Raw genomic sequence first — 144,179 nt, 5'->3', positions numbered from 1 at the left:
TGTCACATAAAACTAAAAATGAGGTTTCTTGTAAATGCTCTCAGTATGAAACAAACACAAATCAATGTACCTGTTAAACTTTCTTGCATCACTACACAGAAACTGTAAAGATCAGACTTTACAGTACCAGTTTTTCCCGCAACTATTTCAGGAGATGCCCAGCAATACAACCGTTTAGGTATTGGGAAATGAATGATTCCATCACACGGCGCCATAACTTTGCTGGAAGACAAACAAAAATGTTAAAAAACACCTTAAAGCGTACCGGTCATTTCAGTTGACTTTTCAGAATAAACGGTCATGTGTACAGTTTGCAGGCATCCTGCTCCTTAAATTAAGCTTCAACACTGCGTGCTGTATGGCATGGTGTCGGTCATGTTGGTAGAGACACGGAGCTGAACCAAGGTATTGACACAGGGTAGGTAATACCACACTGTCACAATACCCTTCGACATTGAGGATGGGCTTCACTATAATCAATGGCCCTGGTCCTTCCCAGCAGAAAGTCCTCCACTCTATAACAAAATCCCTGCCAGACTTCACTGTTGTGACGATCCAGTCACGTCGAAACCGCTCTCCAGGCAACCGCCACACTGACAATCTGATCCAGGCAAATGCGATCACCTGGTCAGAAGATAGTGTACTACGATTCAACAGTTCACAACAAGCTCCATTACAGACGCCTCTGTGCATTCATGCTGTGATGTTGGGCTTGTGTGCAGTCGCTCATCCATGGTTACCCTTCACATGCAGTTCCCTACGGATGGTTCTGGTGCTAATGTGTGTGGGACTTCCAATAGTCTATGAGACCACCTGAGCGAGTGTTTTGGCAAATGATTTGCATGATGCCTTCCAGCTGGTACAAGGCTTCGTTGTCCACTTTCTATCAGTTTAGAGGGCTCCCCGAATGTTACTGCACCGCACACACCAGATATATTCTATATCCGAATAACATTGCCAACAGCGGGCTTTGGACGGTACAAAAGCGCTGCGATGTCCCGTACTGATTGGTTGCTCAGGTGACAACATACTTTTTTAACTTTGTTTTCTTTATTAAGAGGAAATTTGCACAGTACAGAATAAAAGAAAAATTATATATGATATGACGCGAGTATTTCACAGATAACATGCTGTACTTTAACTTTCATATTAATGATAACATTTTCTTGTTTTTCCTTTCTGGCTAATTTGTCAGTGAGTGTAACAATAAACTTTTAACAATTGAACATAAGCTGTCTATGCCGATTATTTGAGGTATATTGATGTGAGACACCGTGTATGTGGTTTGCAAAGAGAATGGGGGGAAAGAGAATGTAGAGATGAAGGGGGAGGGGGGAATGGAGAAGAGGGAGGGAAAAAGGAAGGGGGACTCGGGCTCCAAGTTTAGTCTGCGGATAAAGTGGAGTGGGTGTTTAGCCAAACGTCCCATATCTCTTGAAATTTGTTTGGGCATCCTCTATTTTGATAGATAATTTTTTCGTAGGAGATTACTACGTTAACCATCCGAATCCAATATAGAATTGTGGGGACTTCCGCAGCCATCCAATGAGTGGCTATCGCTTTGCGTGCCAAAAATAGTATTTTTTGGAGAAAGACACGGGTGTGGTATGGCCACACCTCCTCCTCCAGCAAGCCAAATAAAATTGTCTTTGGGTCCATCGCAATATTGAATAAGGGCGGTAGCAGTGAGTTTATGAAGGAGACAGCCTCATACCAGAACTCTTTTACCAGGGGGCAGTCCCAGATCGAGTGCCAGAAGTTAGCTTCCGACCGGCGGCATCTATGGCAGGAGTTGGAGGAAGTGTTTCCCATCTTATATAAACGGCTGGGGGTGAGGTATGCTTGATGTATTATATATAGCTGGATCAATTTGTTGTTGACTGCGGGGGAGACTAGGAGGTGGGATTCCGAAATGTCCTCCCAATCCTCGGGTGTTAGAGACGGAATAGATGCTTTCCATCTGTCGTATACTGGGAGCGGGTTATGGTCTGTTTTGGCTGAGAGGAGATGTGTGTAGAGTGCCAAAATTAGGCCTCTGGGCCTTTGGGATTTGAGGATACCAATTGTGGGGAATTTGGATATTCGGGTAGAGGCAGGAGGGAACTGGGAGTTTAGAGCATGTCTCAGCTGGAAGAATCTGAATAATTGGAGTTGTGGGGATTGTAATTTTTCACGTAATTGGTTGAATGTGGGGATTCCTCCGTCTATATATGCGTCTCCCACTGAAACTATTCCCAGGGACATCCAATATTGGGGGTCTGGAACCGACTGTAAGGCAGCGAGGCCGGAGTTATTCCATAGAGGAAGTTCCGATATCACGTCCTCGTATTGTTGAAGAGATTTAACCTCTTTCCATACCTGCAGGGCGAGTTTATGAAGTGGTAATATGTCAGAGGAGTTTGTGTACTCTGGGAATTCTAGATAATTTAGTAGATTATTCCCTTGCACTTGTTTTGCGAGGAATTGGTCTGCTATGGGCATCTCCCGCTCCAAAGCCCAATTGCGGATATTTCGTATCTGTCCTGCTAGGTAATATAGCCGTAGGTCCGGAAGGGCCATTCCGGCTTGCTCTTTGGGTCTTTGTAGGGACGAGAGGCTAAGTTTCGAGCGGGTGGAGTTCCAGATGAATGATATGATGAGAGAATTGAGGGATTGGAAGATGTGCTTAGGGACATATATTGGCATATGTTGTAGTACACATAGGCACTTGGGTTGGATAGCCATCTTAACAAGCTTAATACGGCCGGCCACCGAGAGCGGTAGCTAAGACCATCTCTTGAATTTGTTTTTTACATTTTTTTTTAGTGGGACGATATTATCTTCTGTTGCGTTGTTATAATCTCGGGACATAAATTATCCCTAGGTATTTAAATGTGGGGACCACGGCCAGGCCATATCTAGTCACACAGGGATTGTTTACCGGGTTAGGATTTGTCTATAAAATTGTGGACTTGGACCAGTTAACGTGCAGTCCAGACAGATGGGAAAATTTGTTTATATGGGACATAGCTTGAGAGAAGGAGGTTATAGGGTCTGATAAAAAGAGAATTGTATCGTCCGCATATAGCCCCACCTTGCTTTTGAGGCCCGCCCATTTAATGCCGGTTACATCAGGGGAATTTCTCAAACGAATCGCTAGGGCTTCGATGGCTATGGCGAATAGGGCCAGAGATAACGGGCATCCCTGACGGGTGCCCCTAGGTGACAACATACTTACATATGCTGTTCAAAGTCTTCTTTCCTCCCTGTCTCCCTTCCACATACAGGACCTGTGGCACATCCAAAAACATTGGAAATGTGTCACCCCCAGGCATCCTGTCGTGTTTAATCCAGCTGAACTGACGAAGGGGCTCGTCCCCGAAATGCGTTTTCACTTGCTGTTTTTTTATTTTGTTAAATAATAAAAAAGAAGTGCTTTCACTATCGCATATTGGACCTTAATCTTCTACTAGCTTGGAGTGTTGCGCCTTCACACCAGTATTTTCCACACTCTCTTCTCCCCGTTCAAAGTCTGTTAACTCTACACCTTGTGGTATTCTGATGGTTCCTGGGATATGCCTGTGTGATGCTCTCCTTTATACCTTATGCTCGCACAACCAATCTGCATATCCCTTTTGCCTGATAGCACAGAATTAGTGGGTGCCCCAATACTTTTGTCATCATAGTGTAGTAAATGTGGCACAAAGAATGTTTCCCAGTTTTCCGGCATAATTTGCACCAGAAAATTGCTGAATTTCCAATAGTGAATTAGCCTCACTGTCTTGTACAATTCCTATATAGTTGTAGATTTCAATAAAATCTTTCCTGCATTAAATAATTCTACTTAGTATAGTACTCTTACAGGAGTTCTCAGTTTTGGACAGTCCATACTTGTTAGAGCAATTCACATGCGGATTAATTTCATACCACAATCTGTCTGCAGCTAATCTGCCCCAAAATCCACATATGTTCCAACGCAGAAATCTCTATAAGAGAAGAAGAATTAGATTTCATAAACTGGGCAACTACTGGAAATAGGACATCAAAAAGATGTTGTTATAGTCGCCCAGCAACACTGATATTAGACAAACTTCTAGTAAAACTTGTAGGCAATCATGAAATCTGTGTAAAGTAGATGATTGAATATAGGACTGCATTTTGTTGTAAGTGTTCTTCATTGTGACAATCAATATCAAAGAGGCACATGGGAGGTCACACAGCAGATTTGTTATAGAGAGGTCTGTGATTGTTCTTTATTCATACTCTTAGATTTGGTTATTTCTGCAGGTGGTGCATGGATTCCTGGAAGCCCCATTTAGATGAACAGGATAGTCACATACATTTCTGAGCAAATCCGGAAATCTACCCCAAGGCCGGGTAAGTGCATTTTCCCCGCATATTTGCACAATGGGTGTTGCATATCTACATGGACATCCGCATGTTTTAATGTACTTATTGCAGATGCTTTGACGCACGCAACCATGCTCTCATTCACTGAACTGGCAATTAAGTTAATGAGTTCAATATGTGCTATTTTTGTGAACCAATGCGCAGGATAATAGAGCATACTGTATATTTGTTGTGCAAACAAAATGCATTGAATGCACCAACAAAACTCAATGGGTTCTATTCACTGCATATTTTGCATGTAAAACGCTGCACAAATACATTTGTGTGACACAGGCCCTAAAAGGGTAGCTCTACAAACACAATTTAGCACCTGTCCATGGGAAAGGGGATAAATCTATGATCAATGGTGCACACATTACCAATGCTCCATTCAAAACAGGCACACAGAAGCCCCCATTCTCATAATCTGTGGAATTCCGAGCAGTGAGACCCCAGCGATCATACATTGATCACATATCCTGTAAATGAGTTATAAATGTTCCTCACGGGAAAACCCTTTTTCATATTTTAGGAAAAGACAAAAAAAAAAACAAAGACAGACTTTATATCTATACATGCCAAAACTAATAACCTTTACTATAACAGAACATGTACACATAAGAAATGTTCTTTACCTTTCTACCATATACTCAAAGTTGCTTATCTTGGCTCTGTCTGCTGTTACCAGCTGAATGGCATGTGAAGAAAAGGAGCGATGGATGAATCCACGCCAGTGCAGAAATACGAGCGCCTCAATCATCTGGAGGAGTATGTGAACTATTGTTCCTAAGTGCAATATTGGGTATTCTGAGCGCTGAAAATGTCAGAAGATATCAAGATTAACAGTACAGAAAAGCTAGCAGCTAATTTCATTGTACGAAAAAGTGTTGCAAAATTACACATTTCTGCCAATAGCTAATACACTGCACTGGTGTAGCTGCCATACTATTGATTACAAGCTAGGGTAACACAACGACATGTGTAGTGCGACATAAAGATCACAGTTTTGAATGCGATGTTGAATCGAATGATTGTCAAGGGGATTGTGTTTTGACCTGATGCGATTGCGACACAATAGTTGCACAAAATCCAAACCAGAAATCAATGTAAAAAGTATGCAACTGTGGCTTGCCTGCGACCTGTCTTTTTTAATTGCAGTTCTAACACAGTCAAATAACAGTAAAGGCCCATTTATACAGAGCGATGACCACTCAAAACTCGCTAAAAAGCAATCGTTTGAGCGATAATCATTGCGTCTAAACGCGCGCCCATCATGCACTTTTCATGCACTGCAAGCTGATCGTTAAATTCAGGCCAACCTAAAAATCGTTGTTCGGCCTTATCAGCAGTTCTCCGCGGGTAGTGCTGATAGCATTGTTTCCCATCGGAGAACAAAAAAACTGAAAGCAGATAAGAGCTCTTGGGCTATTAAATGCTTTCAGCTAAAGGCTTCATTTGCACAATAAATAGATATTAGTAGCTGAGTAGCTACTTAATAGTTTATGCAAAATGATCGCTCAAAGCTGTTACTCAAACTGTCATTTGAGTGATCTTTGAGCGATCATCGCTCCGAGTAAATGGGCCTTAAGTTGCAGACAAGCTCCATAAAGTTTTTTTGTCATATAACTTTTGTGAGACTTGATTTCGTGTGACACACGTCATCGCTTAGCCCTAGCCTTAGAAGAAGGATGTTGGATTAAGCTAAACTGCTTAAATCTACCCTACTAAGGTTGTTCTTGGCTCTGGAGCACACCAGGTGTTCACTGAAAAGGCCAAAGATATCAGTGGTCGTCCTATATGCATGATATTATACGAACACTCACAGCTGCTGCTAGCACTCGCATTTTCCCGACAACTGTCAGGCTGAACCTGCAAGTGCAGCACAGCAATTTGCACTATTACATGAGCGCTAACAGCCTTATATAATAGCAGTCCCATGCTTCACTTTCCATGTAGAGTCATTGGAGGCCAGATAAACATTTACACTACGATTCTCCGAAATCAGCAAAAGTCGTGGTTTCCAGCAGTGATGAACTGCAGACAGCGGGACCTACATTGCGCAAACTGGGCTGTCCTTTTAAATCTTATCCAAGAGCTCTGCAGAGTTGAGAAGAAGACATATCTAGGAGACAAGGCTGAGGCATGATGGAGACAGCAGCTGTGGAGGTTGCAACGTTAATCACTTCATCTGAAAATCTATATTTACACATATTTTGCATTCAAACCATAAAAGCTGCTTTAACAGTAATAAAAAACATCATGCTCCACACTGACTTAGGCCTCATGCACACGACAGGTTCGGATTCCGCCTGCAGAATCTTGCACAGAATCCAGCCCTGACCATGGCGGGTGACCCTGCATACCTGTGTGTGCAGGCGGCCCTCTTCACCAGCGTCCGCGCATACCTGTCTTCTTCTGGCTTCTCTGTATGGCAGATGGTCCGCACTGCTTGCCGCAGTACAGATTAATTTATTTTTTAAACTCCTGCTTTTCCGGCGGTATCTGCAGCCCATCCACAATGTCGATTGTGAACAGGCCGCGGGTCGGAAGGCTTCCATTGACTTCAATGTAGCATGCTGCAATTTTTAATCTGCAAGCGGAAACCGCAACTGGTTTCCGCTCTGTGCATGAAGAATCACTTTTCCATAGCATGCTATAGAGGGTTATTGCTGCGGATGCCCACTCCGGATTCCACAGCTAAAATCCGTCCCTTGTGCATGAGGCCTTAGAGCCATTTCTGGAAATTACCTTTTCATGTAAAATGCTGTAAAAGGACCCAAATGTGACCCGCTCAAACACCAGTTGTGTTCTCTCCAGAGAAGGCGATGTAGACAGTGCTAACAGCTGAAGGATAAGAGGATGCTGCAGGTAACTGTGAAGCAGAAGAATGCAGGAACTACATGAACACTGCAGTATTTCTCTAAGCATTAGAACAGTTTTACAGCAACTTAGAATATTGAAGAAAAGTCAATAGAAATAACCCCCAAAAGAAATTATATTGTTCTATCAATCAGGCTGTGTGGGGGGGCGTGGCCAAGCAGCCGTCCTGACCGGCCGCATGTAAGAAGGGCTCCTGCTTAAACTGACCTACCGGTAATCCTGTACTGATCCTGAGGACTCCCAACCCCGATATACCATCACCGGAGGAGGGGGGGAGGGGACTGTATCCCAAGACAACTACCCCTGACGACCGAGGTGCGGCGGGACCGGAGCTAGAGAAGGGGCCTGTGAAGTGGAGAGAGCCGTCGCTGCGGAACGTGAGTCGCCGGCTGACTGGCGGGCTCTGGACCTGGCGCTCCACACAGCGGAGGGAGAGGAGCGGAGTGCCTAGACCACCGGCGGGGCTGCAAAGCGGTGGGACACCTACCTGACACCGCAGCAAGAAGACCCTGAGGGTGAGCGCGGGAAGCTGCGGCCGCCATTTTGTGGGGAGGGCTCCCGGTCGGCGAACGACTTCCCGGGCCTATCGCCCCCCTTGCCGACACAGAGAGGAGGAGGATTGAGCCCCGGTGCGGTGTCTGTGACGCCGGCAGCCATAGCGACGCCGGCGACAGGCTTGCAGCGCCGCGGCTGACACGGCCGCCATCCTGAGGACGGGGTAGACGGGCCCAATAGTGAAGGGCCGTACGGAGGAGACCGCATAGAGGGAGGCGGGGGGCTGAGACGACCGGCGGCGCCCCGGGTGCCGAGATACCCATAAAGCAACCCCCGACGGCGGGGACCCGGTGGAGGCACACGTGGTGCTGCAGCTACCGCCGCCATCTTGCGGAGTGGACCCAGCCGACAACAACTCGGGCCCGGCGAGCCTCTATCAGCGCAAGGGGGCGATTAGACGCCGGGCGAAACAGCCAAAGTGCCGACAGCCACAGCAACACAAACGGCAGATCTGCACTGCTGCGGCTGACATAACCTGCACTCAGAGAGTTGGACTGCCAGAGCTGACGGTGAGAGATCAGGAGAAGAGGTCATACAGAGGTCCCCTATCTGAAGGAGAAAAGCAGCGCCAGCAGCAACAACCAGTTAAGTGTGCTGGGGGGGAGGGGGAGAAAAGGAGCAGCAGTTCTTGTATACTATATAAATACGTGCTAGAGAGTGGGACCCCCCTCCCCCACAATACCTAGAGAAAAGGCCAAAAGAAACAGGCCCAGAATACCCCCCAAAACAAAGGGGGAGAAGAGAGTAAGACCTGCAAGAGACCACCACAGCTGATTACAAAGCATAGAGCAGACACCACGCAGATAAGCCCTGCAACAAGTATACTGGTGAACTCAGCACTATAAAATACAGGCAGACAGCCGAATACGCCGCTAAATACCTCTGACAGAACAACATGGGGCCTACCAGGCAGAACGCTGCAGCAGACAAATTAAAGGCATTTGTCAGAAATGAAAATCGCAGAGATGCAGGATCCGACTCTGTGCCGCCGGCCCCGGGGGGCTCATCCCCTCCGATAAAGAACACTAATCCAAACCTAACAGAAGGGACAGTTCAAACCCTACAACAACTGTCCGACCAGCTGCTGACAGCAATTCAGACATCCACGACTACTCTTACCAGTAAAAATCGATGAAGTTAAAATGGATGTCAGTCTTCTTAGACAAGACCTTCAAAATCTGAGAGAAAGGGTCACAGCGACGGAAGATAGAATTTCTACGCTAGACGACACTGTTCCCCCAATGTCAGCCGCAATAAGAGATCTTACGCAGAAGGCCGACTATTGGAGACAGAAAGCGGACGACCTCGAAAATCGTTCACGACGCAATAATTTGCGTATAGTCGGCCTGCCAGAAAGAACCGAGGGACAGAGATCGGAAGAATTCTTAGAGAAGTGGCTCCGCGAGCTTCTCCCCAATGCAGAACTATCGCAGGTCTTTGTCATCGAACGGGCTCATCGAGTGCCAATGAAGCCACCCATACCCGGTGCCCCACCCAGACCGCTACTGGCAAAGTTACTTAATTCCCGTGACAGGGATAAAATTCTGCAAGCTGCCAGAAAAGGAGGACCCTTACGCCACGATAACGCTACGGTCTCCATCTTCCCGGACTTCTCGGCGGACCTCCAGAAGCAAAGAGCCTCGTTCTTCAATATTAAAAGGCAACTTAGAGATCTGCAGCTCCCGTATTCTATGATGTACCCAGCGCGACTACGAGTGATAGACGGAGATCGCACCCGTTTCTTCTCCTCACCATCTGAAGCAGAAGAATGGCTGACCACCAGACGACGGCCAGAGAGACTGTAATGTATACCAAAACCTAACCATTATTTCTGTCCTCCTGTAGGTGACGGGACTTTCATATTATATGTAAGAGGCCCATCAAGGCCGCCTAGTTGAGATGTGAGTTGCTGGTCTGGGGGGGAACCACTCCCCCTCCGGGTCACCCCTGACAATAACTGCCCCGTGCTCGCCTTTCCCCCTCCCCCCCCCCCCCCCCCAGAACTCTTTGTTCCCTCCCATCTTCCTGGAAGGGAGTCCACCTAACAAATGCACAATATGACATGGTCGGTTCACACCATTGTATCAATAACCAAAACCACAAGTATAGCAACGATGGAGCTATGCTAAGTTGGTTACCCCGAGTTAAAGTTAGACACGAATACTAACGCAACGATAGTCAGTATTCAAAGCCTGTTCAGTTGTAAACGGTTGTAAGAGTTATAATTTGGTAGTACGCTGCCATGATGTTTTTAGAGTGTATGCATCAGATATTCATGTTTTTTCTATAAATGTATTGAAGTGCGATTACATAGCGGGTAGGGGAGATGTAGTGGGGCGTGGTGGGGGGTCTCCTGGCGGACAGAGTAGCATAAACAATTTCATCCGGGCTCAATTAAAACACCTTTGCCAATGGCTGAGATGATTTTTGTATCCTGGAACGTCAGAGGCATGGGATCCCCCAAGAAGCGAGTCATAATAAACTCCTTAATACGCTCCTGGCGACCGCACGTGTTATGCCTCCAGGAGACCCACCTCACGCCCGAAACCTCTAAATGCCTGCTAAAGCCATGGGTTCAGTGGTCGACACACTCATACCATACATCATACTCCAGGGGGGTGTCTCTACTGATAGAGAGGTCCATCAGATGGGAGGTAGAACAATTAAAAAGAGACCCAGAGGGTAGATATATTTTCGTAAGAGCCAAAATAAACAATGAACCATATGTACTCCTATGTTACTATAATCCACCAACAACGTCAACAGCCCTGCTGGCAGAAGGCATGCAATTTGCCTCATTTACACCAGATGTAACGACTATCTGTATGGGGGACATGAATATGGTCATGGACCCACACCTGGACAGATTTGGGGGGGGGGGCTCGGGGGGCGGGAGACGGGGGCCCGACTCGCCTGGCCTCTATGATCTCGGTGGCTGGATGGCTGGATTTATGGCGAACATTTCACCCTCACCAACAGGAGTTTTCTTGCCATGCAGCCCATAATCATGCATTGAGCCGCATAGACTATATATTTGGATCCCCCTTGTTGTTTACAAAAATAGAATCTATAGAATTTCTCCCAAGAGGGGTCTCAGACCACTCACCAATCTGTATGGTCCTCAAAAAACCAGGTCCCCCTGCAATTAGGAAGCAACGGATACACCCGTTCTGGCTTTCACTGCTTGGCCCAAACGACCGAATATTAGACCAAATTCAAATTGTGGTGGAAGTCCAGTATTCCTATATTTTGGATCGGTGGGCCTTGGCAGTAGACAGTTATCAATTTAACATTCTGTATACATACTTCTGTCTTGCTACAAATATAGTTCATGACAGTTGTGCAATAAGTACTTCCTACATATGAAAGTATCTGTTTTTCATAACTCTGCTGACAAAGATGGAATTTAGCCCGTAGCCAACATGTATAAATATATTTGACTGTCCAGCTGCATGCACTAATACGGAACTAGGAATCAGACATGGACAACCGCAGAAATTACCCAAGCAATTTTACTGGAAACGTATGCAAATAACATGGGAGGTTTGTGCAATTTATAGTTCATGATGTAACATCCAATCATATCGAAGGAACCCCACGTGGCTCCAAGACAACCCACTCATTTCATCCACCACCTGATGGCCAATCACAGATGACCGGAGGATGGAAGAATTGCAAGATGCTTATCCAATAATTAAACAATACGTTGTATGCATGTAATCTTTGACCTGCCCAGATGGGCGGATTTGTTAAACTCTTAAAATAGGCTACACGCCGATCATTAAAGTTAGAATTGAGGAAGCTATGCATGCTGAACCTCGTGTCAGTGTGAAAAACTTCTTATGCGCATTATCAATTCAGAATTAATATGGAGGGCTGTAAACATTCCAAATTGAGTAAGCCGTGATTCCGCAAAGGAATTCTACGACAGTGGCACCCCAGATGGGACTGTGATCGATAGGCTCCGAAGAAATCGGACACAAGGCATGGACATAGACAACCTTGGACTTAGCGGGCCCACCAAATACACGGTAGGATAAATTAATTATCTATACCTGTGTGGCTAACTCCGGGCTTGCCTATGTGCCGTGCCAGGCCGATAGATTTGGAGCCGCACGACGACAGGTACTTCTTTAAGTCTCGATCACATGATAAGAACCTGTCATATGATAAAACGGAATGTTTGCATGCCTGTTGTTTTGAGAGTACTGGTCGAGTGGCGAGGTCAGTAGCTGCCTTAAGGGGGGGGGGGGTTGACCCTGCGCAGGTGTCCCGATTACTCGGTCCAGGTTTGGTTACAAAACCTAAGAGTAAGGGACCTGTGAGGGTAGTTTGACGGAAAGGCTGTCCTGCTCTGGTCTGGTTTGGTTACAAAGCCTAAGAGTAAGGAAGCCGTCAAACGTCTGGGCAGGTATCGCTACTTCGGTAAAGTCTGGTAAAAGGCTTCCGAAGAAAGGGAACTGACAGACCGGATCCCGAGGGGCAGTAAGACTAAAGCCAGCCGTACTGGTGCTCTGTCTATTTGTGTGTGTCCACAAATATTTGTTTATTGTTTAAATGTCCACAAGTAGATCCCTCCGTCTGAGGGTAGATTGATAAACTGTGTAGCGACAGGCACATGAGGAAAGCCGGGATAGGATGCTAGTGTGGGAAGCCTTCAAGCCATACCTTAGAGGATGCTTTACATCCTCAATCTCTTACATAAAAAAAAACGCAGCTAGAGAGGAAGAACAGTTAGCGCAACAATGTCAACAATTAGAGAAAGAATTCATAGCCCAACCCTCAAATGAAAAAAGAGATAAATGGCTACAAGTAGGTAGAGAGTATCTGACACACTTGAAAGAGAAGGCTCAGAGGAGACTATTCTTCACCCGCCAGTCCTTTTTTGAGCTAGGTAATCAGTCCAGTAAACTGCTAGCATATATGGCCCGGCAAGAAACTACCTCCCCGCCTATATTGAGGATCAAATCGGCCGAGGGTACGGTACTCACAGACCCCCAAGATATACTAGAAAGATTTCAACAATTCTACCAAGACCTATATCAGTCCCAGATTAACTATACCTCAGCAGAGCTAGAGAACTACCTAACTAACATAACATTCCCAGTAATACAAGAAGCACATAGATCCCTACTAGATGGCCCTATCACAATAGAAGAAATACAGGAGGCAATGGAGGGCATGGCAAAAAATAAGACCCCGGGTACAGATGGCATACCAGTAGAAGTCTATCTTCAGTACAGAGAGGAAATAACACCACAACTACTCTCACTATATGAGGATATATTTGAGAAAAGACGCCTTCCAGAGTCGATGTTGGAGGCTAATATAGTCCTTATACTAAAGCCTGAAAAGAACCCGGAGGAGTGTGGGTCGTACAGACCTATCTCCCTCCTAAATACAGACTACAAAATCCTCGCCAAGGTGCTGGCCTTCAGGCTGAACCAAGCAATCAAGGATATCATACATCCGGACCAATCCGGATTTATTCCGGGAATGTCCACATCCGATAACATCCGAAGGACCCAGGTAATTACGCAGGTGGGACGGAGGTGGAAGGAAAGCTGGGCACTGGCCTCATTGGATGCCGCCAAGGCATTTGACTCAGTGGAGTGGCCATACCTGATGGAGGTTCTGCGGAAATTCGGGTTCGGGGAGCCGTTCATCAGGTGGGTCTCCATCTTATATACAGCCCCGACGGCAAGAGTAGTGGCAAATGGCCTGATCTCCGCCTCTCTCCCACTTCACAGGGGAACCCGACAGGGCTGCCCACTTTCTCCCCTCCTATTCGCGATTGCTATAGAACCCCTAGCACTAAAAATTCGACAACACGCACTATATAGGGGGATCCGGATTGGTCCCAGAGAAGACAAGATAGGATTGTATGCGGACGATATAATACTCTACATGTCAGAACCCCAGAGCACTTTGCCCTTAGCCGTCTCCCAGGTAGACAAATTCGGGAATTTTTCAGGCCTACGTATCAACTGGCAGAAGTCTACCTTTATGCCACTGAGAGAGGAGGAATGGAGGGTGGGGGAGGTATACCACAACCTGCAAATCGTCCCCCAATTTAAATACTTGGGAGTCTACATCAATCAGGCTGTGTGAGGGCTGTTTGCTGCAGGATGACCTGTAATTCCTACTGGTTCCATTATTGTTCATATATGGCTTTTTGATTGCTTTCTGTTGAATTCAAGCATTGTGTAATTTTTTCTGACAGCATTCACTGTGCAGGATAAATAACGCTAATTTAATTAATTGGACATTTATAGACGACATAATACCAAATATGCTTTTTTTTTAGCTTTTACAATAAAAATGGGAAAAGGGAGGGTTTAAACTTTTAATATTTTTTTAAAGTAATTAAAAACAATCTTTACGCTACTTTTACATTTCTTTTATTCCCTACGTAGGGCCACAAGTTGCAGACGTTTGATCATTTATATTGTATACTATACTAATGGGCTTCTAAGGGCATCTTACTAACTCATACCACAGGGGAATCAAACAGCATGACACAATCTCCTCACTGAGGTGCTCTCCGGGAGATAGAGGTAGCCCCCCCTCCCTCTGTCAAGCTATTTAAATGCTGCAGCAAGTAAGGGGTTAATGGCCAGGGTCTCTATTATCTCCAATTCTGGCCGATGAGGCTGGATGTTGGCAGTTTTTGACACGAGGTATCTATACCCTGTGTATCGTGCAGGTTTCACTCCTAAGCCCACTCCATATAAACCCCATGCGCATCTGACATACATGCATATTGAATGTCACCAAAGGTGTTAATGTGGACATTTTTTAAAATTCTACTCCAAAGGATTTTAAAAAAATTTTCTTACAACCATCCCTTACTGGTACTTTTTAAAACTTTGTTAGGAGCTTCCCTGGAGAGACCCTTTTTGTTCATATTATCAGTTTTCCCAGAACCTTTAACATATAGTTGTATTCATATTACAATGATTTTAACTACTTAGGGGAAGTTATTAAGACTGGAATTTCATATCCCTGTCTCAATATGAACTCCACTGGAGTAAGATGCATCCAACATGTTAAGAAGCGTATGGCTCCTATACTATATATAGCAAATCTGTTGGGCTGGATAGCCACATCCGGCCCTGTTAATGCTCACCTATTTTGTTACAAGGTGCCTTTAGTGGCGTAATTCTGAACAGTTTACAATATTTTAATCCAAAAAAGGCTTCTACCAAAATTTCCACCTTTTTTTAGGCTAGTTTCACCTCTGATGTGCTCCCTTCTCAGGCTACACATATATAATCTATATTTCTGCAATTGTTTGATTTCTGGGCTGTTCCCCCACAAAGTAATAGTGCCCAGATGCCCCCTGTAATAATGCCTCCTTAGTAGCCCCATGTAGAAACAGTGCCCCTTTAGAGAGTCCCGATGATGTAATATTGCTCACTTATTGTGCCTTCTGTGCTGCCATGAGATAATAGAGCTCTCTGTACCCTGTGTAATAAATGATCCCTTATTGCTCTCCAGAAATGTAATAACCCCCCCCCCCTTTGTTGCCCTCCACCATGTATTAAATATCCTTTATTGCCCTCCATAAGTTCCTCTGCCTCTCTCTTGTTGTGCTGTTAATCATTTAACACTAATTTGGTTCCTTACTTCAGAGCCGTGTGGGCATAAATCATCTTCGGAAATCATCTTCTCCTGTCTGCACTCTCCTCTACTCCAATGAGTAGTGCAGATAAGACACGATGACTGACAATTCACACACTGGTGAATGCACAGCTCACAGTAGATTTAGGCAGTGGAATCAAATCATTGTAAAATGACTAACAGGGCAGAAAGTGTCAGTTTGGTAAGATGGCTTGTGTGCCCCAATAGCGTAAGGGCCCAGTTGGAAGTGCAACCATTGCGATCCCTATAACTACACGATTGGTGGTACATCAGGCTGACCTCCGATTCCCCTTTCCAATTGGTCAGTGCCCTGATTAGTTGCACTCTGGGCCCAGAGGTAGAGATGGCCATGCCTACGCTTCTGTACCCACTGGAAGTCTCTACTAATAGCTAAGGAGCAAGAAGACTCAAAGTAGGTATGAAAGCTTGGAAGTTGGATCTTGCCCAGTAAGTCTTTTTCTTTCTTGAAATTGTAGCCATACAGTGGAGTGACTAGTGATGAATGAAGGAACAGACCTGTAACACACTATATAGCACCGAAACTTGTCTTAGTGAGTGCCATAACACAAGGAAAGTTACTGTAAATCAAGGAGAGGAAGAAGAAAAATAGAAAGGCTCACGTACCTCATATTCTCCTCTTCGGCTATAAGAAGATCAGCAAAGCACTTGTTCTGAACATTGTCCCCTAACCCCTTTACTGTAACTTCTGTACTTCCCCACAGCAAGCTAGGAGAATTGACAAGGATTTTCAGGAATTTTATAAAAGTGTAGACAATATAACAATCTAAAGTTTAATTAACAAAACCAGACAGCATTTGGAATGGGTTAAGGCTGGCTGTCCACGGGCGATACTTCATAGCGTGATCCACGGTGATAAATCGCACGCAGATCACGCTTGAAATGCTTTACATAGGATAACTATGGGAAGCGGAGCCCGATGTACACGAGCGGGAAGTCCATAGCGATTATCCACTCTCGCCTAAAAATCGTGGCATGCAGCGATGAACCAATCATTAGGATAGGCTCACTGCGGTGACCTTTAGTGCTCCCCCGCAGCGGAAAATCACTTGCGATATTCTGTTGCAGCCGTGGACAGGCGGCCTAAGGCAGATTACTGTGGACATACACATAAACATATGTTTGGGATAGAAACACATTTTTGATCGTGTGTATATATAAAACAAAACATGAGCTAAAAGGCTGTGAACACCTTTGGGGGCATTTGTTTCCACTTAAATGCATGTATTTTGTGCTATCATTTTGCAGCGTTTTCTTGCGCAGCTTCTACATATGGCTGTATAGGACAGTGCAGTATACGAGGGCCTTCACACAGGACAACTACTGTTTGAACAGTTTCTCCACAACTTGCTTGTGTCTTTTTAAAAAGAGCGATTATTGTTCACTTCTACAATTTCATGGCCACTGAAGTGCGCACCTTCTCACAATGCTATTGGCGAGTCGTCGACCGACAAACGATTATCTGTTTACACCAGATGATATCCACCTACGACTATTTTCAGGTGAACTGAAACAAAGCAGCTAGCGGCCGACTGCTTAGTCGTCACCCGGATGGTGGCCGTGTTTATAAGAAACAACTTTGGTTACATTCACTTTACCAAGTGACTGTTTGGAGCATAGCTGTCTGATGTAAAGCCACCTTTAAGCTGCTCTCAAACAGCCCGCTTTTTACAGCACTTAGCACTATATAACTCTCCCATTGATTTCAAATGGAGCCTCACAGATTAGCGCTGTCTGCTCTATTTTCGTGTGTTTAAGCGCTTTTTAACACAACTCATCACAATGATGGGGTGTGTTAAAAAACGCTGTCAAATGCTGTAGAATGCATCTGAAAACACTGTGCAAAATCGCTGTAAAATGCCACAGTTCCGAACGCGGTATCTTGTGAACACAAGACGAGGAAAGATCCACACCAAAATCTGCAGCCGCAGTGTGGATTTTATGTCACCGAGGCAAATAAGTTCCCTAACAATGTGATAATTTCACCGACGGGAACCACTGAATATAAAACTTAAAGGGGTGGTCTCGCGAAACCAAGTTGGGGTATACACTTCTGTATGGCCATATTAATGCACTTTGTAATGTACATCGTGCATTAAATATGAGCCATACAGAAGTTATTCACTTACCTGCTCCGTTGCTAGCGTCCTCGTCTCCATGGTTCCGTCTAAATTCGCTGGCAGCTTGCTTTTTTAGACGCGCTTGCGCAGTCCGGTCTTCTCCTTTCAGCACGAGCCGCTTCAGTGTGCTCCCCGCTACAGCTCTTCTGCGCATGCGCAGATGAGCTGTCACTGCTCGGGAGCGCGCTGGAGCGGCCATTCTGTACCTTCCTCTGTTAGAGGAAGGTGCAGAAACTGGAGCTGCCGTCCGGAGAAGCCGCCCAGCTGTCCTGCCGTCCAGCTGTCCTGCCGTCCAGCTGTCCTGCCGTCCAGGTAAGTGATGGGCCGGGGGGGGGGCTGTCGTCGCTGTGATGCGCCGGGGGGGGGGGGCTGCCGCTGCGATGGGGGGTCTGTCGCTAGGCCGGGGGGGGCTGCCGCTGCGATGGGGGGTCTGTCGCTAGGCCGGGGGGGGCTGCCGCTGCGATGGGGGGTCTGTCGCTAGGCCGGGGGGGGGGCTGCCGCTGCGATGGGGGGTCTGTCGCTAGGCCGGGGGGAACTAGCGCTGGGCCAGGGGGGTAAGTGATGGGTCGGGGGTGATGTTCACTGACAGGTGAAGGCCCCGGAGCCCAGCGCTGGGCTCCGGGGCCTTCACCTGGGCTGAGGGTCTAGCGCTGGGGAGCCGGGAGCGTAGCGCTGGGGAGCCGGGGGCTAGCGCCGGTTACCTGCTGCCTGGCGGTGGGTGACTGGTCAGCGGCTGCGGGGCGTCTGGTCGGCGGCTGCGGGGCGTCTGGTCGGCGGCTGCAGGGCGTCCGGTTGCCATGGAGACACAGCTGGCAGCGTCTCGGGAGCGCGCACGTCGGGCTGCAGCGAGCGACGGGGAAAGAGCCGGCGGCCATCTTGGGGAAACTTTTATAAGTTGCTGAAACGCTGGAACGGTAAGTACGAACCAGCTAGGAAAGTCATTTACAGGGGTAATTAGTAATGCATGTTTAATTAGGGGGATTGGGCAAAAAAAAAAAATCACTGCTTCCTCGAGACATCTCCTTTAACTTTTATTTTACATTAAAAGATGAAAGAATTTTTTGTTGCGTGATACAATATAGCAATGGAATTTCTATGCTAGATACAATTAGAGAACGTCTATATGATTTTATTAAATGGTAGTAACGTCCTAACCAGTGGGATAGGACGTGTAATATTACTCGGTTCTTTGACACCGTTATATTATATAGCAGGATGGTTTATTTCCTGCTTCACTTCTGTTCACAAAAATACTTAGTGAGAGACATCCACTATTTTACACCGTTATATTATATAGCAGGATGGTTTATTTCTTGCTTCACTTCTATATATAGAAATATGGTGAAGGATGACCAGGGAGATCAATTTATTTCCAATTTTCACCAAATATTTAATGTCCACGGAGTTGTCAAAAGATTAACATTCTGTTAATTCATGAACAGAGTGATAAAGATAAACCACCTTATTCGCCGACTGTTTAATCTTATAAAGGATAGTAAAAGTATAATTCAGCTCCTGTGAATTCACACAGTTATTATATAGGAGATCACAGATCATCCTCCAAACTGTATATTCATAGATTTAGGAAAATATAGTGGTATAGATGGTAATATATAGATATAGATGATAATCACAGGCAGAGATGGTACGGGCACTAGCTGGTCATGTGATGCTGAGCTGATGCATCATGGGACTGTTAGCACAGCATACAGAGAAGGCAGGGGGAACTCTAAACATGAATATGGTGGCTGATAAGTATCAAACATAAGGCTGCACTGCATGGAAGCAACTGCAATATACAGAGGAGATGTCCAGAGTGTGACAGGCAATCAGTAGTGTAGGGATGGAAAAATATGTTTTCACTGGAATCGTTCTTTAAGATTGGTGTAGTATAAGTATAAAATACGCCTCTATCTGAATTTAAAGACAAAAATTATGACTGCAAAAAATGGTTGAATTCAAATTAAAATTGACAACGAGGCCACAGAATGTGTGCGAGACGCCATCTTTCTTGGTTCAAAAATTGACCAGGATTGAGAATCTATGCCAGAGATAAAACGTAGGATAGGACTGGGGTGAAACGTGATGCTAAACATGGACAAAATCTGGAAAAGTAGGGATATGGGTATAGCAACTATACGCAGGATAGTGCAAACCATCATTTTCCCCATAGCCATGTACAGATGTGAAAGCTGGACTGCGGAAAAAGATGATAGAAGGAGATTGTAATGTTTTACTTTGTCATCGTCATGAATGGTCCAGCAGCATAGGAGAATGTAGGCTTGCTTTCGTCCCGCAGAAGGCTTTTTTCTTCCATGAAAGGGAAAGTTAGCATAAATCCAGCTTGGCCATTATCCCGCACACAAAACTGAAAGTCAGAAGAAAAATAATGCTGTGAGAAACATCAAATACATAGAAAAGCCATAAAAAGTATTTAGAAGGAGATATAAAGCTGAAAATGGTGCAAACATGTGGATTTCAAGGGCTCATGAATAGAGCTTGTTCTCCTATCTTCTTGGTTGACCATTATCTAATTTGGTCTAATATGCCACAAATGTATATGACAGGTACAATATACTGGATCAAACCAGATCAGATTAATTATACAGGACAGAGGTGTTTTCTACAGCACCTGCACCAAATTCACATGTATTCATAGAAAATTGGTTAATTCAGCGCCCACCATGCGTTACTTTGGACAAAAAAAAACAAAATCACCTGACTTTCTAAATGTGAGCAGTTTTTGTTCTGAATAATGCTGGCTTTATACCGGCCCACCTTCACTTCATGCGGCACAAGATGATAGCGGTCTAATCTGGCCAAACTGCAGGACATCCAGCACAAGGGGCCGTCCAGTCATCTACAGAACACCTAACAAACACATGACCTTTCAAGGAAGTGATGATGCTGTATTGACACAGGCGAGCGCAATATCGGTCCGAGAGACTTGGACCAATGTAACTCTTGTATAATTGTGATTTTTCTCTGCAAGTGCGATACACTTCGCTGAATATGCTCAGTTTTCTAAGGCTTGCTGACCACTAGACGCCTCTACGATGCAATCAAAGAGCTTACGCCAAGTTAACAAGGTTTGAGAGGGGGTGTTTTATTGGAATGCGAGAAGCTGGATGGTCGTATTGACGAATTGACCACCACTTGGGCTGTTCTGACCAGACTGTTAGGACCAGTAGATGTGTGCGAGGACACGCACACCAAGTAACCCGGGCTCAAGACACCCTTGACAGACCACCAGTAGAGAGGATCATCTGACAAAAATAAGCAGCAACAACTGTTTCATTGTCTGCCATCCAGAGACAGGCGGTATCATCAGTACAGGCCCCTGTGTCTGTCGGAGCGCTTGGCTGAAGGACACTTAGTCTAAGGGCACCCCATTACATGTACTGCCTTTCACACCCACCCACCATCGCCTCTGTCGGTCGCCACTAGTAGTGGTAGGAGGGACAATGGCAGCTCAGCGATATGTTTAGGACATCCTGCAGCCACATGTGTTGTCTGCTATGGCGGCTTCCAAGAGGCAGCAATATAATGCTCGGCCGCACACAGCAAGAAGGTCATAGGAATGTCTCCACAACATTGTCACACGTCCGTGGCTTGCATGGTCGCCAGATTTATCGCCTACAAGTTTGCATGACCTAGAGGTTCAGCTACAGGAAATGTGGACTAATCCTAGTTGTAGGATACCATACAGAACCTGAATGCCTCCATGCCCGCCCATATAACAGCTTGTATCCAAGTTAGAGGCGGTACAACAGGGTACTAGAGCCTCCATGCCCACCCGTATCACATCTTGTATCCAAGCTAGAGACGGTACAACAGGGTACTAGAGCCTCCATGCCGGCCAGTATCACATCTTGTATCCAAGTTAGAGGCGGTACAATAGGGTACTAGAGCCTCCATGCCCGCAAATATCACATCTTGTATCCAAGCTAGAGGCGGTACAACAGGGTACTAGAGCCTCCATGCCCGCCAATATCACATCTTGTATCCAAGCTACAGGCGGTACAACAGGGTACTAGAGCCTCCATGCCCGCCCGTATAACATCATGTATCCAAGTTAGAGGCGGTACAACAGGGTACTAAAGCCTCCATGCCCGCCAGTATCACATCTTGTATCCAAGCTAGAGGCAGTACAACAGGGTACTAGAGCGTCTATGCCCGCCAATATCACATCTTGTATGCAAGCTAGAGGCGGTACAACAGGGAACTAGAGCCTCCATGCCGGCCAGTATCACATCTTGTATCCAGGCTAGAGGCAGTACAACAGGGTACTAGAGCCTCCATGCCCACCTGTATCACATCTTACATCCAAGCTAGAGGCTGTACAACAGGGAACTAGAGCCTCCATGCCCGGAAGTATCACATCCTGTATGCAAGCTACAGGCAGTACAACAGGGTACTAGAGCCTCCATGCCTGCCAGTATCAAATCTTGTATCCAAGCTAGAGGCGGTACAACAGGTGCTAGAGCCTCCATGCCTGCCCGTATCACATCTTACATCCAAGCTACAGGCGGTACAACAGGGAACTAGAGCTTCCATGCCCGGAAGTATCACATCTTGTATCCAAGCTACAGGCAGTACAACAGGTGCTAGAGCCTCCCTTCAAGGGGTCAGCTTTCCACAATAAATTATCCTATTGCTCTGATATTATAATCACTTGCATTACAATCACACATACATAGTGTCATACTATTTCAACAACTCCCTCTAGGTACTTGATTTTTTTTTTACAATGTGTGTATTTTATTAGGAAAAATTAAAAAATCAAGTACTTGCAAGTGCAATGCGATTTTTTTTTTCTCACCCAATTGAAATAATGAGTGAGATTGCCGCAGACTTCCAGAAAAATAGAACATGCTGCGAAAATTAGAAAAGTCGTCGATGTAAATACACCCATTTAAATAATTAGTTGTAAATTTATGTGAGTTTTGTGTATCTCACAACACACCAATCTTGCACGGGAAACTCGCCCATGGGAAGGTGCCCTAAAGGAGATGAATTGGGAGAAGGAGTGGGGGAAACACTTCACAGTATGGCACAGAAATACTTAAAGGGGTTGTCTCGCGAAAGCAAGTGGGTTAAGCACTTCTGTATGGCCATATTAATGCACTTTGTAATATACATCGTGCATTAAATATGAGCCATACAGAAGTTATTCACTTACCTTCCCTGCGCTGGCGTCCCCGTCTCCATGGCTCCATCTAACTTCAGCGTCTAATCGCCCGATTAGACGCACTTGCGCAGAAGGGTCTTCTGCCTTCGGGTCTGTCCGGCAGCAGCGGCGTTCTGGCTCCGCCCCCTTCTACGCGTCATTGCGTAGCTCCGCCCCATCACGTGTGCCGATTCCAGCCTCCTGATTGCTTTCGCGAGACAACCCCTTTAATGTGCTACATCATAAGATGCAACATATACATCACTGCTCATTCACAACATTACCTGTCCAAAGCCAAAGCAGCATGCTTTCTTTGCGGAAATCTTCTCAGACTTGTTGGGTTTGGAGAGGGACCTGTTATTTCTCAATAAATGGAAAAACACAAATGTCAGTAAACATTATCTGGGAATGCAAGTCTCTGCTTTGCAGGAAAGACAGGATTTGTGTTACTTACCATAAAATCACTTTCTCGTCACCTTTATTGGGGGAAACAGCAAGACCTTGGGGTATAGCTCTTGCCTCTAGGGGGCGACACTAAGCAAAGAAAGAGTTAGTCCCTCTTACCAGCTATACCCCTCCTGCAGGCACTGAGGTAAAAGAGTTTGGACATAAGCAGTTTGTACATAACACATGAAGGCCATCAATACAGACCATAACCAGAGAACAAGCCCTAGATTAAAAAAGAAAACCAGGCCAGATTGAGAGTTTATGATTGGAAAAGGACCGGCAACGCTAGTAAAAAAAGACACCGACTGGGTGGGTGCTGTGTCCCCCAATGAATGTGACAAGAAAGGGATTTAACAGTAAGAAACAAAAATCCTGTTTCCGCGTCTATGTCATTGGGGGACACAGCAAGACGTTCTAGCTCAGTACCCAAGGGGTGGGACAAAGAAAAGGTAGAGTGGGCAACCTGATCCCATTAAGCTCATATAAGTCCACTGATGCCTGCCAGGTAGGGCTTTTGTAGGACTAAGAGAACATGAAGCCTATTAAGCATTTGAATGACTAGGAGGTGCTTCTGGTTTAATCAGTATGGATAGACTAACCAACGGTCGTTACAGATTAGCAATGATTACGAGCGGATTGAAAAGACAGACTTGAACTTAAAGGGCTGAAGAACAGAATAGGAGAGAAAGGCACTGTGCATTCTCCAGTTTGCTACCAGCAGAAAAGGAAATGTATCTAGACCTTCCATAGAATAGCATAGTCTATACTCTGGACAGCTATGTTCCGGACAGGTGAGGCTGGTTCTCCGGTTCTCTGCCCATGGATGTAAGCGGTGAGGAAAGCTATGTTATTACTGACTTTCCAGCATTGCATGTGAATAGCAGGAGAGCTGTTATGTGGGGCTAAGCTGGCTACAGTATGCTGGCTAGTGATCATATACATTGCGGCAGATTGCTTCGAGCTGCCTTGAGCAGAGGGAGAATGAGCAAAGTAGGTCTGGTGCTGAAAGGACCAAAGAGTACAAAGAAGAACGTAAATGATGATCCCAAGGCAGAATTCTTGTGAATTCTGTCCTAGAAATGACGGAAGGGAATGTCCTCTTAGAGCGGCAATAGCTCAATGGAAAGTGACCAGTGCCAGAGAAGAAACGAGGCTAAGGATGCTGCAAGTGTTTATCCTATTGTTCCATCCAGGCGTTACCACTCCCAGAAGAGGAGAGCGAGTTATTACGAGACGAGATGGGAAAGTGGGGAGAAGGTGCTGGAGAAAGGGTCACGAAGAAAGAGTCTTGAAGACTCCTTACTGGAGCATACGAAATGAAAACAAGGAATCCCTCTGGTGAGGAAAATAATTGTAATTGAAAGCGGTGAGCTCCCGAGAGGCTCGAAGCCGCAAAGAAAACTGCCCCTTCGAAAACAGATGAGGGCGTACGCAGGATGCTAGCCTGGACAATAGTGACATGCTACAGAACCCCCAGCAGTAATAGTAACACCCCACGGCGGCCCCAGCGGTAATAGTGACATCCTACACTGGCCCCAGCGGTAATAGTGACATACCCCAGCAGTCATAGTGACATCCCACAGCGGTAATAGTGACATCCCCCAGCGGCCCCAGCGATAATAGTGACAACCCACAGCAGCCCCAGCAGTAAAAGTGACACCCCATAGCGGCCCCAGCAGTAATAGTGACATCCCGCAGAACCCCCAGCGGTAATAGTGACATCCCACAGCGGCTCCAGCGGTGATAGTGACATCCCACAGAACCCCCAGCGGTAATCGTGATATCCCATAGCGGCACCAGCGGTAATAGTGACATCCCACAGTGGCCACAGCGGTAATAGTGACATCCCATAGCGGCCACAGCGCTAATAGTGACATCCCATAGCGGCTCCAGCGGTAATAGTGATATCCAATAGCGGCCCCAGCGGCGATAGTGACATCCCGCCGAACCTTCAGTGGTAATAGTGACATCCCACAGCGGCCCCAGCGGTGATAGTGACATCCCACAGAACCCCCAGTGGTAATAGTGATATCCCATAGCAGCCCCAGAAGTAATAGTGACATCCCACAGTGGCCACAGCAATAATAGTGACATTCCATAGCGGCCCCAGTGGTAATAGTGATATCCCATAGCGGCCCAAGCGGTAATAGTGACATCCCACAGCGGCCACAGCGGTAATAGTGCCCCCCCCAGTGGCCACAGTGATACTAGTGACCCCCCCCCCCCCCAGCGGTAATATTGACCTTCCCCCTTAGCGGTAATATTGACGTCCCCCCAGCATTAATAGTGACCCCCCCACAGCGGTAATAGTGACCCCACACACACGCACAGCGTCCCCTGCGGTAATAGTGACATACCACAGCGGCCCCAGCAGTGATAGTGACATCCCACAGAATCCCCAGCGGTAACAGTGACATCCCATAGCAGCCCCAGCGGTAATAGTGACATCCCATAACAGCCCCAGCGGTAATAGTGACATCCCACAGCGGCCACAGCGGTGATAGTGCGCCCCCCCCCCCCCAGTGGCCACAGTGATACTAGTGACCCCCCCCCCCAGTGGTAATATTGACCCCCTTTCCCACAGCGATAATATTGACACCCCCGAGCGGCCCCAGTATTAATAGTAACACCCCCCCCCCCACACACACACACACACAGCGGCCCCTGCGGTAATAGTGACCCCCCTCCCAGCAGATAGTGACCCCCCCCCCAGCGGCCCCCAGCATGATAGTGACCCCCCCCCCAGCGGCTCCCACTATGACAGTGACACCCCCCAGTGGCCCCCACTATGATAGTGACACCCCCCCTCCCAACCCGAGACCCACACACTTACCCCCTCCTCCTCATGGAAGTTGTGCCCCTCCTTTACCCTTCGTTGCTGATCTGCGCTGATCCGGTAGCAAGTTATCTTTTTCTACATCACTTCTGCGCTATTCAGCAGTTCCAGCAACCTGATTGGTTGTTTGGTGAATCAGCCAACCCAAACAACCAATCTGGTTGCTGGAATTGCTGAATAGGGCAGAAGTGGTGTGGAAAAAGTTAATATGCATCCCGGCACACACTGTGGCGTCAGTGTGCTACCGGACGCCTCCTCCCCTGCTCTCTCGGAACCTAAAATGAGACATCGGGGGAGGGGAGGAGGATCCTGGCTGCACACTGAAGTCACAGTGTGGCCAGGATCAGCGGTGCTAGCAGCGCAGTGAGTGAATGCCAGCAGGGCAGCTGCGGCCCCTGCTGGTATTTACTAATGTGGTGAGCAGCCAGCGGCAACGCGTGTCAGCAGGAAAGGCTTTGCGTGCCGCCTTTGGCACGCATGCCACAGGTTCGCCACCACTGATCTATCTGGTGCGTAGCAGGAGAAGGGTTTCCAAGTGCTGCAGGATTCCAGGAACAGGGAAGCCAAGCTGGACATGTGCTCTCACCACATCCAGTCTCACCTGCTGGGAAGTGCCAGCTCCTAATATCGGCCTACTAGGCCCGAAAAGCCTGGGTCTAGATTAGGGGACCATGCGGCGATGGGGAATCACAATGCTGGCAGAGCCTGAGGAGACACAGAGAGCAATTCCCAAGCAGCAGATTACCATGAAGAAGGGAACGACAGAAAGTGTCAAGAGGTAACAAAAGATGGATTTCTAGTTCTGCAAAGGGACTATTAGGGACACCTGAAAGGAGGGTGGCTGTGATGCCAACAGAAGTAGGGGAGGAGTAATAGGGCCTAAGATTCCCTAGAATATATGGTGGGCTGGGAGAGGGGTAATGAAAAGGTGGGATGGGATAAAATACCGAGTCCAGCATACTCACCCCATATTCATCCTTTTCGCTTCGGCTTCTCTAGGGCACGAACAGGGTCACCACTTAAGCGACTATCACTAGGGGTGAGAGATTGCTGGAATTAGGGTGAGCAGGCAGGAAATTCAGGTGACTGAAAGGCTGACAGGAAGCAGGGTAGTTATAGCTGCGCTATTCCACTTTGTCTTCTTGGGGAGGGAGCAACAATGTGTCAGATGCAGCACTGTTCGCACCCTCCACTTGCAAGTAAGCAGGGAAGTTGACTCATCCCTGAATCCCAGCTAGAGGTAAAAAAGCAAAAATAAGCTAAAATAACAAAAGCGGAGAAGACCTGCAAAGCAGGAGGTCTGCCTCCTAGGGGCACTAAGCTAAAACTGATTTAGTTCACTATCTGCAGGAGGGGTATAGCTGGTAGGAGAGATGAATGCTGCATTTAGACCGAACGATTATGTTTACAAAATCATTCTTACGAGCTAAACTGTTGATAATGGTTCCTTTTTGATGACGGAATGACAAACGAGAATCGTGAGGTCCTCGCTCATTGTTCAATTTCAGGTGGTATAAAAATCTGCGCTGGCTCGTTCACTTGTAGGGCAGTTTAAACACTGACCATTTAGTGTTTCACATACAAATGATATTCTCATCGAGAATCGTGCAGTCCAAATACACTGCTCGAGCGTGAATGAGCTCGTGATGATGCCAGCAAACGAGAATGTCTCATGTAAAAGGGCAGTACTCTCTCTTTGCTTAGTTTCACCTTCTAGTGGCAAGATCTATACGGAAGGTCTTGCTTTCCCCCCAATGACGCAGAAAACTAAATTCTGTTTTTATGTCACAAATGCTGACTATTTACATCTTGTAGGGCGACTGATAGCCTGCTCCAACACATGGCCCCAAATACATTACTACTTACATCATCTTAAACAGCTCTAATGTGATGGAACTAACATTATTGCAGACATGATCGAACAGCCCCAGTGTAGAATACTAGTGTTACATTTCACACTAAAATAGATAGATCAGAAAGTGTTAGCAAATTTGTGATTTCTTGGTTTTCCATACATGTCTCAAAGTACAAAAAGGTAGGGGACCTCTAGCAGAGGGGGATGACTTTTTTTTTTCCTCTTAAACTGCTCCAAATATGTACTGCGGAAAACTATGTAAACTTCCGTCTGACATTGATTGCCAATCTAAAAACCATATAATTTAAACCAAGGGCAGGCAACCTCTGTAAGATCTACTATAGTAATTCAGAAGTTACTAGAAGGTTCACACAAAATGCCATCCATATAAATAATTTAGACACTGCTGGCTAAAGAGCTGAGCCCTCGCCATCCACGGTGGGAGCCAGCTGCAACAGCTGGGATCAGAGATAAATAACTCTGATCCCAGCTGTATTCTAAAATCGTATCAATAAAACTATAGCTAACCATGCAACAAACATGATCTCTTGTGGCTTGTTGCAGAAAAAAAAAAGTTATGGCTTTTGAAAAGTGAAGATGAAAATCCCCAAAAAATGATTGCGTCCTAAAGCCTCATTCACACGAGCATTTTGCAAGCATCCGTGCGTACAAAAAAACGTGTGAACTAAGCTCCATGCCCTTTGCTTTCAATGGGGACGCCGCTGCTGCCGGCGGCCCCATTGAAAGCAATGTGCTGCAGGCACCAACCTCAGTGATTTTCGGGGGAAGGGCTTCAAATATAAGCCCTTCCTAGAAAATCATGCCTAGCTTGTGTAAAAATAAAAAAATATATACTCACCTCTCCACGTCTAGCCGCTTGGTCCCCGGCACTGCTTTAAAGCTTTTTCAGCAGATGGGGATTTAAAATCAGCGCTGCCTGTGATTGGTCACAGCACTCAGCCAATCAGACGCAGCCCTTTCAAATCCTCGCCTGCTGAAAGAGCTTCAGTACAGTGCCGGGGAGACAAGCTGCTAGACCAGTGGTGGCGAACCTATGGCGCACAGAGCCCTCCCTGCTGGCACGCGTCACAATCGGCTGCTCACCACATTACTGAATGCCTGCAGGGGGCGCAGCTCCCCTGAAGGCATTCACTGATCAGCGCGCTGTGAAGTCAGTGTGCAGCCGGGATCCTCCTCCCCCGTCCCCCGACGTCTCCTACTTGGTTCCACAAGAGCAGGGGGAGGAGGCACCAGCGATCAGACAGAAGACGAGCAGCGCTTCCATGAGGAGGAGGGGTAAGTATGTGGGTCTCGGGGAGGGGAAGCATTATTACAGGTGGGGGACCGCTGGGGGTGGGAAGGGGGTGCATTATCACTGCTGGGGGGACCGCTGGGAGTGGGGGAGTGCATTATTACTGCTGGGGGGACCGCTGGGGGTGGATGCATTATTACTGCTGGGGGGACCGCTGGGGAAGAGGTGCATTAACAGTTTCCAATCCATTTATTTTTTCTCATCCATTCTCCCCAGCTCCAAATAAATTGGAGCTGGGGAGAATGGATGAGAAAAAATTAATTCTTCCTTCACCCTCCTGATCTGAAAGAGTTCAGGAGGGTGCAGGCGGTCACATCACTGTCGGGTGAATGCGGAAGTATAACTTCCGCATTCTCCCTTCAGCCTCCCGGCTCGGCGATCACGTGACAGCGGGGGTCAGGTGGCACACAGCAGTCACATGATCGCCGGGCGGAATGCGGAAGTAATACTTCCACAATCTCCCTTCAGCCTCCCGGCCCGGCGATCATGTATCAGCTGGGGTCAGGGGACAAACGGCGGTCACATGATCGCCAGGCGGAATCTCCGTGCATTACATAGTACGATGCATGATGTTATAGTGAGCTTTCGGATCTTCTATGGACCAGATGAAGGGTCCACAGAAGATCTGATAGCTCACTATAACATCATGCATTTTTGTTAGCCATTAAAAGGTATCACATCTACAAGATTACTTGGTTTCTCTCACTCAGAACAATCACATTTCATTAAAGTGTAACATCTCTGTTAAAACCCTGCTGTGGCCAGAATGCGAGATATCCTCAATGTGTGGATAGGCTTAAACATAAAACCATAAGGTAGGTATACCTTGGTGAAAACAGCTTAAGAAATGATGCTCTATTATTAAGGTCTTGCGATGAATCAATGTCCATGGGCTTCAAAGGATAAAAGTGAATTAAAGCTTGCATGCGAATAGTACAGCGATCAATAAATTCAATCATCTGAAGTAAAAAAAAAAGAGAAGTATCATACATTTACACAATCACAAATAGAACAGTTATTTGCAATGTCTGCAGTTTATGGTTTATTTGTTGCCCCATTACAATCCTGGTACAAACACCTAGAAGCACAAGTCCTTGAGAAAACCGCAAGAAACATTGATGGGATTGCTCCACCCTTAGGGCACTTTCACACAGGTGACAAAATCGTGCGATTTTCTCGCGATGCTACAAATCCCATGTATCATATTAGCAATGTTTTGTAGCCTGCACACTGCCAGAAAAAAAATTGCTGCATGCTCAACACAGCCGCAATTTGCGATGTTTTGTAGCCCATTTTTTCAAATAAAGCCTTCCTTTGTGTTGCTAAGCACGCAGTGCCATGCAACTTTTACAGTAGTAAGTCCTACTGTTGGTCCCTAAAATAAGCCCTAGGTGCATTAAAAAAAAAAAAAACAATACATCACCTAACAGGCGCTGTCCACTGCGCCGCACTTCTCCTCCCGAAACTCTGACCCACTTGACTAGTCTTCAGTCAGCGCTTCCTGGTGAGGGGGTTCAAAAATCCCGCCTCCAGAAAGCGCTGGCTCTGATTGGTTCTCGAGCGTCGCGGCTCAGCCAATCACTGCAGCACTCGGTGAACCAATCACAGCCATTGCAGTGATTGGCTGAGCTGCAGCGCTCGAGAACCAATCAGGGATTTTGAGCCCCTCACCAGGAAGTACTGGCTGAAGACTACAGACAAGTGCCGCAGAACTGCTGGAGGAGACCTGCGGCGGAGCTCATGGTAGGACTTGTATTTCACCCCCTTGAAAATACTCACTAAAGAACACTACAAAATCACGATTTCGCTTTGATTTTCTTGCGGCGATATCACTGTCGCCCATGTGAAAGAGGCCTTAAAGGGGTTGTCCCGCGCCGAAACGGGTTTTTTTTTTTTTCAACCCCCCCCCCGTTCGGCGCGAGACAACCCCGATGCAGGGAGGTAAAGAAAGCTCACCGGAGCGCTTACCTTAATCCCCGCGCTCCGGTGACTTCTCTACTCACCGCTGAAGATGGCCTCTTCCTCCGTGGACCGCAGGGCTTCTGTGCGGTCCACTGCCGATTCCAGCCTCCTGATTGGCTGGAATCGGCACGTGACGGGGCGGAGCTACACGGAGCTACACGGAGCCCCATAGAAGACTGCAGAAGACCCGGACTGCGCAAGAGCGGCTAATTTGGCCATCGGAGGGCGAAAATTAGTCGGCACCATGGAGACGAGGACGCCAGCAACGGAGCAGGTAAGTATAAAACTTTTTATAACTTCTGCATGGCTCATAATTAATGCACAATGTACATTACAAAGTGCATTATTATGGCCATGCAGAAGTGTATAGACCCACTTGCTGCCTCGGGACATCTCCTTTAAACTTCTTTCCATATGCTCTATTAGACAACTTTCTTTGAGCAAGGGCTGTTTGAGATATGTAAACATCTTAGGGTGCCTTCACACTGGCGATCACGATTTTTGCAGAGAGAAAATCGTAGCAAAATCGCAATTGCGTTCATGAAATGTCTTGAACATCAGCGATGCTTTTTCTTCCATAAACATTGCACTGCCTGTGATTTTCTCACACATTTTTTGAGATAGACAATAGGAGTTTCTAATGTTAAAAACGCATCGCACAAAAATCGCAAGTTCGTGCTTGGTGATGCGATAAGTGTAGACTGGCCACTATAACTGTATTAGCATGTAGAAGGGCCACTATAACTGTATGAGAGTGTAGAAGGGCCACTATAACTGTATGAGCGTGTAGTGCAGCCACTATAACTGTATGGGAGTGTAGAGGGGCCACTATAACTATTAGAGTGAAGAGGGGCCACTATAACGGTATGAGAGTGTAGTGCGGCCACTATAACTATGAGAGTGTAGAGGGGCCGCTATAACTGTATGAGAGTGAAGAGGGGCCACTATAACTGTATGAGAGTGTAGAGGGGCCACTATAACTATGAGAGTGTAGAGGGGCCGCTATAACTGTATGAGAGTGAAGAGGGGCCACTATAACTGTATGAGAGTGAAGAAGGGCCACTATAACTGTATGAGAGTGTAGAGGGGCCACTATAACTGTATGGGAGGAGTGTAGAGGGGCTGCTATAACTATATGAGAGTGTGGAGGGGCCACTATAACTGTATGAGAGTGAAGAGGGGCCACTATAACTGTATGAGAGTGTAGAGGGGCCACTATAACTATGAGAGTGTAGAGGGGCCGCTATAACTGTATGAGAGTGAAGAGGGGCCGCTATAACTGTATGAGAGTGAAGAGGGGCCACTATAACTGTATGAGAGTGAAGAGGGGCCACTATAACTGTATGAGAGTGTAGAGGGGCCACTATAACTGTATGGGAGGAGTGTAGAGGGGCTGCTATAACTATATGAGAGTGAAGAGGGGCCACTATAACTGTATGAGAGTGTAGAGGGGCCGCTATAACTGTATGGGAGGAGTGTAGAGGCGCCGCTATAACTGTATGAGAGTGTAGAGGGGCCACTATAACTGTATGAGAGTGTAGAGGGGCCACTATAACTGCATGAGAGTGTAGAGGGGCCACTATAAATGTATGGGAGTGTAGAGGGGCCACCATAACTTCGTGAGGATACAGAGCAGTGTTCCTTCTATGCTAAATGGCAGCGTAGCCATGCAGTTCCTACTTCACTATCAATTCTTACTATGTCCCTGCTTTGTCTCAGTGAGTTAGAGAGGGATGGCTGTACAGTAGTACTTGCTCCTCTTCAACTGAGTGAGCAAGTGTGATATAGATCCAAGAAACCCGGACTGATCTCACTTGTAAACCCGCTATTTCTTATGCAAGTGCAATGTGATTTGCAATAAAAAATGCAGCACTGCACTTGTGAAAAAATCAAATGTTGATCCAATAGTAAAAATAGAAAAATGACACTTGTATGTAAATGTGAGTTTCATGCAAGCATGATGCAGTTTTTTTCTTGCTCCCATAGGGAATAATTGGTGATTCTTGAACAGAGTAGCTCAAAAAAAGGACATGCTGAGATATAAATATAAAATAATGGGTTCTTTTTGTGCACAATTTCTGTTCATCTTGCAATGCACAGAAATCGTGCATGATAATCGCCTGTGTAAACACCCACCGACTATGATTGGCAACTGAATGCTTCACCAGTGCTGTGGATTATTATATGGGCAGTTAGGATGGCAACCCAAAGCACCCATATGATATTTCGGAGCTGAGTGGCAAATACAATGAGATGTACTATATGTACAGTCCCTACAAAGCCAAACCATTCATTTGACTAACCTGAGCACTTTCATCTTTTCCAGCCAAGAGCGCCCAGTCATAGGGTTGTTTTGATTTCTGATCATGAAGTCGCAAGTCCCCTCCTGCATCAATGATCCTACTCATAATCAACTGGTCACAAGAAAATGCTGCAGCATGGACCGGCGTGCTCCAATCAAAGCATCGGCTGCAAACATACAACAGAGGAGATATGGACATCTGATTGCCTTTTGTACTTGTACACTTAGAAAGCTGTAGTAACGCAGCCCCAGTGAACAAGGCTAATGCCCCATTTAGACGAGCCGACAGTCGTATCAAGGACTGCACAGGCGCGGGCGTCACCAGTAGGGTTGTTAGCGCTCGTGCGGAGCTTGTAGACAGGCAGAAATCCCTGCTGGATCGTAGGATTCTCACTGGCTTTTTACACTCAGTGAGAAGCCCGCGATCCAGCAATGATTTTTATGCTGACTGGAAGTCAACGATAACGAAGAGTGAGCGAACGGTAAATGATTTTTTGGCATTTACGCGTACAATTATCGCTCATTTTTGTGAACGGGTTTTAAGCGATAATCGGCCCGTATAAATGGCCCTCAGGGAAAGATCACACTATAGACTACCCTCTACTGTGATCTCTACTAAGCATTGATAAGAATCAGGGCAAAATAAGACGGCCGTATGCGCAACTACGCTCGCGGCTACGGAGCATAGTTGTGCAGAAACATTTTTTTTTCTTCTTGGACTTTTCAAACTTGGCAGAGGGGTACTGAGCACAACAGGGCATACAGTTACGCCCTAGGGATAGTGTGAGATCATAAGAGATTTTGGGCTATCTGGCAGCAGGGGCCAGCTGTCACGGATAGCTGGGCTCCCCCTGCAACAGCGTGGCTGCATCAGAGCAGTGACCCCCGCTTGTTAACCCCTTCTATATAGATCGCGGCATGACAAGGGTCACCGTCATCGGACTTTCACAATATAATCGCAGAGAGCCAGACAGGTTACCATGGCAACAGGATGCTACATACCGGCGTCCTGTATTGCCAGTGCCTGTGATCGCTGTAAGAAGCGATAAGGTATTGCAGAACAGAAGTCCTGCAATGCCTTATTATAGCGATCAGAGCTGGTATAGTGCAAGTCCCCCACAGGGACATAAAATCAGTAAAAATGTCAAAATAAAAATAAAAAACACCCTTTTTTGTGCTTTTTTTCCACAGCATAACATCTTTTTTTAAATTAAAATCGCATATATTTGGTATCGTCGTATACAATAAGTTGAATGTGCTTTTTACACTGCACGGCAAAAAGCGTAAATAAAAACCTAAAAAACTGAGGCAAAATGCAAATTTTTAGCATTTTGTCTCCCAAAAAACGCAATAAAAGTAATTTTAAAAAAACTTATGTATCCAAATATGGTACCAATAAAAATTACAGCTTGGCTCGCAAAAAACAAGCCCTTACAGAGCTCCGTCTACAGAAAAATAAAAAAGTTATAAGACTTTAAATGCAGCGATTTAGAAAAAAAGATTTCCAAAAAAAGAGTTTTTATTGCGGAAGAGTGGAAAAACATCCAAAAAGTATAAGAATTTTGGTATCGTTATCGTACCAAAAAAAATGTATTCTTTCATTTATGCTGCATGATTAACGCTGTAAAAAAAATCCATGGCAGAACTGATGTGTTTTTTCTCCCTGCTATCATAAAAAAACTCATAAAAGTTTTACAATATAGTCTATATACCCAAAAATGTCCCCAATAAAAGCTACAAGCCCTTATACGGCCATGTCGATGGAAAAATAAAAAAGTTATGGCTTTTGAAAAATGGAGATAAAAATCTGCCAAAAATCGTTGTGTCCTTAAGCCCAAAATAGGCCATGTCCTCAAGGGGTTAATACTACATGCAGGAAATATAGGGCAAGTCCTATCTTTTCTCACCCGTCCTATTAATGGGAGAGAATGCCGCTGATGAAAACGAAACTATTGAAATCATGGCCGCAGAAATCACGCTCATGTGAAGAAGCCCTCCGTGAACGTTGGACTAGGCTGCAGGGGGGCCAAGGCAAACTTTTTTCGATCCCCCATTAGAACATTGTTAAAGTACGGACACACGAGACAAACCTGCTGCAGATTTTCCACATTAGAGAATCCACAATGGCAAGAAGCACACACATTGGGCAGATGTCATTTGTAGAAACGCTGCCATTTCACCGCAGATTTCAGTTTTGGAGTGCAAAGGGTGAAATAAGCGGCATGAAATGATACGGTGTGGATTTAAGGTCAAACCAATTTCCGCTACAGACTTTTACCGCAGCATGCGGATGAGAATTCTTACAATCCAATCCACACTACCCGCACCGTAAAATGCTGTTGACTTCCCGCAGCAAATTGCGCTGTGGAGAATCAGAAGCATTCCCGCTATAAGTGAAAATACCCTGAGGGCCCGTAAGAATGTCAGAGCATTAAGCACAGTCTGTACGGTTTGTTAGCACACAGCCATACAAGCTCCTTGTGGAATTCATGTGTATACTGATTCTCTCCTCTAGAAGCAATACTTATGGGGGAACATTGATCCTTCCATATGGATCTGATGGAACATGCCACAGAATCCTCGGTAAGCATACATATGAAACTGGAAGCAAACAGGACAGTAGAGGGTCCGTGCACCTCTATGGCAGCCCTATTACGGCACCATACAAAGAAGAGCTGGAATACAGCCATGTGTATATTGTATGAGAATATTGGGATGTTGCAGTTCCATTCATATGTGGCAAATCTGTGGCAGATATTTCTGTAAATAAATATATCTGTTCCATACATTTGCTTATGTTTTTACAAATTCTATTCAGATGTATGGAACAATAAGAGAAATGTTCACAAATCTGCCATGTGTAGCATTACCCCAAGACCACCTTCACACGGCACATATCTGATGGGGAATACCCACAGCAAATATACTGCAAATTCACAGCGGATTTTATTGCAGATCTGCTTCCACCGGATATGCACTAAATATCAGATATAGATGCAAAACCTGGGCTTATAGACTTTATATCGAACACATGAGTGGATAGATCTGTTTGAAGGTTTAGGAAATTATGCCAATTTATATAAAAAGTAAAGGGTTCATTTACTTATTATTTGTGTACATATCCGGAATGGGATCAGGTTGTGGCTCTACCTTCGGTCCTATATTTGTTTGTACTAGTCCTTACACTATATATATAGATGAAATAATAATGCTAAAAGGGGTTGTCTAATGAAGATCCCCCCGTGATGTTCACATGGATGAGGTCGCCCAATAAATAGAAGGTTAATGTAACTGTAGCATAGCTCAGATCTATGCTATATGTATATCTCTACAACCAGAATAATCTATTTTACTGTATACTTACTGGTTGGGGTTGGATCTAAATTTCAACAACAATTCAACTATTTTTCGCAGTCCAAGCAATGCCGCCACAAACAAAGGCGTTTGCCCCTGGGAATTTGTGCCATCAGGAGAGATGCCTGCAGAGAAACACATCATATATTTTCAATCTCTTTGCAAATATCTTAAGATTTCCATATTTCTGCAGTCACCTTATGGCAAAGTGAATCTTCTCCTTGAAGCTATTTTAAGGCCTCGTGCAGACGAGCGTGTTTTCGCGCGCATATACGCGCGCACAAAACTGCGCTCCTATATAAAACTATGGAGTTCCTATGAAGTGTTCACATGGGCGTGTTTTTACTGCGTGCGAACGCGCGCAGCAACGAAGAAAGGACATGCGTGCCAGTTTGGTCCGTACTGCGCTGCTCTTAGCATTGGCTCCTATGGGACACGCTGCACGCGAGTCCGCTCGTGTGAACGACCCAATAGACGGCAATGTAAATTTTTTTTTTTTTTTTAATGCTAAAGCTAAATGCTTTTGTGTCTTTCCCTTTGCATAAAGCACTCCATGTTGTGTTCCGGATGTGTTTTGCTGTAAACACCAATAAACGATGTGCAGCCCGTTATATAAAGGAAGAAACTTAGTAATCCAAAGTTCACTGGGGCGCCAAAGAAATCGTCTGTCTCACAACTATCAATACTTAAAATACTGGCGCCGTGTATATTGGCTGGGATGCTGATACAGCTCAAGGTATGAAGCGCATCTACATGCGCTCCATGCAGCCAACATCACATTTGCTAACACGCATATGTAAAGCACGCACCTTCGTTCACACGCATTTTTGCGCGCACGTTCAAACACACGCATGTACACACGGATTAGCGCATACGCTCGTCTGAAAGCACCCTAAAGCTGCAGAATCTAGCCACACAATAGCACAGATACCCTAAACTAGATGTACAGCAGGACTGCAAGAACATAAAAAAATAAAAAGAAATAAATCTTGTTATTTATGTATAGCGCCAACTTATTCCGCAGCGCTTTCAGGTAATTTTTATTTATTACCCCCCACCAAGCTGGGTACTCATTTTACTGTCCACGGAAGGATCGAGTCAACCTTGAGCTGGCTTCCTGAACCAAGTGGGGACTGAACCTGCAACCTTCACATTTAGCTTTAGGGCTGGGTTCACTCGGGGTGGATTTTCTGCGAAAATTCCGTGCAGAATTTTGCCGCAGCAAATCCACATGCGGCCGCTAATCCCGGGATTAGCGAGCCATGTGGACGAGATTTCTCAGAAATCTCGTCCACACGGGACGGCAAATCCGCTGCGGCACAGATTTGCCAACCGCAGCATGTCCATTTTTTTTTTACGCTGCGGCCGCTCTCTCCTCTATGGGAGCGCTGGCCGCAGCGAAAGAGCAAGCAGCCGGGCCGCTTCAAAACCGCCGCGGGTTTTGAAGCAGCAGTTCTCCTGGCGGAAATCTCGCGGTTTTTCGCTGCGGCTAAACCGTGAGATTTCCACCAAGAATACACCCCGTGAGAACCCAGCCTTAGACAGTATTTCTGCTGCCTTAAGACTCCTGCCTTAACACAACATTGCTTTATTTCTTATGTAATACTGCCCCCTACATATAAGGATAAAACTATTATAATACTTCCTTCTACCGGTATGTACAAGAATATAGTCATATAGTTATATTCTTGTACATATTCAGCAGTATTATAGTAGTCATATTCTTGAACATAAGAGGCAGTATTATAGTAGTTATATTCTTGTACATAGGGGGCAGTATTATAGTAGTTATATTCTTGTACATAGGGGGCAGTATTATAGTAGTTGTATTCTTGTACATATGGAGCAGTATTATAGTAGTTGTATTCTTGTACATATGGAGCAGTAATATACTAGTTATAATCAGAACTGTATTTACATACATTGTATATGATTATAGTGGGGAAGCCTGGACATATGATTAAACAAATCACAGCTCGCTGTGTTTTGCTGCGGGACCTGCGGGGGCGGCTTCCATTGAAGTCAATGAAAGCCGCCCGCTTTGCGGCACACCCGGAACTGTCATTCCGGGTCCCGCAGGAAAGCAGGTGGTTTAAAAAGAAAAAAATCTCCACTGCACATGTGCGGGGGGTGTGCCGGCCGGCAGGCTAGCCCACACGCACAGAGGAGACGCCGGACGACCCGCACACGTCCGGAATGTCCTATTGCCGCAGGCAAGGTGGGAACCACGCGGATCCCGGAATTTAAACCCGCCCATGCACATGAGGCCTAAAACAGTGCTGATTCTCCAGACTATGGCAATATAAGCATCGGGCATGGGGATTCTAGCAGAAAAGCCACACAATAGGCACATCTGCTAGAATCAATGCCTCAGGACACATGTACTAGATGCAAAACATATATCTTGTTATTATAGCCTGGCCGCACATTGTGTCAGCACCACTAGTCGCAAATGGCAAGAAGATTGAAAAATCTTATTGCCATTTGTTAAATTAAGATACAATTGGGACCATTTTGGTCGCCATCTGGTGCCCTGCATTTGTAGGAGAAAAATTGCTTTGTCCCATTCCTTATTACAAAAGTATTTTTCGCTTGTAAGGGAGAATATGATATTGCACAGAGACTTAATATGACCACACAAAGAGTTGCTACAACTCCGTAATTTGGGACCGTAGAGATTGCCATAAGGCTTTGTGCACCCTTTACCATGCATATAAGACATAATTCATGATTAACCCATTCCTGCTATAGGTTGTACAGTTACCTCCTGCAGGGTCAAGGTATGTATGAAGGGAGATCGTGGGGCGATCTCCCTTCATTTAGCGTGGGCGCTGGCTGTTTATTACAGCTGAACCCAGCCGCAAAAGCCCCGAAAAGCTGTGCGTTTGAGCGGAGCTATTAACCACCTAGATGCCGCTGTCAATTCTGAGGAGATCGCAGGGAGCCGTGCAGGTGTCATGGCAGCCAGGGCCCTTCTGAAAGGCCCCAGGGCTGTCTTGTCAGATTGCCTATCAAGCCATTCTGGTGTGGTGGCTTGATAGACTGCCAGCCCGATCGTGATATGATGTAATGCTATGGCATTACATCATACTGCAGGAGCAATCAAACCATCGTTAGTTGGTTCCCTCTGGGGATTAAAAAAGAAGTAAACATAAAAACAATAAAGTTTTTACTAATTGTTGAGAAAGTAATAAAAGTGAAAAAAAAAAAAACTTTTAACATACATACAATAAAAGAATTTACATTATAAAACAAAAATACATATTTGGTATTTCTGGGTCTATAAAAATCCCATCTATCAAAGTAACACATTATTTTTCCAGCTCGATCAACGTCGTCCGAAAAAAAAATGCCAGGAATGCGCTTTTTTTGGTGACCCTGTCTCCAAAAAAAAATGCAATAAAAAGCGAAAAAAAGTCGTATGTGTTCCAAAAAATAAGTCTTTGTAAAACTATGTCAATGGAAAAATAAAAAAGTTATTGCGGGCAAAAGATGGCGGCAGAAAATATTTAACAAATAAATATATATTTGAAAAAAAATAAAAGTAGTACAACAAAAAAAAAAAACTATAACAGTTTGGTATCGTAGTAAACATACTGTCCCATAAAATCAAGTTATTCTGTCATTTTTGTTGCAGTTTGTGAGCCGTAGTACCAAAACGCAACGAAAGATGGTGGATGTTCGGGGTTTTTTTTCACTTTATTCCACTTAGAACTTTTTAAAAGCTTTTCAGTACATTATATGGTACATAAATTATTACCATTGAAAAATCCCACTTGTCCCGCAAAACAGAAGCCCTCATACAGCGACGCCGATGGAAAAAGGAGTTACGATTTTTTTAAAAGGGGGGAGGAAAAAATGAAAATGGAAAAAAAATAAAGGCCGCGTCATGAAGGGGTTAAAGCAGAGAATCGGTGAAGCAATAACCAGTGTTGTACGAGGGGTTACAGGTACATTATCTTTTCCTAGTATAGTCTTTTAGCACACTATTATAGTAAAACCCTTACCTTTTTTTCAGCATTTTCTTCACTTTTGCATAGTTACCGCACTGTACATACTCTTGGAGATATTTTTCAGGAGAGTAGTGTTTAACTGAACCGATCTGCACTGGATATGGTGGTAAGATCACCTTAGAGGAGGACATGGTTCTACAGAAGAAGAGAACAAGGCGGTGAATTAGTAGAGTCAGACACTGCGGATTTTAAAGACTTTTCCAGGACCTCAGATATATTATAAAGAGAAGCTCCAGAAGACAAACAATCACACCCACCACTTCCTAATCTCACCCTTATCATACCAATAGTCCCTCCATCCCACCTCTAGATGTCGCTGTCTGCATGCAGTAGCTCTGGTAGCCACTTGTCCCATACACAGGTGAGGAGTCACACTGGAAACTATGGTTGTCCCTGGAGTATTCCCATCTTGTTAAGTTATGCCATGTCACTAGGTTATAGCATCACTTTAGGCCGCTTCCACATGGTCGACACAGGAAAATTGCAGCGATATCGTAATGGCGGTCCATGTGATATCGCTGCGTTTTCTCACTGCGCTACAGCAATTTTGTGGCGCTAGAAAGTCATGTGAATTTGTAGCACCACTTGTGAGGATTTTCGGGGGTGAAGCATGAAATATAAGCCTCACCCCAAAAATAAGCCCTAGCTGCAGAAAAAAAAGAATACTTCACCTTAGAAGCGCTGTCCGGATCCACTGCATCTTCTCCCCGGTCCCCGACACTGGTCTCCATCATCTCTTCCGCCCGGGAATTGAAAAATCTCCGCCTCCTGGAAGCGCTGCCTCTGATTGGCTGAGTATTATGATGCTTAGCAGGGTTCATACAGGTCTTCAAAAAAAATTTTCCATGACTTTTCCTTGACAAAATCTTGATTTTCAATGACAGTCGAGCTTCCCGAAATACACGCAAAGGTTTAGGGGTCCTTCACACTGTCACGATTTTCTGGGGCGATTTTGCTGCAATTTTTTAGCGTGGCAGTCAACGGAACTGCCTTATGATAAAAACACATCACACGAAAATCGCAAGTTCCTGCTTTGCGATGCGATAAAAAGGAAGCTTCATAGGAAACATGGGAGATAAAAAAATGCAAGACGCAGAAAGATAGGGCATGCCACGATTTTTCTTTTTTGCAACATCGCAAAAAAAAAGAAACCATTGAAAATCATTACTTTCATAATTCTGCACTTTCACTCCTTCTTGCGTTGCTCAAAAAATGTGTGATTTTCTCATGAGAGTGAAAGCGCCCTTATTGTTTTTTTATTGTTTTATATACAAAAATAACAAGAGACACACCCTGCTGAGTCAAGCTATTTCCAGTTAAATTAAATAAAAGGTTTTTTTTATAAAAAATCACCAACCATAAAAGGCCGGTTGAGAACAAAAACTTCAAAATCTGAAATATTTTTTTGTATTTTTAAGGGCTTATTCAGACGACCGTATATCGGCTGGGTTTTCACGCCGGCCGACATATGGTGTCCCTCTCTGCAGGGGGAGGAGGCTGGAGAAGCCGGGAGCAGTGCACTATTTGCAATGGGTGAAGGTGGGGGCGAAGCTAAATTTCGCAACTTAGCTTCGCCCCTGCCCATTGAAAATAGTGGCGAAGGACGGAGAGGGGGCAGGAGCTCAGTGCACTGCTCTGGGCTCTTCCAGCCTCCTCCCCCTGCAGAGAGGGACACCATATATTGTCCGGGTGTGAAAACCCGTCCAATATACGGTCGTCTGAATAAGCCCTAAGGCTGAGTATTGAGATTCTTGTGTGTTTTTAGTTCTTTATTCCTTTGGCCTCTAGTGTTAAACACAATACTGGATCGTAATGGAATGAATTGTTTTGGACAAACATAACTAAAACAAACAAGAATCTCAGGAATTATTAGTATTACTAATTTCCATTTCCAGGTATTTCATGATGCGTATGAACCCTGCTTAGCCAATCAGAGCCAATGCTCGATGAATGGCTGTGACTGGTTCATCAAACGCTGGCTCTAACTGGCTAAGCGACACGGTGCTCAGCCAATCAGAGGCAGCGCTTCCAGGAGGCGGGGATTTTCAATCCCCGGCCAGAAGAGATGCTGAAACCAGTGCCGGAGAGAAGATGCAGCGGAGCCGACAGTGCTACTAAGGTGATGTATTCTTCTTTTTCCCCTGCAGTTAGGGCTTAGTTTATGGCTTTTACAGTAGGATTTCCTACTGTAAAAGTTGCATCGCACCGCACGAAAAAAACGCGTTCGTGCAATGCGATGCAACAGTAAGGAAGGCTCCATAGGGAAACATGGGCTACAAAAAATTGCAAATCGCAGCTGTATATAGCATACCACGATTTTGTAGTCTCGCAATGTCGCTCGCTACAAAACATCGCTTGTGTGAAGAACCCATAGAAAGGCATGGGCTGTACATACATGCGATTTGTAGCACTGTCACATAGCAAGGAAATCGCCCATGCGGATGCAGCCTTATGGTCATCGGGGGTCCAACCTCTGGTATCCCAACAATTCTGTGAAAGAAGCGAACTGCCAGTTTAGTGCTGTGTCCCCTTCTATGCTTACCCTTCACAGCAGTGCCCCCACCCATCGGCTGTTCAGGGGGCTTCATTCACTTGAACATTCAATGCTGCAGCTCCCTGCACAGCCAAGTGGCCAGGAGCAGCTGTGAGGGGAGCACCCTACTAACCAATGCAGCCTGGTGGATCAGTGGAAGCCCCAGAGGTCAGACCCCCCACCCAATTATAGAATGATGTCATATTCCAGCCATATGCCAAACCTTTATGAGATAGGAACAACCCTATCAGTTACACAATTAATGTCACTAAGGCCGTATTCACACATGCCAGTGCGGTTCTGGGCACTGAGAAACTGTTTTCCATGCAATTTTTTTGCAATTTCGGCATACGTTTTTCTCAGCTCTGCATTTCCTAGTTTTTTTCTTGTGGTCCCTGTAATAACCTGCACTAAAACGCATCTCATTCGCTCAGAATTCGATTGCGATGCAATTTCTTTTAACGCTCCAATAGAAAATGATGAGGGACTCTGGAAGAATCGCACAAAAATAGAACAGGCAGCGATTTTCCTAAATTAGACTATCGGTCCGAGAGAAAGATCGCTCATGTGAATCAATCCATTTAGGTGAATGAGTTCTTTTCTTCTGCTCCCCAAGTCATTTTCCGTAAGGACAGCTTCAGACGATCATACGCGCAATTACGCATGCTTCAGCGCAATGTATTCGCAATGTGAACGAGGTTGATGAGGTAGATTTGAGCGTGTTTCAGCATATAGCACTGTATTTTGCGTGGCACACCCCTGCCGTGATTTAAAAGGCTATTTAGCCTAATGAGGTGTCCTTTTTTTCTACTGAATTGCGCAGCGTATTTCCAATTTGTGAGCATTTGGGAACCTCGCACGGAATTCTATTGGGTTCAAATATGAAGACTGGTCGGAGCGGAAGCCCCGCAAGGACCTCCCATGTAGTGGCCGATAGGGGATAACTTCATTTCACCAGAATACCCCTTTAATTACTGATGATAGGTCATCCATAGCTGATTGGCGAGGGTCTGCTATACAGAGCCCCCCGTGATCAGCTGTTGAATGGCAGGGATCTGTCATTCAGGACCCCGACAATCCGACATAGGGCTGGATAGCAGCAGATTGTAGGGGGTCCCTAACTAACGGACCCCCAACAATCAACCCACAGCAATCACATACAAGCATGCTGCAGATTCTCAACTCCACATCCAGCTCAGTTACAGAAAAGATTGGCATCAAACCCCACATGTAAGGGCTGCACCACACGGGCGCATACGCAAATACACTCGCCGCTACGGACCGCGTTTGCGCTTGAACTAGTGATTTTTTTTGGACTATTCAAGCTCAGTACTATTGTGCACAATCCAAAAACAAATCAGCAGACAGGACCTGCCCGACCCATCTTCTCTCGCACGTAGTAATATTACGCTAGTATCCCGCTAGCCAAAACAAAACCAGCGAAATCAGTGGTTTTCTTTCATCGCGTTTTGCGTCCAAGATTTTGACGGATGCAGAATGGGACAAAATCCCGGCCATCAGAAGAAGCCTGAAGGCCGGCTTCATACGGCTGAGATTCGCGCACGAGATTTGTGCACCGCGAGAAGCACATGACCACCATTCTTTTAAATGGAGTCATACGCAGAAGTGATGTTTGCTGCGATACGGGAAACAAATCGCTTTTTCCGGTATTGGCGACAGAATCTAACTGGCGTTTCTGACATGTGACACCATGTGCAGGTTGGCAGCACAGTGACCAGTGGCGAATATCCGCCACGTGTGGCCATCTAAGTGCGGCCCACAGTTTTCTCCCACCTACTACAGGAGGACGGCCGCTCTCACACAGGCGCATTACCGCGATGACCACAGCGTTTGGAACGCCACGGTGATCGCAGCATAACGCTCCCATTGACTACAGTGGGGCCTCACAGATACGTGTTAAGTGTCCAGTGCTGCCGTTTTTGAGCGTTATCTACTCTATTTTTCATCATTTAGCGCACCTCATCTCCCGAAAAAGAAAATAAATCGCAGAGTTTTGCCGCATCCATGTGTGAGAGCGGCTGAAGTGGAGGAGCTGCAACCAGATTCAAGACGTCTCCGCAGTGTGAGCGGCGCCCGCAGCCCCTCCTCTTGCACTATTTGGGATAAATCACGCTATTTCAGCTTTTCAAGGGGTTTTCCAACCATAAAATGGTAATTCTATGCGATGAATGACTGATCGCTGGCTGCAGGCGCAATAACCGTGCGGGTCACTCAGAAAGGAGTAATGGTCCAGTTATGGGGGCTGCTGCACTCTTATGGAGCTGGGACCCCCAGCTGTGTGCTTGGACACTGAGGCATGTACACATGGGGAGGGGCAGGCGGACACCTTGCTTCTGGCAATTACTGGTGGTGCCAGACCCCAGCAGAAGAGTGTTAGCACACTGGTCCAGCGGAGGACCGCGTGACACCCACGAGGAACTAACCTTCGTGCAAACAGCAGAGGCCGAGCTGCAGAGCTGCAGAGCTACAGCCGTGTGTACACAGCGAGGAGAGCGCCCCGCCCACACACCGCACAACTGCGCCACACACACAGGCCGCTCCTCGTGGAAGCGGAGGAGAAACACCACGTGACACCACATAACCCAATTGCACAGCTACGGACGCCATTTTGTAGAAGACCGCAGTTTACGCTGTTTTTCTCCCAGGGCCGCGGAGTCCGCGCTCTGCTGCCTGTATAGGAGCCGGCAGCAGTGTGTAGAGCAGTGCTCTGTGTGCTCTGCCAGCTGCACCCTGTACTTCTGTGGTGTCAGTGATGAGATTTCACACAGAATTCCATGCAGTGGAGATGAGTCCATAGTGAGCTCTGCCAGCTGCTGCCCCTCACATAACCTGCATGCTCCTTTAGGGCTTATTAAAAACATGCCTGTAGTTTTGTCCCATTATGCGGCTGTGAAAATCACGGCTACATAACGGGACGCAGCGAAACCATTGATGGTTCCCACTATCAGGACCCTCACACATTATGGCCTCCTGCCCACGGGCCGTATTTGCTGCAGATTTGTGCTGCAGACGCCAACCACGGATTCTGCAGCAAATATCCGCCTGTGGAGATCCGCTGCTTCTTAGACACAAGCGGAAATCAATTGCAATTTCTGCTTGCAGAGGAAAAATCGTAGCATGCTCCATTTTCATGCGGGCTCCGCACAAAGGACTTCCATTGAAGTCATTGGAAGCTGTCCGACCTGCGGCCCATCCGCTATGACGGCACAGGGTAAAAAATTGAAAAAAAATTACTGCGCATGTACAACGGCAAGCCGCCGGGTCCAACCGCAGTACAGAAAAGACGGCGGCTGAGCAGGTGCGCGCAGATGCCGCTGCTGCCAGTGACGGACTCCTCAGGTGGAATACGCCTCTGTTGTGTGCAGGGGGCCTAATACTACGTTATAGGGCGGGGCCTAATACTACGTTATAGGGTGGGGCCTTATACTATGTTATAGGGCGGGGCCTTATACTTCATTATAGGGCGGGGCCTTATACTTCATTATAGGGCGGGGCCTAATACTACGTTATAGGGTGGGGCCTAATACTACGTTATAGGGCGGGGCCTAATACTACGTTATAGGGCGGGGCCTAATACTACATTATAGGGCGGGGCCTATCTTACAGCTTCATTTTTCTTCAAACTCGCGCGCAATAGCACAGAGTATGTATAGTCAAAAAAAACAGTTAATGCTTTATCACACTCAATAGTAGCGGATGTAGTAGCGCATGTACCCATCCGTTTAACCCCTAAGGGCTCCTTCACACAAGCATGCAGTATAACGCAGCGTTTTACCGCTGTGTGACCCGACATATCGCCGTGTATGGCAGTGATTTTGGACTGCACATGACAACATATCACGCACGCTGTCATCCGCAGCCGTCCTGGTTTCATTTTTTCTTCTTTCACGCTTTTTCGCTAAGCGAAGTTGCACGTGTGTTGTTTATACACAATGTAATGGTATGTACAGCATTTATTACACACTCATAGAGGACAACAGGGCTCTATTGCTCGCAATACGCCGTAAAGGGCTTAAACACATGGGTGCGATTTTGTCCCGTTACACGGCCATGATAATCATGGCTGCATAAGGGGACGAACCAAAGCATAGATTCAATGGTTTCGTTTGCACTAGCAGGATTCCTGCATGTTAATACTACCGGGTTTCCCAAGAAACATTATTTTTTGCCCCAAAAGAGGCACAGTGTCTTATTTTCAGGAGGGGGGACCTTATACTCACCTGGTCCATGGCGTTCCGATGCTTCCCTATGGTCTTTGGTGGCGCTGTGGCAAACTGCATCCTCCCTGTCTGATATCTGAACTTCTTCCTGGTGACGGGGCTTTGAATACCCTGCCTCCAGCAAAGCGCGTGCTGAGTGGGGGTCACTATCATTGCTTGGGCTACTGTGTGGGAGTTACTATCATTGCTGGGGCTACTGCGTGGGCGTCACTATCATTGCTGGGACTACTGTGTGGGGGTCACTATCATTGATAGGGCTACTGTGTGGGACATACTATCATTGCTGGGGCTACTGTGTGGGGGTCACTATCATTTCTGGGACTACTGTATGAGGGTCTCTATCATTGCTAGGGCAACTGTGTGGGCATCACTATCTTTGCTGGGGCTACTGTGTAGGGTCACTATCATTGCTAGGGCTACTGTGTGGGAGTTACTATATTGCTAGGCTACTGTGTGGGAGTTACTATCCATGCTGGGGCTACTGTGTGGGCGTCACTATAATTGCTGGGACTACTGTGTGGGGGTCACTATCATTGATAGGGCTACTGTGTGGGAGTTACTATCATTGCTGGGGCTACTGTGTGGGGGTTACTATCATTGCTTGGGCTACTGTGTGGGGGTGTCTATCAATGCTGTGGCTACTGTGACGGGTCACTATTATTGCTGGGACTTTTGTAGAGGGTCACTATTACTTTTGGGGCTACTGTGGGGGGCACTATTATTACTGGGGCTACTGTGTGGGGGTCACTGTCATTGCTGGGGCTACTGTGAGGGGTCACTATCATTGCTGGGACTACTGTGTGGGAGTCACTATTATTGATAGGGCTACTGTGTGAGGGTCACTATCATTGCTAGGGCTACTGTGTGGGAGTTACTATCATTGCGGGGGCTACTGTGTGTGGGTCATTATCATTTCTGGGGCTACTGTGTGAGGGTGACTATCATTGCTGGAGCTACTGTGTGGGGGTCACTATCATTGATAGGGCTACAGTTAGGGGTCACTATTATTGCTGGGACTACTGTGGAGGGTCGCTATCATTCATAGGGCTACTGTGTGGGAGTTACTATCATTGCTGGGGCTACTGTGTGGGGGGTCACTATCATTTCTGGGACTACTGTATGAGGGTCACTATGATTGCTAGGGCAACTGTGTGGGGGTCACTATCATTGTTGGGGCTATTGTGAGTGGTCACTATTATTGCTGGGACTACTGTGGAGGGTCGCTATCATTCATAGGACTACTGTGTGGGAGTTACTATCATTGCTGGGGCTACTGTGTGTGGGTCACTATCATTTCTGGGGCTACTGTGTGGGGCTGACTATCATTGCTGGAGCTACTGTGGGGGGTCACTATCATTGATAGAGCTACTATGTGGGAGTTACTATCATTGCTGGGGCTACTGTGTGGAGGTCACTATCATTGATAGGGCTACTGTGTGAGGGTCACTATCATTGCTAGGGCTACTGTGAGGGGTCACTATTATTGCTGGAGCTACTATGGGGGGGGTCACTATTACTATTGGGGCCCCTGTGGGGGGCAGTATTATTGCTCGAGCTACTGTGAGGGAGTTACTATCATTGTTGGGGCTACTGCGTGGGCGTCACTATCTTTGCTGGGGCTACTGTGTGGGCATCACTATCTTTGCTGGGGCTACTGTGTGGGGTCACTATAATTGCTAGGGCTACTGTATAGGAGTTACTATATTGCTAGGCTACTGTGTGGGAGTTACTATCCATGCTGGGGCTACTGTGTGGGCGTCACTATAATTGCTGGGACTACTGTGTGGGGGTCACTATCATTGATAGGGCTACTGTGTGGGAGTTACTATCATTACTGGGGCTACTGTGTGGGGGTTACTACCATTGCTTGGGCTACTGTGTGGGGGTGTCTATCAATGCTGGGGCTACTGTGACGGGTCACTATTATTGCTGGGACTTTTGTAGAGGGTCACTATTACTTTTGGAGCTACTGTGGGGAGCACTATTATTACTGGGGCTACTGTGTGGGGGTCACTGTCATTTCTGGGGCTACTGTGAGGGGTCACTATCATTGCTGGGACTACTGTGTGGGAGTCACTATTATTGATAGGGCTACTGTGTGAGGGTCACTATCATTGCTAGGGCTACTGTGTGGGAGTTACTATCATTGCGGGGGCTACTGTGTGTGGGTCACTATCATTTCTGGGGCTACTGTGTGGGGGTGACTATCATTGCTGGAGCTACTGTGTGGGGGTCACTATTATTGATAGGGCCACTATGTGGGAGTTACTATCATTGCTGGGACTACTGTGGAGGGTCGCTATCATTCATAGGACTACTGTGTGGGAGTTACTATCATTGCTGGGGCTACTGTGTGTGGGTCACTATCATTTCTGGGGCTACTGTGTGGGGCTGACTATCATTGCTGGAGCTACTGTGGGGGGTCACTATCATTGATAGAGCTACTATGTGGGAGTTACTATCATTGCTGGGGTTACTGTGTGGGGGTCACTATCATTGATAGGGCTACTGTGTGAGGGTCACTATCATTGCTAGGGCTACTGTGAGGGGTCACTATTATTGCTGGAGCTACTATGGGGGGGTCACTATTACTATTGGGGCGCCTGTGGACTAATTAAGAAGTAAAGGGCCGTTTACATGGGACAATTATAGCTCAAAATTTGTTCAAATGAATAAAATTTAGCGATAATCTTCCCATCTAAGGGCAAAAAAGTCATTTACTATTTGTTATCGCTAACTTTCAGACAGCATGAAAACAATCACTGACTTCTCTCTGAGTGTAAATACTCCTCCCTCAGCGCTTCACATAAAAGGTAAAGTGCTGAGCGAGAAGCCCATACATGCAATTTGTAGCGCTGTCGCATCGCGAGAAAATCGCACGGTTTTGTTACCCGTGTGAAAGTTTTAAGCAGGTGTGTAAAAAAATGCTGAAAAGTAAGGCCCCCTGTCTACAGGTGTTGCGGTATCCCACAACGGAGATCCGGGAGCAGGAGCCGCAGACGAATCTCCGCCGGTCAGCCTACCTGACAGATAGGCTCACCGCGGAGAATCGCGGCAATTCGCAGCATGCTGCGAATTCCTGTCCGCAAGTGGAGAATCGCAATGATTCTCTGCTTGTGGACACGGGGACATAGCAACGCTATGGAAAGCTTCAGACGGCAGGATTCACCGGCGATTTACCGTGGACAGGGGGCCTAAGAATCCTTTTCAAAATGAGAAGGTGTCTGATTGAATCCAATATTTTCTTCAGCAGGACAACAACTCCAAATACACAGTCAATGTCATTAAGAACTATCTTCAGTGTAAAGTAGCACAAGGAGTGCTGGAAGTGATGATATGGCCCCCACAGAGTCCTAATCTTATCATCACAGATTCTGTCTTGGATTACATGAAGAGACAGAAGGATTTGAGCGAGCTACATTAACAGAAGACCTGTGGTTAGTTCTCCAAGATGTCTGGAACAAACTCCATGCTGAGTTCCTTCAATAACGGTGTGCAAGTGTACCTAGAAGAACTGATACTGTTTTGAAGGCAAAGGGTGGTCACACCAAATATTGATGTGCTTTATACATCAAACAGGCTGCACGAGAGCGAACAAGTTAGCGGTAACGTCACTTGCTCATTCAAATGAGAATCGGGCCGTCTATAAGAAACCTAACTTGATTACCCGAGGAATGTTCATCAATAGCAGATTGGGGGACGGCTGACACCCCAGGTGATGAGCTGTTTCTACAAACACACAACTCTGTACACTGTGCAGCAGCTTGGAATGGTTCTGCAGGCGCAGTCCAATTCTACATGCTTGCTCAGCAACCCTGGCGAACAGCTAATCAGTAGTAATGGCAGACCCCCACCAATTTGCTATTGAGGACCTATTCTGAAGATAGTTCATCAATAGTATAATCATGGAAAACCCCTTTAACTTTTATGGCTGAACAGCCTAGATAAGTCGATAACCTACATATATTGTGTCATAGGGTATTAGTGTATCTTGACGCCACCTGAAGTTGAGGTGGAGCCAAGATACTGCATGTTTGACAGAAAGTTGCTGCCCCCTGATCCTCATTGGCTGTTCGGCTGTTGGCATTCACAGGTCCTGTAGCCACCGGCGTCTGGCATGCATGGAGGAACCACTGAATCCACATCCTGGACCTCACAGCTCCTGTAGGCAGTGGGGCTCTGAGAATCGTGAACGCCAAAGTCCGGTCAGCAGCAGCGCTTTAGGCCGAACCGCGCCTAAAGCACGCCGTGCAGGAAGGAGACAGTGCCAGACTGAAGAGGGGACACCACTGACAGCGCTGACGACGGCTTGGCCCAGAGGGGGAACGCAAGGGAAAGGCAACTTTGCTGTGGGTGCAAGAGTGCCACCCAGGGACACCAGCGGCGAAGACAGTTACACCGCTACCAGGATCAGCAGCACAATACTATACTGCCGGTGGAGGGTGAGTAACACAGCAGCGGGGACTCCACTCAATGCGCTCCCGCCTGCTTCGGCCGCAGGGGGAGCGGCAGCGGGGCCAGGCAAGAGCAACGTGCCGTCTCTTATTATTTATGTCAGGGATGGAGGGTTAGGGTGAGGGGTCAGTGTAACAGTTAGGCTTATATGAAAAGTTAAAGCCTAACTGTGACACTTACCCCTCACCCTAACCCTCCCTCCCTGACATTAATCAAAAATCCCGACACGCTGCTCTCTGCCTCTACAACTGTGCTTAGTGAGCTGAAAGGACCTGCAGCCCATCCAGCTCTGCAGCAAATCAGCATCAGGGGGCGTCACCCCCTGTCAATCTTGACTCCACAAGGACTTCCTGATGGCATCAAGATACACTAATACTGTGTCATAGCAGGTTCTATAAATGTCAGATGGATCCATCGTGTGTACTGGGGCCCCAAACTCCTCTTAAAAGTAGCTTGTCTTTTTCCCACCAATTGAATAAACATGCAGGCTCAGTCAAGCATACAAGACCTCTATTGATTGTGTGGTGTTATGTTATTCGTGGTTTATTTGTGCTGTTAGATTTTTTTTCAATTAACCCCTGAATAGCCCCGTTAATATTGGGGTCTTTGTGAGTCATAGGCATTATGTTGGGTGTGTTTTGAGGATATGGCCTAGAAGCAAGGTCTCCTCTGTAATGGATTCGGGGTATATGTAAAACTTTGGTGTAGTACATGATTTGTAGTTCAGAAAATACGGGAAAAAAGGTTTGGCACTGTGTTAGCCAGTAGATCAAAGGGGGTTGTTCTCAGCAAGAAAAACCAAGTAATCTTGTAGATATACCTTTTTTATAACTAACAAAAATACATGATGTTAATGCGAGCTTTCAGACCTCACAGGAAGCTCGCTATAACATGATGTATTTTTGTTAGCCATTACAAGGTATCATATGTACAAGATTACTTGGTTTCTCTTGCTGAGAACAATCACACGTAGTTCAGAAAGAAATGCTAAGGAGGTTGACAACCCTGTTGGTCACCAATTGGCTGTCCTGGTAACATCCATGTATGACATCTCATTGCATTGCCAATGTAAGCAAAACACAGTGAGTGATTAAGGAAACAGCATAGAATTTAAAAGGCAAGTGCATTAATCCTTAAGGCCGTCTGTCCACGAGCGTTGCGATTTTCCGCCGCAGGAGAGCATTTTGTCACCACGATTTTCCGCTCGTGTACATCAGGCTGCGCTTTCAAAAGTTATCCTATGGAAAGCGTTCATTGTGTTACCAGTGGATTATCGCCGCGGGTAACGCAGTGAAATATTGCCCATGGACAGGAGGCCTAACAGAGTTTTTCATAAATGTAACCAGCAGTTGTGCAAAAGTCTCATTAAAGAGAAAATAATAAATATTTGACAATTTAATATTGCAAAGAAACTATAAAATAGAATAGCAAATACTTGTATTCCCCATAAAATAATCCCAGAGCACGTTATCTTCTGTATTGTGCCGTTCCCGTTACTGCTCCTGGAAATATATTAATAAATTGACAACTGGGTGTTACCATTGCCCTTGTCTATGGTGAGGTGTCCATACACACAGGCACACCCTGTTGATAAGTGGAATGGTAAGCCCAACAAAGTAGAGTTATATGAAAAGGTAATCTACTCTTGACACTTTAAGGTTAATATAAAGTTTTACTAAGGGCTTATTCAGACGTGCGTATATTGGACGGGTTTTCACGGCCTTCTGATATGCGCTGTCCCTCCCACTCACCGGCTCTCTGCCCCTTGTCCATGCCAGCAATGGGAGTGGGCAGGACAGAGCAGAGCTTAGCTCCGGCCCTGTCCTGCCCACTCCCATTGCAAACGAAGGACTGGAGGAGAGAGACAGAGAGCCAGTGAGGGCGAGGGAAGGGGGAACTGCTTAGATGGGAGCGTATATCAGCCAGGTGTGAAAACCTGACAGATATACGCTCATGAGAATAAGCCCTAAAACACGCCAGAAGAGAAATCTAAAAGGCAGAAACAGAAAAATACCGTTTAGCTGCAGGCTGCGCTATTTGTTCTGGTGAAAAACTAACAAGATGAACAGAAAGATTTCTACTTGTTTTCCATTGTTTAAAAACCCCATTGAAAAAAACTGATCTGTTTATTTCTGTTTTAAATCCGTTTCTACGCTCTAAAAACAGAACAGAAAGACTGAATTATAGCTGACGCACTCAGGGTCCATTTAGACCTGCTGATCTATCGTTTTGTGAGGGTTATGAACATGAAAACTTATATATGTATACATTTCATCCATCTGTGATATACGTTTCCGGAGGCTTTAGGCCTGAATTGTATACATTAAATGCTTGTACATTTAGGTTAGTACTTAATTACATTAAGTAGAGGTGTAATCTTAAATGTCCATCATGTCTCCAAAATCCTCTTTATCTTTTGTTTACAAAGGTTGTGAGGAATGCTTTGATCATTGTCTGCTGTCTAGGTAGGGCATATGATTGAAAAGGTAGATTGGAATCAAGACACCAGACAAGAAGTCTATGTTTAACCAGTAAAGCAGGTCGACCTTTGTATAACAGTTCAACCTCTGTAACACTAGCCTTTGATTCGGACGACACTTGGATACGCCTACTTATTTTTGTATAAGAATAAGACAATGTACACAATAAACTCAGATTGCTCTAAGACACGACCGTGATGCCTGTGTCTATTGCTTTCTCACGGTGGCCGCCATAACCACCTCTGATTTGGAGCCCCACAGCATATTAACGTAACATGGATTTATCCCTAACATTAATTGGCGCCCGAACGCGGGGCTTGATGGAACAAGAGGACCACCTACACCTCGAACCCCCCCGGACCCAGATGGGATAAGGAGCCACTCGTAACCACGGATTGACAAAAACTGCGCAGTAAGGTAAGGTTTTATCTTGCCACAATCTATCCGTGTTTCCTGGCTGCTCCTTTCCTGTCCGAGGGGTAAGAAGTGCATGCCTCTTATAAATCTTCAAGCTTTTAAGAATCCATATGGTGGGCTGAATATGCTGTGCGGGTGTTTAACTGTTATTGTCTTTATTCGTTACTTTGCATGGTCAGTGTACAGAATATGATACCCTATTGCCAATCTCTGGAAGGCATGGTATAAGTTATACCAGGGAAGCCTAAAGTATTCAGGGGATAAAACCCCTGATGGGATCCTCTTATAAACATAAGAGAAGTAGTAGAGACGAGGTAAAATATGCAGGGTGAGGAAGTACAGAATATTAAACCCTCTTGCCGATCTCAGGAAGGCATGGTATAAATTGTACCAGGGAAGCCTAAAATTTTCAGGGGATAAAATCCCTGATGGGAGCCTCTTATAGGTATAAGAGAAGAAGTTGAGACGGGGGGAAATAAGCAGGGTTGGGAAGTACCGACACTTTTAGACAAGTGAGGAAGTACTGACACTTAAAAAGTAGTAACTGACATGCAAATGTTTTTGTCTTTATGTGTGTGTATAAATGGAAGGACCTGTATGAGAGTTAGACTGTGTTATATGGTGTATACTGTCCGGTAACCAGAAACGAAATGAAGCAAAAATGACCAAATGCTGAACCAGACCACAGGGGGTGGAGCTAGGTGATGTAAGGAGATGGGAGGGAAGAACAATAGGAACAGGTCTTGCTCCACCCTCCACACAGTCCAGCCTAGGTGAGAAGTGTGTCTCCATTTTAAGTGGATGTTGGTGTATATATATGTATATTGTGGTAATGTATAGAGTGAAGGTCACTCTTAGACTCCATGTTAAGTCTCTCACTTGAACAAATGGAGTGACCAAAGGAGGGGCATCTAATTTTATTCCTGAGACTAGTTGTGTGAGATAATAGCCCAGGATTACCACAGTGTATATATGTATATACAGATTCGTGGAATATGTGGAATTCAAAAATATTGAGTTGTGTTAATTTGAATATTATTGAATTAAGATATTAATATGAGATAATTGTGTATTTGAAACACCTGATAAGTACTTTAGTCAAATTAATAACAAAAGTTCTATTTAAAGTGTAATTCATTTTCAATTAACAACAGTATTTTATTTGAAGAGTGTATAAAGAAAATAATAATAAAAATAATAAGCCTCTTGGTATACATAAGCCGCCAGCCATTGGCCATACTGCTGGTAAAGAGGATAAGGTGTGAAAGATAGCTAAAGAAATTGGTACATGAATATTGGTCCCCATCCCACTTATTAGGGTCCCAATCAACTACAGTATGAACCTTTTATAGTGTCTAACTCTCTTTAAAGCGTAATTTGAACTAAGTCTTGCTCCTTGCAGCAATACATAAATGGCGCTGTGAACAGGATTACGCAGAGAGTAATACACTAGTTTGTTTTAAAGGAAAATTTTGATAAACTGATAGTTGAAGAATTTCTTGTGATAATCTGGCATAGTGTGAAAATGTCGCCTTTTAAGAAAATCCGCAATAGTACAAAAATGTCGGTAGCTAAGAACAAAGAAGTATCTGATGAATTGTCAGTTATCGCAGGGTGGAATAAAGCACCTTATAGTGTATTGGCCGCTGAGTGGTCGCAGTGTGGTGAATATCAGTATGTGGGTAGAAATGGGCATAAGTTGTATTGTGTTTGTCATTGGGTAGCCTATTCTGAGCGAATTGTGTAAAAACCGCGGTACTAAGAGTTTTTCTTATCTATACATAATTCGCTCATTATTGGAAGTCTGGTGTACAGTAAATACAATCCCAGTATCTACTTCACATATATACTTATATACTTATCAGTCTGTGTATGAGTTAATGAAAAAACCCTCTTAGTGAGTGTGAATTTGCAGTTTTGTAAGGTGGGGGCAAGTGTATTACATTCTGGGTTAATCTTAAATAGACAGCCCAGGTTATTTACACACAATAGAAGATGTTTACAGGCAGTGGAACCTGTTATACAGCTTTTGCTATCTGTCTGGAGAAGTTTCTCTGTAGACTAGAGGGCCTACTTGTCTTTGCAAAGAAATGTGAATTGAGAATTGGTTATATTTGGCTGCACAGGAAAAAGCCCCTATGTTGTATTATATTAAATATATATATACTGTTCAATAGCTAAAAATGAAATGAGAAAAGAATTCAAAGCACAGGTATATAATGTTCTCTCATTGTGGGGTCAGTTCCCTCTTCCACCTTCACCCCCTCCTTCATCTCAATTCCAACCGTCTCCTCCCCCACCCTATGCCAAGTCATCCACTCCAAGGTCAAACATTGGACTGGAGGGATGGACCTGCTGGCATTGTGGACAACAGAACCCGGATTGGAGAGAGAGCTGCCCTGCTTGCGGAGCTCCTCGGTGCAAACCGGTTATGCCTATGCTCACTAGATCCTAGGCTAGTGAGTGGAAGCATGAGAAGGAGGACAAGGAGGAGATGCAGGAGTATATGTAAAACAGGGAAGGCAGCGGGAACGATAATCTAAAATTATGTGAAAAACTATTGTGGCACACATTGGGATTAAATTAAACATAGAGAATTGAGAAGTGGTAAAATATTTTTAATTTGTCTGGAACATTGGGAAAAAGAAAAACAAAAATTTGAGAGAATCCTCCTTGTCTCTTTTTAATATCACACAAAGAGAAGGATGAAAGTGTAAAACAATTCTATGCCCGCCTTCAACAACATTAGTCAGATCTGGGGTATAGGGGCATAGAAAAGATGGGCAAACATGTACTTAGTATGGCCTTTGTAGAAGGTCTATTGGAATCCCTAAGGTCATAGATAATAAACCAGAGTGGAGACAGTTTGAATCTCTGGCCCTTTTTCAGACAAAAGGGCATTTATGTAAAGCTAAAAGAAAAAAAAATGCTTGGACAGTCCTGCTACAAGGAATGCAGAATTCTCCAAACATGTACAACCAGGCATTCCAGTCTGTCCTGCAGGCTTGGACTCCGCCTGAGGGGACTGTGCTGTTGCAGTATGTTAATGACCTTCCGCTTTGTGCTGAGGATCTGAAACATGTCAATCTGCATCCATTTCTCTTCTAAAAAAAAATTTTTTTTTTAGCAGAAAATGGCTGCAAGGCTTCAAAGGAAAAATTACAGCTTTGTAAACAAAAGGTTGTGTTTCTAGGCCATTGCCTAGCTCAAGGGACCAGACATCTCACAGAAGAACGCAGGGCTGCAGTTCAAGCCATTTCTGTATCTTCTTCTGCTGCCAAACTTCGCACCTTTTTGGGACTTGTCTCATACTGCCGTCCCTGGCCTTTCATGCGACAGCAGTATTGATGCAAAAACATGGAGGACGTCCACGGCCACTTGGGTATTACTCCATGAGATTGGATCCGGTAGCTCGAGGAGCCCCCTCCTGTGTCTGTGCGGTGGCAGCAGTACAAGTAATGGTTGACAAGTCTTCTGAGTTGGTCCTGAACTACCCCCTCCCTAGTGGTTCTCACCCCTCATGACATCCAGAGTATACTCACTCAAGTACAACCTAAACATCTGTCTCTAGCTCGTCAAATAAGGTTGCAATGTGCTTTGCTCATGCCCCCCCTTTAATATTTCTTTTCAATGGTGAACCCGGCTACTCTTCTTCCAATCGAGTATCCTGTTTCAAATGGGGGAGGGGGAGGCATAGGTGATCAAATGGGGGAGGGGGAGGCATAGGTGATCAAATGGGGGAGGGGGATGCATAGGTGATCTATGTATTACAGATCAGCTATTTTTAAAAATTTTTGCAAATAAGAACGTGATCTATTTGGAATAGAATATCAGCATGATTGTCTAGCATTGATGCAACAAGAAAGTTTAAGTTTTAAAGGGTTATTGAAACCCCTTGTTAATACATATTTTGAGTTGTATTTTATAGATGGTACCAGGGTGATTGACGACTCCACACCAGATGTTCACACAACAAGATCTCTAAAAGCAGAATGCCTCCGCATGTCTCAGTACAAGAAGCGGAACTGAAGGCCCTCACTGAGGCGTGTAGAGTGACAGAAAGTAACCATTTACACTGACTCCTGGTATGTATTCGGCATAGATCATGGTTACGGCCCAATATGGAAGGCCAGACACTTTTAAACTTCTGTAGGACAACCCATTAAGAATGGTGTAGCAGTACAGAACCTTATGAAAGCCCTACTCCTACCAGACAAAGTAGCAATCCTGAAGGTGAAAGCTCATACTAAAGCCAACAGTGCAGAAGCAAAAGGCAACACCCTAGCAGACTTCAACGCAGACAGCGGCCCTCAAGCCGTGGAAGAAAGAAGAAAAGAAGATACTGACTGCACAAGTCAGATACTATGATTTGGACTTTGATAAAAATTTGAACATTGATGTACTAAAGACATTACAGTCACAAGCCAGCAAAGAAGAAAAAGATAAATGGACTAATATGGGAGCAGTAGAACAGGGTGGCGTATGGCAAACAGTCAGTAACTTGCCTACCACGATCCCTGTACCCCATGATGGCCCAGCTGATCCATGGAAAGACTCACCTATCGAAGGCAGCTATGTTACCTACGCTTGAGAGAGAAAGGGTTGCCCCCTGGATTCTCTGTAGCTGCTACATCATTTGTCCAATTTTGCATGAGCTATGCCATAAGCAACAGGGCAGAAGTAAATTGACCACAAAGGCACTTGCCAGGACCACTCTACCCATTTCAGGGATTGCAAATTGACGACATTCAGCTCCCACGTGTTGGGAAGTATGAATATGTGCTTGTTGTTGTTGATGTTTTTCAGGTTGGAGGCGTACCCTGTTACAAAAGTAAATGAGCAGGTAACCGAAAAGAAGCTCATGAATAAGGTAATCTGCAGATACGGGGTACCAGAGGTAATCAAGTCAGATAGAGGTACACATTTCACAGGTGAAATAATGCAACACTTCATGTCTGCCCTGGGTAACTCCCAGGCATTTGACACCCCTTATCATCCACAAAGAGCCAGAAAACCATTGTGCATTATAATATTTCTCTTCAGGCAATGAAACCCTGCACCAGAGGAAAACGAAAATGGTATGATACCCTATTAGGGGGAATTGGTACAGGTGTAGGAGTTCTGAACTCTATAGATTTAGAGGTGATGAAGAATAAAATGGCTGGGGTAGGACAGGATGTTTCTAGATTGATAAATGTTCAGGCACAATGCATGCCTTCCTTGTTCCTCCCCCGATGTCTTGCATTAGGATATGATAAGGATGTATTAACGCTTTTTTAATCTGGTTTTGCGGTTTAAAAGGATTTGTTTGTAAATATGAGTAAATTCATGAACTATACACAATGTAGCCTGCAATATGTATATATGATTCACGAGAGGGACAAAGCAGTCAGATGTGATGACAAATAATGAAAAATTGTGGAGAAATATTCTCAATAATGTAATTCCAGTAGCATCTTGGATACGGCCCGGGGCTGATGGTGTAGAATGCTCTGATGAGTATAGCACTGGGGAAATGATTTTATGATGTAAAGGACACAAGCCTGATGTGTAAGTCTGTAGTACTACCTGTGGTGTTCGGACCGCCTCTATATGCTTTACAATATTGGTTGCCCAAGTTCACAGGTATGATGATTTATAGTGAAAATAAAACCCATGGTATAGAGAACTGTGAAGAAACACTGGATGGCCTAGTATGCGGACGGAGTACAGCCGCATATGAGCCATGTTTCCTGCAGCCTTCAGTCAGCATATGTGATTGGACGGTGCTACCTGCGTCTTTCCATATGCTGATAGAAGTTGGCCCCCAATATATATGCTTTGTTACCAACCAAACTAAAACCACCAGTATGTATAATCTCACCACTCCATTGTCTGGATGTTTACAGAACATATCGGTGATACATTGGTTTACAGAAACTTACACCTTTTTGCCAGATGCTGAAGCAACATTAAGGTACTACTGGCACCCAGATGCTATCCCTATGACAACTCTGACTGTATCCTTGGGTAGAATTGTAAGACTAATGAAAGACACTGAACACCTTCAAAAGAATTTGGATGTTACTAACCTCTCCCTTATGGAATTAGAAAAACATGTATGGGTAGGAGATAAGTTGGTCAGCATAGGTACTAAGATCCAGGTAGACACAGAGTATAACTGGTATGATATTTTTACTGGATGGTCACCTACAGCAGGAAAAGATGATGGATTTTATGTTTCACCCATTACTAATACTGTTTCTTTTGTTCATTCTTTTGAGTGTTTGCAATTTATGGACATTCTGTGGGATACGGAGACAAGCAAATTATCTGGAATCGCTCCCTCTACGATATCGTTAAAACAGTCATACGTAAAAGAGCAACAACAGTGGGGATCCGGCGAAGAGGATAGAAAGACCGGCAAGGGTGGCTTAGCACCCTTGATAGTACCACTACAAAGGCTCTTTTCAAGATGGACTGTTTCCAAATGGGGGACTGTGAGGGTTATGAACATGAAAACTTATATATGTATACATTTCATCCATCTGTGATATACGTTTCCGGAGGCTTTAGGCCTGAATTGTATACATTAAATGCTTGTACATTTAGGTTAGTACTTAATTACATTAAGTAGAGGTGTAATCTTAAATGTCCATCATGTCTCCAAGATCCTCTTTATCTTTTGTTTACAAAGGTTGTGAGGAATGCTTTGATCATTGTCTGCTGTCTAGGTAGGGCATATGATTGAAAAGGTAGATTGGAATCAAGACACCAGACAAGAAGTCTATGTTTAACCAGTAAAGCAGGTCGACCTTTGTATAACAGTTCAACCTCTGTAACACTAGCCTTTGATTCGGACGACACTTGGATACGCCTACTTATTTTTGTATAAGAATAAGACAATGTACACAATAAACTCAGATTGCTCTAAGACACGACCGTGATGCCTGTGTCTATTGCTTTCTCACGGTGGCCGCCATAACCACCTCTGATTTGGAGCCCCACAGCATATTAACGTAACATGGATTTATCCCTAACAGTTTGAACGAGTGAACAATGTCAGAGTTCGCTGGGACAGCCTAGTTATACCGGCAGATACATCGTTGGCTCATTCAAACGGGAAATCATTCAGTCATTTACATTCACTGTATAAGTGAATGAGAACGGCTGAACGGTCAGCATTGAAATCAAATGATTAGTGAACGAGCCAACAATGATTTTTCGGCCTGCATGAGATGAATAAAGAATGAAAAGCAAACAATTTATTGTTCATCTTTGGCTGCATTTACACTGAAGAATTATTCATTTTTGCTAGTTTTAACGATTTTTTGAGCGATAATTGTTCTGTGTAAAAGGGCCTTTATGCAGATGTCAACTGACCCCTAAGCCCGCCTGCAGACGGGCGGGTCGGATCCGGCGGCGAGAATTCTCGCCGTGGGACCCAACCCAAGCGTCTGCAGGGACCAGCGCGTACTCACCCGCGCCCGCCGGCTCCGGCTGTTTGATGTGCCGGCTTGCCGGGAAGCCGGCGCATGCGCAGACCAGAGCTGGCGGTGGGTGAGTGATATTTCATAAATAGAGCATGCGGCGATTTGTTTGCCGCGCGATATTTCGCGCGGCCAAATCGCGGGCGTTTGTTAATGCAATCCTATACAGGCTTCCAGCAGCGGAAATTCCGTGGGAAATCCCGCCGCGGAATTTTCGCTTGTGTGCAGGGGGCCTAACTCAAATAATTTCCAAGTTAGTTGGCTTTACGGGTGCTTACAGATACGGTCTTACTTGTGTAATCAACGGGGGCGTGAATGAGCGGGCCCCCTACTCTTTGGGCCCCTACAGCACCTGCATGCCTACCTGTCTGGAGGTACGAAACTTTCACCAAAAGAACAAATCTCACAACGCAGGTGACAATCTAAAGACTTAGAGCATTTCACCATTTAGAGAGGTTTAACAGCAAAAGTTCTGACAGTCCAAAACTCTTCTGATACACATTGAAATTCAGTGTAGCAGTAAAAAAAAGTCCATGAGCAGCACAGATAATTGTTCATGTGTCAGAACCTCAGCTGGTAAAGTGTATACCTGTAAGGCCTAGTTCACAGGAGCGCATCAGAGGCTGTTATAGTAATAATATATGTTTCTTACATCAGGCTAGGCAAACATATATATCTACCCTCTTAATAAGTAGCTGGCAGTGGTTAACGTGCTCGATACTATACACCGGTGTGTGCAAGCAGCATGTTGTAATAAACCCACCCCCCTTCCATCTTTCCCAGAGAAAAACTATCTTGAGAGCGCTTTGGGGCCCCCACCACTGATGAGGAAAAGCTACTTAGATAATGAGCACAGTATAAGTTTGGTTTCTTCTATGGCTGCTTGTCCACGGGCGATAGTTCATTCCGTTATCCGTGGCGATAATCCGGCCTGGGTAACGCAGTGAACACTTTCCATAGCGTTGCCATTGAAAGCGCAGCCCCGACGTCCACGAGCGGAGAATTATAGTGATTCTCCGCTTGCAGGATTCAAATGGTGGTATGCCGCGGTGAGCCTGTCAGATAGGCTCACCACAGAGACCTGACAGCGCTCCCCCTGCTCCCCCGCGGCGGAATATCGCTAGTGATATTCCGTCACGGCTGTGGACAGGGGGCCTTAGTTAGAGATGACGTGTTTGGAAGCGGCATACACCTTGGATCATTAACATATGTTAATCAAACTAAGCAAATCATGAGTTTTTATGACGTTGCAGGTGTGTATTTTCATTACTGCACGATTTCCACTATATCTGCTAAGGTTAATGAGGTTAAGAATAAACCAGAAGTGTACTGATGGTTGACCAAGCGTGTCACACTCACATACCTTGTATGCATGCTACTTCTCATTATAATTAATTTGCAGCAGACGATGAATTCAGCTGGAGTATGATATTATTCCCATAACAAGGCGCACACAGAAAGCGCTTCTATTAGAACCAATGGTTTCCTATAGAATTGTTCAGATGAAGGAATTTTAGACACGCTAAATCCTCGCACCAATCAAAGATAGGACATGCGAGTGCGAGGTCACATCTAAGCTCCGTGGTACGAGGAAAGATAGGACCTGACGGATCTTTGGTGTGTGCTTTCCATACACTCCTATGGGAGCTGGATGACACGCACCTCAGATCGCGTGAACAGGCTAATGCAAATAGCTGGAATTCACCTGTTCAAGTGATCTTTAGTGCACTATAGGCGTGATCTTTTAACGCGCCTATACTGCGCGCAAACAGCGCTCGTGTGAACGAGCCCTAAAAGTCCTTTTTTTCTGGTATTGTGGATAACGATGATGTAGAAGACCTGGAGGCAATTGTTATTGGTTCCCCATCACAGGGAACCAATTCACTTACAATTCACTTACTCCTAATTCTTATCTTTTAGAATTTGTAATTATTTCTTTTTATACATTTTTAAAAATTTAATTAAAACTATTTTTGCATTTTTATTTAGTCCCACTAGGGAATTTGAAGTTGTGATCACTTGTAGTATATTCTACAATACTTCAGTATTGCAGTATATAATACTTCTCAACGTTTCCTATTATTAAGCAGGGCGTGATACACATCCCTCTCTAGGTTCCATGCTGCCATGACAACTCACTGGCCTCCAACAATCGAGCTATAGGGAGGGCTTTTGTACCTTAAGGACCAGACACTTTTTGGGATTTTACCCATTGTGATAGACATGATGATTAGTCAGTGTAAAATGTCTATCGATTTGTACTAAACTAGACGTATTATGTGTGTTTTGTGACTTCAGCATAATGTGGAACTCTGCTGCATAAGGAAAGAGTTAAATCACAGTGTTATATGTTATTGCTTGTATTCAATACTGAGTGTTTCCCCAGTCCTTTCCCATCCCCCACACAGAAACTTCTCCATACTAACTTCTGCAACAAAGAGATACATGCGGTCAAAAACTGAAAGTAATAGAACAAAGGACAAATGAGACACACAGTGGACTACGGAGAGGGGTGGGGGATTCTATATGATCCGACAAATGAGAATCCTATATGTTACTGATGTAATCTGTTGCACGCCCATTAAAGGGCAGGTGTTATGTCTTGCAATAAAAGGGGCTGTCTGGGTGTTTCTCTCCAGAGCCATTTTGGATATGAGACTGATAGCTTGTGTCTGATCTGGTCGATGATGTGTGCACACTATACAATTTGGAAGCTACAAAATACCCCGAAACCTGCTGGAGAAAACCATAATCCAGATCACCATGTGGTGGTTTAACTGCGCTATTTTGTTTTCTTCAGCTACCAAAATTATTTTTGGGTTTCGTTTTTTTCCATGACGCATAGGGCTATTTTTTTAATATCCTTTTTCACTGGCTTTTTTACCGCTTTTAGTTTTATAGAGGGTAAAAAAAAGATCTTTTTTAAATTTATAGTGGTTTAATTTTTAAATTTGTATTTTTACGTTAAATAAAGTACAGGAATGTGCTCCTGAGGCTGGATTCACACGAACGTATATCGGCTCGGTTTTCACGCCGAGCCGATATACGTCGTCCTCATCTGCAGGGGGGAGGAGGCTGGAAGAGCCAGGAGCAGTGCTCTGAGCTCCCGCCCCATCTCTGCCTCCTCTCCACCCCCTCTGCACTATTTGCAATGAAAGGAGGTGGGACAGGGGCGGGGCTAAGTTCCGCGAATTAGCCCCATCCCACCTCTTCCCATTGCAAATAGTGCAGAGGGGCGGAGAGGAGGCAGAGAGGGGCCGGGAGCTCAGAGCACTGCTCCTGGCTCTTCCAGCCTCCCCCCCTGCAGATGAGGACGACATATATCGGCTCAGCGTGAAAACCCAGCCGATATACATTCGTCTGAATCCAGCCGCAGGGTGCATTCACACGAACGTATATCGGCTCGGTTTTCACGCCGAGCCGATATACGTTGTCTCTCTCTGCAGGGGGGGGGGAGGATGGAAGAGCCAGGAGCAGGAACTGAGCTCCCCCCCCTCTCTCTGCCTCCACTCCGCCCCTCTGCACTATTTGCAATGAGAGGAGGCGGGACGGGGGTGGGGCTAAGTGGGACGAATTAGCTCCGCCCCCGTCACGCCTCTCCCCATTGCAAATAGTGCAGAGGGGAGTAGAGGAGGCAGAGAGGGGGCGGGAGCTCAGTTCCTGCTCCTGGCTCTTCCAGCCTCCCCCCCCCCTGCAGATGAGGAAGACGTATATCGGCTCGGCGTCAAAACCGAGCCGATATATATCGTGTGAATGCAGCCTTACTTTGTTTCAGAGGTTCTGATATATAATTTGTACAGTTTGGGACAACAGGGCGCATAGGGTGACTGTTGTTTGGTGTCGGTGGTGGGTCATTTTCTTTTTTATTCTGTTATTTTTTTAACTTATTTTTGTAGCTATTTTTTTTTAAACATTTATGTCCCCCATGACATCATATAAGACCTCTTGACATCCATAGGAGAATAGTCACTAACAGAGCCGATGAGGGTCTGCTAGTACCCTACAGCTTTGCCTTGACAGGGGGTACCTGGCGGTCTCATGATCGCCGGATTGCATAGCGGAAATACCACTTCCACTGTCTCTCTTTAGTACATAGTGCTCATTGAGCGCTATGTAGCCTGGAAAGGAGAAGGCAGAAGCAGTTCTACCTTCTCCTTCAGGTCCACAGCTGTAACAGCCGAGAACCTGACTGGCCGCTGCTTGATTGCAGGAGCTTTAGGACTCCTATCCACGGACAATAGTGCATTGTGTTACTCGCGGTGATAATCCAGCCACAAGTAACGCAGTGCACACTTTCCATAGTGTTGCTATGGAAAGTGCAGCCCCCTATCCACGAGCGGAAAATCCTAGCAATTCTCTGCTCACGGGACTCAAATCGCGGCATGCTGCGATTTGCCGTGATTTTCCGCGGTGAGCCTATCTGTCAGATAGGGTCTTCACAGAGTACTGTCAGTCCTCTCCCCTGCTCCCCGGCAGCGGAATATCGCTAGTGGACAGGGGGCCTCAATCCTGTACCGTACTTCTGCTATTGGCTGAGATTAAAGGGGTTTTCCAGGGAAATACTACTGATGATCTATCCTCAGGAGGTATTAGTGTATCTTGATTCCACCGGAAGCTAGGGGTTTGACAGGTGGAACGCCCCTATCACACCCCTAGCTCCCGATTGTGTCAAGAGACAAAGGTCCTAGGTGCACAGTGTATATTGCTTGTTGGCGGATTTCGGTGAAAAATAATCCTCACCGTAAGCCAGCAGGGCCGGCAAAAAGTAAGCGCTGGTGGACTGTGATGTCTCCCTGCTGCAGGAAGGATGAGGGAAGATCGATGGATGGCGGCTTTGTCTTATGTTTCGGTGGCCAGCTAGCTGCTGCGAGCATCTCGGCCCCTGTGTGCTCCCTTAAGGTGGCTGCCCCGCGCACACCTAGTGGGCATGTGTCGCCGCCGCAGAAGAGGATCGTGCTGCGGTCCGGTGGTGCACTCCGATTGCTCCTCTGCTTCTCCACAGTGCGTCCGCCAGGCTCTCCCACTTCCAGAGCTGTGCCGGCCACTACACAGAGGTCGGCGCTCCCTTAAGGCGGCTGCCCCGCACACACCTAGTGGGCATGTGTCGCCGCCGCAGAAGAGGATCGTGCTGCGGTCCGGTGGTGCAGTCCGATCGCTCCTCTATTTCTCCACAGTGCATCCGGCCAGCTCTCACTGTGGCTTCCCCCTCCCGCTGCGGAGCCCTGCCTGCTGCGACCGTAATCATTAAGTCACATGGTGGGGTCCACTACTGCCCTGCTGGGGAAGGTGACTACTGCCAGAATGTGTCAGAACTCACCATGGTGCTTCGCTTCCACGGCGCACTGCAATTTCTGCTGTGCTGCTGCACTGTGCGTCCACCCAGGTATGGCATTGCCGTCCCTGCCGATGCAGCCATCACTAAGTAACATGGGGGGGGGGAGGGGTCCCTGCTGGTCTGCAGGAGAAGGCGCTTCACGCCTCAGCCTTTTCCACACAGATGTTATCGCCTTCCAGGGCCTTCTGCCTTGCCATCTGTCCAGCCAATCAGCTGCAGGGGGCGTCCCCCCCCCTGTCACTCTTGACTCCACCAGGACTTCCTGATGGCATCAAGATACACTAATACCTCCTCAGGATAGCTTATAAATAGTTGATCGGCTGGGGTCCATCTCTTGGGACCCCGACCAATCAGCTGAATGGGTGTATGCTGTCAGCACCGCAAATACACAGAGGTTGGCGTGAAAGTCTCTGCGCTGAGTGCCCATGTAGCAGCTGGCACTTGTTACTACAGTACAGCTCTCATTGAGAGCCGTGCCCGCAGTTACAAGTGCCGGCCACTACACAGAGGTCAGCACGGAGACTTCCGCTGCTTCCGGTCCAATCTCTGTGTATTTGTGGCGCTGACCACATGCGCCCACTCAGCTCATTGGTTGGGGTCCCAAGAGATGGACCCCAGCTGATCAACTATTTATAAGCTATCCTGAGGGTAGGTAATCAGTAGTATCCTCCCTGGAAAACCCTTTAAAGCCCAGTACCAATCGCTGTAAGTTTATCATGCTTGATCCTTAGCGGATTAAACCGAACAATTAGTGAAAGAGCCACCAATGATTTTTTACGCTTGCATGAAATGAACAATAAGCAGACTAATTACTCATTGTTCGATTATTAGCCATGTATACACTGAACAATAGTCATTGAAATTGGAATGATAATCGTTCCGTGTAAAGCACTTTTAGCGATGTGCCATCAAGTGGGTTCTTGCTATTCCATTGGGTGTTAGTATAAAACCAGCCAGCCCAAAGAATTGTAATACAAAGGAGGGGCCAGCAGGTGGCGCTCACTGTTCTAGGAATTGGGAGCTGTTCGTAGCACTCAGCACGCTGGGGCAGTTGCGTAGTCTCCTTGCTGTCTTCCTGCCACCTGATTGGTAGCCGGAGCAGCGGGCTCCCTGCTCTGTGGGGCGGCGGCATTGTGCCGGGCTGCCGGCATGCAGCGTGAAGTTGGTAGCTGTCCGCTGGCGCCTTCTGTAAGGAGCAGACTGGTTGCTGCCGGCTTCCATACCGTGCAGGACGTGGTGGAGGTGACAGCCAGTGAGCTCGCTAGAGGTAACCGTGCGCTGGGATGGCGACCGCCGCCGCACTCGGGCGGGGAGATCAGCAGAGAACAACTCTGCTGGCAGGCCGCCCGCCGCAACTTTACTAACTCCCGCCTTCTTAAAGGGGAACCCCGTTAATATCGGAGTGCTGGGAAGTAGTCCTGTGGAGCTCTCCTACCCCACTGCACTGACAGTGTAATACCTGGCGGCAGCGCTAGGGGGCATTTTCCAGCCTAGACCCAGTCACTAAGTTTTAGAGTGAATGCAAACAGGCATATTTGAATTGCGAAATTCCAAAGCGGGCATCTGCCTCCAGATTCTGCAGCAAATACCACCCATAGAGGGCAATACAAAAGTGATTCTTCATGCACATGAGCGGAAACCAATTGTGTTTCCGTTTGTGGAGGAAAAATCGCAGCATGCTCCATTTTCCTGCAGATTCCGCACGGACGGCAGAAGTCAATGGATCCGTGGTCCTTCTGCAATTAATATTGTGGAAGGGCAGAGGATTCCGCAAGAAAAACAGGCGTTTGTTTTTTTTTAAAGTACTGTGCATGTTTGATGGTGAGCCGTGCGGACCATCCGCAGTACATGAAGAAGAAAATACTGGTCCGCACGGATGCCGGCTGGGCACAGGGTTGGATTCCTCTGAAGGCTCCTGCATGTGGAATCCGGCCTGCCCGTGTGCAGCGGCCTAAGGCTGGGTTCACACAGGGTGTATTTGCCGCGGAAATTCTGGAATTTCACTGCGGCATATCCGCCTGCGGCCGCTAATTGGCCAACCACGATGAGGCTTCTCGGTAAAAAACAGATGCGGCGTTGCAGCAGCATGTCCATTTTTTTCTTTTATTCTGCTGCGGCTGCGCTCTCCTGTATGGGAGCGTCGGCCGCAACGGAACAGTGAGTGGCCAGGCCGCTTCAAAACCAGTGTCTAAGTGCTGCGGGTTTTGAAGCAGCGCTATCCCAGCGGAAATCTCACGGTGTTTTGCTGCGGCCAAACCGCGAGATTTCTGGCGTGTGGTAATCCAGCCTTAGGCTGCCTGTCTACAGGCGTTGCGGTATCCTGCTGCGGATCCCCACCGTGGGAGCCACCGACGGGGAGCAGGAGCCTGCAGACAGATATCCGCGGTGAGCCTGTCTGACAGGCTGATTCTCCGCTCGTGGACAGCGGGGCTGCGCTCTCTATAGCAACGCTATGGAAAGCGTTCCCTGTGGCTGGATTATCGCCGCGGGGAATGCAGTGAAAATTCGCCCGCGGACAGGAGCCCGTAAGGTGTTTTTAGACGCAGCGATTATCATTCAAACAAGCACATGTGAACGACGGTCATTCTGTCTAAACACAGCCAACGGCGAGCGATAATCCTTCACTTTTCACTCGGCATTCATGTCATGCAGCCAGAAAACCCATCGATGGCTCGTTCACTAATCGTTTGGTTTAACCCCTTCCCGCTCCAGGGTGTACCGGTACGTCCTGGAGATAGCGCGGGATCACATAAGATCCAGCGCTATCCCGCAGTGGGAGCCGGCTGTCAGTCACAGCCGGTGTCCCGCTGCAACAGCGGGGGGGCATCAGAGATGCGCTGCCCGCTGTTAACCCCTTCCCTGCTGCGATCTAAGTAGATCGCGGCAGGGAAAGCGTTCACAGAGGGATCGCGCTCCCTCTGTGTCTCCGGCTGGAACTCGCGATGTCATCGCGAGAGCCCGGCCTGTCGCCACGGCAACAGGACGCCAGACACTGGCGTCCTGTATTGCCTGTGCCTATAATCGCTGTATAACCGATAAGGCATGGCAGAGCAGTAGCTCTGCCATGCCTTATAACAGCGATCATAGGCACAGTGTTGTAAGTCCCTCAGAGGGACTCAAATAGTATAAAGAAAAGAAAAGTGTAAAAAAAAAAATGTAAAAAATTTTTTTAAAAAAACCCCTTTTTTTATGCTTTTTTTAATATTAGCATAAAAAAAGGGAAAAAAATTTAAAACCCCACATATTTGGTATGGACGCGTCCGTAACGAAGTGTACAAAAAGTTGAACACACTTTTTATTTTGTACGATAAAAAGCGTAAAAAACAACACTAAAAAACAGAGGCAAAATGCTAATTTTTAGCATTTTGCCTCCCAAAAAATGCAATAAAAGTGACCAAAAAAGCCGTACATTCCCCAAAATGATACCAATAAAAACTACAGCTCGTCTCGTAAAAAATAAGCCCTCATAGAGCTCTGTACATAGAAAAATAAAAAAGTTACAGGACTTTGAATGCAGCTATAGAGAAAAAAAAAGATTTCCAAAAAAAGGGGGTTTTATTGCAAAAAAGTGTAAAAACCTAAAAAAAAAATATAACAATTTTGGTATCGTTGTTACTGTACCGACCCGCAGAAAAAATTTAGTGTGTCATGTATGCTGCATGATTAACGCTGTAAAAAAAAGAAAAAGAAATCTATGGCAGAATTGATGCGTTTTCTCTCCCTGTTATCATTAAAAAAAAATAAAAAAATTTTACGATATTGTCTATGTACCCAAAAGTGGCACCGATAAAAACTACAGCTCGCCACGCAAAAAACAAGCCCTTATACGGCCTCGTCCACGGAAAAATAAAAAAGTTATGGCTTTTGAAAAATGGAGATGGAAAAATACCAAAAAATTGCTTGGTCCTCAACGCCAAAATAGGCCATGTCATTAAGGGGTTAAACAGCGCCATTCTGCCCTTTTCATTGGCTTATACAGCGAATGCGAACAACTGAGCGGTTCTAATCTGAACGAGCCAACAATGTATCTGCCCGTATAAGCGGCCGGCCCGAGTGTGAGCGAGCTAGCGGTGACATCACTTGCTCAAGCACACAAGAATTGGCGCATCTAAAAAGACCCTCTGTAGCAGTTACCGTTTTTAACGGCTGTGTTACAGCATCCATGGAGGCCCGCGCACCTGATCTGCCAGTGGTGGAGGCCTCTGTACAACAGCCAGCAGGTATTGGGCACAGGTGGTGGTGTGGATTTTCTGCGCAGGTAACCTCGCACTTCTGTCTGTTGTATCCGCTCCTGGCTATGGCTTAAAAGCCGCATCATTAAAACTTGTAAATCCACCCTAAGGCCTCATGTCCACGGGGAAAATAAGAATTAAAATCCGCAGCGGATTTTAACTCTTCTCCCGCGCGCGGATCCGCACCCCATAGGGATGCATTGACCACCCGCGGGGTAGATAAATACCCGCGGATCGTAAAATAAAAGTGATTTTAAAAAAAATGGAGCATGAAAAAATCTGGACCATGCTCCATTTTCATGCGGGTCTCCCGCGGATCCGGACGGCTTCCATAGGCTTCAATAGAAGCCCGCGGGAGCCATCCCCGCGGGAGACCCGCATGAAAATGGAGCATGGTCCAGACAAAAATCATATTTTACTCACACGCTCCGGTTCTTCTCTTCGGCGCCGCGCCATCTTCTCTCAGTCGCGGCTGGATCATTTTGCTTCGGCCCGGCGCATGCGCGGGGCACGTCACCGACGTCATCATGCACACTTGCCGAGCCGAAGAAAGAAGATCCGGCCGCGACGAGAGAAGATGACGCCGCAGCGAAGAGAAGAAACGGAGCGGATCGGAGGTGAGTTTATTCTCATTTATTCTTATTTTCAGCCCTCATGTCCGCGGGGCAGGAGGGACCCGCTACGGATTCTACATGTAGAATCCGTAGCGGATCTGATTTTCCCCGTGGACATGAGGCCTAAGGCCTCTTTCACACGAGCGTCCTTGTGGCGATGAGCAGGTGCGTAAAAAAAAAAAAACACATCTAAAAGAACTTATGGGTTCTTTCAGATGAACGTTTTTTTGACACCCCAAGAAAACCACGTCCTATCTTTTGACGGTACAGCGCCGGCAGCTCCCATAAACTATGGGAGCCGGCACAGAGGGAGAGCGTCAATCTCACTAATAGCGGCTGCAACGTGCTCACAAATGCTAGTTGTTCACCCTGTTTAACACTCAGATAGCCACGCTGTTTTAGTGCAGCTATCTGAGCGATAAGACGACCCTTGTGTAGAAGAGCCTAGACCATTCCCTGATTTACCGCACTACTCTTGTCAGGGCGGTGGAGTCGGAGTTGGTAGAATGTACAGACCCAGCTTCCAAATAAAAATCTTAAATCTATGCATATTAGTATATTAAGCGTGATGTCACCATTCTACTACAGTACACTTATTACTACTGATTACATATCAGACTGTAGATGGAGTCAACTTTGTCTTTTTGGACTCCACAACCCGGAATGTTCTGGGGTTTTATTTAAGAAATAAAAGAATTGTTTTATTGCTCTCTACTTCTGGATTGACCTTCATTTCCACATGCTCTAGTACTGCTTCTAAACCATAGTACCCCTCTGTTCCTCTATTGTAAATGAAGGGCTTTATGACTTTTTTTAAATAAAAATGTGCCACTAAGGTGAAACGAGACATTTATATAAATGGCATAAAGCCCTTCTTTTTGCAATAGAGAATTGTTAAGAATACCTGCACTTTAAGATGGCTTTTCCGAATAAGTCGCCACATGACAGGGCAAATTTTAATTACACTAAGCCACCCCCTTTGTGTTTCTTCACAGTAATAGCACCCCCCTCCCTCACCCGTCACCCCTTCAGAGTACTAGTATACCTCTAAGGTATAGTGGCTTCACTGTAGCTCCACTTAATACCCTCCAACCCACCGCCGAGCTGCCACTCATCAACCTCAGTCATCACTGATCTTCTTTCTTCATCCTTTATGACTGCACAGCGCCTGTACAGCATCACATGACTCTTCCCCGCTCTACAATACTGAGCACAGTGTGTCCAGAGGTACAGCCTCCAAAATATAGGACTGTCCTACCAAATCTGGGATGGTTGGAACAATTGTGTGTGTGAGGTTTAAAACAGTATTTCTGTCCATTGTATGATGTTATTATCCCCAGTTTTCCCCCTGCAGGGTACTTCTCTATTTTTCAGTTTTCTCTGTGCTGGTGGGAGAAGCCTGTTGTTATATCTTCGGTATTAGTGTATCTTGATGCCACCGGAAGCTAGGGGTTTGACAGGGGGAATGCCCCTCTCACGACCCTAGCTCCCGATAGGGTCAAGATACGAAGGTCCTAACAGCACAGTATGCATTGATGACTGGCTGCCCTGCTGTCTTAGGCTGACGCTGAGTTCAGTGTTACCGGTGTAAGCTGGCAGCATTAACATGTAATCGTGAGAAGTAAAAGTTAGGGTAAGGCAGCAGGGCAGGCAGTCAGTCAGTCATCAATGCAGACGCTGCAGCGATCAGTGCAAGCGGAGTGGCCGTCCACGGCTTCCAGGTGGCGGCCGCCTCAGTGTTGAGTTGCGGCAGCCGGCGCCGAGCCGCTGGCCGTGCATTTGTTCCGCCGGCGGGACAACCAGCTGCCCGGAGGCTGACTGCTACGTGCCGGCAGCCGCTGTAGGCTCTTAGTTCCTTGGTGTCTGATCCACCTCCTCACCACTGCAAAAATAGACTATGGCCACGCATCTTCTGCTCCGACGGGCAAACAGCCGGCTGGCATCCGCTAATCCACTGCCAAAGTGGCGGCTGGCCACGCATGTGCTGCTCCACAGCCAGGATGCCTGACGACTCCTCTCTGCTACGTCCCCGCTGCGCTGAATGGTTAGTGGCCTTCCAGGACCTACAGGCCAAGCTGATAAGCAGCCAATCACTGACAGGGGGCGTCATCCCACAGTCAGTCTTGACTCCACCATGACTTCCTGGTGGCGTCAAGATACACTAATACCGATGTCTTCTATACATCGTATATGAAGAAAACAGATTCTGCTCTCCACAACACACACATAAATAACAGCATTAGGTGGACACTAGAGAAGTGTAGATGTGAGTTTGGTGGCAGTGGGAAAGTAAATAACTCACTATTGGCTCCAGCAGTCACATATGAATGAGTCTCTGCTTCTGTCTTCCTCCTCCTCCCCTCTGTTCTTCATGACGTTCTACGGGCAGCATAAGTCTTCTCTCTCCTCTACTTCTTATTTATCTTGTTTTCTCTCTTCCTAGAGTCAGGCATCACTTGACAACAGGCAGTGGACAGCAAATTAGAAGGAAGATTCTTAGTGGCCAGCACTTTAGAGGGGTTTTTCAGCTTGAAAACAATCATTTTAGGTAAAGTGATTTTCACTTTTGTGAGTTATCACATCAGACTGACATGAGTTGCCCCAAGTGGAGTGACTGTAAATTTGACTTACATTTTCAACAATTTAGACTACATCCCCAAACTGTAGCATTTTACATTACATTAAAAAATAATGCCGCCAGATGCTTTATAAACGTGGCAGAATAGTTGGGTTATTTCCTGCTCCATTTCTTCAAACACTATTGAAGATTGACATGTATACTTTATTTTCTGCAGAAGCTGGAATATCTGAAGACAGCGCTGTCAAAGTCTTGCAGATTTTGAGACCAGAGAATCAACGGGGCTCCTCTACAGCCCAGAAGCACACAGCTTTGGCGTTACTAGAGGAGGAACAAGCTCAAGCGTCCATCATAACATTCTGCTCAGCGCTAGATGAAAGTCTTGGAGGGGGTGTGCCATTGTCCAAGGTCACAGAAATATGCGGCCCGCCTGGTGTGGGGAAAACACATTTATGGTGAGTAGGATATTGAGGAGAATTGTAGACTTCAGCATGTTTGGACTAAATGGGTTGTCCCACCAATAAATAAGTTACTGTTAGATCAGGCAACTCAAACGAGTTTTCCATGCGAGTCAGTTAAAGGGAACTTGTCATGCACTTTATGCTGTGCTCACTGAGGGCAGCATAGAGTAGTTGAGACATGCTGATGTCACTTATGGGGTTATTTGCAGTGCTATTTAGGAACTTACTGCATGTTCCTGCAGGTCCCAACAAGAGAGGAGTATAGAATATACATGAGGTGCTGCTAGCCGCACCCGTCCACCCTGACTGACAGTCTCCTAGCTATTAAGGCCCATTTAGACAACGATTATCGCTCAAAATACGCTCATCTTCCATCTTTTGAGAATTAATCATTGTGTGCATTTACACGGTAAGATGATCGCTCAGAATTCGCTCAACGGCAGTTTGAGTGACAGTTTTGAGCGTTCACTTTGCATAAGCTGTTAAGTAGCTAATTAGCTACTTAACAGCTTATTAGTGTATAAATGAAGCTCACGCTGTATACAAAAGACAAGCAGGACCTCTATCTTTTGTATACCGCTATTCTCTTCTCGGAGCGCACAGCTGTTATACAGCTGAGCGCTCTGAACGGGGTATACAGAAGACAAGCGGAGCCGCTTGTCTTCTATATGCAGCTGTTTTATTCTCTGAGCGCACAGCTGGTATGCAAGTGAGTGCTCTGAGCTGCGGGCCGCTTGTCTTCTGTATACATTTGTTTTCTTCTTGGAGCGCACAGCTGTTATACAGCTGAGCACTGCGAACAGGGTATACAGAAGACAAGCGGAGCCGCTTGTCTTTTGTATATAGCTGTTTTATTCTCGGACCGCACAACTGGTATACAGCTAAGTGCTCCGAGCAGGGTATGCAGAAGACAGCTGGACTGCTTGTCTTCTGCATACTTGTGATTTGTTCTCCGAGCGGGATACCAGCTAAAACAATAGTATCAGCTGTATCCCGCTGAGAACTGAGTGCGCGGCCCTGATAAGGTTGATCGCTGACTTTTAGCAGGACGGCTGCGCGTTTAGACACAACCATTATTGCTCAAAAGATGGAAGATGAGCGAATTTTGAGCGATAATCGTTGTGTCTAAATGGGCCTTTACACTGCATATTTAGAAAAGGGCCAGTCAGCAGATGGCGGGCTACTAGGTCTTCATGAATAAACTAGACTCATTTCTTGCTGAGAACATATAGAAACTGTACTGTAAATATTTAAACATCACTACACATTACCCATAAATGACAGACTGTGAAATTAGCAGGTCTATCACTACTCTATGCTGCCCTCAGTGAGCACAGCATAACATACATGACAGCTTCCCTTTAATTAATGACTACCATATAGTGTTTTTATGGTGGGCGTTCAGGGGACTTTTTTTCGATGCCTTTTCACAGTGGCTCTTCAGAAGAAGATTGCAATGCTATGTACTGGACAGTCCTGGTGCCCAAGCTGTTATCGTACCAAAAACTAAGAAGCAAACTGTGTTCAGTATTGCCATGTTTGTACCAACTCACAGAATAAAGTTACTTTACAATGCATGCTAGTCAGAGGAAAAAACACAAAAATCAATTGTAGAATTGCTATTTTATTTTCATTAATATTGCCCAAAAAATGAGTTAAAGCTGATCAATAAATGATATGCAACCAAAATAGTGCCACTGAAAATACAACTTGTCACATAAAAAAGGAAGCCCTCCTAAAAGTCTCAACACACATATGGTATTATTGGGGTAAAAAATGCTGCTGTGTAGATATTGCTGTTACATACTTGTTATGGTTCGCTCAGGTGTTCTTAAAGGGGTTGTCTCACGCCGAAACGGGTTTTTTTTTTATTCAATAGGCCCCCCGTTCGGCGCGAGACAAACCCAAGGGATGGGTTAAAAAAAAAAAAAGTTTATTACTTACCCGAATCCCCGCGCTGCGGCGACTTCTTTCTTCCTTTACCAAGATGGCCGCCGGGATCTTCTCCCATGGTGCACCGTGGGCTCTGTGCGGTCCATTGCCGATTCCAGCCTCCTGATTGGCTGGAATCGGCACACGTGACGGGGCGGAGCTACGAGGACCAGCTCTCCGGCACGAGCGGCCCCATTCACCAGGGAGAAGACCGGACTGTGCAAGCGCGTCTAAAAACGCCAGAAGACAGCGAATTTAGACGGATCCATGGCGACGGGGACGCTAGCAACGGAGCAGGTAAGTGAATAACTTCTGTATGGCTCATAATTAATGCACGATGTATATTACAAAGTGCATTAATATGGCCATACAGAAGTGCTGAACCCAACTTGATTTCACGAGACAACCCCTTTAAGTAAATGGGACTCTCTGCCTGCAGTACCTCTCTGGGCCACTGCACAGTGTAAAGAGCTGCCTGCTTCCTGCAATCCAGCAGGTTTGTACAGTAGGACAACGTCCCGGGAAACGGCAGATTGTCAGGAATTAAGAGCCGCGTACCCCCATCAGTCAGCTGCTGATAACAATCCTGATGATAGGACACCAGTATTAGAGATGGGACAACCCCTTTTTTTTGATTGAAAATATTTTTATTCAACTTTTCATCTTTTACATGTCTTTATAGCATTTTTGTACTTATAACTGTTTCCCCTGTCCCCCCCCCTCCCACCCCTTCCCCCCTCCCCCCACCCCTAAAGTCTCTCTCTCGACATTTAGTCCTTTAAATGACAGGTCTCTGTATCTCCTCAGTCTATCTTAGGTGGTATTAACAGTTTCTAGTGTCGTCCTTTGTTCTTCATTCTTCGTGCCGCTTATCTTCTTTTGTCTTCTTTTTCTTGTCATCCTATTGGTTCGGTGATTGTTTTTGCTACTTACAAGGGGTAGCAGTATATCATTGCCCGTTGTCTGGTCTCTCCTTCTCCCCTTTATATTATCTTATCCTGTCCTCCCAATTCTTTCTAGTTTGTTTTTCCAGTATACTAGTCTTGTGAGCAGCTCTATTTTGTTCAATAAATGTTATATATGGCATATGCCTGTTTTACTGTGTCTTATTTACCTCTTCTCCTCTCCCGGGTCAGATCCCCAACCCGTTGGTGCCGGCCCACACGGCTCACCCCCCCACCTCTCATATATTGGTTCCATCATTCCTCGTCTGGCTCTGGGCGTGTATCCATCTCAGCCATATATCATAGTATTTTTGGCTGGTCTTGCGTTTAGTATATATACTTTTTTCCCATGGTAAAATTTGATTGACCTTATTTTTGAATTCCCCTAGCGTAGGCGGCTCTTCATCTAGCCAGTGTTGAGCTATTGTCTTTCTAGCTATATATAATAGTCTGGATACCGCCAGTTTTTCATTATCATCTAACACGAGGTCATGCGTATATCCTAGGATACACACGTATGGTGTGAAATCCATGTCTATGCCGAATGCTGCGTTTATTGCATCCCGTACTTCCGCCCAGTATCTGTGCAGTTTCGGACATCTCCATAGCATGTGGATTAGGTCCGCCGTGTGGGCCCTGCACCTTACACATATCGGGGAGGTTCTTATACCTATGTTATGCAGGAAGGCCGGGGTGCGGTAAACTCTATGTATTAGGAATATTTGTGATATTCTGTGCGCTTCACTTAGAGATAGTTTGGGTGTCATTTGCAGGATCTCCTCCCAGTGCGACTCCTCAATGGGACCTATGTCTGCTTCCCATTTTGCTTTTGTTGGTATTGGATTGTGTGCATTGACCGTATCCTGTATATAGGAGTATAATATAGATATTTTCCCGGCTGTGGTGGTAGCCTTCCCTATTATGTCCGCTACTGCATTTGTTGACACTGTTATCTCTGCCGTGCTCTTTTCTGCTTGTACAGCATGCCTAAGCTGTAAATATTTGTAAAAGTCCCTATTAGGGATGTCGTAGTTCTGTCTTAGCTGTTCAAGTGTTTTCAGCTCTCCCCCCTCCAGTATCTGTCCCATCCTTCTGACTCCCCTGTTTTTCCATCCCTGGAAGCCTTGTAGTTTGTTAATCTCTGGTAGGTGTGGATTATTCCATATGGGGGTGTGTTGTGTGCAGCCTGTTATACCAAGCATATCTCTGGTCTTCCACCATACTTTGTGTATAAGTAATAGTGTGGGGGCGTTCTGGGCATTTCTTTTAAATGTTCCACATTCCAGAGTTTCAAACAAATGTGACCCATCAAAGAAGTCTTTAAGGATCCCGAAACTGGCTTCCTGTACCTCTTCCGTCTCCCACCCCCTAAGGTGTTGTAGCTGGGAGGCCATGAAATACGCAAACGGGTTGGGTAAGGCCAGTCCGCCTTTTTCCTTGGAATTATATAGCAATTCCAATTTAATCCTAGGCGTCTTCCCCCCCCATATAAGTTCCCTGAATAGTCCCCTGACTTTATAAAAGAATTTTTGTGTTATCCAGTGGGGGGCATTGTGTATTAGATATAGTAGTTGCGGCATCCATATCATTTTTATTAAATTCGCTCTTCCTATAATTGTCATAGGCAGTTTGCGCCATATGTGTAACTTTTGTTTCCACTTTTCCATGAGTGGTTCTAAATTTATTTTTGCGTATTCGCTGACTTTTCTGGTGATTTTAACTCCCAGGTATTTAATTGTTGGTGTAAATTTCAGGGTTATTTCTCTGTTAGTGATCTGCATCTCGGGGTTATCTATTGGGAGTATTTCCGATTTATTCCAGTTGATGGATAGTCCCGAGAAAGTCCCAAATTCTTTTATTGTTTGCATAGTTGTTTCTAGGGACTCTCCACCATCCCCCAGGAACAGCAGCATATCATCTGCGTACAGGGCAATTTTCTCCTCTGTGTTTTCTCTTTGAAACCCCGTTATTCCCTGGTGTGTTCTTATTTTGCACGCTAGGGGCTCTATTGCTAGTGCGAACAAGAGAGGTGACAATGGGCACCCCTGTCTTGTCCCTCTGTATAATGGAAATGTCTCTGAGGACCCCCCGTTAATGATTACATCCGCCTCCACTCCAGTGTATAAGAGTTTTACCCGTCTCACAAATGCTGTGCCGCATCCCATTTTTTCTAAGACTTTCCATAAGTATTGCCATTCGACGCTATCAAACGCCTTAGCTGCGTCTAATGAACATAGGATTCTATCTCCGGTGTTGTCTACTGGTATTTGTAAGTTTAGGAATACTCTGCGGATGTTTGTTGCTGTTGATCTTGCTGGTATAAACCCGCTCTGATCCGGGTGCACCAGCGCGGGGGCCACTCTAGATAGTCTATTAGCTAGGACTTTAGCTATTATTTTAACGTCTGCGTTCAGCAGCGATATTGGCCTATATGAGTCCATCAACAGGGGGTCCTTTTCTGGTTTTAATATAATTGTTATTTTGGCCTTTCTCATTGTTTTTGGTAGTTCTCCTTTCTGTTCTGCCTCCTCCATTGTCTCTAACAGGTGTGGCAATAGAATATCTGCGTATTGTTTATAGAATTCTATGGGGAAGCCGTCCTCCCCTGGGGCCTTGTTGTTTTGCATATCTTTCACTGCCTCTTGTAGTTCCTCTAAGTCTATTGGTGCATCTAAGAATTCTCTCTGTTCTTCCGTCAGCCTCCGTGTTGCTATCCCCTCCAGATATTCCTCAATTTGTTCTGTTGGTTTATCCAGCTTTGAGGAGTATAAGGAGGAGTAATATTCCCGCGCAGTCTCTCTTATGGATGCTGTGTCCCTAACAATTTCGCCTTGTACGTTTTTCAATTCAATAATGTATGTGGGGCTAGTTTGTGCTCGGGCTATAACTGCCAACATGTGCCCTGTTCTTTCTCCTTCCTCATAGTATGCCTGCTTCCTGAACCCATTTTTGGTGGCCGCTGCTTCTAGTGTATATTTATTAAGGGCCTCTTGGGCTTCTTTCCATATGTTAAATGTTGTTATGGTATTCTCTTTTATGTGATTTTCTTCCGTTTCCTTCATTTTTACCTGTAGTTTCTGCCCTCTCTCTCTGTGTCCCTTTTTTGCCTGTGTGATCTGCTGTATATAGACCCCCCTCATGTATGCTTTCATGGCCTCCCAGCTGACCGTCACACTTGTAGTGCCTTTATTTAGTTCAAAATATTCCGCTAGGGCTATTTTCCCATTTTCTTTATTTAATAGATTTAGCCAGTGCGGGTTTAATTTCCACCGTCTCTGGGTGTAGTTGGCGGCGTTGCTATGTTGTAGATCTAAGCGTAGCATGGAGTGATCAGAAACAACCCTCGGCAGGTATTCTATTGCGGTTATGTCACTGTATAGCCTAGTGTTCCCTATTGCTAGGTCTATCCTGGATAGGGATTGATGTGTGGACGAATAACATGAATATTGTTTATTTGTGGGGTGTCGTGTTCGCCATATGTCTATTAGTGATATTTCGTTTAACAATCGGCCCAGTGATGTTAGGTTCCTTTCCTCATTTATATTTTCTGTCCTTAGTCTATCCTGTGCGGGGTTAATTACCGAGTTAAAGTCACCTATTATTAGGATTGGGGCATCTGGTATGTCATTTGTAAATCCTACTATTTGCCGCATTACTGTGTTGTTATATGGGGGCGGGATGTATACCGAGGCCAGGATACATGTGTAATTGTATATCCTACAGTGTAGGCATATGAATCGGCCCTCTGGGTCTATTTTTCGCGCGAGGCATTTAAACGGTATGTTTTTGTGCACTACTATGCTGACCCCCCTGGAGTATCTTGTATGTGTAGAGTGGAAGTTTTGTCCCATTCCCCCCACTTTGAGTGTATCTATGGTTTCTTTAGACAGGTGCGTTTCCTGCAGGCATATAATAGCCGGACCCTGCTCCTTAATTACCTGTAATATTGCCGAGCGTTTCGTCTGGTCACTCATGCCCCGCACATTCCACGAAACAATCCTGACTTTCCTACTCATTGTTCTTGCTCTTTACCTTCCTCAGGGTTTTTATATTCTGGTGTTTGCTGTTCTTTATTATGTCTGTGAGTGAGCCGCACTGGGAGGATCCATATCTCTGTATCAACATTACGCCCGTATCCCTCCCCACATATATGCATACAGTTTTACCCATTCTCCGTCTCCGCCTCCAGCATTTGCATGTATCTTCTTTTACCTTACATATTTCTGTTATTTCCAGTATTCTTATCATCTGTACATTTATGTTAGCATTCTTTCCCCTTACCCCCCCCTGTCCTATGTTTCTACCGCCTATCATTACCTCTTCTACCTGTATATTATTTAACATTTCCCCAACATACGAGAGAGAGACCAAACAACGAACATCCCCAACATATAACTCACTGATCCGTTGTCTTCCACTCGGATCGGGGTACCAGTCCTTCATTCTTCCGAACGATGTGTCCTGTCTTCCCAGAAGCTCCTCTCAAAAATTTTTGGGGTCCCTTAAATTAAACATTTCTTTAAGTATTATCTCTTCGCGGTGATTTGCGCTGTGTTTGTCCCCTTCGGATTTCCATTTCGTTGTGATCTATCCAGGTGCCGGCTTCCTTTGGGCTTTCGAAGAAGTGTGTTGCGCCCAGTGCCGCCACCCTCAATTTGGCGGGGTATAACATCGCGTATGGCACTTGTAGATTTCGCAGTCGGCGTTTTATTTCTGTAAATGTTGCGCGTTTCTTTTGAATCTCCATAGAAAAATCCGGGAAGAAGGAGACTTTTGCGCCATTAAATTGGATTTCGCCCTTCTCGCGGGCTTTTTGGAGTATGATGTCACGATCTCTGTAGTGTAATATTTTCATAATCATTGGTCTTGGGGGAGCCCCTGGGGGGAGGGGCCGCGTGGGGACACGATGGGCTCTTTCAATTGCGAACATCGCGGTGAGGATGTTTCTTCCGAATAGTTCAGTCAGCCATGTTTCCATGAATTCTGCTGGGTTTCTTCCTTCCGCTTTTTCTGGGAGGCCCACAACCCGCACGTTGTTCCTTCTTGACCTATTTTCTAGGTCGTCTACTTTGTTCTGTAGATATTGTATATCTTGCAGGTTTTTCTCCATATCTCGTTGCATTGGCTGTATTGCGTCTTCCACGTCGCTTACACGTTGTTCGGTTTCTGTCAGACGCTCTGCTATTTTTTGCACGTCGTGTCGCAGCAGGTTTACATTCGTTTGCATCGCACCCATTTGCATGTTGAGATTATTCAGCGATGCATTGCATTTGGTGATTTCTCCAAAAATGTCTTTTAGCGTGGGTTCTCCGACGCCTCTTGCATCTTTTGGTTCTTGGTTATTTGTGTCAGGGTCACCTGCGTTATTTATGATATCTTGTGCGCAGCTGGCGGTTGTACTTGCATAGTTTTTGCTGTTTTGCATGCGGTTGTCTGTAGTACTCATATTATTTGTCTTGTCTTGTGTACTTTTATTGCATGTTCTTGCATTATCTATGCCTTTTTGTGCCCTGTTTTCAGGTATGCTTGTGATGCGCATGCCATCTTGTATTTCTTGGTCTGTTTCATTTATGTTGCTTGCATCATCCTGCAGGCAGTATTTTTCTGTGTTTGTACTGTTTATTTCTCTGCTGCTGGAGTTTATCATTTTGGGCACAGTGTCTTGTCTTTTATTTTCAGGTGTTTGTGCAGTACTGTTTTGCTTGCTTTTTTCTAAATCAGGGTCTGTTATTCTGCTTGCTTTGCCCCCTCTCCCCTCTACTGTGTCTTCTTGGCATATGGCTCCCTCCTCTCTTTCCGCTCCCGCCGTTTTCTTTCTTATCTGTGGGCTCCCCCGCTCCTCTGTGTCTCCCCTCTGCTGCCCCGGGCTTATTTCCTCTTCTTCTCTATCTCTCTCCTCCCTGGCATACCGTGCTAGTTTCCTCGCTGCCTCCGTGTTGGCTGTACTGAGGCGCGGTATGAGTGTCCGCGGCTCTCTCCCGCCGGCGCCATCTTGTTTTTGGCGGCCGCCGGCTTCTTCTATCTTTCCCCGCTCTTTGCCGCGCGGCATCTTCTCCTCTAGTGCCCGCTCCTTCTCCGATGGTCTCCGCTGTGCTGTCTCTTTACTTGTGGCCGTTTTTCGGCCGTTCTGGGTCCCGCTGACAGGATCTTTTACCGGGTTCTCTGGGAGCTGCTCGGAGTTGCGGCCGTCTACATCGCCGGTCAGACTCCGCCCCCGGGGACAACCCCTTTAATGTATGCCCAGCACCAGAAACCTCTTGTAAGTAGGAACTGCTGTGATTCAGGCCAGCCAATAGGAATCAATGCACTAGGAGGCTTCACTATATTAGGTGGATGTTCAGAATCTTCACAGTTGCGCACTTTGTTTCTCAGATTTGTTCTGTGCAGACATGGTAAATTGTTGTTTATTAATAGAGATGAGCGAGTATACTTGCTAAGGCACATTACTTGAGTGAGTAGTGCCTTAGCCGAATATCTCCCCGCTCGTCTCTAAAGATTCGGGGGCCGGCGCGGGTGACAGGTGAGTTGCAGCGTGAGCAGGGGGGAGAGAGGGAGAGAGAGGGATCTGATTGAAGACACTGGAATGAATTCAGATGCTAACCCTTTAGTTATTTGCAAGTTGTAATTCGCTACTATTCTTTATCACATCTAGGAACGAGAATCATTTTACATCTGGGTGCACGTTATACGCATTGTATCTCCACTTCTTCTAATCCGTGGTTGTCTTTTTCAGCATGCAGCTTGCTGTTGATGTGCAGATCCCTGAGTGCTTTGGAGGCGTTGATGGTGAGACGATGTACATTGACACAGAGAACAGCCTTCTAGTGGAAAGACTGGTGGATGTTGCCAATGCTTGTGTTCTGCACTGCAGCCTTATAACACAGGCTCATCAACAGGATGGTGTGTATGGATAAAATGTATTTATCAGGCAGCACCAAGGAAAAATGTTTTATGCGGTTTTTTTTTAGATGTCCAGCACTGGGCTAGTAATACGTGAAATGACTGCTGTACTCACATAGCGGAATATATGCTTTTTCTATTTACTCCAGTATAGTCTTCTTTTACTAGCTCATACCTAAAACAAAGCAGTTTAGCAATGCACATGAATATTGTATTATAGAGATTATCTCAGGTTAATTTTAGTTATGTATCGTTTCACAATTACATTTGTTTTTTAACCGTCTGCTATTACAATTCAAGGGGTTTTCTGAGTTATTACTTTTATATAGTTTTGGGTCTCCCATGCCCAAAACTGTATAAAAGTAATATACTCACCATGGTACAGGACTGCTGTTCCTGTAGTCTAACACCGCAGCATCTGACAGGTGACACCGCCTGGCCAGAAGGCCTGGTGACATCCCATAAACCTGTCAGATGGGCTTGTAATGTGGAAGCCCCGAGGCAGATTTACGGGAGATCTCTCTCTTTCTCTCCCAACTGACCAGCAGGGAAGTTAGACAAATGTCCACAATGGCCATACGGCATGGCCTACGTTGACTGAGTTTCAATAGCTGAAGACTGACAAAGGTGCCCCTGATTACCCAGCCTCATTGCCAACAAAGCTTGCATGGGCCCAGGAAAGGCGTTAGTGGACCTTGGAACATGGCGGAAGGTTGTCTGAAGTGAATAGTCTGATTTGCTGCTGAACCACATGAATAGCTTTGTTCACATCTGGCATAAATAGCTTGAAGCCGTATCCCATGGGCGCACCGTTGAGGTTCAACAGGCTGTTATTGAGTATGTGTTCCTAATGCAGTGGTCGTTCAGTGTATATCTGTAGTCACTCAAATGGGTGCATGCTCAGATGCTGCTTGTAGGTCCACTGAAATAAGCGCCAATAGCGGGCCAATGCAAAGTCTATGCTTTGTGCTAAATAGGGTTTCCCTCTTTGTCGTTTGGTAGAAAGAGATCACCTGACAGAACCTACAACTTCTTCAAAATGGGACTGTCTTTTCATGCAGCAAAAACTGCTCTCAGCCACAGCTGCTAATAACTGCACGATCTTGCCAACTTTATCGGCATGACTGTGCGACCGTTGGCTGCCACGGTTGGGCGGAGTTTCAACCATAAGCAGTTTTTGGTCGCTTCATACAGATGTAAGCGCATTTACACTGTGTATTTGCACGATGGGCATAGAGTTTTTGCGCATATCTGTGCGTTGTGCTGTATTTTTTTTTGTGTGCATAGAAAAACACGCAAGCATGCTGCCATTCATTTCAATGGGCAATTAAGTTAAAATCGTTTAATATATGCCATGTTTGTGCGCAAGATGCATGAAAATAGAACAAGCTGTGTATTTTTTTATGCGAACAATATGCATACACAAAATAGGCTCTTGTAAACCAATCCACTTGAATCAATGGGTTCTACGCACTGCGTATTAATTGCGCAATTCGCTGTGCAAATGCTTTCATGTGAATAAGCACTAAAGGTGCTATTTTATACGCATCTTATTATATGGCATCTCATACCCTAATTCAAAAAGGTCTGTCATTAAGACAGCCTGAGACTCTTTTCTCGTCTGTTATCATTGGGGGACACAGCTCTGACCTTGGGTATAGCTTCTGCCACTAGGAGGCGACACTAAGCACAAAAGTGTTAACTCCTCCCACTAGCTATACCCCTCCTGCAAGCAGCATGCTAGCTCAGTTTTTTGCTTAGTGTCTAGGAGGCAGGACTGTCTCTCCTGCTGAGACTATTCTTTCTTTCTTTTGCATTTTTTCCATTTTTTTTCCCGGAAGGCCAGGGCATAACGGGGAGGCAGGACTCTCCCCGTTAACCCGCCGAGGGCGGCGAACAGAGGTGATATGTAGCCCTCTGTTGTCTGCCAGGCCCCCTCTGAAGAAAAGGAGGCACACTCGGCCACCAAACTGAGTGTGACCCGCCAGCCATAGAGCCCCCCTTATTTATGGTCCGGCATCCACTGCCTCATCAAAGGCAGGCGATGATGGGGAGAAGCTCTGCAGGAGCCCGGGTGCCACCCTACCTCAGTCAAGAGGTAAGTATGTGGTTTTATTTTGTTATTGCCGCCCGATGTGCGTTGCGCTGCTTGCTATGCCGCCTGCTGCGCTACTTTGTTTCCCGTTGCGCTGCTTGTTAGCCGCGCTGCTAGTTATGCCGCCTGCTGCGCTGTTACAGGGCGGCTGCGGCTTATGCACCCGCAGCACCGATGTTTATGCTGCGCCCGCGGCTGTCTTGGTGGGCGCCCGCGGCTGTCTTGGTGGGCGCCCGCGGCTGTCTTGGTGGGCGCCCGCGGCTGTCTTGGTGGGCGCCCGCGGCTTATGTGCCGCGGCGGTATAGTGGGCGGCCCTTTTAAACTTGGCGCAGTGTGACCGCGACTGATGTGCTGTTGGCGGTCGCCCGCTTCCAGGGCTGCTGCGGCTTAGGCACTACCAGCCGGACTCGGCCGCGGCCATTTTGTTGGGGCCGTCCGCGGCTGCTGTGTTGGGCAGCCCAGCTGATGTGCCACTGGGCCGCCCGTACTGCCGGTGTGCTGATTGATGCGCGGCTGATGGCGGCTGATGTGCCACCGGCCGCCCGCGCCTGTTGATGACGGCTGCGGCTTGCGCTGGGGTTGCCGCGGTCCCGGCGCGTGCCTGCTGCTCGTTTCGTGCAGGGGCTCCTCGCGCCGTCGGCCGGGCATGCAGACGCCAACCGGCGCTTGAATTTTCCCGCCAGCGGGCGTATGTATTTTCCCCGCCAAGCGGGCGTATGTATTTTCCCCGCCAAGCGGGCGTATGTATTTTCCCCGCCAAGCGGGCGTATGTATTTTCCCCGCCAAGCGGGCATATGTATTTTCCCCGCCAAGTGGGCGTATGTATTTTCCCCGCCAAGTGGGCGTATGTATTTTCCCCGCCAAGCGGGCGTGTGTATTTTCCCCGCCAAGCGGGCGTGTGTATTTTCCCCGCCTAGCGGGCGTGTGTATTTTCCCCGCCTAGCGGGCGTGTGTATTTTCCCCGCCTAGCGGGCGTGTGTATTTTCCCCGCCTAGCGGGCGTGTGTATTTTCCCCGCCTAGCGGGCGTGTGTATTTTCCCCGCCTAGCGGGCGTGTGTATTTTCCCCGCCTAGCGGGCGTGTGTATTTTCCCCGCCTAGCGGGCGACTACCCTGTGGTGCCCCGCGTCCCTCTTTCTGTAGCGCCGCACAGCCGGTTTGCCGGCTCCACTCGACGTGTCGGCGCAGGGACATTTTAAAATCACCTTCAAGCGGCCCTGCTGCTCGTTTCGTGCAGGGGCTCCTCGCGCCGTCGGCCGGGCATGCAGACGCCAACGGGCGTTTGAATTTTCCCGCCAGCGGGCGTATGTATTTTCCCCGCCAAGCGGGCGTATGTATTTTCCCCGCCAAGCGGTCGTATGTATTTTCCCCGCCAAGCGGGCGTATGTATTTTCCCCGCCAAGCGGGCGTAGGTATTTTCCCCGCCTAGCGGGCGTGTGTATTTTCCCCGCCTAGCGGGCGTGTGTATTTTCCCCGCCTAGCGGGCGTGTGTATTTTCCCCGCCTAGCGGGCGTGTGTATTTTCCCAACCTAGCGGGCGTGTGTATTTTCCCCGCCTAGCGGGCGACTACCCGTGGTGCCCCGCGTCCCTCTTTCTGTAGCGCCGCACAGCCGGTTTGCCGGCCCCACTCTCCGTGTCGGCGCAGGGACATTTTAAAATCACCTTCAAGCGCCCACGCTCTCGGCGCCACGCGCAGCAGAACAGGCCACGCGATTTTTAGAGGTTGTGCACCAGCATCGCCCCCTACAGCAGCGTTGGTCACATGTTGCCTGCGTGCATTGCCGCCGGTCAGGACGGCTGGTGGATAACCGTATTGCACGGCCACCATTGCCTTGCTACTGAACAGATTGCGTAGCTCGCGATGTTCGGGCGTTCGATTGCCATAGGCTGGCATATAATGCTACTGTGCGACCCGCTTTGGCCGCAGGCAGCAGCTGACCACTCCTTACGCCATCCTCTCTGTGAAATTGAGGTCACTGGGACCCCTTCCGTACTACACACAGACTATCGGTGGCTCCCTGGTCGCTGATAGCGCCCCTATTACCCCTTCCATACAGAAGGAATACCGCACAGCTACCCATATCTACTCCGGACCGGGTTGAGCGTTGCCTGACGGAAGCTCCCCCATTGCCCCCCTGCAGTCCCCTGCAGCCAGCAGTACCGCGGTGTCTAATTCCAGGATGACACGCGGACAGGGCGGCCAGAGCCACATGCCAGGTGCGCTCTCGCTACAGCTCTATATATACTGACAACAGTGTGCGAACTCTTGTCAGCATTACTCTGGGCTCGCTGACTGGATTCATCATTCCCCATGTCGGCTCCGCACCGGGTTGAGCCTTACATGTCGGCAGCTCCCCTGTGGTTCCCCCCGCGGCCACATGTACCATAGTGTCCGCGTCCAGGAGGGCATGCTGGCGGGGCGGCCAGAGCCACATACCAAGTGCGGTCGCGCTGTAGTTCGAGATTAAGCAGAGAGAATCTCGTCTTACAGATAACAGTATGCGATCTCTTGTCAGTAATCGCACAGGGAGTTTCTGGACTCATTTTTCCTCATGTCTGTCCCGAATCTGGTTGAACTCCTCTACAGACAATCGCACCACAGTGTCCGTGTCCAGGAGGACACGATGACAGCGGCCCGCAAGGGTCACATACTATGTGCGCGCTCGTTAAGGAACGAGACTACATCCAGCTGGAGAATATCTTGCCCTACGTACAACAGGGTTCAAGGTGCTTGTCTGCAGTACCCCAGGCGGCTGAGACCGAGGGTACTTCCATCCCCGAAACAGCGCATACACTGGTTTGAGCAGGAGTCAGCTTCGTCCCCTCAGTAGTTTCCTGCACCCTGAGTCGCAGTCCGGGACAGAGCCGCATATCAAGTGCGCTCTCTGCTGCCGTACTGGTCTACAAGCTAATTATCAGCGGTACCCCGGCCTTGATGTTAGACCTGACCGGGTTGCCCTGGCTTTACAGCTAGCCCCCCGCTTTTTCCTGCAGGCAACCAGACCGCTGTGTCCGATGCCGGGATAGCACGCGGACAGGGTCCGGCTAGTACCACATCAGTATGGGGTCTCGCTATTGGACGAGAGTTGCATTCCCCCCAAAAATTAGTCACCTTATGGACAACATGTATTGGGCCTTGTGTGGAGCAAGGTGTTAAGGCAGCAGTATGCAGGCCAAAACTCTTAAGGAAGTCAAACAGCCGTTGGGCTTACTTCGGTCTGGCTAAGTCTTGTGGTACCCTTCTGAGGAATATACTATTCTCAGGAATTCTGTGAACACGTCGTATTCGCCTCCACCCCACAGAAGCTTACGCTTCAGACGTTTTTCATAACGGCTAGCCTCCCTGGAGTGACCACCTGCAACTTCCTACAGGCAACTTAGGGCGATCTACGATGACAGAAGAGCCGCATACTTTTTAGGCCCCCACCACAGACAGAAGTGACGCGGGGCACCCCTCCGGCGGCACTTTGTAATGCCGAGTTCGTTTCTTTCGGGCGTTCTCTGAACTACAAGGCATGTGTACTCTCTAGGAATCATGGACTGCTAGTTCTACAGCCGTGTCAGTAGGACGTGGATAGCCCTCTGCAGGAGACAGCTCCTGCGGACCCTGGTGGGGTGCAGAACACGTTTCTCCCATTGGGGATGGGGAGACTGACCGTAGGAGTGCTCGGTATTCTAAACGGTCGCTAGTGTCGGTTCAGGTGTAGAGCCCTCCTAGTCGCTTGCGAGACTGATTGTGTATAGGAAGCTAAAACGTCCAATGGGGTTAAGACTGACAGATCCAGCGACTCGCTGCGACTCTCCTGCATTGTTCTCCCTGCATTATGACTTGCAGGACAGCGTAAGACAGTCCATACTTGTACTGTCTGCAATTTTAGGGTTCCTCCATCCCTACTGTGGAGGTTTCCTCAAAGGGATCAGTGAGTCTCGGACCAGTGTACCCTTGCTGCCTTGTGCGGTCAATTTTTCTGTACCCAGTGGAGTCACACGGTTACATTGCATCCCAGCACGGGGCCAGCCCTAGTTGATCACGAAATGGGCAGAAGTCCTCGCTAGCCCATGGGGCCATGCAGAGGCGGACGCCGTAGGCATTGTTGCAGAATCATGAAACCAAACTTTTTCCTCTCACGACCCTTTTTCAAGTTACAGCTAATCAGACAGCCGACGCCATGGACGGAGGCTGTCAGCATATACAGCATCAAGGTCATACGGCAGGCCTTCCAACTGTGGCCAACACAGGAGTCCAGCATGAGACGGTTGCATATCTCAACAGGTCGTTTCTCCACTGGCGTCTGGAGTCGAATGTCCCTTCATCACGGAGGGACGGTGTAGGTGAGATTGAATACCGGGAGGTATACGGGACCTGACTTACAACTAAGTTGCCTGGTAGAAGGTCCACAACCCTGATGTTTCGGCGCCTATGGCTCCACAGTTTCATCTTCGGATGCCTATTGGGTACGGATGGTACAGGAAACGGTTGTTATCTACCCGCTGTATGGCCTACCGCCGGTATCAGGATCCACTTCGGTGAGGTATCGGTGGGCACCTTCTCGGTAGTTCCAGGGAACGCTCCAGGGCAGGTTTCTCGGTTGACTACGCCAGAGTTCCTCGTGCAGGTAGCATGCTTCAGTCACGCTGGCGCGCTGCCGGTAATTCCGGCAACTCCGACTGGATCCCTGCTTTTCCAGAGTGGACTCCTTACAATGACTCTGTCTTGCAGCAATTCAGGGTTACTATGCCAGCAAGGTCATATTCTCAGGCCGTATTATTTGGAAGCCGTGTGCCTCGTCGGAAGCTCCTTGTATGGGTTCTGTTTTTTTCTTCCCTCAGAGGGTGGATGGGGCTGTTATTTAGGCCCCTTTAGGCTCTGTCTGAGCATGCGGGATACCTAGCCATCCATTAACGCTGGTCGCAGTTGAAGGACAGATTGCGTCCTTACACATGCGACGCCTTATATTTTCCCGCCCCCTTGGGTACTGCTCTAGAACGTCCCAAGGTCAGAGCTGTGTCCCCCAATGATAACAGACAAGAAAACAAGATTTGGTAAGAACTTACCGTAAAATCTCTTTCTCGTCTTGTTCATTGGGGGATACAGCACCCACCCAGTCTGGTATCGGAACTGTGACGTATACTCCCTAGGGGAGGGACCTCGGTGCAGTCGCACACGGTGTTGGAATGAGTTATAGTTCGTGAGTATTGTTGCTAATTATCTATGTTGTATCCTACTGGCTGCTCCTACTGCTTGCACACAAACTGAGCTAGCATGCTGCTTGCAGGAGGGGTATAGCTAGTGGGAGGAGTGAACACTTTTGTGCTTAGTGTCGCCTCCTAGTGGCAGAAGCTATACCCAAGGTCAGAGCTGTGTCCCCCAAAGAACAAGACGAGAAAGAGATTTTACGGTAAGTTCTTACCAAATCTTGTTTTTAGGTATTTTCTCCACAGGTTTCTCCAGACTTCAAAAAGGGTTGGAAAAACACCTTGACAAAATGTTACGATTAAAATGAATAAAAACACACCGTAGGGCCTCATGCACACGGGCAGATTTTTGCTGCGGAATCCGGGGTGGGCGTCCGCTTCCGATTTCAGCGGCAATAACTCTCCATAGTATGCTATGGCAAAGTGATTTTTTCATGCCCACGAGTGGAAATCAATTGCAATTTCTGCTCGTGGATGAAAAATCGCAGCTAGCTTCATTTTCCTGCAGTTCTCACACAGACTACTTCCATTGAAGTCAATGGAAGCTGTCCGATCCGCAGCCCATCCGCAATTGTGATTCCGGACGAGCCATGGATTCCGCTGGAAAAGCAGGAGTTAAAAAAAATAAATCTGTACTGCATATGTTCAACGGCGAGCCGTGTGGACCATCAGAAGTACAGAGGGGCTGGAAGAAAAGAGATCCGCGCAGACTCCGCCAAAGAAGGGTTCCCCGCCGCAGTCAGGGCCACATTCTGCAGACGAAATCCGGACTTGCTGTGTGCGTGAGGCCTGAAATGTTTCAGCAAATAAAGCTAATCTACTTCTACTTAAAAAGACCTTTAGCATACATATTATGATTTATTTTTTTCTGTTTGTTTTTTAGACCAGAAAATAGCTATGCAGAGGTTCACTCTCAACCACATACTGTCACACATTCACTACGTCAACTGCCATAGCTATGCTGAGCTGCTTGCACAGATGCTTGTCCTTCCAGACTTTATAGCCCAACATTCAAAGGTAAGGAGTCAGGGCCTTTCTTAATGTATACATGAAGTACACTGCTCAAAACATTAAGGGAACACTTAGGCCCCCTGCACACGGGTGGAAATTCCACGGCCGGATTTCCCGCAGAATTTACGCCCGTGACCACCTGCATAGGATTGCATTGCAAAACGCAATCCTATGCACACAGCCGCGATTTGTCCGTGTGAAAACGCACACGGAAAGCAAATCGTGGCATGTTCTATTTCTGTGCAGGTCTCGCAGAGACCCACACAGAAACGTCTGTAAACACCCACCGACTCCACTCTGTGCATGCGCCGGCTGGGCGGCAGCCGGAACACAGCGCAAAGAGGAGACACCGGGAGCGAGTGAGTCGCAGGGATCTGTCCCGGCTGTCTGCAGGCGACCTTAGGCATCACACTATAATTCCAAGTCTCTTACACTTCAGGGATATCAATCTGTCCAGTTAGGAAGCATCAGCGGTTGTGAACTAATTTCACCTGCCTTGAAGCGAATGAGACAACAGATGTTCTGGAGAGGCAACAGCAAGACAACCCCAATAAGGGAATGGTTTGGGATGTGGTGTCCACAAGTAATTACTCTCTCCTGATTCTTCTGTAGTTGGGCTAGTGTCCTTGTCCCTACAGGTAGTATGAAGTGATACCTGCAGCCTAATCAGGTAGCACAGGTATTCCTGCTGCACCAGGATGGACATCCACAAGGTTTGCTGTGTCTTCCAGCACAGTCTCAAGAGCATGGAGCAGATACCAAGATATGTGCTGTTACATGAGGAGAGTATATGAGCCTCGTATGGCGCAGTGTTAGGTAGTAGTATGCAGTCCTAAGCTCTCGCTCACAACCTGAAGGTCGCAGATTCTATCTCTGCATGGTTCAGGAAGGTTGACTCTGCCTCCCATCTTTCGTTCATTAAGATGTGTGTTTTAAGTGTTCTCTTATTTTAAGTTCCATTGATAACCTATACTGAGTATAGGTTATCAGTAGATAATCATACGGAGTCTGCCAGTGAAGATCCCTGCTGATCAAATGATTCCTGACATCGCTGCTGTCAGTACAGATAGTGTAGGAAACAGATCGCCCTGTCTGTAGTGCAGTGACCTGGGTTGGTATTGTAGGCATGGCTCCCCACTTAATTGCAATAAGAGCTGCGCCTGCATTACCAATCCGGGCTGCTGCACTATAGACAGAGCTGCCTGCTACTGGCTATGTCCTTAGTGACAGCCCGATATCGTCTGATCTGCATGAAGTCTGAGTGGCAGATCCCCACCAGTTATGCATTGATGACCTATCCGGAGGATTTAATAGAGTAGTACCATTTTCCTAAGGCTCTGTGTTCTCCTCGGTTGAACTTGCACTCACAAAGAAGATGGATATTTTACTTAAAGCATCATTGAATTTACTCATGAGATCAATCAGGTGGATTTTCCTTTCCTGTTGAACCTTCTTCCATCCGTCAGCAGAGGGCACTAATGTAATAGATATAGCTCTTTTTGTGACTTATCTACCTGTTGTATTCCAAAGTGTAATGTGTCCTTTTAAGTATGTAACTATTCATCTTTGCATTCTTTAACCCCTTAAGAACACGGCCTATTTTGGCGTTGAGAACCAAACAATTTTTGATATTTTTTTCATCTCCATTTTTCAAAAGCCATAACTTTTTTTTATTTTTCCGTCAACGCGCCCATATAAGGTCTTGTTTTTTGCGTGACGAACTGCAGTTTTTATTGGTACCATTTTTGGGTACATAGACTATAGTGTAAAACTCATGCAACATAAATGACACACTACATTTTTTCTGCGGGTCGGTACGGTTACAACGATACCAAAATTCTTATATATTTTTACTTTAATTGCGTTTTTTGGGAGGCAAAATGCTAAAAATTTGTATTTTGCCTCTGTTTTTTAGCATGTTGTTTTAACCCTTTTTGCCGTGCAGGATAAAAAGCGTGTTCAATTTATTGGACGCGTCGATACCAAATATGTGGGATTTAAAAATTTTTTTTTTTTTTAGAAAAAGCAGAAAAAAAGGGTTTTTTAAACTTTTTTTTTTTAACATTTTTATTTTTTCTACTTTATTTTGCTCTTATTTTTACACCATCTGTGTCCCTCATAGGGACTTACACTGCAGCACAGCTCCTGCTATGCCTTATCACTTATTACAGCGATCTTAGGCAATGGTAATACAATACACCGGTATCTGGTGTCCTGTTGCCATAGCAACCAGCCGGGCTCTCGCCATAACATTGCGAGAGCCGTCTGAAGTTACAGAGGGAGCACGCTCCCTCTGTGACCCTTTCCCTGCCGCGATCTACTTAGATCGCGATGGGGAAGGGGTTAACAGTGGGGGGCCGGCTACTAGTGACAGCCGCCTCCCGCTGCGGGATTACGTGAGATCTGATATGATCTCGCGCTATCCCTATGACGTAAGGGTATGTCATTTTGCGGGAAGTACCCCGCTCCCATGACGTACCCTTACGTCATGGGGAGGAAAGGGGTTTAACCCCTTAGTGACCTGACTTACCTTGGCCCTAAGGATCTGATGATTTTTTGGATACCTTGATATCCACATTTCAAAAGTCTTTATTTTTAAGCAAAGAGTGAAAAGTGTGCAAAAAACGTGTTTTCTTGTATTATTTTTTTTTTACGTTTCTTTAACCATTTTTATTTGTTTAATTTTTTGTGAACATTTTTTTATTTTTTTTAATGTCCCTGTTGGGGACTTGGACCTGAAATCCTATGATCGCTCTGATAATACATTGCAGTGTTTCTGTAATGTAATGCAATGCATTATTGCGATTCATAGTGATCATAGGCCATGGCAGATCCAGATGCCACTGTCTGATTGCCACGGCAACCCATTGGCCCTCTGCGATGGCGGAAGGCAAATGGGTTGCTAGCAACTGAACAACAGATAGTGGCGTTTGGTTCTGTCATGGCCTGTGATCGCTCAAATCCCTCTGTGAATCCTTTACATGCTGCAGTCAACATTGATCGTAGCATGTCGGGGATTAACAGTGGGGATTGGTGTTCTCACTGGCTCCCGCTGCGGATGGTGTAGGCTCGGCTTCTAAACCCGCACCATCCATAGAACATAAGTTTACTTCCATTCGCGAGAACCCCTTTCCAGCCAGGACATAGATTCCCCAGAAAACTGGTAGGTACGTAAGTTTTTCTCTCCCTCTCGATATATGTATATGGTCCAGAAAGTCCTCAGACGCTTTCACTTTCTTACATTTTATTTTGTAGCCTTGTATAAATAAAAAAAAAAAAATCAGGTTTCTCATTTTGCACTCTTTATACCCCATACTACAAAGAGAAAATGGAATGTTAGAACTAGAGATGAGCGAGTATACTCGCTAAGGCACATTACTCGAGCGAGTAGTGCCTTAGCCGAGTATCTCCCCGCTCGTCTCTAAAGATTCGGGGGCCGGCGCAGGTGACAGATGAGTTGCGGGAGGGAGAGAGAGATCTCCCCTCCGTTCCTCCCCGCCGGCCCCCGAATCTTTAGAGACGAGCGGGGAGATACTTGGCTAAGGCACTACTCGCTCGAGTAATGTGCCTTAGCGAGTATACTCGCTCCTCTCTAGTTAGAACTCTTTTGTACATTTTAAAGAAAAACATTTTGCATTGACATAAGTATCTAGACCCTGTACTTAGCGGAAGCACCTTTAGCAGAAATTACAGTCTTTTTGGGTATATGCCACAAAGGTTGCTCACCCAGATTTAGGAATGTTTTGCCATTCTCCTCTGCAGATCCTCTCATGTTCTGTCAGGTTGGATGGGGACTGTCTGTGGACAGCCATTTTTAGATCTCTCCAGAGATGTTTGATTGGGTTCAAGTCAGAGCCCTGGATGGACCACTCAAGGACATGATTGTTGTCCCCAAGCCACTCCTGTGTTGTCTTGGCTGTGTGCTTAGGGTCATTGTCTTATTGGAAGGAGAACCTTCTGTCCAGTCTGAAATCTCTTGTACTCTGGATCAAGCTTCATTAACAATATTTCTGTACTTTGCTCCATTTAGTTTTCCATCAGCTCTGACCAGTTCCCTATCCAGTTGCTGAAAATCACCCATGCAGCATAATGTTGTCACCACCAAGCTTCACTGTAGGGTTGGTATTGGGCAGACGATGACCAGTGCCTAGTTTTCTTCAGACATAACTCTTAGAATGGAGGCCAGTCTTGGTTTCATCAGACCAAAGAATCTTGTTTCTGACAGTCTGAGCGTCTTTTAGGTGCTTTTTGGAAAACCTCAGGTGGACTTACATCTGTCCTTTAGTGAGGAGAGACTTCTTTCTGACCCCTCTGCCATAAAGCTCAGATTGGTGGAGTGCTGCGGTGATGGTTGACCTTATGGAAGTTTCTCCCATCTGCATATAGGATCTTTAGAGCTCAGCCAAAGTGACCCTTAGGTTCTTGGAAACCTCTCTTACTAACACCCTTCTTCCCCCAATTACATAGTTTGGTGGGTCTGCCGGCTATAGGAAGAGTCTTGGTTGTTCCAAACATCTTCCATTTAAGAATTGTAGAGGCCATTATGCTCTTGGAACAGTACAATAGAATTTTTTTTTTTTTTGTAGCCTCCAGATCTGTTCCTCCACACAGTCCTGAGTCTGAGCTCTACAGGCAGTTCATTCTTCTGATGGTTTGGTTTTGTCTCGGATATGTAATGTCAACTCTGAGACCTTATATAGACAGGGTAGTATCTTAAAAGTATGTCCAATCAACTGAATTTATCACAGGTGACTCCAATCAACATGTAGAAACATCTCAAAGCTGATCAAGACAAATGGGAGGCCTCCAGAGCAAAATTTCAAGTGTCATACCAAAGGGTCTGAATACTTATGCCAATGCAAAATGTTAGAAAACTGTAAATGTTTTAAAAAAGAAAAACTTACATTCTGTTTTCACTTTGCCTTTATGGGGTATTGAGTGCAGCAGGATGGGGAAAACTTACATTTTTAAAAAAATTTGTACAAGACTACAACATAGCAAAATGTAAAAAGTCAAAGGGTATAATATGTATAGATACATAAAAATGGGTTACTGTTTATCTTGACTCATAATTCAACATGATATCACAGTATGCTGTGCTATCAAAATGGTTTATTTTACACATTAAATTGCTTTACAATGGGTTTTCTTGTACTAAGGTAAAAGAACAATAGTTTTTTAATGGATTCAGACAGCTTTCTGTGCTGTTCTATCACAATCAAGGAAATTTTGTCCCATCTGTACGTACATATGTATGGATATGGATCTATACATACATGCATATTAATCACAGATTATGGGGTGGTGCCTTTTTGAGAAGACAGAATTGGGAGAATTGTGTGTGTATATCATATAAATTATCATTTTAGCCCCCTTTGGGAGTACAAATGATAGAGGGCAGCAACAGGCAAGCAGGGAGATGAGGTATCTAACTCTGAAGACCGTTCTGGGGTGTATGCTTGGATTCTTTCACTTTTCCTGAAGTTCCATCTATGCGAGCCTGCTGGAGGGAGCACTACCACAGAAACATGGTGAAGTGAAGGGGGTATATGGATGTCATATAAACAGCTCATCTTGCTTGAAACCAGTTCTGATTGACTCTTTGTTGTCTGGGGACTTTGGCCACTTTCAGTATAAAATATACACTCTATTTAAGGCAGTGGTCACATATCTATTGCTGCAATGTGAAGCCATCCCCACTCAGTCAGCCTCTTCATCCCGCCTCAACAGTTCTCCTGTCCAGGCGGGAGAAGCGGAAAAGTCAAAAGTCTGTATGTGGAGGGGCATCTTGCCATACACAGCACTCAGCCTCCTTGAAAGGAATACATCATATACAAGGAACAGGTGCTGGCGCAGTAAAGGAAGGCTGCATGACTTGTATAGTCACATGCCCCTTTATCTGCAGACATGGTGTGGCTGGCAGAGCTGGTGGTACAAAGAGGCTGGCTGATCACAGGGCATGGCTCTACTGTATGGGACATTGCAGCTACAAACTCTATATTAGTAAGTTGAAAATAAGAATACTTTGCAAGCATTTTTTATGATCTGTCAAAAGTGGTCAACCCCTTTAGGGCCCACGTTCGGCTGTGTTCTTAACAGGTTAATACTGTGCACTGTAATTCAGACTTGCTGTCTAAAAATCTGCAGTCTTCAGCATTGACATCTAGTGACGACAGCAAACAGCTGGAAATTCAAAGTCTCAGAACGTTGATTTTCAAAGCGCCAGCATAAGTCTTAGAGCTATATTGTGATTAAACAGTGGTTGCACAAATTATGCCCAATGTGACAGTGCTGACAGAGGTAATAAAAATAGGCTGGTGATTTCAATCAGCAAACAAGATGACATGTGTATTCAGAGGTTCATTAGTCAGTATATGAAGCTATTGCCAGTTTTGCATTGGACAGTATACAACTAACATTATAAGACTACTTTATCCCATATGGGATAAAGTAGTCTTATAATGTTAGTCACATAAATACTTAACGATTATGTAGCCATTTTTTATTGTTCCAATGTATTTAAAATGAATAATAAACTTTGCAAATAGCCCTAATTAAAAATCATCTAGAAGTTTGTGTTGACAGTTCCTATGCAGCCGTGTGCGTCTACATCAGGGGTGTCAAACTCCTTTTCACCAACGGCCACATCAGCCTTATGGTTGTCTTCAAATGGCCGATTATAATTGTAAGACTGTATAGTAATGGGGAGTAATGACTGTTTGTTTAGTAATGAGCATATGAGAGCATGTTAATAGGAGGAGGGAAAGATATGTAAAAAAAAAAAATCTTTACAATACTTATGCAAAAATCTTATACAGTAAATGCCTTTAAGGTATCTTGTTAGGTTAGTTGTCCGTGATATAGAACAGTCATTCCTAACTTTATTCTATCTTTTGTTTTCTTCTTTGTATAGATCAAGCTGGTTATCATCGATAGCATTGCATTTCCTTTTCGACATTCCTTTGATGACCTTTCCTTACGGACGCGTCTTCTAAATATGTTGGCACAGCAGTTAATACACATTGCTAATCAACACAAACTAGCAGTAAGTGCATTAATAACAGCATTTATGGAATAAACTTGAAAACAATCAGACCTTTCTCAAGTCTACCTCTAGTTTCTAAGAAAAAAAAATGTGACGTGGTTAAAGTTTTTACGTACTGGGGTCACGGAATTCCCAATCACCTCCTTTCTGCTGTAAGCGTAGAGATTTGTCTTCTCTGAGCTAATGTTGATGGCCCAGCCATAGACCTATAGACTTTTAAACTGTGGTCTGTCATTATTAAGTTGGAAATTTCCAAGCTAATAGTCTTGGGGAAGTGGTATAATATAGTACTGGTTTAACAGAGACTGCATACAATATTTACTAGTGAGGAACTGCCCAAAGCGCTTCTTCTAGGACACCAGCATCTATGCTCTCTAAATGGCACTGGGTCGCCAGGGAGTGGGAATTGTGTGTACTGCCCAGTTTATTGTACTGCATAGCTAAAGGGGTATTCCCATCTCAAGAATTCTATTTCAATGTGTTTGAAATCACACATATATATATTCGCCCATAAGATATTTTCAAACTGCTCAATTCTCCAGATGTTTGAGATATTAATTCCTTTTGTCCTTTGGTTGTTTACTGCTCATTGCCAGGAAAATAGACCACTAGTTCTATGGAAAGAAATAGCAGGGGAGGCTGCACTCTCCTCTAATTCTGATGACCAGGGTCTTAGGAGCGCATGCACACTGGCTTTCAGCGTGGAACCCCAGCTACCATTGTGCTCTGCTATTTTTTCCATAGCATGGAAACATGGTCTGTTATCCTGGCAATGAGTAGTAAACAACCAAAAGGCAGGGGAATCAAGATCTGCAATATCTGGAGAATGGAGCATTTTGAAAATAAACCTCTTATGAGTGAGTGCATTGGTTTGCGATATCGCACACATGCAAATATGATTTCTGGGATGGAAACACCCCTTTTTAAGGGGGTTTTCCCACAATTGACTTTTATCACCTATTTACAGGAGAGGTGATAAAATCTGATTAGTGGGTGTCTCACCACTGGGACCACCACTGATCTTGAGAACAAGAGTCCCATGCCCCCTTTTCCTCTTCACTGCACCCTTCACAGTGCGAAGCATCTGAAATATAGAAGCAGCAAAGCATCTGCTACTCCATTCAACTCTACAGAACTGCTGGAGATAGCCAAGCACTTGTGCTTGGCGGTATCTGGCAGTGAAATTGAATTGCATGGAGTGGCAGTGTTTTGTGCAAAGAGGAATGGTGGTCACAAAATCACCATTCTCATGATTGGCAGGAGTCATGGCGTTGAGACTCCCACCACTTAGACTTTTGTCACCTATTCTATGGATAGGTGATAGTCGATTGCAAAAATAAACCTTTAATAAATGTGTGCAGTTCTAAACTTCAGCAAGTTTAGGATGAAATTAGTCTGCACCCTTGGCTTATGGCTCAAAAGATGTAACTAGAAATACAAAACCAAATCAGAAGTGACATTTCTGTGCGGGTCTTGCAATAGAACATGCCGCGATTTGTTTTCTGCGCATGTTTTCACACGGACAAATCGCGGCTGTGTGCCTAGGATTGCGTTTTGTAATGCAATCCCATGCAGGCAGGCATAGGCAGAAATTCTACGGGAAATCCCACCGTGGAATTTCCGCCCGTGTGCAGGGGGCCTATTGCATGTGATAAGCCGTAATACTTTGTTACATAGTTTTTGTTTTGTGTGTTTTGTTTTGTTTTTAATAAAGGAGTAAATTATGTAAATAAGTGCAGATGGTTTGTACTATTCTGTTGATCGGTCCATGAGCCAAGGTCTTGGGAACACAGTTGTATAGACATGGCACAGCACATCCACACAATCACTGTTCCTGAGATCTTAATTCCCTGCACATGTATTACATAGATGAAACATGTTTATTTCTGGATTACATAAGCTGTAGTTATTGAAATTTAAGCTTTAATACTACTTTTCAACAGGCAGCCAATGCTAGAGCTGATGTGGATGCTACTTGTCAATGCGTTTAATTACAGGACAGCTTATGGAATACTTGAATATTATATATTTGTTCCTTAAACCAAGCACTTTCTAGTGGAGGAACACTTCTTTATATCTATTGGAACCATTTAGGATTGAAAACCTTTAGCAAAGAATGCAGATTCGACCTAATAAAACTGTGTGGGGTTTGCACCATGAAATTAGGAAATCCTTCTTTCAGCACGTTGCATCAAATAAAGCTCTCCTGTGTATCCCTGCTGCAGTATTGTAGAAGTATAAATAAAATGTACTTTCTGCCTTCATCAAAGCCTCCCAAGCTCTTCTACTCTGAATTGCTGTTCTAACCGCCACCTAAATATAGCAAGCTATACCAGCAGGCAGCGTAATGGCTTCAGTGCTGGAGGAGTTAACAGCATGATATGCCTGATTAGCTAGCTAATGTGGAAGATATAAAAAGGGCCATGCTTATGCATAGCTTCTGTCATTGCGCCAGTTCAAATACATTTTAGCTGGAAACAACATGCAAGTCGCCTTGCCTGATTGGGCTTTTTGGATTCAGCAGATGCTGGCTTTATTCCATTACTCTTCGACGCTCAGATTCTATTTTATTTGTATAATGTATTTATTGTTCCAGAGATAATAACCTGGCAGGTTTTCAAATGAATAGTGCTGAGGTCTGAGCTGTTTTAGCTGAGACTCAAAGAAATAATGCAAAATTGCATTCTCATAATGCCGTCCGCTGAAAGAAACCACACGTCCCTTGCCTCAACATTTTACATGCTATTTGCACAAAAGAAAAGATTTGTGTGATTGACACGATCCTTCGAGACACTTACTCACACAATGTTAGCATTAAAACAGCAGTACCATCGCTGTAAGAAAGTATGGCTAATGGCGCCTGCTACCCTGTGTGTCAGAGAGATTTAGATTGATGTCTCTATATAGTATTAGATAAATGTATTTTCATGCACACCATTCTTTTATCTCACCTTTATGAATGCTATGAAGACCAGCTTAAATTTAAATGGGTTTTCCGGTGTTGATGACGTATCCACAAGATAGGCCATCAGTAAGTAGTTGATTGGCAGGGGTCACCACTGTGGTTCAGCTGACAAAAGGTGACAGTAGTGTTCAGGTGAGGACCGTGGCCGCTTTAGTGCATTTTAGGTGAGGTGCCGTACATTGTATAGCGGCTCATTTCTATTAATTTGAATGAGACTGAGCTACATTCGGGCCATGGGACTGATGAATGTGACATCATGGGACTGAGAAGAGGCTGCGATGCTCGCCCCAAGCACCATAGTCTCTTCGATCAGCTGATCAATGGGGATCCCGAGCAGTGGACCCAACCGATGAACTATTGATGGCCTTTCTGAGGATAGATGAGCAATAGTCCAATCCAGGAAAACACTATTAATCAACAGCTGCTTGTACACTATTAAATAGACTGTATTAAGATGCTATTTTGTATGAATATTACACTCTAGCAAGGTAACCCTATCTCTTCAGTTGGTTCTGCTTAACTCCATAAGGAGGTGTCCGTTTCAGTGAGACTGCTGGAGATAGCTGGGTACTTGAACTTGACTATCTCTGACAATCTCATTCAAATGAATGGAGCAGCAGTGTTTCATTGGTTTAGGGACATTTAGCTTACCTAGTTTTGTGATTGGTGAGGGTCCCAGTGGTCAGATCTTCACCAATCAGATAGTTCTGTCCTACTCTGTGGATAGGACCTCTTATGGTGGGACAATCCCTCTAAGGATGCATTTACTCATTTCATAAGAAAAAGAATTTTTGATTTTTTTCATATTGATTAGCAGTCATATTGATTAGCCATATGACGGCTTGCTTGTTGCAGAATGAGTTGTATTTTTTAATGGCACAATTTTTGGGAGGTAAAACTTTAATGAATAACAAATTCTTTTTTAGTGAAAAACAGTGAAAATATAACAGCAGTTCTGCCATTGTGTTTGGGATTAGTTTTTGTCATTCACTATGAGATATAGAATAAATAACATGTTAACCTTATTCTGTGGATCTTTAGCATTATGGCTATACCAAATTTATATAGTTTTTGTTATTTTCCAAATTCTGTATAACATAAAAAGAAATTGTGAAAATAAAATCTTTTTATCTTATTAGTAGACGCATAAAAGTTTTATTTTTCAGTTAACAGAGCTGTATAAAGGAGTGTTTTTGTAGAACAAGTTGTAGTTTTTTTATTGGTACAATTTTTCTGGTACATACAATATTTTATTATTTGTTTATTCCTGTTTTTTGGGAAGTGAGGGAGAAAAACAGGAATTCTGATTTTTACAAATGCAGAGGATCGCGCGCATGCGCAGTGGAGAGGTGCCCTCTGACAGGAGTCAGGACGGGCCGCGTCTCCACTGCGCACGCGCAGAATCTCGGAGTTCAGCTAGGACGGACGGACCGCCCACAGCAAGCACTGCTTGTGACGTGCTTGCTGTGGGCGGCCCGTCCGTTCACCTCGGAAGTGGCTGACGGATGGAGCAGAGCCGGAAGCGGTTATTTTGACCGCTCCTGCTCTGCTTCTACAAGCCACAGAAGATGATGCCGGCTGGAGGGGACATGCCTGGCGATCGGTCCTAGCCAGGCAAGGTGAGCAAAATTTTTTTTTTTTTTTTATGTCAGAACCCCTTTAAATTCTATGCTGTGAAAGGTTTATCCAGAATTTGGTAAATGTGCAGGGCGCCTGAAGCATCAGTAGGCTTTTTTATTTCTCAAGAAAACGACTAATGCAACAGTCACCCAATGTATTTACTTATTACTGATATGGCTGACACTGACACCAACAGCAATCGAGTGCGAGTGTGCTGTGTCAGTTGTTTCTTGCAGTAAGTCCTGCCTGAACCGAAATCCCCAGTTGCAAATATTAGTCCCTTTGAGGGACATAAAGTGTTTAAAAAATTTTTTTTTAATAAAATATAAACCACAAGGAAGTTGTTTATGTACCCTAAAATGGTACCAATGAAAACTACAACTCATCCAACAATGAATCTCACTCAGCTCCATTGGTAGGAAAATAAAAATCTTATGGGCCTTGGAATGTAGCGATGCAAATAGAATTTTTGTTTCAAGTGCTTTTGTTGGACAAATAGCTTTATTTATTATCACTGTAATTATAATCCACAAAATAAAGGTAACATGTCGTAACACCGTAAAATGGTAGAATTTCTGTCAGTCAAGTTGTAGGGAATTCTATAGATTGATCTAACCTCTAAATCGATAGATATGGATATTTATGAATAGACATAGGTGGAGATCACTCTCTATAGATAGGTTTTTTCCCCCCTCTTTGTTGTCACTAGTTCCATATCTGAGCTTGAACTGTACAATCATACGAGGGGCACTTCAGAGAAATTTCCTCATGTGGTCAACAACATCCATCAGATATATGTGTAAATGATGCCAACATTCTGTAACACTCCTTAAGAAAAGATACCAATCCCCCTGTCTATTCCTGAGCTACCTTTTTTTTTTTCCCACTAAGGCTCCTTTTAGACAAGCCTATTCTCGTTTGAACCAGTGAGTGACATCACCGCTATCTCGTTTGCTCTCGTTCAGCCTGTTTAGACAGGCAGACACATCTTTAACTCGTTCAAAAGAGCATGGTTCAGTATCCTTCAGTCTTTCACATTTGCTGTATATGTGAGTGTGTAAGACTGACGACTGCTGTTCAAATTGAATAAGTGAATGAGCCAACGTTGATTTCTATGCCTGCATAAAATGAATGAGCGAGAAGCATGTTTACATTGAACAATTATCGTTCACTTTCGCTCATTTGAACACTAAAGGCCCATTTACATTGGAAGAGTGTCGGGCAAACGATGCCTGACACTCGTCCCTGTATCCCACTCGTCCCTGTATCCCCGCGCTCCTGCACGGGAGCTGCCACAGCTGGCTCACACATGGAGTGGCCAGCAGGGAAGCAAGGCAGTGCAGGAGATTTCTATCCTCTCGCTCACCTCTCTCCATTCACATAACACAGGTGCTGTTCGCTATGGAATGGCGGCTGTTTAAGCTGAACGATGAGCGATGATCTTCTATTAGCAGCACAAAAGATGAGCGATGGCGATCATCGTTCATAGTGCAGTTTAAACAGCCGCTGTTCAATTGTGAATGGCCGCTGTGTATCTCGGTAGAGAGGGGCGGGGGAGCGAGAGGAGAGAAATCTCCTGCACTGCTCCGCCCCCTTCTGGCCACTCCGTGTGCATCTAAAAGCACCTTAAAGGGGTTGTCCCGCGGCAGCAAGTGGGTCTATACACTTCTGTATGGCCATAATAATGCACTTTGTAATGTACATTGTGCATTAATTATGAGCCATACAGAAGTTATAAAAAGTTTTTTTACTTACCTGCTCCGTTGCTAGCGTCCTCGTTCCCATGGAGCCGACTAATTTTCGCCCTCCGATGGCCAAATTAGCCGCGCTTGCGCAGTCCAGGTCTTCTCCTGTTCTCTATGGGGCTCCGTGTAGCTCCGCCCCGTCACGTGCCGATTCCAGCCAATCAGGAGGCTGGAATCGGCAATGGACCGCACAGAAGAGCTGCGGTCCACGGAGGAAGAGGTTCCCGGCGGCCATCTTCACCGGTAAGTATAGAAGTCACCGGAGCGCGGGGATTAAGGTAAGTGCTCCGGTAAGCTTTCTTTAGGTCCCTGCATCGGGGTTGTCTTGCGCCGAACGGGGGGGGGGGGGGTTGAAAAAAAAAAACCCGTTTCGGCGCGGGACAACCCCTTTAAGACACATACCACAATGCTTATCTAAGCACGTGACTATTGCAGACAATCCCAGGCCCCTTAGCATTAGTACAATTGAGTGAGTAGAGACCAGGGGGTTGCAGTGGTGGTGTGCGGACCACGGCAGGTGAGGAAACAGGGGAGTATAGTCTGGTTTACTATTTTACAAGACGTGGATGGGTTTATGCTAAAAACATTAATCTCCTCACAGTCCTTTTAATGAAGGATTCACAACTCTTAATAATGATCTTCCATCCTTGGTTGTTAAAACCATTCATTCAGTAGAGTACAGTTGTATCGTGTTTTGAGTAAATCTGACTGCTCTTTGGTTTAAAATGATCAGTTACATGTCTGATTTCACATTGTACTAAGATAAGAACGGACTTCTGCAACCTTGATCTGTATGGCAGATATTTCAGCTTACCTGCTAAAATGTTTGTTTTTTCCTAGATAGTGTTAACAAATCAGATGACCACAAGAATTGGATCTAGTGAGTCGCTGCTTGTACCAGCTTTAGGTAGGCTACAGTCCTCGGCACATTCTATAGAGTTGTTATGTTAGAATGTAAGTTGGCTGATTGTAATCTGTAGTATAACGTTATCCGTATTGTAAGAAGTTTCCTTCCATGGATGCTACTCTCCCCACAGGTGGTCCAAGAGCAAAAAATAGGATGCTCAGCCAATCAAAGCTAAATTATTCTGCATATGGTCAGCTTAAAGGGGTATTCCAGAGACGGGCCAAAATGTTCAAAAATTTCCCTAGCATTTTTACTTATTACCATTATTCCAAACATCCATCTAAATAGTCATTCTAAATATTTGTGCCATATTTATGTTAAAATAATATAAATAATAAAACATTTAGTATCACTGCGTCCGTAAAAGTCTGATCTATCAACATAACGCATTATTTATCCCGCACAGGGAAAATAAAATAACACCATAACTGTGCTTTTTTTGGTTACCCTTTCTCCAAGAAAAAATGTAATAAAAAGTGATCAAAAAGTCGTACTTCAAAATAGGTACGAATAGAAACTACAGAATGTCCTGCAAAAAATGAACCCTCGCACAACTACGTCGACGGAAAAATAAAAAACTTATAGCTGTCAGAAGATGGCAGCAGAAAGTAATTTTTTTTATAAATTAAATATCTTTGGGGAAAAATAAAAGTAGTACATAAAAAAAAAAAGTATAAATTTGGTATCGTAGTAATCGTACTGGCCCATAGAATAAAGTGATCATGTCACTTTTATTGCAGTGTGTATGCTGTGGAAACAAGATGCACCTATAGACATCAGAATTTCGAGGGTTTTTTTTTCATCTCATTCCACTAAGAATTTTTTAAACGTTTTTTAGTACATTTATATGATACGTTATATAGTACCATTGAAAAATACAACTCACCCCGCAAAACACAAGCCCTCAGACATCTACGTTGATTGTTAAATATGTTATGATTCTTTAAAAGTGGGGAGGAAAAACTGAAAATGGGGGTGTGGGTGGGGAAGGGTTATATTCTTAAGGCCGCCTCTAGACGGCCAGGTTGGATCTCGCAGCGGAATGCGTACCCGTACCCCTGCAGAGACCTGCGGCTTATCTGCTCCCGGCATTCTCTGCTATGCGCCGGCTGCTGGCCAGCCTGCACATGCGCAGAGAGGAGCTGGCCTATCACCACTGACATTTCTGTGCGGGCCTCTGTGAGACCCGCACAGAAATAGAACATGTCGCGATTTGTTTTCCGCGCGTGTTTTCTCACGAACAAATCACTGCCATCTGCCTAGGATTTCGTTTTGCAATACAGGCGGGCACGGGCGGGAATTCTGTGGGAAATCCCGCCGTGGAATTTCCACCCGTGTGCAGGGGGCCTTAGGGGTTAAGCAATTATTGATAATGAAATTGCTTACTGTGAAATTTAACCCCCTAGTGACCACCGGTAAACCTTTTTACAGTAACCCAGTGCTGGTACAGTGGGTCTCGGCTGTTTGATGACAACCAGGCTTCTACTCTAATGGCCAAGATTTGAAAAACCTCTGATCCCAGCCCTTTAACCCCTTAGATGCTATGGACCATGGCAACCGTGGCATCATAAGTGGTTTTAGAGGGAGGGGACACCTGTTGCCCACTACCTGATGCAATCAGAGGGTGCCCAATGGGTTGTCATGGCAGAATGAGGCCTAATAATAGCCTCAGGGTCTGATATGTAAGACAGCCTACTTTTTTTTTTTCTGATACCCTCCACCCTCCTCAAAAAAACAAATTGCTTAAAGTAATACACTACATTGTATGCATCTCAAGATCGTGCAATTTAGAAAATGTTACTCATCCCACAAAGAACAAGCCTTTATATCGTTATGCCTATCGAAAAACTAAAAAAAAATAGTGGCTCTTGAAGTGCTTTGATGAATACGATCCCAAATAGGCTAGTCACTAAGGAGTTAAATTAGCTGAAATGGAGCTTGACTGTAAGTTCTAGCATCTTTTTCATTTGTTAATAACTCTAATATACCCATCAACTATTAATAAGCTCAATTAAAATCTTAAACAGTCGAGGTACAAACCTTTCTAATGCAAAACTAGATTAGCATTTTCAGAAATTATTTTTGCATGCCAGGAAGCCTCTTGTTTTTACATAAATCCTCTATCAGTGATCTGCTCTCTCATGGTTGTGCACAACAAGTTCCAGCTTGCCGTGGAACCTGCATACCAATGGCGTGCTGGTAGTTCCACAATAGTTGTAGCACCATAGGTTGCCAAATATTTTATAAAAATATATTTTTTTTTTAAAATTGGGAACTGCCATAATTTAACCCCATAAGGACCAAGCATGGCAAATATATGACGCTTGGTCCTGGGCTTTAATCCCGTCCGATAGCAGAAGTATGGCACAGGATTAAAGCCTCAGCTCCTGCAATCAAGCAGGTTGGGTCCTCAGCTGTCAAACACAGTGGAAGACCCGGAGAAGAAAGTAGAAGGGGTTTTTAACCGCTGCTTCTTTCTCAGCTATATAGTGCTCAGTGAGCGTTTTATACAAAAGAGTGAAAGCAGAAGTGGTAGTTCCACTATGTCCATTTGACCGTCGGGTGTCCCTTGTCACAGCAGAGCTGCAGGGTCCTAGCAGATCCAGAACAGCTCTGTTAGTGACTATTGTCACTACAGGGAGATGTTTTTCCCTGTAACTGGGGCTCCTAGGGATGTCCCAGCGACAGTGGAAAAATATGAAATACAATGTGAATGACCCACAGAGGTCTTATGTGACAACATGGGGAATATAAATGGTAAAAAAAAAAGTTACAAAAATAAGTTTTAAAAAAGTCTGCAGAATAAAATATATACTGAAAAAAAAGAAATGACCCGACTCCATTCAAAAACATTGCCATATGTGCCCTGTAATCCAAGACTATACAAATTATATGTCAAAACTTACTTTTATTTTAGTGTAAATGTACTAATTTTAAAAATAAACTATAAATAAACATTTTTTTTAGCCTTTTACCCCTATTAAAACTAAAAAAAAAATTGAAAAAAGAATTAAAAAAATAGTCCTATATCTCACGGAAAAAAAAACTAGGCAAAACTAATTTTGGTATCTGAAGAAAAAAAATAGGGCATAAAAAGCACCACATGGGTAAAATCTGTAAAACATGTCTTGTCCTTAGACCAAAACAGCCTGGTCTTTAAGGGGTTAAAGCTGAATATGGGCAAAAAAAACCCAAAAAACTGACTTTTCAGAATAAGCTGGCCTGTGTGTACATGAGGAATAACAATATTTCTGCCCATTATATGACCTTTTATTTATAACCATTTTCCTCTTCAAGGTTTATATCTGATTCTCAGTCCTCTCAGGACTGGTGGGAGGAGCTTGGCTGCTGCGCTGTGTTCTATTTATTGGGGCACAGACAATTGCAAATCCTGCTATCTGTAGCACACGGAGGCATAACCTCTTCATGTAGGACCGTGTACAGCAAGATAACTTAACATTAGCTCTTGCAAGTGACTCACCCCCTACTCTCCTTTCTGTTCTGCCATAGGGAAATCTCCAATCACACACTTTGCAGCAGGCAGTGGATAGCAAGCTAGGAGGAAGGGAGACCCTTAGTGGCCAGCACGTTACAGGGATTTATAGGGTATGTTCACACATGGTGAAAATGCTGCAAATATTCCGCAGCGCAAAATTCAGCTGCAAAATCTTCCACATCAAAAAAGTGTCAAATTCCGCATCATTGGTGTGGATTTTGACTGATTCAGCTGCAGATCTGCTGCTGATTTGAACCTGCAGAGCCGCTTCCCTCACCTCCATACTGAGCCTTCACTCCAGCGCACATCCTTCTCCCGGGAAGTGCTACTATGTGCCACTGGTCAGGTGATGTGCAAGTGGGCACATCAGCTGATAGCATCTAGTCATGTTAGCTGGGTTATACGCAGATTACAGCAGCACCACGTAGTTAATAGTACCTTTTAATACAGGTACTCGCCTTGCAAGCCTCAATCCGGACCCGGACACCAGGGATCCACTTATCCAAAGCAAACTTCATCCATTAGCTTGACAAAGGCCATAGTGATCTTGGCCAAAACGTCGCTGCTGTAAGATGCCAGTTTTTATTTAAATAAAGTGGGGAGGTTATTTTTAACCCAGCTTTTTCATGTATTTTGGATGAGTGATCCTATTCACTTGCTGCCTTTCCTATGGATGATGTTAGCTGGGTTAGGGATATGTGCTGTGTGGTTTTTGATGCGGAGAATCTGTAGCATTTCCGCTATGTGAGAACGCACCCTAGAGCACAAACATTTTGGGTAAAGAAAGTGAATAGCAGTTTTGCTATTTATCACACTGGCTATGATATCGGCACAAGTAGTGACCATATAACAATGAAATAATCATCTTCCATCAAATTGTTGTAAATTCCTTCCATCATAAGTAACTGGTTTAGTTCATATTTCACATTTTATAGGTCATTACTTCAATACTGACTGCTATGATTATAGCATTTCAGAAGTGGTCCTACGAAAAATAGTTTTTGCAGATATCTTGCACTGCATGTCCCAATCCGCGCCTTTTTATAGTAAAAAGTTTTAGGATGCCGATCTGATTGAAGGCATACTGCTATATGCTTAGGCAGTTTTGCCCAGGATCCCCAGCCCGCTGTCAGTGCAGCGGGTTCGGACGTTGACATCTGGGTCAGAGCAGGAACTCGCAGAGGCAACTTCACTTCCATTGATTTAATTCTGGAATGTAATACTTGCCTAAACAAGTGCTAAGTAATTTCATCGAATGTGACTTACACTACTTTCGTATTTTTTTGTTACTCCGATTTGCAACGCCATCCCTAAATGAAACTTACACCAAGGAGCAATTGTATTTTACCTGTATTAGGCTGCGAATTGACGCGATTCTCCGCGGTCAGCCTATCTGTCAGATAGACTCACCGCGGAGATCCGTCTGCAGGGTCATGCTCTTGGGCCACGCAACGCCCGTGAACAGGCTGCCTTACATACTTTATTTCCCAAATTAGAAGCAGTTCTGATCATTTTGTTGACTTGGTAAGCGTACATTTCACTCTTTTTATTTTTTCTCGTGTTTTGCTATATAAATACTGTGCATCACTGAGTGCTAACCTTTAACATCTGTAACTTTATGCCCTCTACCATGCTACTATACTTCATGGAAATTTGAGACGGTCAGGTTTAAAAGTCATTTTTTTTGTGCTGCCTTGGCATGGATGGACCTCATTTTTTCATTTAGCCAATAAAAGGTATTAACAACTGAGAACACTGAGAACACTCACTTTTTAATGTTTTCTATCTGCTAGCTAAAACTGTACGAAGATTTATTTTTCCATATTCTTCTGATTACACCAGTGTCGATATTATATAAAGCATGTCTTATCCATGTTGTCAAAACTGTGATCCATTTGAGTTTATTTCTAAGTGCCTGGCATTATATCCTTGATAGGTAGGCAAGTTTCTACATATATTTACAGTACTTGTATTCAGAGTCACATTAGCCTCAGGGATTTCCTTTCTTACTGAATGACACTTTATTAACTGGGTAGAAGGCACAATCTCCACTGGAACCATTAATCTTCACTCTCACATTTAATTTGCCAAGAGTTGAAATTCTTAAACTATAAAAGAAGCAGCAGTCGCCTTGAGCTGACTACACAAAAGATAAAAATAGTCCTGATATTAGTCTGTGCAGAAGAAGGAATGTTAAAACCCATTTTGATCCTTTTTATATTTTGTTTATCTTTTACAATTGATCAGCAACTAGGTGCCGCATAAGCACATTACATATTTAGCGTTCTCATGCTTGATGGGTAGCAAATATATCATTTTACACTATGAAACTTTATTTCTGAATGCATTGTTACAGAAGAACAGTTTTTGCTGGAAACAGAAGAAATCAGAGTAGAGAGTAAAGATGCTACAGGGAATACAAATTCCTATCAATGTCCCTGTAGCCCATGATGGGGTTAAGCAGTTTAGCCCACCAATATACTATAGACCAGTGATGGCGAACATTTTAGAGACCAAACCCACTTATTTATCGCAAAGTGCCAACATGTCAGAGGGCAGAGCTTATCACAACTTATGATTTTACCCTGTCATTCTAAAAAGGATAGGACTGCATTTCCGCATCCAGAAAGCAGTCAAAATCTGCACGCAGTCTAGTTTGAAACACCCCTGCCCATTTCCGCCGCATGTAAACATACCCCAGCTGTAATAGTGAACCCCCCCCCCCCCCCACAGCGGCCCCCAGGGTAGTAGTGACACCCCACAGCAGCCCCCAGTGTAGTAGTGACACCCCACAGCGGCCCCCAGGGTACCACCAAGACCCACATACTAACCCCCTCCCCTTGTGGAAGATCCGCTCCTCTTCTGCTTGGCGCTGATCCTGGTGCACATTGTGATGTCAGTGTGCTGCCGGACGCCTCCCCCCCCCCCCCCCCCTGCTCTCCCGCAACCTAAGAGGAGACGTCGGGGGAGGCTGGAGTGGGATCCCGGTTGCACACTAGCATCGCTGCTGAGTGAGTGCCGGCAGGGGAGCCGCGGCCCCTACTAGTATTCACAAGTGGTGAGCGGGTGATGGCGGCGCGTGCCAGTAGGGAGGGCTCTGCGTGCTGAAGGTTCGCCACCACTGCTATAGACTGACAGCAGTGAGTTTGAATGTACATGTTTCCTTGTTTGCATCATAGCAAAAGTAGTTTGAGTAGTAAAAATATCTCTGAGAATTCCACATATAGTACTGTGCAAACGTTTTAGGCAGGTGTGGATAAAATGCTGGAAAATAAGAATACTTTGAAAAAAGAAGTGTTAATAGTTCATGTTTAGCAATTAAGAAAATGCAAAATGAATGAACAAAAAAGAAATGTAAATCAAATCAATATTTGGTGTGACCACTAGAGATGAGCGAGCATACTCGCTAAGGACAATGCTCGATTGAGTAATTGCCCTTAGCGAGTATGCTCGCTCAACTCTAGTGACCACCCTTTGTTTTCAAAATGGCAGCAGTTCTTCTAGGTACACTTGTACACAATCAGGGATTTTGTAGGACTGCAGTCTGGTGTGTGATTAACTAGTTATGCCAAACAAGTGATAATGATAATTGTTTTCATATGTAGGTGGAAATATAGTCGTTAACAGAAACAGCTGTGTAGAAGGCTTAAACAAAGGTGAGGCTGTGGAAGACCGTTTAATGTCACAGGTCATGCCCATTGGCAAGACTGAGCACAGCAACAAGACACAGGGTAGTTATACTACATCACCAGGCAAAGATTTCAAAGCAAACTGGAATTTCAAGATGTGCTCTTCAAGCTCTTTTCAAGAAGTACATAGAAACAGACAACACTGGGGACCATAGACCCAGTGGTCAGCATTGAAATTGGAAGATGTCCAGTTTTGCCATCTGCTTAGAACTGGTAGAAACCATTGGGATCCAGGTACCCATCTACTGTTGGGAGAAGTCTGGCCAGAAGTGGTCCTCATGGAAGAATTGCAGCCAAAAAGCCATATCTTTGACCTAGAAATAAGGCCAAGCAACTCAGCAATGCACAATAACAAAGTTACTTGGGTGCAGAAAAATGGCAGCAGGTGCTCTGGATTGATGAGTCAAAATTTGAAATATTTGGTTGTAACAGAAGGCAATTTATTTGCTGAGTGGTATAATAATGAGTGTCTGCAGGCAACAATGATACATGGTGGAGGTTCTCTACAAGGTTGGAGCTGCATTTTAGCAAATGGAGTTGGGGATTTGGTCAGGGTTAATGGTGTCTTCAATGCTGAGAAATCCAGGCAAATACTTATCCATCACACAATACCATCAGGGAGACGTCTCCAAATTTATTCTGCAGCGGGACCCAGACCCCCAAACATCCAGTCATTGTCGTTAAGAACTATTTTCAGTGTATAGAAAACGAAGAGTCATAGGAGTGATTATATGGCCCCCATAGAGCCCTGATCTCAACATCATGCAGTCTATCTAGGATTACATGAAGAGACAGAAGGATTTGAGGTTTGAGGATTTGTGGTTAGTTCTCCAAGATGTCTGGAACAACATCTCTGCCGAGTTCCTTTAAAGACTGTGAGCAGGTGCACCTTGAAGAACTGATAGGCAAAGGGTGGTCACAGCAAATACTGATGTGTTTTACATTTCTCTTTTTGTGCATTCACTTTGCATTTTGTTAAATGACAAAAACAAACTGTTAACACTTCTATTTTTGGAATCATACTTACTTTGCAGAATCTTTTTCAAACCTGCCTAAAATTTTTGCACAGTGCTGTAATTAATGAAATACTTAATAACAACCAATCAATAACCAGCATTCATTACAACTTTTAAGGTATCTTTTTTCTCATCATGCCTTTATTTTGTCTTCTCCTTTTTACAGGTGAAAGCTGGGGCCATGCAGCTACTAATCGTATCATACTTCACTGGGAAAGGTTGCAAAGGTTAGACTGTACATTATGGCTAGTAATCATTACTCCACAGTGGAGATTAGATGGAAACAGAATTTTATGGATTACCTTTCTACTCTGATGATTTATTAGTTTATGGCCCAGGCTCCATTAGTCATACAGTATTTTTTATGCAAAAACTAGATATTTTAAAGGATCGTCGTATGATATAACATTGATGGCCTTTCTCCTTCACTGCGCAGTATCAGACTCCGCTACATGGACAACACTACCTTGTTTATTGGGCAGAAAGGGCTGCGGAGCTCCAGTGAGTACTGCTGCCCCTTCTACCAGCTTTTCTGTGGAGGTCAAACACTCGCCACGAGGATAGATTATTAATGTTATATGTCAGAAAACCTGGGTTTTTTTTTTCTATTAAAATTCATGGATTATCTTTGCTAGTTCAGAATGGTGTAACATGGAGACTTGCCCTATGTGTATGAGCAAACACGATTTACAGGCATGCAGAGAAAAAAAAAGGAGCATAAAACAAGAAATGTTTTCAATTGACTAAGTTGGCAAAGTTTTTCCCTCCTAGTCTCCAGTGTGGCAGATAATGGTTGCCCCAGCTACAGAGAGAAGAGTTGCTGTGAAACAGAAACTGTTAGGCCACCTGCACACGGGCGGAAATCCCGCAGCGGTATTTCCCGCGGGATTTTCGCCACTGAAAGTTTGCATAGGAGTGCATTACAATACGCACTCCTATGCAGACAGCCGCGGTTTGGCCGCACGAAATCTCGCGCGGCAAACAAACCGCGGCATGTCCTATTTTTGTGCGGGGCACGCACTCACTCGGCCGCCGGCTCCGGTCTGCGTATGGGCCGGCTGCGTCGCAGCCGGCACATGAAAGAGCCAGGGCCGCCAGGCGCGGGTGAGTACGCGCTCGTCCCTGCAGGCTCTCGGGTCGGGTCCCGCGGCGAGAATTCTCGCTGCCGGATCCGACCCGCTCGTCTGCAGGTGGCCTTAGTCTGCACAAGGTCCAACATTTCAGTGTATCAGATCAGAAACATTCATGAGCACTTATAAGATTTAGGCTGAAATGCGCTTTTACCTGAATGTGTATGTACTAAGAAGCATGGTAGTTAGATTGGAACTATGTCGGTACATTGTAAAGGCAAATGTAAGCAAAATTAAGAAACCTTTTAAGAACGAGCTGGTACAAACGAGAGAGAAAGTCAAGAAGTAAAGTTCTCACAGTTCATTTGACATAATTAAAGGGGTTGTCCCGCAAAAGCAAGTGAAGTTAAACACTTCTGTATGGCCATATAAATGCACTTTGTAATATACATCGTGCATTAAATTTTGGCCATGCAGAAGTTATATACTACCTACAGGCCCCCCCCCACCCGTGTTGGCGTCCCTGGCGCCGGCCGAATCCTTCTCCTTGATTAGACGCACTTGCACAGTCTGCCCTCTTCTGTCCCGTTGAATGGGGCCGCTCCAGCGTGCTCGCGCCGCACACGTTGTCTGCGAATGCGCGTCTAATCATGGAGACGGGGACGCCAACACAGGGGGGGGGGGGGGGGGACCCCCTGTAGGTAAGTGTATAACTTCTGTATGGCCAATATTTAATGCACGATGTATATTACAAAGTGCATTTATATGGCCATACAGAAGTGTTTAACTTCACATGCTTTTGCAGGACCACCCCTTTAAGTTACCTTGGTATTGCTTGTATGTAAAAAATATATTTAGTGGGGTTTTTTTGTTTTTTTTTCAACATAATCACCTTTTTCTATTAAGGTAATTGTCTAAAAGGTAAACCAAAGATTAGTTTTCTGCTAGGACCAAGATTTATACATCTATTCATCTAAATTACAGATTAAGTATCTCATTTGGTCATGGTCACCATTGTGACACTGTCTGTATTTAATGTTGCCTGAGCATTAAAATGTTTCTCTGTTCTAGTGACAAAATATCAAATGACATGCATTCAGCTAAATCTAGCTACAAAAAGCACATCCATCGGGATTAATGAGGAAACTTCTTTTAGGATATCCCCCTTGTATGTTAAAGCTTTACCCATTTTGCAATGCACTCCAAATTTCCATTGCCCCCTAAAAATCATAATTTTCATACTGTAAAAAAAAGCAATGTAAGGGTCGATTTTACATAATCTCTAATATCGCGTGAGTTTTGTGCATTGTGAGACTCCCAAACCTCGAGTGACTAGGAGTTCTATTCTTTTGAATGGAGTCCTACCCTTGAGTGATGTTTTCTCTCGAAGTGATGCTGTGAGGTAAAAAATCGGGGTATGTTATATTTTTTTGCATTCTTCGCTATTCATTTGAATGGGACCTTAAAGACATTGCATGGCACTTGCATTCCGTGTGATGTGCAATGCGAGGTTTCCGCAATTTATGTGTCTAAGAAAAGTTTATTTGTTCCTGTTAGCTTATTGTAAAATATAATGGAAAAGTCACTTTCATTTCGAAATAAGTTTGCTTTTGTGGTCAGGACATCGATAATTAAAAATATATGGTTTTGAATTTCGAATGTTTCAAGGACATACACAGTGAGAAAAGAAATTACTTACGATCATGGGCCAAAGTCGTCATATAATGCAGAGTATGTCCATACAGTTCAAAATTAATGAAAATGGCTGGTTCTTTTCGATTGACGATTGTGTACTTGGTCACTTTCACGTACCGGCCCCCAGATGTAGTCGCCCATCACATTCTCGTTGTATTGTCCTTGATAGCGACGCTCAATCTGCCGCATATCTTGATGGAACCTTTCTCCTTGTTCCTCAGAGTATGCTTCCATGTTCTGCTTGAATTTATGTAGATGAGAATCCAGGATATGAACCTTGAGCGACATCCTGCAGCCCATAGCATGGTATTTCTTGACCAACTCCACTCCATAGTTGTCTGCTTTGTGATTTCCAAGAACCCTTAAACCACGGCAACAAAACTGTTACAAGCTGCTTTCTGTACTTCTTTGAGCATGTCGGGAAACTTCAGACATTCTATGATCCTCTTGTGCTGCCGCAAAGATGCCAGCTTTTACCTTGGCCTCAGTCAGCTTCGGGAAGAAGTTTAGTAGATGTTTTATCGCTGTAAATTATTTATCTAGAACTGTGACAAACTGTTTCATAAGCCTGAGTCTTATGTGAAGAGGTGGCAATCGGAATCATCTTAGAATCTGCTAGATGTTCCCAGTTGACGTTGCTTCGCCCGATAGTGAAGTCAATACGTTCGGGCCAGTCTCGTCAGTGGCAGTGTTCAGTTTTGGCTCTGCTACCCTAAGGACAAAGATCGCAAGGAAACTTTGTGAAACCACCTTGAAGACCCATTAGGAAAACAACCATCTTGAATTTTCAATTACCTTCTAACCATACTGATCATACTTCAGAACTTGCAACAGGAATTTGACACTATTGTATGCCTCCTTGAGATGTTCAATGTAAATGCTGGCAGCAGCTGAACGACGAACGTGAATTTGTTCTTAGTTCAGTTTCTACTGGCCTAAAAATCAAATTACGATTGGCCTGTGTAAACACGTAGTCGTTAAACTATGAACGACTACCTGTTTTCTGTGAATAGAGGTGGGCGGAAGAGCTCTCTGGCCCGCTCCAACCTCATTCACGGAGCGATTATCACTGTGGCGACTGTCAGACGCTAATGCGCCTAACAATCATCCTGTATAAGAGGACCCTAAGGTAGCATTATGCAGTGAAGTAAAGCTATCCATATACAGTAAAGATATCCTCTTGTAAATGTTTCACAAACTTTATATAACTATTCAATTCAAGACTTGTTTTTGTTTGCAGGAAAATCGGACAAGACCTCTACATTTAATTGACACCAGATCCCAGATCAGACTCCTAAATTCATTCATACCCAGTCTCAACCTCTCAAATTAATGAGACTCCAGACCAGCTAATGGAATTAATTCATATCCTAGATGACAACCTTAAAATTATTCAGACCCCAGACCTTGCCAAAAATTAATTGGACTCCCCAAAAAAGAAAAATTATATACTTACCTCTCCGGGTCCTTTCCACATCCAGGCATCTTTGCACACAACACTATGATCCTAGCCTGGCAGGAAAGGTAGGTCCATTTTAACAGTAGACTTTCCATCCTAGATGTATTGGAGAAGACACTGCCCTCCATTGCATCTATGATCTTAGGTCTGTAGGGTCCAAATTCAGACTACAATCAGCAGTTGGGTACATTGATTTATATGCTTGTCAACAGACATGCAGTATCCTATATAAAACGACTGTCTGGTGTTTACTTCAAAATTGCAGTGACATTTAGTTCCTCACAGTATATTTACTGATGTAATCCTTTTTTTTTCCTGTCGTTCTTTTTTTTTTCCGAGGCGGGGACCATACATTTTGTAGTTGCCATGGTAACCGAGTGATGCACATGTACCTGTAGACTGAGAACCTTCCTGCCGCTTGAATTGTTCTTGCTGTATTGATGTCAGCACGATGTAAAGCTGACCGTATACATAACTGTTGGAAAGTGGAATAAGCTGCTGCCAAACCCTTTGGCAGCAGTTTGTGTCTTCATTAACCCCTTCCCGCTCCAGGACGTACATTTACATCCTGGAGCGTAGGGGTATGTATGCAGAGAGGTCGCAGGGTGACCTCTCTGCATACAGCGCGGGCGTCAGCTGTTTAGTACAGCTGACACCCGTGGGCAATAGCCACGATCGGCCGATCGCGGCTATTAACCATTTAAATGCCGCTGTCAATTCTGACAGCGGCATTTAAAGCCCCCGAACAATGTTCGGGGGTCCCGTACCCCCCCTCCCCCGCGGTGAGATCGGGGGAGCTGTGCAGGTGTCATGGCTGCCGGGGGCCTTCTGAAAGGGCCCCGGGGCTGCCTTGAGAGACTACCTATCAAGCCATTCCCGTGGGGTGGCTTGATAGGCTGCCTGTCAGAATGCAGTATAATGTAATGCTATAGCATTACGCCATACTGCAGGAGCGATCAAAGAATCGCATATTCTAGTCCCCAAGGGGGACCTAAAAGTAAAGTTTAAAAAAAGAGCAATAAAGTTTTTTTTATTGTGTAAAAAAAAACAAAAAACAAAGTAGAAATAGTTTAAATTACCCCCCCCCCCCTTTTACTGGGTCTATAATTAAAAAGTCTAAATAATAAAATAAAAATACATATTTGGTATAGCAGTGTCCATAAAAGTCCGATCTATCAAAGTAGCACGTTATTTTCCCCACACGGTGAACGTCGTCTGAAAAAAAAAAATAGAGAACACCAGAAATGCAGTTTTTCAGTCACCCTGTATCCCAGAAAAACGCAATAAAAAGCAATCAAAAAGTCGTACATATTCCGAATCAGTACTAACGGAAACTACAGGACATTCCGCAAAAAATGAGCCATCGCTGAAATACGTCGATGGAAAAATAAAAAACGAAAATGGGGAAAAAAAGGGGGGGCCGCGTCATGAAGTGGTTAATAAAGGATCAGGTGTGTTAAAGGGGTTGTCCCGCGCCGAAACATTTTTTTTTTTTCTTCAATAGGCAGGTGAAGATCCCGGCGGTCATCTTAGTAAGGTAAGGAAGAAGTCGCCGCAGCGCGGGGATTCGGGTAAGTACTAAACGTTTTTTTTTTTTGTAACACATGCATTGGGTTTGTTCGTCGCGAGACAAACCCAATGCATGTGTTACAAAAAAAAAAAACGTTTAGTACTTACCTGAATCCCCGCGCTGCGGCGACTTCTTCCTTACCTTACTAAGATGACCGCCGGGATCTTCACCCACGATGCACCGCGGGTCTTCTCCCATGGTGCACCGTGGGCTCTGTGCGGTCCATTGCCGATTCCAGCCTCCTGATTGGCTGGCATCGGCACACATGACGGGGCGGAGCTACGAGGACCAGCTCTCCGGCACGAGCAGCCCCATTCACCAGGGAGAGGACAGGACTGCGCAAGAGCGTCTAATCGGGCGATTAGACGCTGAAATTAGACGGCACCATGGCGACGGGGACGCTAGCAACGGAACAGGTAAGTGAATAACTTCTGTATGGCTCATAATTAATGCACGATGTACATTACAAAGTGCATTAATATGGCCATACAGAAGTGCTGAACCCCACTTGCTTTCGCGGGACAACCCCTTTAAAATCCAACATGCCCAATCTCTCTTTCCTCTGACAGCTACTGTTGGGGAGAGTTGGGCTGCCCTCATATAGTATAATACGATGATTGGCTGATTTTTAGCATACATGTATATACGGCTTAACCCCTTGAGTGGCACGCCCGGAAAAGTTCCGTGACGAGCTCCACTGCTCATAGCAACATAGCCCGGAAGATTTCCGTGCTATGTATCACTATGGGAGCTGCAGAGCACAATGCCACAAGCTGTGACAGTGTGCTCTGCCTGCACAGACCCACAGAGAACAAAGCAAGGGCTTTGAAAAACCAGCAGAAGATATTGCCGATATGCCGGCAAACTCCTGCACTGGTTTGTTTACAGGTTGCCATAGAGACCATCGGCTTGTCAGAAGCAAGCCGATGGTCTCTGTGGCAGGGAGAGCTGGTTGTTTGCTGTCAGAGGACAGCTAGGTACTAGCTCTTACAGTGGAGATCAGAGAAAACCTCCGATCTCTGCTGTGTTAACCCTTTACATGCTGCAGTCTATGTGACTGCAGCATGTAAAGGGCTGTCACTGCAGCATGTAAAGGGCTGTCACCATCGGACCCCTGGAATGTGATCAGGGGTCCTGATGGGTCCCTGTGGAAGTCCCCTAAAGGGACAAAAAAAAATAAAAAATTTTAAAAAAATTAAAAAAAAAAAAAGTAAAAAAATTATTTAAAAAATAAAATAAACACTTGTCTCCCTTTACTTTGTAAAAAAATCAAAAATACAATCACACATGTGGTATCCATGTGCGTCGTAATGACCCAGAGAAGGAAGTTAATACATTATTTAGCCCCTTAATGACATGGCCCCTTTTTTCTTTTTTCCCCATTTCTTTTTTTCCTCCCCCCTGTTTAAAAAATCACAACTTGTCCCGCAAAAAACAAGCCCTCATATGGCCATGTCAATGGAAAAATGAAAAAGTTATGGCTCTTGAGACGCAACTGCAAAACTAGTTGAAATTCAATGATTAGACCATTTTAAAAAACCTGCCCTGGTGGGCACGACAGGGTGGTAGGAAACCTGCCACTCAAGGGGTTAAGCCTTCACCCTTCTTAGATTCAAGAGTGATTATATCATACATATCAGGACATTAGAAAATTAGTTGTCGTATACATAAGCCGGAACTATCACTTGATGGTCTAGGAACAATTTGGGAAAATCACAAGTTCTTGCAGTGATGTCACTCCTGTGAGACTTTTTCCTTCCTTTTTGATGTAGAAAGGAAGGAAAATGATGGCCATTTGAGGATCCGTAGCAAAAATAGAGTAAGGCAACATGTTTATAACATGAGTTACTTATTTATTACTCCACCCTACATCAATTGCACATCAAAGATGCTTTTATCTCAGCCTGCTTTATATTTGGTATAGAATTTCATGCTTGCTATCCCTGGTGCAAACACAATCTAATTTACTATTACCTCTAATTCTGTAATTTTCTGCAAAACACTGATAAATGCAGATATAGACAGAGTATTGTGAACTCGGACTAAGATTTCCTCTACTCCTTAGTGCTGTTTTGTAGCTCACTAATAACAAATGCAGTGCTTCCATAGTACTACACTGGGAGCCTAACAATTGGCCCATTTATTTGTTTGTTTCTAATGCGTCAGCTCTAAAATGTACAAAACATCTTTCATCCTGACTTTATTCTGGATTAGTACGTCTTTGTCTGCAATAAGTTGCCATGGAGTCCGCAGAAGAGGAAAGCCGTGAAAATGCTTTTACAATACATAATTTGTTCAGCTGAGTAGAATGCCACTGTCCAAGATTGAATTTACAAGAATACTTTGCATTCTTCACACGATTCTCTTAGCAGAGATTTTTAGCGCTTTTCACAATGAGCAGTGGCATCATGCTTTTAAATCGTGGCAGTATGTCTAAAATACTCACAACCATAGAATTAGTTATAAAACTAAACAATGCTATTTGTTGTAAATTTACGAGGAAACCATAAAACTGAATAAACACAAATATTGTGGCTAGACTAGAACAGGATGAGCAAAAACATTATTATAGGACTTGTACTAATAAGAGGGGGGAATGTATTTTTGTATTCAATAATTTTTTTGTTGACAATTTAGCTGGGTTTTTTTTCCAAACACAAATTTACATTTCTAATGCCTCACCCCCCTTGCATTCCCAACAGTTAAGTCAGCATCTAATATCACATACATCAAACAAAGTAGGTGACCGGTATTTAGATCACTAGATTGTGTCCTTTGATGTATAGAGTAATTTTTAGAGATGAGCGAATATACTCGTTTCGAGTAATTACTCGATCGAGCACCGCGATTCTCGAGTACTTCCGTACTCGGGTGAAAAGATTCGGGGGGCGGGGGGAGGCGTGGCGGAGCGGGGGGTAGCAGCAGGGAACAGGGGGGAGCCCTCTCCCCTCCCCACTCCCCGCTGCAACCCCCCACTCACCCACGGAGCCCCCCGAATCTTTTCGCCCGAGTATGGAAGTACTCGAAAATCGCGGTGCTCGGGCGAAAAAGGGGCGTGGCCGACTAGGTTCACTCATTTCTAGCTCATTTTCCTTGATATCTTGTAGTGTGATCCCTTCCTCCAGAGAACATGGGTAGTCGGCCTGTAACAATCTGTCAAGCACATAAATGTAGCGGATGACCCGTGTAATATATTTACTAGGTTATTGAATTTGTATCTCCTCTACAACCCATTGCTTCAAAGCAGGTAAACAACACTCATTCCTAGGCTGGGACAATGCCATAGTCTAGTTATTAACCCTTCGCCTCCGGTTTGCCACTTCAGGCGTTCTCCATTTCCCCAATATCTTGTCATATTTGTGGTCAAGGTTTCTTTTGGATATATCCCTTTTTCCCAGGATATAAGACAATTAACTTTAGTTTTAAATTCTCCCACTGTGAGGGGGAGTGGGTTAGGCATTTCATCCAACCAATGTTGGGCTATCTGTTTTCTTGCTCTATAGAGTAACCTTGCTACCGCTATTTGTTCTTGTTCCATTTTTTGGTAGATCACTCACGTAACCAAGTATGTACACTAATGGGCAAAGATCCAGATTAACTTTATATACAGTGTTGATTAAGGAATGGACATCCATCCGATATCTGGTCAGTTTGGAGCATCTCCACATCATGTGTATTAACCCTGCACTTTGGATCTTGCGTCATATATATAGCGGGCTAAGGGGAATGTATTTTTAATGTGGTTAATTTTAGGGGCATGTGTGGATTTTAATGAGTTCATGGTTAATTTTTTTTAGCTTGGCTGTATCATTACATAAAAGGAGACCAGGATCATGTAGGTCAGCTGTACCAAGTAACACACATGTGTATCTTTTAACTTTGCTAGTCTTCAATAATATGGATTATGGATCCACAATTATGCATAACCTTAGACTTTAAAAGACAGCAATTAGAAAGTGCCTTGTAATAAGGCAGCAGCAATGCAAGTTTGCCTGCAAAGACCCCTGGCAATAGCAACTGCTTGTAGGGATTCAACTGCTGGACCTTAATCAATAAACTGGTCATGGATGGGAGGTACAGGATGACACCGGGGTACACCACATCCTCAAGGGAGCCTCATTGCCAACATTCCAGGAGCTGAGAGGCAGATTTGAGGGAATAGTACTCAAACCAGTGGAGATCTACTCCTTCGCAGCTCCTTCAAGAGAGCTTTAAAGCTATTTGAGAAGTTGTTCTCCTTGCAATCTCCCCCGACCCATTCGAGATCTCTAATATATAGTTTGCTGACAATTGACACCTGTGATTGAGATCCTGGGTTTAAGCTGGCGTGAGAGGTTGACTTGGGGAGTATGATATCACCCGTGATTGGAAGAAGGCATGTATATTTACTCACAAGCTATCTATTGCTTGCGCTGCCCAAGAAAAAAAGCTATAAAATTCTAACAAGATGGTACAGGTGCCCGGGATCGCCTGTCCTGCATATTTCCTTCTGTGTCGGATCGCTGTTGGTGATGTGGAACTGAAAAGGGCACTATGTTACATGTGTGGTGGAGTTGTGATTGAGTAAAGCCCTTCTGGGACAGAGTTTTCTTGATATATAATACGATGTGTCGGAAGACAATTCAAAATACCGCACAGATAGTGCTGCTTTCTATCCTCTCTGGCTCGATTGGAGCACAAAAAATGGGGCTGCTCAGATCATGCCATGAAATTGCTGCCCTCGCAGCTGCCAGGCAGAAACGCATGCCATCCATGAGTGAGTGGCAACGAGAGATGGCACAGCAGTGTCACATGGAAGAACTGTGCACTGAACGTAACAGGGCATTGGATAAATTTGTAACACTGGCAGCCATGGGTGGAGTTTGTGTCCTCAGCGGAATGTAAGACTCTGTTTTCGTATACCCTGATGAAAGGCTAATGATTACCCTGTATGTTGGCAGACATGTTTGGTATTGTAATTTTTTTATGATCTTCTATATAATCTTTCATAATAATCTTTTATATAGCGTATACATATTCCGCAGCACTTACAAAACAGGGAACAGAAATAAAACCACCCTTACATGAATCAATTGCTGGAAACAGTAAGGATGAGGGTCCTGCTCCAACGAGCTTACATACCACAAATAATTGGGTAAAACAGAAGGTAAAGGGGCTGGAGATGTGCGAAGTATCGCAAAGTGGAGTGGAATGCTATACACAGACAATGGTCGAATTGAGCTATATAGTGGCCAGATGGGTATGACTGCAAAGGGAGGTTGATTGCGACTAGCATGGATTGCAATCAGTAGGACAGGGAGCATGTTATCAGGCGGTATAAAGAGGGGTTTGTTTTAGGGGATGTGGTATGCCTCCCTGAAGAGGTGCATTTTTGGAGCACGCCTGAAGTTGTGTGAGTCAGGGATTGCCTGGATAGTTTTGGGTAGCTTGTTCCAGAGGACTGGTGGTGGTGCTCTGGAGAAGTCTTCGAAGTGGGAATGAGAGGTTTAAGTTAAAGGGGTGCTTAATTTGATTTTGTTAGCGGAGTGGAGGGCGTGAGCTGGGTGGTGGATGGAGATGAGGAAAGCAATGTGGTGTGGTGCTGTGAAGAGCTTTATGGATGAAGTTGAATTCTGTATTTGACGGACAGCCAGTGCAGTGACCGGCACTGCGTAAAGGCGTCCATGTAGCTGCTGGACAGGAAGATGAGCCTAGCTGCCGTATTCAGGATGGATTGGAGAGGGGAGAGTTGAGTGTTTGGGAGGTCGATCAGCAGCAAGTTGCAGTAATCGAGTCGAGAGTGGACGAGGGCAACAGTGAGTGTTTTTAGCATGTCCGTGGAGAGAAAAGGGTGGATTATTGCAATATTCTTGAGGTTTACGTGACAAGTTCAGACAAGAGATTGGATGTGGGGGTAAACAAAAGATCTGAGTCGAATATAACCCCAAGACAGCAGGTGTGCTGTCTGGGAGTTATGGTGGTGCCACACACTGAGATGGAGATGTCAGGATGAGGTCAGTTAGCAGAGGGCGGAAACATGAGTAGGTCAGTTTTTGAGAGGTTCAGTTTTAGATAGAGAAACCGTGTTAGAGACAGCGAACAGACAGTTGGTTGCATTCTAAAGGAATGGTGCTGTGATGTCATGGGAAGAGGTGTATAACTGGGTGTCATCAGCATAGAGATGGTACTGAAAGCCAAATCTCCTCATGGTTTGTCCAGCAGGAGCTGTGTAGATAGAGAAGAGGAAGGGGCTGAGGAACGAGGCCTGGGAGACCCCAACAGCAAAGAGAAGAGGAGACAGAGCCTTCAAAAAATACGCTGAATGAGCGGTCAGATAGGTAGGAGGTGAACCAGGAAAGAGCAGTGTTCACTAGGCCGATGGAGCGAAGCATATTAAGGAGGAGTTTGTCGTCAACAGTGTCAAACGCTGCGGAGAGGTCGAGGAGAATCCGTAAGGAGTAGTCGCCCCTCGATTTAGCCATCAGGTCGTTTGACACTTTTGTAAGCGCGGTTTCTGTCGAGTGTAGAGGGCGGAAACTGGACTGTAGGGGGTCAAGAAGAGAGTTTTCTGAGAGATAGCTTATAAGACTGGAGTAAACCAGGCGTTCTAATAGTTGAGAGACTTGAGATGGGTCAGTAGTTGGCAGCATAGAACGAGTCAAAAGACGGTTTCTTTAGCAGTGGGAATTTGATAGCATGTTTGAATGAGAAGGGGAGAATGCCAGAGGTTAGAGAGAGGTTGAATATAGTGGTGAGGTGGGAGATGACAATCGGGGAAAGAGATCGGAGGAGGTGTGAGGGAAGAGGGTTGCTAGCGCAGGTGGTGGGGCGAGCAGAGGAAAACAATCTGCAGACTTCTTCCTCTGTCACCAGTTTGAGTACAGAGAGTATTTCAAGCTAATTGATGGTGATTTTCTTTTTGATGTAAGCAGCCAGCTCTTCAGCACTGAGATCCGTCATGGGGGGGCTGCAATTTAGGGCTGAGAAGGGAGTGAAAAGTGTCAGTCGTTTAGGGGTTGTGAGATAGTGAGGAGACGAGAGAGGTGAAGTAGACTTGTTTGGCATGGTGGAGCGCTAGGTTTTGAGCATAATTTTGAAGTGGAGAAAGTCATGCCGACGTTTGCAACTTTCTCGACAGCTGTTCAGCACACCTACAGCACCGCCAGATAAAGCACGTTTGATAGGCTTGAGAAAGGCCATTGCAATGGCCGAAACGTTGCAGATTTTACTGATGGAATAAAGAAAATTCTTTTTATTGCACCTGGATTTGAGCTGCTGTCACTATATCTGGATAGCACGTTTGATACGTGAGCTATGGTTGCCGTGGTCTACACCGGATGGCTTGAGCCACGGGGGGTGCCGCTTCATCCAGGGCATGTTTGAGGATGGTGGTGTAATGTGCAGCAGCCAGGTTAGGGCTTGAGAGGAGGGAGATGGGGGACAGAGAGGACTGTAGGGTCTCAGTAAAGTTTTGGGTGTGAACAGCCTGAAAGTTCCTATGCGTATGGTAGGTAGGAGGGTCTGGGGAGATACTAAAAAACTTGATAGAGAAAGAGAGGAGATTATAGTCTGAAAGTGGGAGAGGGATATTGGTGAACTAAGAATGAGAGACTGAGGAAGACCAGATCCAGAGTATTGCCATCTCTGTGAGTTGTAAGAAACCAACAGAGGAGGTAGGCAATAGAAGCTGAGAGGCAGATCGGGGGGGGGGGGGGTGTCATTGGTGGGGATGTTAAAGTCGCCTAAAATGAGGATTGCGATTGCGCAGAATAGGAAGTGGGGGGAGCCAAGCGGCCAAGTGATCCAGAAACGGGGGGGGGGGGGGGGGGTAGATAACTGCTACTGGACAGCAGACAGAAAAGTCATAGGATATGTACCTCGGACGAAAGACAAGTGAGTGAGGGTACTGGGGGGGGGGAGTAGACAAGTTCATCCTACATAGTAACATAGTTCGTAAGGCTGAATGAAGACAATGTCCATCTAGTCCAGCCTGTCTAGCCTCCTGTTTTGTTGATCCAGAGGAAGGCAAAAAAACCCCAAGAGCAGAAGCCAATTTGCCCTTTTGGGGAAAAAATTCCTTTCAAAGTATTAATTTTAGAAGTTCAAACCACCATCTGTGTGTTTTTTTTAATTTTGTTGTCTTATTTATGGTTAACTCCACTGTGGGATTTGACATACATTCACCACATGCATAAAATAATTAGCTTCATATTAGCTCTGAAATCTTGATGCGACTGCTGTTATTTAGATGATCTTACAAGTATTAAAAATTGCTGAATGATATTCAGTTTTTACCAAAATTTCACACTTGGGGACTATCAGTGCAATTATCTCTATAGTTGTTTGTTTCTATATTTATTATATAATCAAAATCTATTTCTTGGACAGCATTTCCACAAAATCTCCAAAGCTTTCATAATGTAGGTCCTGTGAGTATCTAAAACTGAAATGCTTAATATTTTTCAAGTGTCATAAATAAAAGCCACAATATGCAAGAAAAAACCTCCCTATGCTGTATGCATCATTGCGTGCTGTAGCTAAAAAAAACATACATTTTTAGTGTTATAGGTTTTTAATGTTTTGTCTCACCATCATAATAGTATAACAATATGGGCCACAAGGAAAGTAAAGGGGTGTAGGATATGCCATAAATATCTAATAGGTGGTGGTCCTACCTCTGCTGACCCTTGTTCTGCAAGTCAAACCAACCGGCAGTAGCTATGCACAGGAGGTTGAATGACGAGCTGGCCACACACAAGTTTGCATGACTGTTTTCTAAACTCCTATTGACTTCAGTGGAGTTGTGTGTTGCTTGCAAGCTGTGCTTTATTCTCCAGTAAAACTACTGTAATGAGCACCCATGGGATGGCATATCATACTTTTTGGATGATCAGACTGTAGTAAGAGAAACAAAATACTTGCAAAGTATATCTTTTCCTTTGGTGGCCTACGAATTAGTTAATAGCAGTGCCCTGTGGTAAGGAAATCTAAAGTTACATACCCAACATAATAGCTTCTCATATTTTAATTTTTTACATTTCTGTAATTACAGGTTTGCAGCTTTATACAAGGCACCAAACCAGAAAGACGTCACTGTACAGTTTGAAATAACGGTAAGACATTCTCTGTACATCATACAGGAAAATATATGTTTCATTTAAATCAATAGGTAGATATAGCGAGAGGAGTGCCGAATTTTACATTTAAGTATTTAAGTCTGCAATGTTTCTACATCCTGATAACTGTTATGAAAATGCAGCATACAGTCTAGTTTGTAAAAACTGTCTCGAATGACAAAAATTAGGTACAGATGTAGCGAAGTTTAAAGTGTCTTAGGTATAAAAACTGTGCAGAAAAAAAAAGTTTATTTCTTTTCACATAGTCAACACTATCTGATTGATTAGGCTACACAACTTTGATAGTACTCATGCAGAGAGTGCTTTTTTTTCCACAAACAATATTGCAACAGTAACTGCATGTAGAGTGTTATATAGGATGCTTGAGAGTATCGGAAAGTGTGTTCAGCAATACTGAGAACCATGGGGTATTATTGTATCTTGACGCCACCAGGAATTCCTGGTGGAGTCCAGCTTGACGGGGCGACGCCCCTGAACGTGATTAGCTGCACTAGGTGTTGGCCTGCAGGTCCTGCAAGGCCACTAAAGCTTCAGAGCTAAAGCATACAGTGGTCACCTGCTCTGCAGGCGCAAACTCCAGGGAAAAGGTGGCTTACCCGGTGGTGGCGGCACTGAAGTGGCAACATCACCCTCACAGTCCAAAGTCTGCGCGGCATCGGCAAAAGGAAGTTCGACAGCTTCACCCGGACCAGCCGTCACACTGCAGTGATGCGGCCGGTGGAACAGAGCTCACAGCCGCCGGCCAGGAGACAGACTGCGGCAGACACCAAGGAGAAGTAAGCTTGCGGCCGCATAGCCCGCATGCCAGAAATGGTGGGCGGGACAGAGCACAGAAGCTGCAGCGTCTGCATACATTTGTCCCAGCGCTGCAGCCTTAGCCTGACCCTTACTACAGTTCTTTGGCTGACATTATCACATGTAAATGCTGCCATGTTATACCGCTAACATGGCAGCATTTACAGGTAATAATGTAAGCCTCAGGCTAAGGCTGCAGTGCTGGGCCAAATCTATCTACACTGTGCTCCTAGAACCTTTCTATCTTCACCCTATCAGGAGCTGCGGGTGTGAGAGGGGCGTTCCTCCTGTCAAAACCCTAGCTTCCAGTGGCGTCAAGGTACAATAATACTGAACCATGGTACCGACTGACTTTATACTCCTCATAAAGAACCTCCCGTGTGTCCTTTATATGAAGGAATGTTGTGGCCAATGCTTTGTTTTATTCCTTTATGGGTGTTCTTGTGATGCCATAATTTAAAGCTTCCAATAAGCATTAGATAAGAGGTTTCCCACCTACAGTGTAAAAATGGCATTCAATGGGTAGCTATGTCTTCTCCACTGACACCCTAGTGCCAATCAAGCTTTGAGGTATTTGAAACTAGTCACTAAGGATGCACTACCAAACACCGCAGTCTTTTATATGGTGGTGTTGGGCGGTACAGTGCATTTTTTAGCAGCATGTCTGGAAACAATTAGGTGCCAAAAAAGGCTTAGGTATCCCAAACCTCACTTTTTCCTTTTGGCTCTTACTACTAGAGAAAGATACTGTTATTTGCTTTATATGTAATATATAACTCTGAACATTATATATACATTCATACATACACACTTTTCACACATTGGGCATTTAAAGTATACCCACACTTTCAGATAACGGTCATGCATGTGTACAGGAGGAGTAGCATTATTTCTGGTTATTATATGACTTGTACATGAATTTTATCACCAGTTTTCCCCTCTGTAGTCTCCTCCTTTAATTCTCAGTTTTACTTGAGCTGGTGGGTGGAGACTAGCTTATTTGATGGCTCCATACACTGCACACCCATGGTAGAAGAGCAGGATGTTGCCGTCTCTGTAGCACACCCTCATAAGTAAAAACATCATGGAAGACATTTTTAAGGCGTCTTCAGACGGCCATAGGTGCAACTATGCTCATCGATACAGAGCGTAGTTGCACCTGAACGAGGGAAATTTTTTCCTCTTTACCGGCCATTTAAACTCTACACCAGTGTGCAGGAGATTGAAAAAAAAATGCGTGAAGATAGCTGCTGAGCGATCTTTGCCACACGTAGTATTTACTACATGCGAGAAACATGGGACATGGTCCTGTCTTTTCTCGGCTGCAGTATTAACGGTCAAGAAAAGAGTTAGTGAAAGCGAAACCACTAAAATCCATTGAAATCGGTGGTTTCGGTTTATCCCGTTATGCGGCCTTTATTATCATGGCTCCATAAGGGAAGATTATCACTTTTGTCTGAAACCGCCCTTTAACAGTATTGAGCCGTTTAGAGCCGTATAACTCTGTGAGTCTGTCTGGATCCCTCCTGTTGCTCCCTCCCCCTCTCTCTCCATAGAGTTCTCTGTAAGGCCTCGGTTCAATCACTGCCATTCATCGAGCACTGGCTGTGATTGGCTAAGCGTCAGCCAATCACAGCCAGCGCTTCCAGGAGGCTGGGATTTTTGAATTCCCGGCCAGAAGAGAGGATCACTGCCGGGGACTCGGGGAAAAGAGGCGACTGGGCTAACAGCAGGGGACAGGTGATGTATGTGTGTTTTATTTTTTCTTCTTCAGCTGCAGCTTATTTTCGGGGAAGGGCATATATTTCAAGCCTCCCCGAAAAACCTTGCATGTGGTGCTACAAAGTCGCACAAGTTTGTAGCGCCACATGCGACTTTGTAGCGCTACAAAGTCTCAGTATCACCGCAATAAGTCGCAGCGATGTGGCACAGACCAGCGATGCGATATCGCTTGATTTTATTGCAGCGATGCCGTGTCGCCCGTGTGAACAAGGCCTAATCCAAATAAATTGGAGCTGGGGAGAATGGGTGAGAAAAAATACATTTCCCTGCACCCTCCTGAACTGACAGTTCAGGAGGGTGCAGGTGCTCACTGCACCGTGGAGGGACCTGCTTACCTGTCCGGCGTCTTCCACATTCTCCTTCTGCCTCCCGGCTCGGCGATCATGTGACCGCTGGGGTCAGGTGGCATCCAGCGGTCACATGATCGCCGAGCCCGGAGACAGAAGGGAGAATGCGGAAGACACCGGAGAGGTAAGCAGGTTCCCCCACGGTGCAGGCCCCCGGCTCGGCGATCATGTAACAGCTAGGGGTCTGGTGACACCGGCGGTCACATGATCGCCGGCCGGAATCTCTATGCATTGCATAGCGCTAATTGAGCACTATGTAATGTGTAAAGGAGAAGGCAGAAATGGTTAAAAACCCTTTCTGCCTTCTCCTCGGGGGTCCTCGATGAGGACCAGTGCAGGAGTGTATCTGCACCCGATGTGTCTGACGATTGGGTGCAGATCCACTCCTGCACTGCAGTGTCGGGCCTGCCCCGACATCGGAGCTGTGGAGGGAAATTATGATGTCGGGGCAGGCCCGACATTGGACTGGAAAGGGTTAAAGTGCTTTGCACTTTTGCTTGGAAGCACATTGGGTATCATATAAGTACAAGTTTGTTAAAAGTGCAGTGACCATTATAATTATTATGACAAGTCAAACTGTTTAATTAACCAGACACTTGTTTCTTTTATACACAGTTGAATCAGAATTGTTCAATGACATTTGTTTTGTTTTGGTTTTTTTTTTATACAGCACAAAGGTTTTCGAGACGTACAAGCTGTTGAGCCTGAGACAAGTTCATCAAAGTCTGAAATAAACCCACGCAAGCGCCCAAGGGAACATGATAAAGAATACCAGCCTTAAATTCAGACTTAATTGACTAGGAAACATGTGGTATACTTAAAAAGACTCGTCATACAGAACAACATATAATTAAAAAAAAAAAAATTTCCTCTCTAATTCAAAGAAGTACCTATTTGTAATGTGCACTTACTGAAGAATGCAAATACCAAGTTATTTTCATTAAAAGGATCACTAGTCAACCTAATGAAAGATGTACTCGGCAATATGACATCATCTTCTTTAAAGAGGTTATCCCACCCAAATCATTTATCACCTATCCACAACACCTGATTCACTGACTATTGAGACCCCTGGGGGTCTCAGTAGTCAGAACTAGGCTATTAATCCTTCACCATCTATCATGTGGATAGGTGATAAAGGTTTGAAGGGGTTAGTCCGACAAAATAATTAAACGGAATCCAACTTTAATTGAATATCAGATGTGCACGATGTTAGTATGGAGCAGGCTAAGGAAACAAGTCCAGTCCGTTTGCAGTGGGTGTCGGCTGTAAAATAGAGCTGACACCTGGCTGTTGTGGTTAAGTGTGGTTATAACTTTGATCCCGGCCATTCACCCTCTATATCCTGTGTTCAGCGCTAACCACGGCATTTAAATGGCATGATAGAGGGATGGGATGAGATTGCAGAGCACTATTCATTTGTCATGGCAACGTGGTGTTACATGAAGGCTCCCAGCCTTGCCATGGATTTTAGCCTATCAAGCCTTGCCTATAGGACCCCTTATAGTGTACTTTTAAAGTCAGGTTAGGTTTTTTTTTTTTAAAACTACCTTTTTCCAGTATACACATAAAATAATGAACATCATTTTAAAAAATGTACATAATGGATATCGCCACGTTCATAAAAGTTCAGTCTATTAACATTTCACATTATTTTTCCAGCACTGTGAATGTCGTCAGGAAAAAAAGCAATTAATGCCAAAATTGCAGTTTTTCTCTCCAATAACATTAAATAAAAAGTAATCAAAAATCGTTATGTACCCCAAAATGGTACCAATAGAAACTACACGTCACCTTCACACAGCTGTTGCAAACGAAAAATACATTTTAGGGTATTGGAATATGGCGACAAAAGCTTTTTCAACAAACCTTTATTAAAAAAAATATATATATATATATATATATATATATATATATGTGTATGTGTATTTATACATAGTATAAATTTGGTATCTTCACAATCGTACTACCATAAAATATAAAGCTAATATGTCATTTTTATCACACCCAGAATGCTATAAGAATGCACCTGCCTAAAAAATGGTTCACTTGTGGATTTTTGCTCCGGTTAACACAACTTAAGAAATTTCTAAAATTTTTCAAAAAAACTTTATAGTGCATATTACTCGTGGTGCAAAAACTGACCCTTGAACAGCTATGTTGCTAAAATTAAGAAAAAAGAAGTTATGGCCTTTGGAAGAGCGGGACGAAATTGACAAAATGAAATACACTCTGCTATTGAATAGGTTAATGGGGTTGTACAATATTAGAAAGAATTTTTTTTAAATTTTTTTTTTAACCCCCGAAGAAACAATGCCCCTTTTGCCCATTGGCTGTATCTGCACCTCAGCTTCATTTAGTTGAAGGCGGCTTAGCACAATACCATAATCGGCCATGGACAAGAGCGGCGCTGTTACTTGGTAGAGAAAGCAGACCCCTTATTCTAATAATAGAACAGTTAATTATAATTGTAAATATTTTAATTGTCTAAAATCACTATGGGTGCATTCACAAGTGCGTGTGCAATATTGGTCCAAGAAACTCAGGCCGATTATTGCACTTGCAAAGTCATGGTTGTTATGCGAGCATTGTGTTTGCCAAAAAATTTGCATCGCTGCACTTGCGGTTTTCATTCTCGTGAAAAATACACATTATTCCCTGGGGAAGCAAAATGCACTGCATCATACTTGCATAAAACTTGCATGTGAGCATGATACAGTTTTTTTACCCGCTCTGGTAGGTAAGAATGGTTGATTCTTCAACAGAATCACATGCTGCAGTTTTTCTCTTGCATTGCTTCTTCCCGCAGCGCTGCAAAAGAAAAATTGCACAAATAAAAGCTCCAATTAGAAACAATGGGTTCTTATCTCATGCAATTTTTTTTTGTGCATGTCGCAACAAACAGAAATTGTACAGGGAATTTGCCAGTGTAAATGCACCCTGATAATGTCTAGTATAATTAATAATGCCAGCTGAATGTCTATATATTAACCTTGTGATACAATTTTGTTGTATTGAAGTAAACTTATTTTTTCATTATTGTGTTTTGATATTGATCTGCATTATCAGGTCTTGATATGATGGTAGAATTTTATCAAACCTCAGGCTATAAAACTAATATCAAGAGCATTTGTCTTTACCGTACTCATTTATATAGTATATACATATTCCGCAGTGCTGCATATCACCTGACATTAGGCTCTCTGCGCATGTTTTTACAGTGTGGGAGGGAATTGATGCAAATATGGGAAGAATATGCCAACTCCATGCAGGTTTTGTCCTTGGTCAGATTTGAACCCCCGACCACAGCGTAGCAATGCTGACCACTTAGCATTCTGTTACTTACATTCATGCATCAAAAATAAGAAAAGTGTGCATAAAAATAGATGTATGATACAAAGCTTGAAATAAACCTTTTTTAACCCCTTAACGACTGCCCCATCGGGAAACTACGTCCTCAGTAAGTGGGCTTTAATCCTAGAGGACGTAGTTTTATGCATCCTCTTTGGATTGATGCCCACTTGCCTGAGGACGTGACAGCTCCATGCTGTCAGTGCCCGCAGGTAGCCAACAGCATGGAGCTGTCATCCCAGGATGCGGGCAGTCCCCCCGGCATTGCGATCGGCGCTATAAAATGAATAGCGCCGATCGCAAAAAAAGTAAAGAAAAGTGCGTAAAAAGTTAGATATTAAGCTGCTCTGATGGATCGGATCCATCAGAGCAGCTGAAAATTCTTACCTGGCTTGTCGGCGGTGTCCCCCGGAGGCGCATGCGCAGAAGCTCGGGAGCCCCCGGCAAATTTGAAATCTCCTGGCTCCCGTTTCCTGAAGGTAGCCAGAAACCAGGAGGTGTTACCGGGGACCGCGATCGCTGCTATCCATTGGATAGTGGCGATCGCGAAAAAGTTTAAAAAGTTTTTAAAAAAGTCAGTTTCACCTCCCCTCATGGATCGGATCCATGAAGGGAGGTGAAAATACTCACCTAAGTCCTCCCCGATGTCCCGGGACCCGAATCTCCGTCTGCGCATGCGTGCCCGATGATTGACATCGGGCGCGTGCACAGACGGGCTCGAGCCCCGGGAAATTTAAAATCCCTCTGCTCTTGGCTGCCATGTGTAGCCAAGAGCAGAGGGATGTCACTGGGGACATGATCACTGTCATCCAATGGATGACAGTGATCATGTAAAGTAAAAAAAAAAGTGTAAAAAGTGAAAAAAAAAGTGTAAAAGTAAAAAAAAAAAGTTTTAAAAAGTTTTTAAAAAGTTAAAAAAGCTTGCGTTTCATCTCCCCCCCACGGATCATATCCGTGAGGGAGGATGAAATGACGTACCTAAGGCCCGCGGATTTATCCGCCGACCTTACCCCAGCTTCTGCGCACGCGCCCGTCGCCAAGATGGCGGACGCATGCACAAAAGCCGTGGATTGCCAGGATAATTTAAAATCTCCCTGCTCCTGGCTACAAAACTTAGCCGAGAGCCTGGAGATTTCACGGGGGGCCGCAGTGAGCGGTTCCTCGTCACGTGTTCGCCGTTATCCAATGGATAATGGCGGTCACGTAAAAGTAAAAAAAAAGGTGAAGCTTCATCTCCCCTCACCGATGCGATCGGTGAGAGGAGATGAAACTTTTTACCAGAGGCCTCCGTATATGCACCCCGACGCGATCTTCCTCCGTGAACTTTCCCGGATTCTGCACATGCGACCGCCAGCAAAACAGCGAACACATGCGCAGGAGTCGGGGAGCCCAGGAAACTTAAAATCTCCTTGCTTCCAGCGACCAATGGTCGCCGAGAGCCTGGAGCAGTGACGGGTGACCTCGTTGAGTGGTCCCCGATCATGTGATAAAAAGGTAGCGATCTACCTTAGGTCGGTCTCACCTGACCGGATAGGAATTACGGATTCCGCATGCATCTGATCCGCGGTAATACATGGATCAATCGCATTGGATTATACAATTCCGCTCACTTTAGCAGGTCGGAATTGTGTAATCCACTCGCAGAAAAGAGAACGCAGCAGGTTCTATTTTACCGCGACTATCCGCAGCATAGAGCCTATTGTTCTCCATGGTCGCGGATATACCCGCAGCCCATACGCAACTACATTGTATACGGGCTGCGGGTACCTGCGTCATCGCTAAGTGACTGTGCGGGAAATACAAATTTATAAAAAGTACTGCGCATGACCGCCTGTGTGAGTAGGCAGTTATGCGCAGTACATTACGTGGCCGTACGCAGGGTCACAGCCAGGCTCACAGCCGGGATCCGCTGCGGGCCTCCGCAAGCGGATTCCACCTACGTCCGTGTGAGCCCGGCGTTATTCAGACCGCTACCTGTAATACGTAATTTACAAGAAGCCCCGGGAACGTTCGCCTTCCTGCAGCCCAAGAGCAGCTTGTTGAGCGTCTTCTGTGCGAGACCGCCGCACCTCATCAAGCTTATGGAGACTCACAGAGCGCCACTTTTTACACCCCATACCCACCACTGAGGTCAAGAAATGACCCCCAAAAAGCATGAGAGGAGGGGGATACACTGTTTTATTGCCCCATGGGCCCATCCCAACCAGCCTCCGTAATTACCCCCGTCTTCGGAAATACCACACAGTTCACATTATTACTTTTATCTAAGATTTGGGGAACGCTGAAAAGGGTGCGGAGGGGGGGGGGATATTTTTAGGGAGTCAATTTTTATTCCGTACAAATGAACAATGGGGCCTGGAATTTATTCAGTTGTGCCCTGCAATCCAACGGGTGTTCCCTGCATTACAGGCCTAACCATGTGTCCTATAAGTAGATTAGGGCCACAATGGGTGTGTTTTTGAACATGGGACAAACAGGGGTATCCATTTTGGGGTGAATGTCTTCATTCCTATGTAGACTGTACAAAAAAACCCAGTTTTTAAATTGACAAAATTGCCCAAAAAATGAAAATCGTCATTTTTTTTTCTGCTTTGCTTAGATTTATTCAAATACTGTGGGGTCAAAATACACAGTACACCCCTAGATGAATTCATTAAGGGGTCTAGTTTTTAAAATGGGGTCATTTGAGGGGGTTCTTTATAGTTTTGGACGCTCAATGGCTCTACAAGTGGGCAATGGGGCCTGGAATTTATCCTTTTGTACCCTGAAATCAAACGGGTGCTCCTTCCATTATAGGCCTAGCCATGTGTCCTTTAAGTAGATTAGGGCCACAAGGGATATGGTTCTGAACACGGGACAAACAGGGGTATCCATTTTGGGGTGAAAGTCTTCAATCCTATGTGTGCTGTACAAAAAAACCTGTTTTTAAATTGATACAAATGCCAAAAAAATGAAAATTGTATTTTTTTTCCTACTGCTTTGCTTAGATTTATTCAAAAATTGTAGGGTAAAAATACACAGTACACCCCTAGATTAATTCGTTAAGGGGTCTAGTTTTCAAAATGGGGTCATTTGTGGGGGTTCTCTGTTGTTTTGGCCGCTCAAGGGCTCTACAAGTGGGCAATGGGGCCTAAATCACCTTCATGCTAAATTTCTGTTCTGAAAGCCACCGACTACTTCTTTCATTTTGGGCCCCATTGTGCATCCAGACATAAGATTAGGGCCACAATGGGTATGTCTCTGAACACGGGACAAACAGGGGTATCCATTTTGGGGTGCAAGGCTTCATTCATGTGTGTGCTGTACCAAAAAAGCAGTTTTTAAAACGACAGAATTGCCAAAAAAACGAAAATCACATTTTTTTCCTTTTGCTTTACTTGAATTCATTCAAAAACTGTGGGGTCAAAATGGGCAGTACACCCCTAGATAAATTCGTTAAAGGGGTCTAGTTTTCAAAATGGGGTCACTTGTGGGGGTTCTCTTTGGTTTTGGCCGCTCAAGAGCTCTACAAATGTGCTATGGGCCTAAAACGCCTTCAAGCAAAATGTATGTTTTGAAAGACACCGACTACTCCTTTCATTTTGGGTCCCGTTGTGCATCCAGACATAAGATTAGGGCCACAATGGGTATGTTTCTGAACACGGGAGAAACGGGGGTATCCATTTTGGGGTGTAAATCCTGATTTTCATGCGCAATATAGGAAAAATATATGTCTTTAAAATGACATATTTGCAAAACTATGAAATTTTATTTTTTCTCCTCTAAATTGAATTAATTCCTGAAAAAAACTGGTAGGGTCAAAATACTCATGACACCCCTCAGTTAATACATTAAGGGGTGTAGTTTTTAAAATGGGGTCATTTGTGGGGGTATCTATTATTCTGACACTTATGAGCCTTTGCAAACTTGGCTTGGTGCAGGAAAACAAAGTGTTCCTCAAAATGCTGAAAAGTAATGTTAAATTTGTACGTCCTATAAATGGTTAAAAAAAACACAAAAGTTTTTCAAGTGCGCATTCAGAATAAAGTAAACAGATGGAAATATATATCTTATCAAAAATTTGTACAGTATGTTTGGACATATTTGAGATATTACAGTTGAAAATTTGAAAAAAATGTCAATTTTTTCAAAATTTTTCCAATATTGGTACTTTTAATAAATATACACAAATTATATCGGTCTCTTTTTACAACCAAAATGAAGTACAACATGTGGCGAAAAAACAGTGTCAGAATCACTTGGATATGTAAAGCCTTTACGGAGTTATGCTACGTTGAACGACGCATGTCAGATTTCCAAAATTTGGCTCCGTCACTAAGGCGCAAACAGGCTTCGTCACTAAGGGGTTAAATAGTGTTTTTAAACCAAGTATCTGTTATCCAGGTTGAGATGACAAAATCTTGCATTGCTTGGCAATGTTTAACCCCTTAGTGACTACCCATACATGTTTTCACGTCCTGGCTGGCTGGGCTTTAATCTACAGGGCCGTAAAAAAACACGTTGGCCCTGTAGAGTAAAGCCCCAGGGTGTGTTCGTGTCCCTGCTGTCAGGTGCCAGAGTTAGCCAACAGCCATAGCTTTCACCGGAGGCCGCGGTGTGCAGCCCCCAGGCATGCGATTGTCGTTTTCCAACGGCTAACCACTAATCGCATAAAAGTTTGAAAAAAAACTTAACATTTCATCTCCCATCACAGCTCTGATCCGTGGCGGGATCTAAAAACTACTTGCCTCCGTGATGTCCTTCGCCAATCTGGTCCTGAAAGGACCTGCCGCCGGCTCCTGCGCATGCGCGCCAAAGGTGAAATGTTGGGCGCATGCGCAAATGCCATTAAGCCTGGAATATTTAAAATCTCCCTGCCCCTGGCTAGCAAAGATAGTCGGGAGGTGTCACCAGGGGCCACAGTATGGATAACAGCGATCATGTAAAGTTAAAAAGAAAAAAAAATCACTTTCCACCTTTATCTGCAGACCTTTCCCTTTTCTGCGCATGTGCCTGTCTGCAAAATGGCAGTCATTAGGCGCAGTAGCTTGGGAGGGTCTGGGAAATTTAAAATCTCCTTGCACATAGCTACTAAAGGGAGCCTGAAGCAGTGACCAAGGGCTATGGATAACGACTATCACAAAAAGTTATTTTTAAAAAGTTGAAGTTTAATCTTCCTTCACTGATGCAATCAGTAAGGTGAGATGAATTTTTGTCACCAGAGGCCTCCACATTTAAACCCCGACGGAACCTTCCCCAGCTTCTGCGCTTGCAACCACTGGCAAGATGATGGACATGTGGGCAGGAGGGCCTGGGAAATGCAAAATCTCCTTGCTCCCGGCTACTAAAGGTAGCCTAGAGCAATAACCAGAGGCCTCATTGAGTGTCCACAGTCACATATTCTGCATTATTAATGGTATAAAAATGTAGTAATCTACCTTGGGCCGATCTCACACAACCGGATAGGAATTGTGGATCCCGCATGCATTTTGATCCACAGTAATACACGGATCAATCAAATACATTAGATTACACAATTCGCTCACATTAGTAGGTCCGAATTACGTAATCTACTCAAAGAAAATAGAACGCAGCATGCTCTATTTTACCGCTAATATCCACGACATAGAGCCCATTGTGCTCTATGGTCGCAAATATACCTGCAGCCCATACGCCATTACATTGCATATGGGCTGCTGGTACCCGCATCATCACTAAGTGATGGCACAGGAAATATAAACAAACAAAAAAAGGTGTACTGTGCTGACCGCCTGCATGAGTACATGGTCATGCGCAGTACATACGCCAGGCCATGGCCAGGCTCACAGCTGGGATCTGCTGTGGGCCTCCAGAAGCGGATCCTACATACAGCCATGTGAGCCCAGCATTATTTAGATTGCTACCTGTAATGCCCACATAATTTACAAGAAGTCTCTGCTCAGCAAGCTTACGTAACCTCACAGAGCGCCACTTTTTATACCCCTTCCCTGCCACTGAGGTCAAGAAATACCCCCCAAAAAAGTGTTGGGTTTGCAGCAAGCATGGGAGGAGGAGGGATACCCGGTTTTATTGCCCCATGTGCCCATCCTAACCAGGCCTCTGTAATTAACCCTCTTTTGAAACCTGCCACATAGTTTTACATTAATTTTATCTAAGATTTAGGGAATGCCAAAAAGGGGGGGGGGGATTATTTTCAGGGAGTCAATTTTTTTTCTGCACATGTGAGCAATGGGGCCTGGAGTTTATTCAGTTGTACCCTGAAATCCAGTGGGTGTTCCCTCCATTATTGGCCGAGCCATGTGTCCTATAAATAGGGGCTACAGTGGGGGTATTGCTGAACACAGAAGAACCAGTGCTATAAAATATGGGGTGTGTCTCCCCAGTTTTCCCTGCTTGAAACAAGGGAAACCGTCATGAAAGTGACATTTATGAAAAAAATGTGTGTCTTTTTGGAATGTCCCTTGTACCTTTTGTACTCAGTGACGTAATGATATGCAGTGGGCCCACCCAACAATCCACTTTTAATTGCATCATAAATTATGCGGTTATCTTTGTGCATTATATATGACAACCTGTCTTGAAATCATAGGTAAAAATTGTGCAAGGGTACCTCTTTCTGCACAGTTCTTATAGCAGATTCAGGTAAGTACTATGGCCCTTGCTAATTGATACTATGTGTCTGATTAAAAAAAAAAAAAGGCTTTCTGTTTTGGGCAGCCGATGAGATACATACTTAAAGTAATAGAAAAAGAAAAAAGTTTGGTACCGTGTTAAGGCCCATTTACACTGAGCGATGATCATTTGA

General features: G+C 45.2%; 1 protein-coding gene and 1 long non-coding RNA gene across 2 annotated transcripts; both read left to right on the top strand.

Annotated features, from left to right (window-relative positions):
* The first annotated feature begins 54,474 nt into the window (after positions 1–54,474).
* On the top strand, positions 54,475–61,882 carry LOC136576531 (uncharacterized). The gene is made up of 2 exons (XR_010786385.1): positions 54,475–54,962; positions 61,226–61,882. It is a non-coding gene; the product is annotated as an uncharacterized lncRNA (long non-coding RNA).
* A 6,540-nt stretch (positions 61,883–68,422) lies between these two features.
* Positions 68,423–137,083, top strand: RAD51C (RAD51 paralog C). Its single transcript, XM_066575867.1, has 9 exons — positions 68,423–69,033; positions 75,408–75,645; positions 85,261–85,427; positions 93,600–93,733; positions 100,641–100,772; positions 107,943–108,009; positions 116,377–116,437; positions 131,036–131,096; positions 134,715–137,083. The coding sequence occupies exons 1-9, from the start codon at positions 68,916–68,918 to the stop codon at positions 134,823–134,825; spliced, it is 1,089 nt and encodes a 362-aa protein (XP_066431964.1). The 5' UTR covers positions 68,423–68,915; the 3' UTR covers positions 134,826–137,083.
* Positions 137,084–144,179: the final 7,096 nt, after the last annotated feature.

The sequence above is a fragment of the Eleutherodactylus coqui genome, chromosome 1, assembly GCF_035609145.1.
Source record: "Eleutherodactylus coqui strain aEleCoq1 chromosome 1, aEleCoq1.hap1, whole genome shotgun sequence".
NCBI classification, from domain to species: Eukaryota; Metazoa; Chordata; class Amphibia; order Anura; family Eleutherodactylidae; genus Eleutherodactylus; species Eleutherodactylus coqui.
Note: the sequence above shows the minus strand (reverse complement) of the source record. Positions and strands in the feature narration are given on the sequence as shown.

What these genes read in the sequence shown, in the direction of transcription:
- RAD51C (XM_066575867.1), top strand. Translation starts at nt 68,916, where the DNA reads ATGCAGCGTGAAGTTGGTAGCTGTCCGCTGGCGCCTTCTGTAAGGAGC. An exon ending in ACAGGCTCATCAACAGGATG is followed by an intron (nt 85,428 to 93,599) that starts GTGTGTATGGAT and finishes TTTGTTTTTTAG; the next exon opens with ACCAGAAAATAGCTATGCAG. An exon ending in CTAATCAACACAAACTAGCA is followed by an intron (nt 100,773 to 107,942) that starts GTAAGTGCATTA and finishes GTTTTTTCCTAG; the next exon opens with ATAGTGTTAACAAATCAGAT.